Source organism: Hemitrygon akajei, chromosome 4, assembly GCF_048418815.1.
Source record: "Hemitrygon akajei chromosome 4, sHemAka1.3, whole genome shotgun sequence".
Classification (NCBI taxonomy): domain Eukaryota; kingdom Metazoa; phylum Chordata; class Chondrichthyes; order Myliobatiformes; family Dasyatidae; genus Hemitrygon; species Hemitrygon akajei.
The window spans coordinates 35,264,429-35,408,607 of NC_133127.1; the positions used below are offsets into that span (position 1 = coordinate 35,264,429).

Genomic DNA, 144,179 nt, shown 5'->3' on the forward strand with positions numbered 1-144,179 from the left:
ATCATCCACCTTATTTCTTATACTCCGTGCATTGAGATATAACACTCTGATTGCTGGATTTGCAACCCTTTTTGATTCTGTATCCTTAATGCATTGATACTTATCCTGCTGGTTGCAACTTTGTCCTGTCATCTGCCTGCCCTTCTGACAGTCTGACTGCACGCTATCTTTGCTTTTCTACCATCCATCCTATCCTGAGTTCCTTCACTCCAGTTTCAACCGCCTGCCAAATTAGTTTAAGCTCTCCTCAACAGCTCTAACAAACCTGCCCACGAGAATATTGGTCCCCCTTGGGTTCAGGTGCAACCCATCCCTTTTGTACAGGTCATATCTCCCCCAGAAGAGATCACAATGATCCAAGACCCTGAAGCCCTGACCCCTGCACCAGCTTCTCAGCCCAGCATTAATCTGCCAAATCACCCTGTTTCTACCCTCACTGGTGCATGGCTCAAGTAATAATCCAGAAACTACTACCCTGGAGGTCCTGCTTCTCAGTTTTCTGCCTAACTCTCTAAATTCTCCCTTCAGGACCTCTTTGGTTTTCCTTCCCATGTCACTGATACCAATTTTACTAAGACATTGTCTGCTCTCCCTCCCACTCCAAAAATGCTGTGGACGCAATCCGAGACGTCCCTGACCCTGGCACCTAGGAGACAGCATACTATTTGGGCGTCATGTTCTCGTCCACAGAACCTTCTGTCTGTTTCCCTGACATCTGAGTCCCCTATCACTATCACTCCCCTCTTCTTCCTCTTTCCCATCATTCTCAGGGCCAGTAACCTGGTCTCTGTAGCATTCCCCTGGGAGGTCATCCCCCACAACAGTATCCAAAACAGTATGCTCGTTATTCAGGGAAATGGCCACAGGGATGGTCTGTGCTATCTGCCTATTCATCGTCCCATTCCTTCTCCTGACAGCCACCCAACTATCCGCCTCCTGCAACCTAGGGGTGACTACTTCCCTGTAACTCCGATCGATGATCTCACTCTCCCGTACAAGCCGAAGGTCATCCAGCTGCTGCTCCAGATCCCTAACACAGTCCTCAAGGAGCTGCAGCCGGATGCACTTCACACAGATCTAATTCCCTGGGAGACTCTGGGTCTCCCAGGACCCCAACGTCGGGCATGAAGAACACACAATGGCCATTTAAACTACTCTAAGTAATACTGACACAATAAGAAACAAAAGGAAACTTAACAGGAACTTACCCAGAGCCAACACCTCTTCCAAGCCAAGCCTCCTTTGTGCAAAAACCTGACACTCCCACATTCACCACTGGCCCACTCCTCACAACGTTGCTACCAATCCGGACTGACTGGGGCCTGCAAGTGAGGAAATCGAGGATCCAATTGCACAAGGAGGTATTGAGGCCAAGGTCTTGAAGCTTATTGATTAGTTTCTTGAATGCCTCTAAGAGTCTCCATTTCCTCTTACACATGGGCCTCTCAGTCCCTACTAGTCTATTCATCACTAGTCAGAAACCTTTGCCAGTTTTCTCACCCCAGCTGATGGTTGCTGCATTTTGTCCAAAGTGATTAATGAAACTTTTAACATAACAATGTAGTAAAATACTTTACTAGAACATTATTAAATAAAGTTTGATATGCATGAGATTGTGAAAATGTGAGTATTCTCAGCAATGCTAAATCACTGTGGACAATTTTAACAGCAGAGGAGGTTATTAAAAGGAGACAGAAAGGTGGGGAAACATTGGGGGAGAGTTCTAGATTCTGAGCTGAGGGCATTACCCCCAGTGGTGTAAAGAGTAGAATTAGGATGCAAGATGATAGAAATGTAACATACAGACTACTTCGGCTAAGTTAGCATGCGTGAGAACTTGAATTTGGACCATTCTAGTCTCTACAGACTAATACAGTACAGGTGATATGGCTACAGTTTGTTTATTAAAGGAATTATTGCAATTAATGGTGGAGGTGGCAGGTTATGAAACACAGGCTGCTGCACCTTCACCTCTTGTACCCTGCTTCCCTTTAAATAGTTACAAAGCCCAAGAGAATTTAATGAGCACCATTGTCTCCGCTTCACCCACTGCAACAAAAACCTCACACTCAAAGTCGAGTTTATTGTTGGGTGCACAGGTGCATTTGGAAAGCTTACTTGCTGCAATATCACAGACTCAGAGCATCATATATCCAACATTCGCAAGAAAAACACAATATAAATTACACAAGTTATTCAGTGCTGTTCTGAGGAAATAGATGAGCTATGCTTCTGCTTTGAGTAGGTAGACTGGTCCATGTTCATGACACAGTCATGGAATCATGCAGCATGGAACAGGCCCTGCGGCCCAACTCATCCATGCTGACCGCATTGTCCATCGAGCTGGACCCATCTGCTGGCACTCAGCCCTTAGGCCTTCAGCCATCTCCCAACCCATGTGAGGGATCCTCGGACAGTGAGACTGGGGAATTTATCTGCCATTTCTTTTTATTCTTGGAATTAATTGAATCAATAGTTGGCACCAGTTTTCATGGTGGAGGGCACTGCAAACCCTCTTCAGATTACTGACAGGCTAGATTCAGAGAATTTGGGGGAATGATTACCATCAGAAGGGACAAGATCATGTAAAAATTAATAGAGCTAAGTCAAGTGGCCTCCATTTGAGGGTTTTAAAGAAAGCAGCTGCAGAATTGTGGAGCCATTCAAGAAGGGAGAAAAGACAGAAAAGAGAAGTTGCACCCTGTTAGCCGAACATCATTGGCAAGATGCTCAAGTTTGTAAGCAAGAAACAGATAGTCATTTGGAGAAGCTTAGTATAATCTAATCACATTCCATGAAAGAGTATCACGTTGGACAAATTTGTGAAGAGTTTTTCAAAGATGTCATAGCAGAGCCGAATTAGTCAATACAGTGCACTTGTATTTATAAAAGGCATTTAACAAGGTGGTGCAAAAGATAAAAGACTGTGGTATTGGGGAAGCGTTTTAGCGTGGATTGAAGATTGGTTATTGCTTAGATGACAGGGCTGTAATAAATAGGTCTTTTTTTTGGGCTGGAAGTATGTAATTGGAGAGCTGTCTGGATGACCAGTGCTTGGCCCTCAATTATTAACAAATTTGTCTGGACAAGAGGAGGAGTGTAAGGTATCCATGTTGCCAATAAGAGAAAAAAGGAGGGATGGCACATTGTGATGAGGATATTCGGACCCTGCAATATGATATAGTAGGCAGAATGAGTGGGCGAGGAGTTGGTAATGGAGCTTAATGTGGGGAAAGTGTAAGGTTTTGCATTTCAGGAAGAGAAGTTTAACAGCCTATTAGTGTAGACTGGAAAAAGATTGAGTTAAGTACAGAAGAATCTACAAATTCTTGTGCTCGAATTGCAAAAATAGAAAAAAAGCAGGCAGGTGGAGCAGGTGTTTAGGAAGCCCTTCATTGCAAGAAGGTTGGAGTTTAGAAATGGTGAAGTATTTTTACAGTTATGCAGGGTATTGGTGAGGCTTTATTATTGCACACGATTTGGTCCCCTTATTTGAGAAAGAACATTCTGGCATTGAAAGCCAAAGAGTAATCTCATGAGATGGCAGGGTCGCCTATCATAAGTGTCTAAAGAAACCAGATCCACACTCTTTGGAAATGAGAAGAATGAGGGGCAATCTGATTGAAACATACAAGATCCTGAAGGGGAACACTAAATTGATGTTGGGATGTTTTAACTAGTGGGAGAGTCTTAACTAGGGGGCATAGGTATAAGATAAAGGGGCAGTCATTTAAAACTTCGGCGTGTAGGAATTCATCTTACATAGGGTGTTAAATATCTAGAAGTCTCTATCCTGGAGGGTGTGGAGCCTAGATCACTGGGGGTATTTAAAGTGGAAGAGGATATATTCTGGGGAGATCGAGGAATTGATGGCCATGAAGAACTGGCACTAAAGAGGAGTTATGGCTGGGGCATGTTAGGATTAATGTTAGGGTTAATTCGAGACTGCCATTACAGGTCAGGAATGGCTCACGTAATAGTAGGAGGCCGGAATGCGAGGGAGGGGGGAGCGAAACTGGGGACCCCGCTACATCGAAATTACTAGTGTCACGCGATTCAGTAAACAAAAGAAACAGGTAACTCGTGAGCATATGGCTGTGGGCCAATAAGATGGACACAAGTGCCCGATATTACCTAATATGTAGCGGGGGGTTGTGCTGGGGGGAAAAGGGGTATAAATAAGAGCAGATTGTAAGGGGAGGTCGGAACGCGCCTTCTCCAGCGACTCCGTCGATTCGCTGTACCAGTTACGAATTCTGCAATAAACCAAAGTTTTGTAATATTCCGGTGTTGGTTGTCTCTCTTCCTAAACGAACACAGGGCAGAATTTCAAGCCCAACAGGCAGTTACAGTTTCTCTGTAACTTAGGTGCTGAAACCCAGGTAACATTCTCCTCTGTACTCTCTCTACTTTGTTACATCTTTCCTATAATTCGGTGACCAGAACTGTACACAATACTCTAAATTTGGCCTCACCAATGCCTTGTACAATTTTAACATTACATCCCAACTCCTATACTCAATGCTCTGATTTATAAAGGCCAGCATACCAAAAGCTTTCTTCACCACTCTATTCACATAAGATTCCACCTTCAGGGAACTATGCACCATTATTCCTAGATCACTCTGTTCTACTGCATTCCTCAATGCCCTATCATTTACCATGTATGTCCTATTTTGATTAGTCCTACCAAAATGTAGCACCTCACACTTACCAGCATTAAACTCAATCTGCCATCTTTCAGCCCACTCTTCTAACTGGCCTAAATCTCTCTGCAAGCTTTGAAAACCTACTTCATTATCCACAATACCACCTATCTTAGTATCATCTGCATACTTACTAATCCAATTTACCACCCCATCATCCAGACCATTAATGTATATGACAAACAACATTGGACCCAATACAGATCCCTGAGGCACACCACTAGTCACTGGCCTCCAACCTGACAAACAGTTATCCACCACTACTCTCAGGCATCTCCCATCCAGCCACTGTTGAATCCATTTTACTACTTCAATATTAACACTTAACGATTGAACCTTCCTAACTAACCTTCCGTGTGGAACCTTGTCAAAGGCCTTACTGAAGTCCATATAGACAACATTCACTGCTTTACCCTCGTCAACTTTCCGAGCAACCTCTTCAAAAACTTCAATAAGATTTGTCAAACCTGACCTTCCACGCACAAATCCATGTTGACTGTTCCTAATCAGACCCTGTCTATCCAGATAATTATATATATCATCTCTAAGAATACTTTCCATTAATTTACCCACCACTGACGCAAACTTACAGGTTTACTCATAGAACCCTTTTTAAACAATGGAACCATATGAGCAATATGCCAATCCTCTGGCACCATCCCCGTTTCTAATGACATTTGAAATATTTTTGTCAGAGCCCCTGCTATTTCTACACTTACTTCCTTCCTACACTTAATTCCTAGGGAATTTCTGTCAGGACCTGGAGACTTATCCACTTTTATATTCTTTAAAAGTGCCAGTACTTCCTCCTCTTTAATCATCATAGTTTCCATAACTTCCCTACTTGTTTCCCTTACCTTACACAGTCCAATATCCTTCTCCTTAGTGAATACCGAAGAAAAGAAATTGTTCAAAATCTCCCCCATCTGTTTTGGCTCCGCACATAGCTGTCCACTCCGATTCTCTAAGGGACCAATTTTATCCCTCACTATCCTTTTGCTATTAATATAACTGTAGAAACCCTTTGGATTTATTTTCACCTTACTTGCCAAAGCTTTACCATAGCTTTGGAGAGGGATAGGAATAGACAAGTTAGGAAAGCGTTTAATTGAAGTAAGGGGAATTATGAGGTTATCAGGCAGCAACTTGGAGGCATAAATTGGAAACAGATGTTCTCAGGGAAACATACAGAAGAAATGTAGCAAATGTTCAGGGGATATTTGCATGGAGTTCTGCATAGGTATGTTCCAATGAGACAGGGAAAGGATAGTAGGGTACAGGAACCGTGGTGTACAAAGGCTGTTGTCAAGAAGAAAAGAAGAGCTTACAAAAGGTTCAAAAAACTAGGTAATGATAGAGATCAAAAAGATTATAAGACTAGCAGGAAGGAGCTTAAGAATGAAATTAGGAAAGCCAGAAGGGGCCATGAGAAGGCCTTGGCGAACAGGATTAGGGAAAACTCCAAGGAATTCTACAAGTATGTGAAGAGCAAGAGGATAAGACGTGAGAGAATAGGACCAATCAAGTGTGACAGTGGAAAAGTGTGTATGGAACTGGAGGCAGGGGCGTATCTACAGAAAATAGCGCCTCTGGCAAGCACAGAAATTGCGCCCCTGTCCAAACATCTGACACCCATCTTTTAGATAACTTTACCATATCAGCTCAAAAGTACTAGTCAAGCTTGTTAATTTTTTAATTAACAAATTATGGCACTACATGAAAATTATAACTGCACCTTCCTTGCTTTCACTGATGCAAATTGGTCTCTAATGTGATCAAAGTCAGTTTTTTTGGTTCCTTCTCTTCCTACACTCAGCAGAGCAAGATCACAGAGTCTTCCTTGACCCATGGAGGCTCTCAAATATGAAAGTATTAGTTTTAACTTGCTGAATGATCACTCACAGCTGCCAATGGAAACTGCGATGGTTAGCATTATCTGAATAGCAATGTGAAGATTGGGGAAGACGCTCTCATCTCCATACTGAACAATAAATTCAAGAAGCTCTTTAGGCCTTGATATTTTCATGTTGACCCGCCTTGATAGCAACATTCTACAATCCAAAATTTCTTCATATAGCTGCTATCCATCAACATCAGAGTCATACAATTCGCCCAAATTTTCGCACTTCTTTAGGTTGTTACTGTCGGCGCCGTAACACAGTCCCTCAACATCAAGAAGGAACCCAAACTTGGCATCAGTATCGTGCAAACGAGTGAACCTTTCGTTCATTTCTCTGTGAAGACAGTTGAATGTTCCCTTCATGACTCTTTCCATTTCCTCCTTAGCTGTTAACCCCCTTGAGTTCTCATCAGTCATTAATTTCTTTCGTCTCTGACGTCTTTCAACTTCAATATTCCATTCTTGACAGAGACTGACTCCTTCTTCAAGTGACTCACTGACCAACATTTCTCTTTCATCATAAAAATGATATCAGAGGGCTTTCAAATCCAGGGCAGCATCATGGAAGTTCATGCTAGGATCCTGCAGCTTCTTGAATACGGTCAATGTGAATGAGTACTTTGCTCCAAACTCCTAGCAAAATCAGAAAATCGTAACTCAATATGTGGTTGTGCAGCTGCCTTGCGTCACTTCTTGTTTCACTGGTCTCGTTTTCATTGTCTATCATGTCCTGGAGAACTTGAAGTATCTCCTCAAGGTACTTGTTGACGGGCTTCACTGCTTCTGTCCTTGCTCTCCACCTGGTTTTGAACTCCGACTTAATAACCACAGGCACGGTGCTTTTGAGTTTTTCCCAGCGCTGTGTTGAACGAGAGAAAAACATGTAGAGAGCTTCGATTCCCGATGATTCTTGGCATTTTCATCAACACTAATCCTTTCAGGTGCTTTCCACTGGTTGAATCCACTTTCCTGCTCCAATGAGGATTGACGGTCTGACAGGGAATAGAGAAGACAACAGATACAAAATGAAGACTTTTTAGAAGGGGAATTGACCAACCATGAGTGAGTCACTTCCTCACCATGACCATTTCCCAATTTCCTCTTGAACCAAGTTTTGTTCATTGAGCGGTTATTTGTTGGTACGAAAGGCCCCTCACTGTGCTGGAAATACTTTGAACCCAGCTTTATTATTTCTGTTCTCAATGCGTCAGGCAGAATTGATTTTCCAGTATCCTTGTCGAACTTCAGAAGTCCAATGTCATGCTGTTCAGTTCGAGGCTCTTTGACACCATCCAGTTCACTAGGTTCAGGGTCATCAGGTTCAATCTCATCAGGTAAAATCTTGTCAATAAACTCAACATCACCACCACCACCATCATCTCCCCCTCCTGTCATGTCCACGGTCTCTGTGGCAGCCTCACTCTTAATCTCGTCATACTCGGATTTATCTGACTTGCCTTCCTCCTCGGCTTGTGACACATTTGTACTTGATCCACCTTCGGATTCTAACAAACTTGTAGCAGGTGCAGGCGACTCCATGGAACATGTCGAACTATTTGTTCCGGGATTTTCAAAGCAGGGCATGAAGAACTTGCTCGACTTCTTGGCTTCCTCCGCCTCCAACTTTTGTCTCTTCCGTCCTTCAGCTCCACTTTTATTCTCCTTCGTGAAGAAACATTTCATGGTCTTCTTACACAATGCTCTGAAATAAGGCCATCCTAGTGCTTCTCACCCATGATAATCAAAGACAGATCATACATCTGAAGAAAATTCTTTTTTCACTATCTGAGGATGGCTTGTCTGACTTTAATAGAAACTGCTCAGTGGCGCCCCCTTCAAGTGGCGCCCAGGGCACGTACCATACCTACCATACCTTAGATCATAGGTGTCAAACACAAGGCCCGCGGGCCATATCCGGCCCGCGAGATCATTTTAGATAGATCTATTATTTTAATTATTAATGGCCTGGCGATATGAAGCGCTGATAACACACAAACTACAGATCCCATAATGCAGCGCAACAGCTGCCGATAGGCTACCCGGGAACATTCCCGCGTCAAGCGTCTGTTGCTGTATACAACGCTATTCTGAAGTCAAAGCTAACCCCTAACAATGGCGAAGAGAAAAGTTGATTCTGAAAAAAGAGTCTTTCAAAACCGATGGGTTGCTGAGTATATGTTTACTGATATTGCTGGTAAACCCGTGATTCAGAGTTTGCCGACATTCCTTATCATACAGAGGTCCGTTGGCTGAGTCGGGGAAAAGTTCTCAATAGAGTTTTTAAGCTCAACAAGGAAATCTGTCAGTTCATGGACAGTAAAGGAAAAGACTCCACAGTTTTGCGGGATGAAAAGTGGAAATGTGAGTTGGCGTTTCTGGCTGACATAACAACACATCTCAGCGTCTTAAACCTTCAGCTCCAGGGACGTGACCGCATGATCACTGACATGTATGATGCAGTGAAGGCATTTCAAGTGAAGCTGCTCTTATGGGAGACACAAATGCACCAGTGCAACTTGCCTCATTTTCCCTGTTGCCAAGTAATGTTGAACCAGGTCGGCGCAATGATGTTCCCAAATGCGCACTTTGCTGATAAACTGAGCGCACTTCGCATTGAGTTCGCACGGCGCTTTGCTGACTTTGAAGCACAAAAAATTAATTTCGAGCTGCTTTGCAACCCATTTGCCGTCGACGTGGAAACTGCACCTGTACGGATTCAGATGGAGCTGATAGAGCTGCAGTGTAATGGGACACTAAAGGCGAAGTACGACACTGCAGGGCCCGTACAGTTTATTCGCTCCATTCCTGAAGCAATGCCTCAGCTCCGTCTACATGCGGCTTGAACCTTGTGCATGTTTGGTAGCACATATCTGTGTGAGAAGCTTTCTCAGTGATGAAGATTAACAAAACATCACACAGGAGTCGTCTCACTGATGAACACCTGCAGTCCATCCTGAGAATCTCCTCAACACAGAACCTTACACCAAACCTAAACGGACTTATTGCCAAGAAAAGATGCCAAGCATCCAGCTCTGACAAAACGGCATAAGAGCAAAGAAAACTGAGTGTTTTGATTTGTTGTTGTTTTAACTTTTGCTGAAAAGCACAAATTTTATTTATATTTTCAGGGTTCTTTTGCAGCATGCTCATATTTCTAACTTGTATAATACTGACGGGAGATATTTTTATGGAGAGCAAAATATTTAAGTATTTAAAGTTTTAGTTTATTTTTTCTGGAATAATATTCCTGTCTGTTTTTATTCATATTTATGTTCAAAAAATGTTTAGTTTTAGTGTGTTCAATAAATGTTTATCCTGTTCGGCCCGCGACCTAAAGTGTGCTTTGAGTTTTGGCCCCATGTGCAATTGAGTTCGACACCTCTGCCTTAGATACACCACTGACCAGCGGAGATAGCAGAGGTACTTAATGAATATTTTGCTTCAATATTCACTATGGAAAAGGATCTTGGTAATTGTAGGGATGACTTACAGCGTACTGAAAAGCTTAATCATGGAAGAAGATGTGCCAGAGCTTTTGGAAAGCATCAAGTTGGATAAGTCTCCGGGATTAGACGAGATGTACCCCAGGCTGCTGTGGGAGGCAAGGGAAGAGATTGCTGAGCCTCTGGCGATGATCTTTGCATCATCAATGGGGACAGAAGAGGTTCCAGAGGATTGGAGGGTTACAGATATTTTTCCCTTATTCAAGAAAGGGAGTAGAGATAGCCCAGGAAATTATAGACCAGTGAGTCTTACTTCAGTGGTTGGTAAGTTGATAGAGAAGATCCTGAGAGGCAGGATTTATGAACATTTGGAGAGGCATAATATAATTAGGAATAGTCAGCATGGCTTTGTCAAAGACAGGTCATGCCTTACGAGCCTGACTGAATTTTTTGAGGATGTGACTAAACGCATTGATGAAGGTAGAGCAATGGATATAGTGCATATGGATTTCAGCAAGGCATTTGATAAGGTACCCCATGCAAGGCTCATTGAGAAAGTAAGGAGGCATGGGATCCAAGGGGACATTGCTTTGTGGATTCAGAACTGGCTTGCCCACAGAAGGCAGAGAATGGTTGTAGACAGATCATATTCTGCATGGAGGTCGGTAACCAGTGGTGTGCCTTAGAGATCTGTTCTGGGACCCCTTCTCTTCGTGATTTTTATACATGACCTGGATGAGGAAGTGGAGTGATGGGTTAGTAAATTTGCTGATGACACAAAGGATGGGGGTGTTGTGGATAGTGTGGAGGGCTGTCAGAAGTTACAGCGGGACATTGATAAGATGCAAAACTGGGCTGAGAAGTGGCAGATGGAGTTCAACCCAGATAAGTGTGAGGTGGTTCATTTTGGTAGATCAAATATGATGGCAGAATATAGTATTTATGATAAGACTCTTGGCAGTGTGGAGGATCAGAGGAATCTTGGGGTCTGAGTCCATAGGACATTCAAAGCTGCTGAGCAGGTTGACTCTGTGGTTAAGAAGACATACGGTGCATTGGTCTTCATCAATCATGGGATTGAGTTTAGGAGCCAAGAGGTAATGTTGCAGCTATATAGGCCCTGGTCAGACCCCACTTAGAGTACTGTGCTCAGTTCTGGTTGCCTCACTACTGGAAGGATGTGGAAACCATAGAAAGGGTGCAGAGATTTATAAGGATGTTGCTTGGATTGGGGAGCTTGCCTTATGAGAATAGGTTGAGTGAACTCGGCCTTTTCTCCTTGGAGCGACGGAGGATGAGAGGTGACCTGATAGAGGTGTATAAGATGATGAGAGGCATTGATCATGTGGATAGTCAGAGGCTTTTTCCCAGGGCTGAAGTGGCTAGCATGAGAGGACGCAGTTTTAAGGTGCTTGGAACTAGGTACAGAGGAGATGCCAGGGGTAAGTTTTTTACACAGAGAATGGTGAGTGTGTGGAATGAGCTGCCGGCGACAGAGGTGGAGATAGATACAATTGACTCCTGGATAGGTACATGGAGCTCAGAAAAATAGAGGGCTATGGGTAACCCTAGGTAACTTCTTAGGTAAGGGCATGTTTGGCACAGCTTTGTGGGCCGAAAGGCCTGTATTGTGCTGTAGGTTTTATATTTTTCTGTGCTTCTATGTATCTTGTTGAGCAGACTTGGGGATATCCATGCAGCAGATTGAGTGGCAGTGTTCAGTGGTAACATATATTTCCAAATCAGCAACAGAACTGAACTCAATAAAGTGGGCTTACTTTCACCATAACCAGTAAAAATTACCAGTGTAGGCTCTGATTGTTGTAAAATCTTCACAGCTGCAATGAAACCCTTTAGAATATAGCCTTCAGGTAAGTAAGTTCCAGCTATTCCTTGGGCTGAAGGACTGATTGACTGATTATCAATCAGTCAATTGATAATGACTCAATTGATAATGAAGGACTCAGTTGCGAGTGTATCCAGGTCCCCACCTAGAGGGCAAAGTAGGAACTACACAGCCACTGTTACATGGCAGCTTGCAAGTCAATTCTGCTTTTAGCAAGTGACTAGAATTTCTGGTAATATTTTGGAGATTTTCAGTTAACATGATCCTCTTTGTAAAAAGGACCACTAGAGTTTCACTGTAAACTAATTCTGGCTATACAGTTGCAGGTCAGCTGTGTCTGGAGATGAAAACATGATCAGAGTAGTAAGTTCAAATTATACCAAAGACCAAATGGACTGCACAGAACGTCCACAGACAGCAGCATTTGCTCTCTTACTTCAAACCCCTCCTTTCATACCTCTTCCAGTTGGTTTGTTTTGCTATGTCTCTACACGGTGAAATTTGTATCTCACCTATTTTAGAGACAAGAGCTTTGAAATTTGAAGGCTTCAGGGTTCTTTCACTTCCTTTCCCTTCCTCCTTCCTCTCCCCTCTCCCTCCCCTCTCCCTCTCCCTCCTTCTTCCTCTCCCTCCTCCTCCCTCTCCCTCCTTCCTCCTCTCACTCTACCCCCTCTATCTCCCTCTCTCCCTCCCTCTCCCCTCTCCCTCCCCTTTTTCCTTCCCCTCTCCCTACCCTCTCCCTCGCCCTCCTTCTTCCTCTCACTCTACCCCCTCTATCTCCCTTCCTCCTCCCTCTCCCTCCCCCTTTTTCCTTCCCCTCTTCCTACCCTCTCCCTCCCCTCTCCCTCTCTCCCTCCCTCTCCCTCCCTCTCCCTCCCCATTTTTCCTTCCCCTCTTCCTCTCCCTCCTTCTTCCTCTCACTCTACCCCCTCTATCTCCCTCTCTCCCTCCCTCTCCCCTCTCCCTCCCCCTTTTTCCTTCCCCTCTCCCTACCCTCTCCCTCCTCCTTCCTCTCACTCTACCCCCTCTATCTCCCTTCCTCCTCCCTCTCCCCTCTCCCTCCCCCTTTTTCCTTCCCCTCTCCCTACCCTCTCCCTCCTTCTTCCTCTCACTCTACCCCTCTATCTCCCTCTCTCCCTCCCTCTCCCCTCTCCCTCCCCCTTTTTCCTTCCCCTCTTCCTACCCTCTCACTCTCTCCCTCCCTCCCTCTCTCCCTCCCTCTCCCTCCCCTCTCCCTCTCTCCCTCCCTCTCCCTCCCTCTCCCTCCTCTCTCCCTCTCCCTCCTCTCTCCCTCTCTCCCTCCCTCTCCCTCCACCTTTTTCCTTCCCCTCTCCTTACCCTCTCCCTCTCCCTCCTCCTTCCTCTCACTCTACCCCTTCTATCTCCCTTCCTCCTCCCTCTCCCCTCTCCCTCTCCCTCCCCCTTTTCCTTCCCCTCTTCCTACCCTCTCCCTCTCTCCCTCCCTTTCCCTCTCCCTCCCCTCTCCTCTCCCTCCCTCCCTCCCTCTCCCTCCCCCTTTTTCCTTCCCCTCTTCCTACCCTCTCCCTCTCTCCCTCCCTCTCCCTCCCTCCCTCTTTTTCCTTTCCCTACCCTCTCCCTCCTTCTTCCTCTCACTCTACCCCCTCTATCTCCCTCTCTCCCTCCCTCTCCCCTCTCCCTCCCCCTTTTCCTTCCCCTCTCCCTACCCTCTCTCCCTCCCTCTCCCTACCCTCTCCCTCTCTTCCACCCTCTCCCCTCTCCCTCCCCTCTCCCTTCCCTCTCCCTCTCTCCCTCCCTCTCCCTCCCCCTTTTTCCTTCCCCTCTCCCTACCCTCTCCCTCTCCCTCCTTCTTCCTCTCACTACCCCCTCTATCTCCCTTCCTCCTCCCTCTCCCTCCCCCTTTTTCCTTCCCCTCTCCCTACCCTCTCTCCCTCCCTCTCCCTCCCCTCTCCCTCTCTTCCACCCTCTCCCCTCCCCCTCTCCCTCTCCCTCCCTCTCCCTTTTTCCTTCCCCTCTCCCTACCCTCTCCCTCCTTCTTCCTCTCACTCTACCCCCTCTATCTCCCTTCCTCCTCCCTCTCCCTCCCCCTTTTTCCTTCCCCTCTCCCTACCCTCTCTCCCTCCTTCTTCCTCTCACTCTACCCCCTCTATCTCCCTTGCTCCTCTCTCTCCCCTCTCCCTCCTCCTTCCTCTCACTCTACCCCCTCTATCTCCCTTCCTCCTCCCTCTCCCTCCCCCTTTTTCCTTCCCCTCTCCCTACCCTCTCCCTCCTTCTTCCTCTCACTCTACCCCCTCTATCTCCCTTCCTCCTCTCTCTCCCCTCTCCCTCCCCCTTTTTCCTTCCCCTCTCCCTACCCTCTCCCTCTCCCTCCTTCTTCCTCTCACTCTACCCCCTCTATCTCCCTCCCTCTCCCCTCTCTTGCCCTCCCCTTCTTCGTCTCCCCTCCCTCTCCCTCCCTCCCCTGCTTCCTCTCCCCATTTCTTTCCCTCTCCCCTCTCCCATTCTCCCCCTCCCTCCCTCTCCCCTCATCCCCTTCCTCTCTCTCCCTCTATCTCCTCCCTGCTCCCTCTCCTACTGTTACTGAGGACCTCTCCATCACACATGCTCCTAATAAGAGACTCTCATCTTTCACATAGTTAATGCAAAGTGAGCGTCTCCCAAAAGGTAAGAATGGACTGTGCTTAATATATGACAGAGAAATAAAGGTTTACTCTTACTTGATTGGGTTGTTAAAACCTCGTGTAAAAGAAATGGTTCAACTCTGTGGGATGCTCTTCATACGTAAGACCAATTTAAAGGTCCTATACAGTCTTTGGTATTATAAATTAGATGGCCTCTGGTCTCAAGCTATCTTTGATCAGTACCCGTTCTTATATAAATATGTCTAGAGTTTGAAAAAAGAGCAAATTGTAAGGAAAAATAAGGAAACTGCGAGGGATATAAAATTGATTTCCAAGATGGCACTAATTTTGTTAGGCTCTACATTATGGGCTGAAGGGCCTGTTCCTGTGCTGTATTGTTCAATGTTCAGTCAAGGGAATCCATGGCAAACGTACGTACATCAAGGTGACAGAAAGAAAACAGAATTCGGAAAAGGGCATATCCAATACAATAGATGTGGGGAAATCAGTGCAGGTAATGTACTTTGTCATTCAGGAGAATTTTCACATAAGATGTTAATGAGCAAACCTCGGGCACATATGTTTGGGTGGGGGGTGTTTACCATACTAGAATGGACAGAGCATGTTGACTGGCTGACTGCTGGTCCACCTCTGATCACTGAGGGCCTTAGAGGACCCTCTGGAACGTCTCATGATACGCTAACACCGAGGCCGCTCACTCAAAGCATCCCCCTACAGTGGTGAGAACTTCCTGGCAGAAAACACTCCAGAGGGAGTTACTGGTCAAATGACCAAATAGAGGAGGAACTTATGTGTGAGGTCCGTATACAGCCTCAGTATCTCTGAGAGTTCTGTAAACATCTTCTTGAGAAGGCCTCTGTTGTGTCCATTAGTGCATGGATCTTTTAGCTAGGGTGACCCTTGGCTGCCACTGAGGCCCCCTGGTCCTTAGGATGTCATAGTACATCCCTGATTCAACCCTACTGAGAATGGACATACTGTTACTACTGAAGAGCATATGGATCTGCTCCCCTAAAAAGACTTTGACCATTTGCCCTATTCTTGCTCTTTATATTTTTGGCAACCTCTATAAGGTCACCCCTTCTTCTGAGGAGGAGAAATAGCACTAGCCTATGCAATCTCGGTAAATATATTTAAGGCACGGTTGGATAGATTTTTGCATAAAAGGGGAAATTAAGAGTAGTGGGGAAAAGGCCGATAGGTGGAGATGAGTCATGGCCAGATCAGCCATGATCTTATTGAATGGCAGGGCAGGCTCGATGGGCCAGATGATCGACTCCTGCTCCTATTTCTTATGTTCTTATGTAATCTCTTCTTATAACTCAGGCAACTTATCTGTGTAAAGAGGTAGCTGAATAGATTGTGGAAACATTAGCAGTGATCTTTCAAGAGTCACTAGATTCTGGAATGGTTCCAAAGGACTGGAAAATTGCAAATATCACTCCAATATTTAAGAAGGGAGGGAGGTAAAGGAAAATAAATTATAGGCCAGTTACCCTGATTTTAGTGTTTGGGAAGATATTAGATATTAAGGATGGGATTTCAGTGTACATGATAAAATAGGCCACGTTCAGCATGGTTTCTCTAAGGGGGCATTTTGCCTGGTAAATCTGTTGGAATATATTGAGAAAATAACAGGCAGGGTAGACGAAGGAAAATCAATGGATGTTGTTTATTTGGATTTTCAGAAGGCCTTTGACTAGATGCTGCACATAAGGCTGCATATATAAAGATATTAGCATGGATAGAAGATTGGCTGACTGTCAGTAGGTAAAGGTTAGGAGTAAAGAAGGCCTTTTCTGGTTGACTGCTAGTGTCTAGTAGTGTTTTGCAGAGTTGGTAACTGGAACTGCTTCTCTTCACGTTATTTGTCAATGATACGGATGACAGAATTGATGGCTTTGTGGCCAGGTTTGTGGATGATACAAAGACAGCAGGGAGTCTGCAGAAGGACTTAGACAAATTAGGAGAATGGTTGAAGAAGTGGCAGATGGAATGTGGTGTAGGGAAGTGTACGTTCATGCACTTTGGTGGATGGAATAAAGGTCAGAAATCAGAGCCACAAAGGGACTTGCGATTCTTCAAGCAGAATTCCCGAAAGGTCAACTTGCAGGTTGAGTTTGTGGTGAGGAAGGCAAACGCAACGTCAGCATTCATCTCAAGAGGATTAGAATAAAAAAGCAAGGATGTAATGCTGAGGCATTTTGCAGATGACATAGTCCTGCTTTCTGGCCAGATGGAGGAAGCACAGCAGCTACTGACAAAAGTGGAAATTGAGTGCAATGAAGTCGGACTTCACCTAAACGCTAAAAAGACAGAGTACATGGCATTCAACTGCGATGAAAGTACTCTGGAGACCGTAAAGAATGATACCATTAAGAAAGTCTTAGACTTCAAGTACCTCGGGTCAAGAATGATGAGTTCGGAGAAGGACATAAAGATACGGAAGGCGTTGGCGTGGAGGGCTATGAACGACATGAAGGAAATCTGGAGGTTGAACCTGACCAGAGGGCTCAAACAGAGGATCTTCATAGCAGTCATAGAGTCCGTTCTCACGTACGGATGCGAGACGTGGACACTCACCAAGACCATGCGAAAGTCACTAGATGGTTGCTATACACGAGTGCTCTTGACGTGAGTTGGCAACAGCACATGATGAACGTCGAGCTCTATGACGACCTACCAATGCTCACCACTAAAATCAAGGCAAGAAGACTGCAACTAACGGGGCAACTGTCTAAGCCACCCTGAGCTACCTGCCAGCCTAGTCATCACATGGGAGCCCAAGCATGGGAGGATGAACCCTGGGCACACTCCCAAGACTATGGTCAACACGCTCCTAGAAGATAGTGGTGCAGCTAATGTAAATGAACTGAACACACTGATGAGGGAGAGGGAGGAGTGGAGAGTCCGTCATCGTGCCTGACGCTGGCCCCTCAGGCCTGAGTCAACGTATTAGTAGTAGTAGTAGTTTGTAAGGCATTGGTTAGGCCACACTTGGACTATTGTGAGCAGTTTTCGGCCCCATATCTAAGAAAAGATGTGCTGGCATTGGAGAAAGTCCGGAGGAGATTCACGAGAATTCTCCTGGAATTGCCCTGGCCCTGTACTCATGGAAGTTTAGAAGAATGGTGGGGGTGGGGGTGTCTCATTGAATTCTATTGAATATTAAAAGGTGTCGATAGAATGGAATTGGAGAGAGGGTGGTGAATCTGGAATTCATTGCCACAAATGGCTGTGGAGGCCAAGTTGTTGAGTATATTTAAAGTGGAGGTTAATAGGTTCTTGATTAGTAAGCGTATCAAAGATTATGGGGAGAGGACAGGAGAATGGGGTTGAGAGGGGTAATAAATCAGGAATGGTGGAATGGCAAAGCAAACTCTTTGGGCCAAATGACCTAGTTCTGCTCCTATGTCTTATAGTCTATGGTTTTATACTAGAATTAAAAAATTCAAGAATAAACCATTTTTCATTCTTGCAATCATATTCAATGCTTTAAGTAGTGTTTCAAAACCATGCAAATGGGCTGTTGCCACTCACTTGGCCCTCTGGCATGGTACACAACTACAATAATTGAGGAATTTCTTCACCCAACCTGGCCCTTCTCTCTCCAGTAGGGGAAGAACCCTGTACTGTGATCCTTCCCCAACAAGCCCTTGTGGTAGATACAGTGTGTCGCTCAGCACGTACTCCTGCAGCTTAGGATGCGCGGGTCAGCAGCACTCCTCCACGGACATCTCAATGGATTGGCAGACCAACAAGTTTCGGGCAGGCCAAAGGCTGTCGTTCACATGAGGTACTCATAAACACTGTGGGCAGGGAGGGTCCTCAAGCTTTCCACAGCCCTTTCTGTTCTGGTCTCTCCCCCTGCTCATCCTCATCCCCCTGGTGAAGTCTATGTCCTCACGATGACAACGTTCTGCAGCATGCAGTGACCCACCGTGGATCATGGTACAAAATCTGCCTCTCAGTGAGACCCCATCACAGCAGCCTGTCATATTGGCACACAAGTGGTCTTTCCTCTCACCTCTTGCTTTCTGTTTTACAGGTTACAGCCAATGTGTGTCCAGACATAGTTAGAAACCCCTTTAGTTGAGATTTGTAGGGGTTGGAGTACTTACAGGTATATACTCATGGAACGCCATAGCACAGAAACAAGTCCTTTGGCCCGGCTAGTCCAAGCCAAACTATTAATCTGCCTCGTTCCATTGACCTGCCCCCAGACTATAGCCCTATCCATAACCTATCGAAATTTCTCTTCAATGTAGAATTCAAACCTGCATCCTCCACTTGCACTGGTGGCTCGTTCCACCCTCTCACCTTCCTCTGAATGAATACGTTCCCCTTAAACATTTCACCTTTCACCCTTGACCATGACCTCTAGTTCTCATCTCACCCAACTGCAGTGGGAAAAAGACTGTTTGCATTTACCCTATCTACACCCTCATAATTCTGTATAACTCTATCAAATCTCCCCTCATGCTTCTACACCCTAGGAAATAAAGTCCTAACATATTCAACCTTTCCCTATAACTCAGGTCCTCAAGTCCCAGCAGCATCCAGGTAAATTTTCTAAATCTTTGGAGTAAATTTTTAAATTCACTTCATAGGTTAGAGGAGAAGAGTCACATTGGTTTAATTTTGACTTCAGGGTGAGTACAAGTGAAGAGAGAGGCTTGTTTTCATCTGTTTATAGTGTTATACGAAGTTTAGTTCCAATCTCAGTACTCCAAGCACATGGTATAACATTGGAAATTTGATAACGAGTTACTTACAGACACATGTTTAAATGCAGCTCTGAGTGGTAAACTACACGTCACCCTTTGATCATAAGCATCACTCATAATGTTCCCAACGTTAACAGATGCAAAGCTGACATTTCAAATTACACACATATACCCACACACACTCGTGCACTCAGACACCAAGTCTGACCTATTCCCGTACACTCTGCAGAGGAGAGAGAGTTGTGTATGTTCCTGGGGGAGGGGGTGATGGGGTGAAAGTACAACAGGGTCAGTAACCCCCCCACCCCCCGATTGGCTGGCTGGAGTGCTACAGGATATAAAGTCCCTGGATAATGAGGGCTCTTGATTGGTCTGCTGTTCTTTGTATGAGAGGCAGCTGCAGGCGCAGCTCCACATTTGAATGTATATAGGGGATTGGAGAGCAGCAGCTCCATGGGCCATCTGTCTCAGCGGCCAGCCGCAACAAAGACGCCAGGATGGTGCTGCTGCACGTCGGATATCTCGTCTTTCCAGTTTTTGGGTCTGTGAGCAACAGAGGTACTACCTTCAGGGGAAAAAAGTGATTTAATGTATTCTCCCTTCTTTAAATGACAAGTGCTCGCTTTCATTGTAGCTAATTATGTGCTGTGAACCTCTCATGTAAAATCTGCAACACAGATCAGGTGCTCTTTGTGTTTCAGTTTGTGAGGAAATATTAATCTTTAAATCCTGGCACATTTCTCTACTTCAATCTATGTTGAACCTGCTATATGTAAGTTAAACAAATTTTACTTTGTTGGCCTATTCGTCGTATCCCAAGTTACAATATTTACATAATTCATTTACCTTCCAATGCTGGGAATGACATAATTAAAATACACCTTTGTTATAAGAGCTTTTTGAATATAATGTGCTGTGTAAGTACTGTATTCTACAAACTGTCCTTTTGTTCTCGACACAGAGGTACCTGCCTTGTTTACAATGCTGTGCCCCTTCAATGTACTAATAGACTGGTGCTAATCTGATGTTATTTTCTTTGTTGCAGTCTTCCTTCAGTCTGCTTCACTTTTTGCAGGACGGGGGAAAGAATTATTATTGTGGTTTCTGCTCTGATTGAGACTGATGCTTATTTGGAATCCAGCTCTGGAACTGTTTTTCTGACGTACTTTTTCTCTCGGACAGCTTTTGACAATGTAGTTCTGAAAATCCATTGACTTCCATGACCTCCACCATCTGATGTACTGTTTTTTTTTATTTCTGAGGCAAATTAGGTTCTGAGATTTTAGTTCAGGGAGGCTTACCCATGTTTATATTAGTCATAGAATACTACAGCACAAAAACAGACCCCTTTGGCCTATTTTGTCTGTGCCAAACCATTAATCTGCCTACTCCCTTTGACCTGCACCCAGACCACAGCCATTCATATCCCACTCATCCATGTACCTATCCAAATTTCTCCTAAATGTTGATATTGACCCTGCATCCACCACTTGCTCTGGCAGCTCATTCCAGACTCTCTCAAATCTCTGAGTGAACAAGTTCCCCCTCATGTTTCCCTTAAACATTTCACCTTTCACCCTTAACCTATGACCTTTAGTTGTGGTCTCACCCAACCTCACCAGAAAAAGCCTTCTTGCACTTACCCTAAATATAGCCCTCACAATTCCATAAATCTCTATTGAATCTCCTCTGAATCTTCTATGTTCGAGGGAATAAGGTCCTAACCTATCTTTTCCCCATGACTCAGGTTGTCAAGTTCCAGCAACATCTTTGTAAATTTTCTCTGCACTCCTTCAATCTATTTACATCTTTCCTGTAGGTAGGTGACCAAAACTGGATGCAGTGCTCCAAATTAGGCCTCCCCAATGTCTCATACAATGTCAACATAATATCTCAATTCCTGAACTCAGTACATTGATTTATGAAAGTCAATGTGCCAAAAGTTTTCTTTGTGACCCTATCTGCCCGTGGTGCCAGTTTCAAGGAGTTATGGATCTGTGTTCCCAGATCCCTCTGTTCTACCACACTCCTGAGTGCCCTGCCGCTCACCATGTAAGACTGACGGGCCCTCCCAAAGCAAAACACCTCACACTTATCTGCATTCAATTCCATCTGCCATTTTTCAACACCCTTTTCCAGCTGGCTCAAATCCCACTGAAAACTTTTGATAGTCTTCCTGGCTGTCCAGTAAGCCCGCAGCCTTGGTATCATCTGCAAATTTGCTGATCCAGTTTACCATATTATCATCCAGATCATTGATATAGATGACAAACAACAATGGACGCAGCACTGATACCTGTGTTAGGCTCTGGGGATTTAACCACTCTTAATTTGCCTCAAGGCATCTCCTCCTCTGTAATCTGTATAGGGTCCGTGAGCTCACTGCTGCGTTGCCTCACATCTACGGGCTCTATGTCTGTCTCATGAGTAAACAGAGAAACCAAATATCTATTTAAGATCGCCTCCAACTCTTTTGGCTCACATATTACCACTCCGATCTTCCAGAGGACCATTTCTTTCCCTTGCTATTCTTTTGCTCTTAACATATTTGTAGAAGCTCTTGGAGTTCTCCTTCACCTTGTCTGCTGGTGCATCCTCATGTCTACTTTTAGCCCTCCTGAAATTTCCTCCTTAAATGTTCTCCTGCATTTCTTACACTCATGTACCTCATTGATTCCATCCTGTCTACACCAGCTATGCACCTCCTTCTTTTTCTTATTAGTGCCTCAAAATTTCTTGAAAACCAAAATTGCCTAAACCTTGCCTTTATTCTGACAGGAACAAACAAACTCTTTACTCTTGAAATTTCACTTTTGGAGACCTCCCACTTACCAGGTATATCTTTGGCAGAAAACAACCTGTCTCAGTATACACTTAAGACCATAAGACATAGGAGCAGAATTGGGCCATTTGGCCCATTGGGTCTGCTCCACCATTTCATCATGGCTGATCTAATTTTCCTCTCAGCCCCAGTCTCCAGCCTTCTCCCTGCATCCCTTCATACCCTGACCAATCAATCATCTATCAACCTCTGCCACTATAAATCTATACACTAGCAGATTCTTTCTGATACATAGAAACATAGAAATCTACAGCATATTTCAGGCCCTTTGGCCCACAATGTTGTGCTAACTATGTAACCTACACTAGAAACTGCCTTGATTTTCCCTAACACATAGCCCTCTATTTTTCTAAGCTCCATGCACCTAAGAGTCTCTTAAAAGACCCTATTGTATCCACCTCCACCACCATTGCTGGCAGTGCATTCCACCCTCTCTGTGTGGAAAAACTTAACCTCTGACATCACCCTTGCACCTACTTCCAAGCACCTCAAAATACCCCTGTGTTAGCCATTTCAGTCCTGGGGAAAAAAGCCTCTGGCTAACCACACGATCAATGCCTCTCATCATCTTGTACACCTCTGACAGGTCACCTCTCATCCTCCATCACTCCAAGGAGAAAAGGCCGAGTTCACTCAATCTATTCTCATAAGGCATGCTCTCCAATCCAGACAACATCCTTGTAAAACTCTTCTGCACTTTCTCTATAGTAATCACATCCTTCCTGTAGTGAGGTGATCAGAAATGAATGCAGTACTCCAAGTGGGGTCTGACTAAGGTCTTATATAGCTGTAGCATTACCTCACGGCTCTTGAACTCAATCCCATGGTTGATGAAGGCCAACACATCATACGCCTTCTCAACAACACTGTCAACCTGAGCAGTAGCTTTGAGAGTCCTATGAACACAGAGCCCAAGACCTCTGAGATCCTCCACACTAACAAGGGTCTTACCATTAATATTATATTCTGTCTTCAAAGTTGACCTATCAAAATGAACCACTTCACACTTATCTGGGCTGAACTTCATCTGCCACTTCTCAGCCCAGTTCTGCATCCAATCAATGTCACACTGTAACCTCTGACAACCCTCCACACTATCCACAACACCCCCAACTACATCAGAATAGCATATAAATTGACCTTTCTCCAGGTTTGAATCTCAACCTGAGGACGAGACCTATTCTTTTCCATAATTACATTGAAACTAATGGTATTATGATCACTAGATGCAAAGTTTTCCCCTACACAAACTTCTGTCACCTGGCCTGTCTCATTCCCTAATAGGAGATCTAGCATCTAGTATCACACTCTCCTTAGTTGGGACTTATATGCACTGATTAAGGAAACTTTCCTGAACACATCCAGCCATTTTACAGTATGGGAGTCCCAGTCAATATGTGGAAAGCTAAAATCATTTTCCATCACAACCTTATGTTTCTTGCAACAATCAGCGCTCTCTCTGAAAATTTGCTCTTCTAAATCCTGCAGACTGTTGGGTGGTCTATAATATAATCCCATTAACATGGTCACACCTTTCTTATTCCTCTATTCTGCCCGTGAAGCCTTATTAGACAAGCTCTCCATTCTGCCGTGACATTTTCCTTGAGTGGTAATACAAACCCTCCCCATTTAATCCCTCCCGCTCTATCAAGTCTGAAACAGCGAAACCCGGGAGCAGTGAGCTGAGCTGCCAGTCCAGCTCCTACTGCCATCAAGTCTCACAATGTCATAATTCCACATGCCGATCCATACCCTAAACTCATCTGCCTTTCCTACAACCCTCCTTGCACAGAAATATATGGAGCTCAGAACATTAGTCCCACCTTCTGATTTCTGACCTGGTATGTAGGCTTAACAATAACTTTCTCCACAACCACTCCACTACTTGTTTTGGCACTCAGGTTCCCATTCCGCTGCAGCTCTAGTTTAAACTCCACCGTGCAGCACTAGCAAACCTTCCTGCTGGGATATTAGACCCCCTCCAGTTCAGGTGAAACCATCCCTTCTCTACAGGTCCCACCTTCCAGGGAAGTCAAATCTGAAACCATCCCTCTTGCACCAGCTCCAGCTCCTTAGCTATGTGTGTCATCTTCCTCTTTCTGTAAGACTTCCTATTTCTTAGCTGTATGATCTTCTATTTCTGGCTTCACTAGAACTTAGCCGTCCTGACATCACAACCCTAGAGGTCCTGTCTTTTAACTTGACACCTAATTCCCTGAACTCACATTGCAGGGCCTCATCACCCATCCTACCCATATCATCGGTACCTACATACCTATATAGAGTATGGCCTCTGGCCGCTCTCCTTAGCAACGCTGTGGACTCAGTCTGAGTTATCCCTGACCCTGGCACCTGGGAGACAACACACCATCTGGGAATCTTGTCCTCGTCCACAGAACCTCCTTTCTGTTCCCTTAACCAACCAAGCTCCTATCACTACAGCTTACCTCTTATTCCCCCTTTCTTTCCCTCCCCCCCTCCTCCACTGTCCCTTCTGAGCCACAGAGACAGACTCAGTGCCAGAGGTCTGCTTCTCCCTGGGTAGGTTGCTCCCCGCCACAACCCCAGTCAAAGCAGTATACTTATTATAGAGGGGAATGGCCAGGGGCTATTCTGCACTGGCTATCTCTTCCCTTTTCCTCTCCTGACAGTCACCCAGGTACCTGCCTCCTGCAACGTAGGGGTGACTACCTCCCTGCAGCTCCTGTCTATCACCTCTTCATTCTCCTGCATGATCTGAAAGTAATCGATCTGCAGGTCCAATTCCCTAACATGGTGTCCAAGGATTGATTAAACATGAATCATGAAAGTGAACATTGACTGACATGAAGCTTGCCCTTGCTTTCTGCTTCATACCTTGAACACGTTCCCTTTCTTCCCTGTAGTTGTACTAAATTAGAATACTAACTGACTGCCTGATATGAAAGCAAAAATAGCAAATAAAAGGTAAGTGAGAGTCCTGAACATCCCAGTAGGAAATCCACGTGCTAATGATCATAAGTCAGGCCTTCATCCGGGAACACTGCATCCAGTTAGAGTGTCCAGCTACTGCACCGAGTGGGATGAATTAAATCAGAGCAGACCAGAGATAGTATCCAAAAAGAATCCTGTCTGGGCTCGCAGGAAGACAAGGGGAGTAGGGATTAGCACGTGATGGTAAAGATAAAAAAATGACAAAAGATGTGGGGATTGGCCAAATGACCGAATTCTGCACCTATGTCTCATGGACTAATTAGGACGAGCACAAATTTCCCTGTATCTGCTTTCTTCTTTTAGACAGTTTGAAAAGCTTTAAGTAGTTGGTTAGTGAATTTAAGATGGCAGATTGGAAATTGGACCTTGGGCTGGCTAATTATCCTCTCACTGTGGGCTGCTATGCCACTAAAATTCACTTGGGTTGGATCCACCTGCTGACACCTGTTGTGTGGAAACATGTCAGGTTAACTCTTGTGAGATACAATCATGCATTGTCAGGCCATTTTGTAATGGTGCTCTTCTTAAATGTTTAAAGAAGCTATCTTCTTCACTGATCAGATTCAATATCAGGACCTGGGCGTCCAAAACAGGGGCTCCTTCAGCCTTCTGACTACAGTTTTTGATGTTTATTCAGAGGCAGAAGATGCAGAAAGACACAAGACACAGGAGCAGAATCAGGCCATTCAGCCCATCAAGTCTGCTCCACCATTTGATCATGGCTAATTTATTTTCCTTCTCAACCCCATCTTCCTGCCTTCTCCATGTAACCTTTGATGCCCTTACCAATCAAGAACCCATCAACCTCTACTTTAAATATGGCCAGTGACTTGGTCTACACAGCAATCTTGGCAATAAAATCCACAGGTTCACAACCCCCAACCCTGCTAATGAAATTCCTTCTCATCTCTGTTCTAAAGGGATGTCCATGTATTCTGAGGCTGTGCCCTCTGGTCCTAGACTCCACCTCTATTGGAAACGACCTCTCCACACCTACTTTATCTAAACCTTTCAATATTTAATAGATTTCAATGAGATCTGCCTCATTCTTTTAAATTTCAGAAAGTACAGGCCCAGAGCCATGAAACACTCCTCGTACGTTAACCCTTTCATTCCCAAGATAATTTTTGTAAGTCTCCTCTGGACCCTCTCCAAAGCCAACACATCCTTTCTTTAATAAGGGGATCAAAGCCGATCACAATCGAAACTGATCAGTCAGTGTTTAGAGATTATTTATCTAGTAATAATCTGATGATAAATGATTTGTCATCTTAAAAATTCAATGCAGCCTCAGCTAATCCTGGTCCAGTAATCAATGGATTTTGTGAAGTGGGAGGGAAAGGCTCAGAGAATTGTACACTGGGTTCCCCTGGTGTATCAGTTGACTGGAGGTAGGTCAGAAGGCACAGAGGGATGAAGTAAAAGCAATGGACCTTACACGTTGAGTCATGGCATATTTAAAGTCACTTGCCAGGAGTCGGGAGGCAGTGGGTTCCAGTCCCACCCACAATGTCCACTGAGGTAACTTTCAGAATTGAGGTTCTTCTAGGAAAGTAGATCTGCCAAATGAAATGCATTCAGAGAAGGAGGAGTGTTAAACCCTCACCCAAGATCTCTCAATCTGCAAATTTGGTAGAATAATAAGATGAAGAGTACAAACTTCCATTTTAACCATGCACAATGGTCTTCTGCAGAACCCCCCTACAAATCCCGTGCTATTGTATTAGTCATAATAATGATCATTCGTATCTTTGCAGGTCCACCTTTTCCAAGGTCACAGTCTTCTCAAGCCACTTCCTGCAGGCAGCTTCACGTCACTCATCAGCACGAGTTTCCTCTACCTTACTCTGTCCAATCACAACCAACCCTGAGCACCCAAGTGACTTCATCGCACCAGGCCACCACTTCTTCTCTGCCACTGCACCAGACTTTGACAAGCCCCCAGTTCCAAGACCTGCCTGCCTTCTTACCTCAGCCACTACGCCAGCAATACCTCCTGCACCAGCAGGGAAGGCTGATGGCATTCCCCAGGTATGTAAAACTCACTGACAACATTGACAGACAGACAGACATACTTTATTGATCCCGAGGGAAATTGGGTTTCATTACAGCCGCACCAACCAAGAATAGTATAGAAATATAGCAATATAAACCATAAATAATTAAATAATAATAAGTTAATCATGCCAAGTGGAAATAAGTCCAGGACCAGCCTATTGGCTCAGGGTGTCTGACACTCCGAGGGAGGAGTTGTAAAGTTTGATGGCCACAGGTAGGAATGACTTCCTATGACACTCAGTGTTACATCTCGGTGGAATGAGTCTCTGGCTGAATGTACTCCTGTGCCTAACCAGTACATTATGGAGTGGATGGGAGATATTGTCCAAGATGGCATGCAACTTGGACAGCATCCTCTTTTCAGACACCACCGTCAGAGAGTCCAGTTCCACCCCCACAACATCACTGGCCTTATGAATGAATGAGTTTGTTGATTCTGTTGGTGTCTGCTACCCTCAGCCTGCTGCCCCAGCACACAAAAGCAAACATGATAGCACTGGCCACCACAGACTCGTAGAACATCCTCAGCATTGTCCAGCAGATGTTAAAGGACCTCAGTCTTCTCAGGAACTAGAGACGGCTCTGACCCTTCTTGTAGACAGCCTCAGTGTTCCTTGACCAGTCCAGTTTATCGTCAATTCGTATCCCCAGGTATTTGTAATCCTCCACCATGTCCACACTGACCCCTTGGATGGAAACGGGGGTCACCGGTGCCTTAGCCCTCCTCAGGTCCACCACCAGCTCCTTAGTCTTTTTCACATTAAGCTGCAGATGATTCTGCTCGCACTATGTGACAAAGTTTCCCACAGTAGCCCTGTACTCCGCCTCATCTCCCTTGCTGATGCATCCAACTATTGCATCCTTTAAAGTATGAATTCTCTACAAGCTTCCTCTGAAGTGGATGTGGTATATTGCCCCCAGCAATTAGAACTGATCTAATCATGATCAAATTGCAGGTCTGATCGTCAGTAACACTGCCTCAGGCTGAAAGCCTCAAACTCACTCTAGTCTTCCAACTGGAACTGGGATTGTCATGGGTGTTTTCAAAAATTAAATATCCTGCAAGTATTCAGTGGATGTTGTGTACTTGGATTTTCAGAAGGCCTTTGACAAGGTGCCACACAGGAGACTGCTTAACAAACTATGAGCCCATGGTATTACAGGAAAGATTCTAGCATGGATAAATCAGTGACTGATTGGCAGGAGGCAAAGAGTGGGAATAAAGGGAGTCTTTTCTGGCTGGCTGTCGGTGACCAGGGGACTGTGTTGGGACCGAATCTTTTTGTGTTTTATGTCAATGATGTGGATGATGGAACTGATTGCAGGATGCCGCTGTGCAGAGGGACTTGGGCGTACTTGTGCTTGAATCACAAAACGTTGGTGGAGGTTCACAAAGATGATTACAGGATTGAATGGGTAGTCATATCAAGATGGGTCTTTGCCTATATTCACTAGAATTCTGAAAAATGAGACGTGACCTAATTGAATCCTATTGAATGGTGAAAGGACTTTATAGAGTGTATGTGGAGAGGATGTTTCCTATGGTGGGAGAGTCTAAGAAAAGAGCACACAGCCTCAGAATAGATTCGCATCCTTTGAGAATGGAGATGAGGAGGAATTTCTTTAGCCAGAGTGTGGTGAATCTGTGGACTTCATTGCCACAGGCAGCTGTGGAGGCCAAGTCTTTATGTATATTTAAGGCAGAGGCTGATTAATTCTTGACTGGTCAGGGCATGAAGGGATACAGGGAGAAGGAAGGAGATTGGGGCTGAGAGGAAAAATTGATCAGCCATGATGAAATGGTGGAGCAGACTCGATGGGCCAAATGGCCCAATTCAGCTCCTCTATCTTATGGTCTTAATCACCATCTGAATCTGCACATGGAGGAGGTGAACATGTTTGAACTTCTGGGGGCTACTCGGCATCAAGAGATATTAATCCTTGCACTTGAAGTGGAAAAACTAGACCTGTTTGCAATATTTTAGTAAGTCAAAATGAGTGGATATTTATTTAAATGGCAGGGTGGATGTGATTCACTAAGTAATTTGCCAAATCCTGGTATATGCTCCTTGGTTATCTCTGAGGCTGAGGCACGTAGAACATTCCGAAGGAACAACAGCCGTAAGGCAGTAGGGCCGGATGGCATCCCAGGGCGGGTCCTCAAAGTGAGTGTGGAACAGCTAGCTGGGGTGTTTATGGACATTTTTAATCTCTCCCTCTCCCGGTTTGTAGTATCCTCTTGTTTCAAATCATCCATCATTGTCCCTGTACCTAAGAAAACCAAGGCAGCATGTCTGAATGATTGGCGCCCTGTCGCACTCACCTCAATTATAAGGAAATGCTTTTGAGAGGCTGGTCAAGGAATACATCTGCAGCATGCTACCACCCATACTGGATCCCCTACAATTCATCCACCAACAGAGCTGGTCTACCGATGTCACTGTAGCCATAGCACTACACATGGTCCTCACTCACCTGGAGAAGAGAGATGCATACATTAGAATGTTGTTCCTGGACTTCAGTTCAGCGTTCAACAACATAATCCCCTCCAGACTTGACAGGAAGCTCAGAGACCTCGGCCTGCACCCCTTCTTGTGCAGCTGGATCCTGGACTTTCTGTCAGATCACCGACAGGTAGTAAGGACGGGCTCCCTCACCTCTGCCCCTTAACACAGGTGCCCCCAGGGTTGTGTTCTGAGTCCTCTCCTCTACTCCCTTTACACCCTCACACAGCTCCAATCTGCTGAACAAATTTGCAGATGACGTGATATTGATCGGCCTTATTTCTAGTGGTGATGAGACAGCCTACAGGGGAGAGGTCGACACCCTGACACAGTGGTACCAGGATAACAGCCTCTTCCTCAATGCCCAAAAAACAAATGAGCTGATTGTGGATTACAGGAGGAATGGAGACAGGTTTGTCCTGATCAACATCAATGGGTCTGCAGTTGAGAGAGTAAGTAGTTTCAAGTTCCTCGGTATACACATCACAGAAGATCACATCTGGACTGTACACACCAGCTTTGCAGCAAAAAAAAAGCAAAGCAGCCTCTCTTCCACCTCAGGCAACCGAAGAAGTTTGGCATGTGCCTCCAAGTCCTTAAGACCTATAGGGGCACCACGGAGAGCATCCTGCCTGGCTGTGGGAACCTGGTATGGGAACTACACCAACCTTCATCAATGGGCACTGTAGAGAGTGATACGGTCAGGCCAGTGTATCTGCGGATGTGAGCTTCCCTCCATTGAGGACATTTGCAGCAGCAGGTGCTTGAAGAAAGCCCGGAAGATCACTGGGGGCACCAGTCACCCCAACCCATAAACTGTTCCAGCCGCTTCCGCCTGGCATTAAAGCCAGGACCAACAGGCTACGGGACAGCTTCTTTCTCTAAGCCATTAGACTTATAAATTCACATGTCTGTGCATCGTGACGGAGTTATAATGCAAAGGTTATTACTCCTTCATGTTGTGGGATGAATGTTAAGATTTTAATAAATTAAATTTTCATGAAATAAAATTAGAATCCCAATGAAATTTAAGTATTTACTGTGATTCTAATTTCATTTGTCATATGATACAAAATTAATATTTACAAGTACATCCTATGGCCCAGAAATTATTCTATGGAATGGTAAGTACTAGCACCTTAACATGCTGATTTGAAATTCATCTCTCTGATATTTTGGCTGATTAATACAAATAGTGGTCAGTAAAACCTCAGGTGAATTTGTTACATTCCACAGTGCAATTTCATGTTATCTTACTGCAATAAAGTTTCTTCTTAAAGATTGCCCCTGTTTAATTATGTCACATGCAGTCTAAAGCTGGTTGACTAATTTGTGATAAAGCTTCCTTACCGTCTCCAGATAGAACATAGAATGGCACAAGAACCACAACGTGGATACGATAGGGTCTTTTAAGAGGCTTTTAGATAGGTACATGGAGCTTAGTAAAATACAGGGCTATACGTAAGCCTAGGTAGGGACATGTTAGTTACAACTTTGTGGGCCAAAAGGCCTGTATTGTGCTGTAGGTTTTCTATGTCTCTATGTAGTGCTGGACCAATTAAATTAATAATCAAATATCTAACTAAACTAATCTCTTCTGCCTACACAGTGTCCATATCCCCTGTTTTCCTTGCATTCGTGTACCTACTTAAACATCTCTTAAAAGTCCCCAACGTATCTGTCTCTACCACTGACCACACCAGGCAGCACAGTCCAGCCACACACCTGATCGATCTCCCTCGATGGTGAGGCAGAATCTTGGTGTCTGAGTCCAGCCAGCTGTCTTCACTGAGATGACCCCTATATCACACTTAAATATACTGAAGACTCGGGTTTAAAACTGCTGAGGGGCCAAACCTGCAGAATAGTGTAGGCAGCCTGTGACTTCAGAGCAACGGAGTCAGCAACCGTCGGTGTGAGCTCTCAGTAAATTTAGGGATTGGCCTAATCTGCAGCAGCTTCATCATGTCCTTTTGCAGGCGGACACAGGAAAGGGCACCTCCTTACCCTCACCGTCTTCGGGCAGCCTTTGACTTCACCAACCATTCTGCTTCGGGAGTGGGAACGCAGTCCAGGTACCTGACTGAAGGCACTGAATGGTAAGTGCTGGGAAATCCAGGTGTCAGTGGTATCATACGTTAGTTCTGCCTCAGGAATAGATGAATAAAACATGACAATACATCAAGTTGTAATTACTTTTGTGTCGTCTTTGCAGTGTAAGAAGTCAAATAAGGGGAGGGCGTATATGCTAACCAGAAATGTTGATGAATGGAGACACCTTGGGATCCTAGTACATAGATCTCTGAAAATGGTCAGATAGGTCGATAGGATATTAAAGAAGGTATATGGCAGGCTTATCTTCATAGAAAGGGATATAGTGTATAAGAGTTGGGAGATTGTCACAACTTTACAGACACACTGGTTAGGTCGTACTTGTGCAGTTCTGGTTGCTGCATTATAGGAAGATCGTGATTGTGCTAGAGAAGACCCTTGTATAAAGGCGATTGGGGCACTGCACCTCCCTCAGTCTCCAGGATGTTGCGTGGTGGTCTCTTGCAGCTAATAAAAGCCTATCGTTCGCCCCCCGTCTCCGAGAGTTATTGATGGTGCATCATGCATGTTCAATTGCAACATTTAAGAGATGTTTGGGTAGAGACAGAGATGAGAGGCATTTGAAAGGATATGGTCCAGGTGCAGGTACATGGGACTAGTCAGAAAATTCAGGCCGCCATGGACTAGACAGGCCTGTTTCTGTGCTGTAGTGCTGTACTGCTCTGTGATGGCGCCTGGCTTTATGTCAAGGTAGATGCAAAGAAACAATTTCCACAGGATGAGGGAGCAGAGTTAAAATAAAAGAACCCATTCCTGCTGCAGTGAGTAAGGAGCTGTTTCTATTTGCAGAGGGAGATAGAGATTTGGATTTCTCTTTCGTAATGGATGCTAGGTCAATTATTAATTTTAATTTGGAGATTGGTCGGTTTTTGTTACCTATGGTAACAAAAATATTTAGAAAAAACAGCTGCATGGAGTTAGGTTTATAGAATAGCCATGATCTCATTTGAATGGCGTAACAGCCTCCGGAGGTTAAATAGTTTATTCCTGTTTCCATCTTTCTGGGCTTAATGCACAGAGAATGTGGAACATACTGAGTGATCACTTTATTAACTACCTCCTGTACCTCAAAAACGTGGCCACTGAGTGTATGTTTGTGGATTTCTGCTGCCGTAGCTCACCCACTTTGAAGTTCAATCTGTTGTGCGTTTAGAGACGTTCCTCTGCTCACCACTGTTGTAATGTGTGATTATTTGAGTTACTCTCATCCTCAAGACTTCATCTTTTTCTCCAGTCCTAATGAAGCGCTTTGGCCTGAAACGTCGACTGTTTACTCTTTTCCACAGATGCTGCCTGGCCTGCTGAGTTCCTCCAGCGATTTGTGTGTGTTGCTCGAATTTCCAGCATTTGCAGATTTCCTCATGTTTGTGATTCCATGGTCAAAGTCACTTAGATCACATTCTTTTCCCTATTCTGACAATTTGGCCTGAACAACAACTGAACCTCTTGACCGTGTCTGCATGCTTTTATGCACTGAGTTGCTGTCACATGATTGGCTGATTAGATATTTCCATTAACAAGCAGGTGTACAGGTGCACCTAAATAAAGTGCCTCACGCTTAACCTGGAAAAAGTTGCTTTTTAGAATTGGAGTTTTTTGAGAAACACGCAGTTATACATTTTCTCTTGTTTGCCGTTTCTGTGTTTTGAAGGGACATCAGTGCAGAGGCTGGACTATCTCACGTTCAATACCAGTTCCTTCCAGTGCACCGTCTGCACCACTACCTAGCAACACCCAGGATACATCACATATCCAGAAGTATGTCTTCCAGCTCAGTGGTAAGAGCGTTTGCTGATCTACTTTGAGAAAACTAATAGAACGCTGGCTTTTATTGCAAAGGGGAAGGGAATACCAAATGAGAGAAGTGTTGATGCAACTTAAAGGATACTGGAGAACAGTGTACAATTTCAGAGTCCCTGTTTAAATAAAGATTGGAGAGAAGGTTTGTTCAGTTTATTCTTGGGATGGGGGCTTGGCACGTGAAGAAAGGTCCAGCAGGTTAGTGCTGTGCTCATTGGGGTATCGAAGTATGAGAAGGTGAAAGTGTAGGAATCAGAAAAGTGGACGTTGAGAGCATGTTTCCCCTAGTGGGAGTTTCTGGGACTCGGAGTCTGAGAATAAGGGGCTGTTCATCTAAGGTGGGGATGTTCCCAGGACCTGAGGGTCTGAGTTATAGAGTGAGGTTGGGCCAACTAGGACTTTATTCCATGGAGTGCATATGGAGGTGTTTAAAATCATGGGGGTGGGCACATGGATAGGGTACTGTAATCACACAGCTACTTTGTCCCCATGGAAAGAACCAAAAACTAAAGTAAGGAGAGAGCAGAAAGATTTAAAAGGTGCCTTAGGGATGTCTTCATGGAGAGAGTGGGGAGTGTTTGGAATGAGCTGCTGGAGAAATTAGTTGTGGCAGATGCAATATTTAAGAAATATTTGGATAAATATATGTATTGGAGGGGTTAGAGAAGATGAGGGCCAAATGTAGGCAAACAAGAGTAGTTTAGGTGGGATCTTGGACAGCATGGACAAGATGGACTGAAGGGCCTGCTTCCTGCTCTGTTACTCTGAGAACGAAGTTCTTCACTTGGTTAGTGAATCTTGGGGAGTTGTGGAGGTGAATACATTGAATACATTCAAGGCAGAGGTTAACAGGCATTTAAACTGTAAGGGTATGGGGAGAGAGGTGGGAAGGTGGTATGAGACAACCCATGTGCCTGATGGGTGGAGCAGGTTCGAGGGACAGACTGGCCTTGCTCCTGCTCCTGGTTTATTTTTATGTTCTATGATTGTCACCTCAGCTTTGGCTGGTCATCATTATGGCACCAAGTAAAAGTAACGTGAAATGCCTCCATAAACACACACAATCTATTCACGTCAGTTATTTAGAGGTACAGCGTGGAACAGGCCTGTTCAGCCCAATGAACTGCGTTGCCCAGCAACCCACCTATTTAACCCTAACCTAACCATGGGACAATTTACAATGACCAATTAACCTACTAACTGGTCCGTCTTTGGACTGTGGCGTCCTGTCGCACTCACCTCAATAATAATAATGTGCTCATGAGGAGGACGTACAAACTTCTGACATATTGTGACGGAATTGAACTCTGAACTCCGATACCCCGAGCTGTAATATCATCGCGCCAACCTTGACACTAACATGGCGCCCTGAGGCAAGTTTCCTCAGACTCTCTGGTTGCTGCACCTTTCCTGACGGCCATACTGGTCAGTTAAAAAAGTTAAAGTCTGTCCCGAGCCTTAGTAAGGCCAGTTCGTAACGGAGCCACACTGACCGTGAGCTGAAGGGTTTAATTTCCTGTCTGGGCTGAACAGCAAAACATCAGTTGAGGTGGAAGTCCCTGTCCTCAGATGCCCCCAGTTGGAAACATTGGTCTGCTTTACAACTGGCAGGTGTGTTTACAAACATTTTTAATCCCTCCATCTCCCAGTGTAGAGTGCCCTCCTGCTTCAAAACATCCACCATTGTTCCCGTACCTAAAAAGACCAAGGTAACATGTCTGAATGATAATAATAAGCAAATGATTTGAGAGGCTGGTCAAGGACTACATCTGCAGCTTGCTACCACCCATACTGGACCCCCTACAGTTCACCTACCGACACAACTGATCGACAGATGACACAATAGCCACAGTTCTACACACCTTCCTTACACATCTAGGGAAGGAGGATGCTATGTGAGAATGCTGTTCTTGGACTACAGTTCAGCATTCAACACCATAATTCCATCCAGGCTCAACAAGAAGCTCAGAGACCTCGGCCTTCACCCTGCCTTGTGCAGCTGGATCCTGGACTTCCTGTCAGATCGCCAGCAGGTGGTAAGAGTGGGCTCCCTCACCTCCAACCCTCTGACTCTCAATACAGGTGCCCCTTACTCTCTGTATATCCATATGTCACCAACCACAGCTCCAATCTGCTAACTAAATTTGCTGATGACACTACACTAATTGGCCTAATCTCAAATAATTATGAGGCAGCCTACAGAGAAGAAGTCATCACCCTGACACAGTGGTGTCAAGAAAACAACCTCCCTCTGAATGTTGTAAAAAAAAAGGAGCTGGTTGTGGACTACAGGAAGAATGGAGAGAGGCTAACCCTTATTGACATTAATTGATCTGGGGTTGAGAGGCTTTAAGTTCTTCGGCATAAACATCACTGAGGATCTCACGTGGTCTGTACAGAGAACCATAGAACATTACAGCACAGAAACAGGCCTTTTGGCCCTTCTTAACTGTGCTGAACCATTTTTCTGCCTAGTCCCACTGATCTGCACCTGGACCATATCCCTCCATACACCTCTCATCCATGTACCTGTCCAAGTTTTTCTTAAATGTTAAAAGTGAGCCCACATTTACCACTTCATCTGGCAGTTCATTCCACACTCCCACCACTCTCTGTGTGAAGAAGCCGCTCCTAATGTTCCCTTTAAACTTTTCCCCCTTCACCCTTAACCCATGTCCTCTGGTTTTTCTCTCCCCTAGTCACAGTGGAAAAAGCCTGCTTGCATTCACTGTATCTATACCCATCATAATTTTATATACCTCCATCAAATCTCCCCTCATCCTTCTACGCTCCAGGGAATAAAGTCCTAACCTATTCAACCTTTCTCTGTAACTCAGTTTCTCAAGTCCTGGCAACACCAAAGTCCCAATACAGCAGGCAGTGAAGAAAGCTAATGGTGTGTTGGCCTTCATAACAAGGGGAGTTGAATATAGGAACAAAGAGGTCTTTCTGCAGGTGTACAGGGCCCTGGTGAGACCCCACCTGGAGTACTGTGTGCAGTTTTGGTCTACAAATCTGAGGAAGGACATTCTTGCTATTGAGGGAGTGCAGCATAGGTTCACGAGGTTGATTCCCAGGATGGCGGGACTGTCATATGTTGAAAGATTGGAGTGACTGTGCTTGTATACACTGGAATTTAGAAGGATGAGAGGGGATCTGATTGAAACATATAAGATTATTAAGGGATTGGACACACTAGAGGCAGGAAACATGTTCCCGATGTTGGGGGAGTCCAGAACCAGAGACCACAGTTTAAGAATAAGTGGTAGGCCATTTAGAACGGAGTTCAGGAAAAAACTTTTTCACCCAGAGAGTTGTGGATCTATGGAATGCTCTGCCTCTGAAGGCAGTGGAGGCCAATTCTCTAGATGCTTTAAAGAAAGAGTTAGATAGAGCTCTTAAAGATAGCAGAGTCAAGGGATATGGGGAGAAGGCAGAAACAGGGTACTGATTGTGGATGATCAGCCATGATCACATTGACTGGCGGTGCTGGCTCGAAGGGCTGAATGGCCTACTCCTGCATCTATTGTCTATTGTCTATAGTCTATCCTTGTAAACCTTCTCTGCAATCTTTTAACCTTATTAATATCCTTCCTGTAATTTGGTGACCAAAATTGCACACAATACTCCAAATTTGGCCTCACCAATGACTTATTCAACCTCACCATAACAACTCTTATATTTAATACTTTGATTTATAAAGGTCAATGTACCAAAAGCTCTCTTTACTACTCTATCTACCTGTGACGCTGTTTTTAAGGAATTTTGTATCTGTATTCCCAGATCCCTCTGTTCTACTGCACTCCTCAGTATCCTACCATTTACCTTGTATGTTCTACATTGGTTTTTCCTTCCAAAGTGCAATACCTCACACTTGTCTGTATTAAATTCCATCTGCCATTTTTCAGCCCATTTTTCCAGCTGGTCCAAATCTCTCTGCAAGCTTTGAAAACCTTCCTCACTGTCCACTACACCTCCAATCTTCGTATCATTAGCAAATTTGCTGATCCAATTTACCACATTATCATCCAGATCATTGATATAGATGACAAGTAACAATGGACCCAGCACTGATCCCTGTGGCACACCACTAGTCATAGGCCTCCACTCAGAGAAGCAATCCTCCACTACCACTCTCTGGCTTCTCCCATTGAGCCAATGTCTAATCCAATTTACTGCCTCACCATGTATACCTAGCGACTGAATCTTCCTAACTAACCTCCCATGCAGGACCTTGTCAAAGGCCTTACTGAAGTCCATATAGACAACATCCACTGCCTTCCCTTCATCCACTTTCCTTGTAACCTCCTCGAAAAACTCTAATAGATTTGTTAAACATGACCTACCACGCACAAAGCTGTGTTGAATCTCCCTAATAAGTCCCTGTCTATCTAAATACTTGTAGATCCTATCTCTTAGTACTCCTTCCAATAGTTTACCTACTACCGACATCAAACTTTCCGGCCTATAATTTCCCGGATTACTTTTAGAGCCTTTTTTAAACAACGGAACAACATGAGCTATCCTCCAATCCTCCGGCACCTCACCCATAGATACCGACATTTTAAATATATCTGCCAGGGCCCCTGCAATTTCAACACTAGTCTCCTTCAAGGTCCAAGGGAATACCCTGTCAGGTCCTGGGGATTTATTTAATCTGATTTGCCTCAAGATAGTAAGCATCTCCTCTTCAATCTGTATAGGTTCCATGACCTCACTACTTGTTTGCCTTATTTCCATTGACTCCGTGCCAGTTTCCTTAGTAAATACGGAAGCAAAAAACCCATTTAAGATCTCCCCCATTTCTTTTGGTTCCATACATAGCCGACCACTCTGATCTTCAAGAGGACCAATTTTATCCCTTACTGTCCTTTTGCTCTTAATATACCTGTAGAAGCTCTTTGGATTATCCTTCACCTTGACTGCCAAAGCTACCTCATGTCTTCTTTTAGGCCTCCTGATTTCTTAAGTATTTTTTTGCACTTTTTATACTCCTCAAGTACCTTATTTGCTCACTGTTTCCTATACATGTCATACATCTCTCTCTTCTTTTTTATCAGAGTACCAATATCCCTAGAGAACCAAGGTTCCTTATTCTTATTCACTTTGCCTTTAATCCTGACAGGAACATACAAACTCTGCACTCTCAAAATTTCTCCTTTGAAGGCCTCCCACTTACCAACGACATCCTTGCCAGAGAACAACCTGTCCCAATCCACGCTTTTTAGATCCTTTCTCATTTCTTCAAATTTGGCCTGTTTCCAGTTTTGAACCTCAACTCAAGGACCAGATCTATCTTTATCCATGATCAAGTTGAAACTAATGGTGTTATGATGACTGGAACCAAAGTGTTCCCCTACACACACTTCCGTCACCTTTCCTAACTCGTTTCCTAATAGGAGATCTAATACTGCATCCTCTCTGGTTGGTATATCTCTATATATTGATTTAGAAAACTTTCCTGAACACATTTTACAAACTCTAACCTGCCTAGACCTTTAACAGTATGGGAGGCCCAATCAATATGTGGAAAATTAAAATCCCTACTATCACAACTTTGTTTTCTGCAGTTGTCTGCTATCTCTCTGCAGATTTGCTCCTCCAATTCTTGCTGACTATTGGGTGGTCTATAATACAACCCCATTAATGTGGTCATAACTTTCCTGTTTCTCAGCTCCACCCATATGGCCTCAGTAGACAAGCTCTCTAATCTGTATCGGCTGTGTGGTGAAAAAGGCACAACAGCACCTCTTTCACCTCAGATGCTTGAAGAAGTTTGGTATGGACTGCCAAATCCTTTCTGCAGGGGCACAATTGAGCGCATCCTGACTGGCTGCATCACTGCCTGGTATGGGAACTGTACCTCCCTCCATCGCAGGACTCTGCAGAGAGTGGTGTGGACAGCCCAGCACATCTGTAGATGTGAACTTCCCACTAATCAAAGACATTTACAAAGACAAGCATGTAAAAAGAGCCCAAAGGGTCATTGGGGACACAAGTCACCCCATCCACAAACCGTTCCAGCTGCTACCATCTGGGAAACGGTCCTGCAGCATAAAACCCAGGACCAACAGGCTCCAGGACAGCTTCTTCCACCAGGCCATCAGACTGATTAATTCATGCTGACGCAACTGTATTTCTATGTAATACCGACTGTCCTGTTGTACGTACTATTTACTATAAATTGCATATTATACATTTAGACGAAGATGTAACAAAGATTTTTACTCATGTATGTGAAGGATGTAAGTAATAAACTCAATTCAATTCAATTCAAGCAATGAGAGTCATAGAACATTACAGCACAGGAACAGGCCCTTTGGCCCACCTAGTCTATGCTAAACTGTTAATCTGCCTAGTGCCATCGAGCCGTACCAGGACCATACCCCTCCATCCATGTACCCATCCAAGCTTCTCCCAAATGTTGCAATCAAACTTGCATCCACCACTTGCATTGGCAGCTCGTTCCACACTCTCATTACCCTCTGCGTCAATTAGTTTCCCCTCAGGTTCATTTCACCTTTCACCCTTAACCCCGACCTCTAGTTCTCGTCTCCCCCAACCTCAGTGGAAAATGTCGGCTTGCATTTACCCTATCTACATCTCTCATAACTTTGTAAACCTCTCATCAAATCTCCATTCAATCTTCTAAAGCCCTGGAGAATTATCCACCCTAACTTGCATCAAGACTGCAAACACCTCCTCTTCTGTAATCCAGATATGGTCCATGATCTCAATAATATTTTGCTTCAGTCCTGTAGATTCTGCGTCCATCTCCTGAGTAAGTACAGATAAAAACAATCTATATAAGATCTCTCACATTTCTTTTGGTTCCACGCATAGATTACCACTCTGCTCTTCCAGAGGACCAATTTTGTCCCTTGCTATCCTTTTGCTCTTAATGTATGTGTAGAATCCTTGGGATTCTCCTTTGCCTTGCCTGCCAGAGCAGCCTCATGCCTTCTTTTGGACCTACTGATACCCCACTGAGGTGTACTCCTCAAGCATTTAGTGAGGCTAGGCGAAAGTGAGTGTGTGAACGTGGCGGATGAGAGGAAGTGTCTGCTGTAGCATGCATTCATAAGTGTTTGCGAGCAGGTTTGAGCCACACTGTAACATGCAGCCTCTCCCTGTGCTGTGGTAGAAAGCTTCCACAGATTCACTGCTTTGACTTATTGTAATAAAAAAAAATGTTTTCCAGATTATACCAGAGGTAAGGAATTATTCTTATCCACATCTTCACCTGCTTACGCTCCAAGGATTGAACGCAGGACAACAGATTCCAGCTGTCAGAGAAAGTTATGAGGTGTGTTTCTTGTATCATAAATCCTGAGCAAGCGGCCTATTTCTAGTGCGTGAACAGCTTCTATGATTGGTGGTCTTGAGATAGCGAATGGTTGACATGGATGTAAAGGTCAACTTCAAATTTCTCTTCTCAGTGTGGTAGCGTGCACAATGAATCACCAAGCAGTGTTGATAAAAGGCTGCTTCACCCCGACAATCGGCAAATGTTTGCTAACAGCTGTAATAGAAGTAGGCAGAGTCAAGGAGTCACGCAGCAAGGAATGGGACTTGACGTGCCTACCATCTAATCCAGTCCCATTGAACCATATCCCTCAAAACCTCTCCTATCCATGTACATACCTGTCCAAATGTCTTTTAAATGCCAGCTCCACCACAGGCACTAGCCTCCCCAGCATCGAGGAGGCAGCACCCATCATTAACGACCCCCATCACACAGGATATGCCCTCTTCTCATTGTTACCATCAAGGAGGAGGTTCAGGATCCTGAGGAAACACACTCAATGTTTTAGGAACAGGTTCTTCCCCTCCGCCCTCAGATTTCTGAATGGACATGAACACCACCTCGCTATATTTTTTTGCTCTTCTTGCACTATATACTTAATTTAAAAATTTATATATATTTTATTGTAATTTATAGCTTTTCATTATTATTATAATGTATTGCAATATACTGTTGCTGCAAAAGGACAAATTTCATGGCACACGCCATTAATATTAAACCTGATTCTTATTCTAATAAATGTTATTCCACCTGCCTTAACGACTTCCTTTGGCAGCTCGTTCCATATGCACACCAGCCTCTCCACGAAGAAGTTATCCCTCAGGTCTCCTTTAGATTGCTCCCCCCTCATCTTAAACTTATGCCCTCCAGTTTTTGATTCCCTTTCCCCGGAAAAAAAGACTGAGTGCATTCACCTATGCCCCTCATGGTTTCGTACACCTCTATAAGGACATCTTTCTGTCTTCTACACTCAAGCAATAATGTCCTAGTCTGCCCAATTATTCAGAATTCTTGTAAATGTTCTCCTCAGTTGATTTAAGACCATAAAACCATAAAACATAGGAGCAGAATTCGGCCATTTGCCCATCGGGTCTGCTGCACCATTCAATCATGGGCTGATCCTTTTTTCCCCTCCTCAGCCCCATTGTCCAGTCTTCTCCCTGTAATCTTTGATGCCATGTCCAATCAAGAATCTATCAAGCTCTGCCTTAAATACTCCCACTGACCTGGCATCCACAGCTGCCTGCGGTAATAAATTCCACAAGTTCACCGTTCTCTGGATAAAGAAATTTCTTTGCATCTCCATTTTAAATGGACACCCCTCTGTCCTGAGGCTGTGCTCTCTTGTCCTAGACTCCCCCACCATGGGAAACATTTTTTCCACATCTACTCTGTCTGGGCCTTGCAACATTTGAAAGGTTTCAATGAGATCCCTCCTCATCCTTCTAAATTCCAGTGAGTACCGACCCAGAGCCATCAAACGTTCCTCGTATGATAACCCTTTCATTCCTGGAATCATCCTTGTGAACCTCCTCTGAACCCTCTCCAATGCCAGCACATCTTAGATGAGGAGCCCAAAACTGTTCACAATGTTCAAGGTGAGGCCTCACCTGTGCCTTATAAAGCTTCAGCATCGTATCCCTTAAATGGGTATGTTTCCAGTGGAGTTCCAGCCTAGAGACTTTCTCCTTTAGCTGTATAGTGCACTTGTGAGGCCACACCTTGAGTGCTGTGTACAGGTTTGGTCTCCATATTTTGTGAGGGATGTGAAGGCACTGGAGAGAGCTCAGAGAAGGGTGACTAGACTCATTCCAGGTCTGCAGGATATGAACTATGAAGAAAGATTAAAATAATTAAATCTTTTTAGCCTAAGTAGATGTAGAATGAGAGGAGACAGGATAGAAGTATTTAAAATAATTAAGGGTATAAATAAGATGGATGCAAGCAAGCTGATACTTCAAAATTAATCCATCAACGAGGACATGGGGCCATAGGTAGAGGCTGGTTAAAGGGAGATTTCAGACTAATATTTGGAAGCATTTCTTTACACAGCGAGTTGAGAACACATGGAAAAAACTACCTGGTTGTGTGGTGGAGAGCAGTATCTTAGAGATTTTCAAATCTAAACTCGACAGTTATTTCAGCATGCTATGTGAATAGGAATTCGGCAAGCTTTGTTGGGCCAAATGGCCTGTTTCTGTCAAAAACCAGTCAAAAAATGTTCTAATGTCTCACTTTAAGTTACATACGTGTTCCAGAACATTCTAAGGGTGAAAGGAGAAAACTTGAACTGGAAAATGAAATGAATAATAAGCTGAACATCTGAGCTGAGACTGGTGAAGACTCCTGGGGACTACGGAGGATTAAGTTCACTCCTTGGAACATCTGGCAGAATTTTCACTTTTCATAGTCTCATAAAGACAAACAACTGGAAAATGAGGCTTCAACCCACTTGATCCTCAACCATCTCCACCTACCTAGACATCATGTGCCGAGTGCGTGTGTTCAAAGGAGAAATGGGGCTTGTTTTCCTGTTGTAGTTGCTTGTTGTGTTTGGTGGCGTTCTGCCGAGCATTGGGGTATGCTACGTTGGTGCCAGTATGTATGGCGACCCCATCACATTGTTAGATTGTATTGGATGTTAACAGAAACAGCACATTTCAAGTTTTGATGTACCTGTGATAAACAAATTAACCTATTCTTTTTATTCTCCCCACGTTTGCATCAACCATCCCTTGGATTCTACACAGAAGGGGCAATTTACAGGGCCAATTAAGATATAGGAGCAGAATGAGGCCATTTCACCCATCGAGCCTGCTCCACAACCTATTAGCTTCCACACCTCTGGGTTGTGGGGGGGGGGGGGGGTACTAGAACACGCAAAGGAAACTTGTGTAGTCACACTTCAGAAAGACAATATTTACATACAAGTTTGAATGCAGGGCTCAGTTGCTATTAGTCAGAGGTTCTACTAGCTACTCCCTATTGTAGAGAAGGGGATGGGCAATGTTGCCTGTGCCTCGTCCGACTCCAGATCTACCTGATGGCAGATTGGTATGATGTGGCAGCCCCAGCGACAGGTCACATAGTGCAGATCCTCCATTCAATGGCAATCATAAGCAAAGTAGTCCTTCACCCCTCCGCAGTCCACCCTGTCTCACCACTCCCTCTCTCCTCATTATACTGGCTTTCTTCCCCATCCACTCTTACAGGGCTCGGCACGAAATAGTGGCCCTCACCGACACGGCTCGTCGCACTGACTTTCTCCAGCCGATTTGTTCACGTCACCTTGCTATCGCTTGCCTCTTTCAGGAGCTGTTGCAGTTGGAGGACAGGCTCGGGACTGTGAGCCGGGGGAGCATGCAGAATATGATTGAGAGATGCACCTTGCCACACAAATACAGGAAGGTAAGAATCAGGTGACTGCCTTTCACAGAAGATGGTGAAGGTGGGTGGGTTGCTGGGGACAATTGGCTGAGTTTGAAAGGAATGAGATGTATAGCCAGGAGAATGGGATTGCATGATATGCAAAGCGTTCGAGATGTCAGGCTGATTTCTGACGTGCTTTGTGCACCTTTTAAAATGTACAATAAATACTCAGTGCACCTCTAGTAATCCAACAAGACCTTTGTGTTAAAACTTTTGTTTTAAAGTTCTCTACTATAATGCATTATTTTAACTTTAAGACTCCTAAGGTGTGGACAAAACAGAAAATGCTGGAAACAATCAAAGTTGAGTACTTGTGTTCAGAAGTCCCTGTATGCACAGGTGCAATGAAACATTTACTAGTGACAGCATTGTAGGCACAAAGTATTGGAGACACTACATTAACAAGAAAAAAACAAAAAGTGAACATAAATTAAACTAAATTATACAAGGAACAACACAATTAGAATAAAAAATAAAATGCTGGAGGAACTCAGAGGGTCAGGCAGCATCTGTGGAGGGATAGAAACAGTTGACATTTCGGGTTGAGACCCTTCAAAAGGACTGGAAGGAAATAGGGAAGGTTGCCAGTATAGCAAGTTGGAGGGAGGGGAAAGGGTGGAGCAACAGTCGGATTGGTAGAGCCAGGTGAGGCTGGGTGTTGGGTCAGGGAGGGAGGGAGTGGGGGCGGGCAGGTGTTAGCTGTAAGTGACAAGGGGCTGAAGAATTTGCAATCTGAAAGGAGAGCTCGGTAGATCATGGAAGAAAGGGAAGGAGGTGAAGAGGGAAACATCCCTGTCCATGGCCTCCTCTACTGCCAGGTTGAGGTGAGACGCAAATTAGAGAATGCACCTCATATTCCACCTTGGTAGTCTCCAATCTGACAGCTTGAACATTGATTTCTCTAACTTTCGGTAAATTCTCTCTGTTTCTCTTTACATTCCCTAATGCCAGCAGCCCCTTTGCCTTTTCTCTTCCTCCTGCCTCACTCGCTGGATCTGCCCTCCCTCTGGTTTCTCTCCTTTCCCCCTTCCCTCCAGTGCATGGTCCACTGCCCTCTCCTATCAGATTCCATCTTCTTGTCCCTACTACCCATCTCCCATATTCCTGCATCTTTCCTATTCTTCCCCTCCAATAACTGCCCATCACTCCCCTTTTACCACCATCCACCTGTTGCCCTCCATTCCTTGCTCTTCCCCTTCCCCCACTTTTTATACTAGCCATCTCCACTTTTTCTTTCCAGGCTGAAGAGGGTCTTGGCCCAAAACGTTAATTGTCCATTTCCATCCATAGATGCTGCCTTTCTGTCTGAGTCTGTCTGGCACTTGGTGTTACTTCAGATTTTCAGTCTCTTTTGTATTTCCATTGTAGTTCTAAGTGGTCATAATGTTGCTAGGGGTTATTGATTAGTGTTGAAGGGAAGTAGCTACTCTTGAACCTTCAGGCATCTGTGTTCTTGCCCTGTGATAGCTGAGAGAGGATGGCATGTCCCAGATGGTGAGGATCTTTGATAGACGTTGCCTTCTTGAAGAGCACGTAGTGTAGATCCATATGATGCTGGGGAGGAATATGCCTGTGATGTGTTCACTACTCTGCAGCTTTTATATTCCTGCAAACTTGAATCGCTGTACCAGACCGTGATACAACCAGCTAGGATACTCTCAACAATATATCTGCAGAAGGTTCATTAGGAACAACAACTCACCTTCAGCCTAGATGCTTTAAAGCCTTGCAGGTTCATCAATAAAATTATCAATTTCAAATAATTTCACATTTCTGACGTTCGCTGCATTTTTTACTGGCATTTTCAGATTTTATTCCTCTTCTCCTCACTATATCTCCATCAGATTACCCAATAACACCTTTATCACATTCTTTCAATTGCTTCCATCATCACTGCTTGTCTGAGGACACAACCTCAGAATACAAGGGATGTCCTTTTAGAACAGAAATGAGAATTATTTTTTTTAGCCAAAGTGGGTTAAATCTGTGGAATTCATTGCCACAGGTGGCTGTGGAGGCCAAGTCTTTGGGTATATTTAAAGCACAGGGTGATAGGTTCTTGATTGCTAAGGGCGTTGATTGATAGGTTCTTGGTTGGAAGAACGGGGCTGAGAGGGACAATAAATCAGCCATGATGGTGGGGCAGACTTAATGGGCTGAATGGCTTAGTTCCACTCCTATGTCTTATGGTGTCTGACATTAATACATTTTTTTATTATTTGTAGAGAATACAACAGGATATCAAAGAAGGTAAAAAGGAAGAAGAGGAAATGGACTTAGATGAGAAATGTACGATTTGCCTCTGTATGTTGGAGGAGGGAGAAGATGTCAGGTATGTTAGAAAGAAATTGCTCCACTGGGCTGACTCTGATCTTCCTCCTCTTTTTCTACCCCATGGGATTCAGGGGGTCTTGGTTCCACCACAGTCCTGAGGTAACACATATGAAGTCCATTGATGGGACAGGTGGAACTGGATAGTATGTGGGTGTATTGATCATGATCATACTCCTGCTGTCAGTGCATGGCCTCCATGTGATTCCATTGAAGAACATGAAGCACTTTTTGTCTCCATGGATGTTTCTCCCATCAGTATTGATTTTAGATTTAGATTGAGTTATCACATCTACATCGAAATACAGTGCAATGTCTCACTTGTATTAACAATTAATGCACCCAAGGTTGCAGCTGACAAGTATCCCCACACGTTCCAGCATCGACATAGCGTTCTCACAATACTCAGCAGGACAACGCAGAGCACAATGAAACAGAAAATACCAAACGACAGCGAAACGAGCCCCATTCCTCCCTCCCTCCCTCCCACCAACATACACAGTCCTCTAACTCCAGGACAGGCCACCTTCCTCGGCTTCCAGCCTCCTGTGGACTTGTGAATTCGCAGACAACTGAGTTCCAGCTCCCCCAGCAGACTCGCAGACCCAGGCTTGAATTTTCACAAGTTGGTGAGGATGTTACATTTTTTCGAGAAGATTTTGAGAGCGTCCTTGTAGTATTTTCTCTGTCCTCCGGGAAGCTCCTTCTCTGACACAGCTTGGAGTAAAGTTGGATTCTAGTATTAGAGATGTGGAATGCATGGACTAGCTGCTGTAACTGGTTAAGCCTGAACCAGTTGGAAGGATTGGCCCTGGAAGGATGGTTGACATTAGGTCATCTATCTACCCAGTCAATCTGGAGGATTTTGCGGAGGATGAGTTGCCCATAAGCAAAATTAATCTGCCTACTGTAGCTCAGTGGCTGAAGTTGGTGTGATCTTGGTTCAGGAATGGAGACAGAGGTTGACCAACCAGCTGCACCACAATACCACCCATCATTTCTCTGATGGTTTGAAGTACCATCAATAACTCATCCAATATACAGGTGGTCGGGAATCACTTCTGCTCAGTCTAATGGGCTTTGTGCTGGGGTGTTGAATGCTTCATCAGGAGGGTGTGCTGGCACACTGGAGGCTGCCAGAAATTCTACTGTTTGGTTCATTACTGATACCTGCTTTAATGGTGGGTGGCTCTGGAGAAAGGGGAAGAAATCCATGTTGACCGGTGTCTCACATTCGGTCTAGATTGTTGGCAGGAGTGTTATGTGACAGGGCAAGGATCTTCACTGTAAGGCCCATACAAAAGCATAACACATCAGGTCCCTGCACCAAACCTTAACTGCTCCTCCTTTCTACACCTCAGTCGATGGCTCATGAACCAGCCTTGAATTTGCACACAAGTAGGATTTATCAGCCTCATGTAGATCAATGGTTGAAGTCGGTCTGATTTTGGTCCTGGAATAGGGGGCAAAGGTTGAACCATCAGCTGGACCACAGTAAATAATCTGGGAAACTGATAACTATGGTTTGGACATGAAGAAGTGGAATTTAGCCCAGGATCCCCAAATAAATTGCTCCTTCCAGCAGGTGGAAGTGACAATCGGAGCATAAAGGTCACAGAATAGTATTTGGTAACACACAAAGTGCTGGAAGAGCTCAACAGGTCAGGCAGCCTCTCTGGAGGGAAAAACAGTCGACATTCCGGACTGAGATCCTTCTTCAGGACTTCCATCATCCTGATAATCAAAGGGTCTTGGCCCAAAATGTCAACAGTTTATTCCCCTCCACCGATGCCGAGTTCCTCCAGAGTGTGAGTGTGTGTCTCCAGCATCTGCAGACTCTCGTGTGTTTGTCATATCTGGCATATGAGGTGCAAGCGACGGGCGGTGCAGTGCTATTGATCGTTCTTTGTCTTTGTTCAGGCGCCTCCCTTGCATGCACCTGTTCCACCAAGCCTGCGTCGACCAGTGGCTGGCCACCAGCAAGAAGTGTCCAATCTGCCGTGTGGACATCCAAGCACAGCTCCTTCCAGACAGCTGATTGGACAAGCGAATGGGACACAATTCCACAAGAAAGGAAATCAAGTTCCTCCCACAATATGTGGGGTGGAACTCAGCCTTGTCACCATGCTTTGCCTTTTTAAATGATGTATTTTGGAAATGATGTAACGTAAATCAAGCTGCAGCAACCCGTATTAATGGGGGTTTTAGCCACTTTGCAATAGAGAATAGAAATATAGACCACTAAATCTTCGGAGCTGGTACTCCCAGAGGACAGTGGAATTTATCTTTCGTATTAGAACCTTTATTATAATTATTATTGGACTGAAGTGTTTGTAGATTGAATTGCTCAATAATTCTCAATGTTATAAAGAGCTTCTTGTAGAATCTCTTTCTCATGTACTGGAATTGTCCATTCTCGGCTCAGCCACTTCAGCCCCATTGTTGTGAATCATACCCTTTCTATCCTAGTGAAAGCTTGAATATCTGTTGTCACGGATGGTAATGCAGCCTACAGTGAGGACATATTTAAACATACTTCACCTAAAGATTGGAAGAAATGCTTTTCCCTCCACAATAATGGACTGTGTGAAATACTACTTGATCTAAAGTAGTTAATTCTGTGTTAGCCTACACCTGTTAAAAAGCTTGCGTGCAGATGGATTGTGTTAACCAGGAGATGATCTAGTTGGATGCTGCATTGGCTGTAGATCTGCTTTGCCCTGGTAAGCTCAGCCAAGGACAGAAACCGGACAGGTGTCTGGTACAAAGAATAACTCCTGATTTGGATTTATTTGATCCTTGGTGAGGAAAGGGTGCAAGGATCTTGGTAGGTTATTCTCTCGGGAGATTGAATAGGTCTCTGAGGTCCTGACAATCACTATAATTTTGTCTGGAAAAGAGATCATAAGTTGAGTTCAGTTTTGAATTTTACTTGGGTGAAGGCCTTGAGATGTTGAGGGCATTATACGAAGGCACGTTGTTAATTGACTTGGAAGCAGCAATTTAGAGCCAGAGTCATAGGGCATTGAAAGTGGCCCTTCGGTCCAAGTCGGCTGTGCTCGATCATTGGTCATTACGCTCATCCCATCTGGCAAACAGCCCACAAACCTCTCTTATCCACGTACTTGCATAGATGTCTTTTAATGTGCTCGCCTCAACAACTACTTCTGGCAATTCATTCCAAATACGCCCACACTTTTCATGAAGAAGCTGCCCCGATCTCTCTTTTAAATCTTGTTTTTAGCACCCCTTCCCTGAGAAGAGGACTCAGCCCCTCGCCCTGTTTATGCCCCTCGTGATATTATATAACTCTATCAGGTTACCTTCTTGTGCTCAAAAGGTGAAATAAAAGGGATGTCAGCAGGTCAGGCATCAAGAGTGAGTGGGCCTGATCACTGAAGTTGCAGAAAGGAGGGGCAGTGGAGAGAGCAAAGAGAATGCATGTGATTGGGCGGAGATGCTGAGGTTGTGAAGCTGAAGTGTGGAAGTGCTTTCTGAGAGAGGGTGGTGAAGGTGATGTTAATCACAGCTGATCCATTCCATTGTAATTAGAAGTTTGCAGTGGTTTAAGAGGCCAAGGACAGAAATGTCCGAATGAGAAAGGATAAGGAAATTAAGTGACTGGAATGGAAATGGGACGGCATTTCTGTCTGACTGAATAGAGGATTTCTGCAGTAAAAACAGAAAACACCGGAAATACTCAGCAAGTCAGACTGCGTCGGTAGGAAGAGTAACAAGGGAGCATCTTAGGTTGAAGAACTTTCAATACTTTATCAAAGACAAGAAGGGAAAGAGACATCACTGAGGGTGAACAAGGCAAGGCAGACAGATGGAAGTATTCTGCAAAATGGTCACTTAAATGGTATTTTCCACTGTGAGTTGTACACTAAGTGAGAAAAGATTCAGAGGGACCTACAAGTACAAGAACATAGTTCATGAAGGTGGCGACACAGGTAGACAAAATGGTGTGGAAGACATGTGACATGCGTGCCTTCATTGGATGGGCCACTGGGTAAAAAGGTTGGGATGTCATGTTATACTGCACAAGGCGTTGATGAGATTGCACTTGGGATGCTGTGTGTAGTTCTGGATGCTGTACTATGTATGTCATTAAGCTGAAAAGTGGCATTTTTTTGTGTTTTGTACTGTGGTGCAAACCTTTCAATGCAAGTGACGGAGCTCAGTAAATACACTGCCTATTTAACATTCACAGTTCAGGAATTTAATAAGACCTGGTTTTTGTATTGTCGAGATTATGTTCTTCCCGAATGAAAGGTTAACTGTTTTCAAAACAGCCAGTAGTTCTTCATACAGTGTTTTGTGTGATGCTCCAGGTCCCAGCATCCCAGACTCTTCTGTCTCAAGTCTGAAGAACGATATTAGGCTACAGTTTAATCAAATGAGATTTTTGCTGGTTGATGTGATGAGTCACTATTTTCCACCAAAAACTGTGAATCATTATCAATCATCTGAGATCCTGCTGATTTCAAAGTTGCAATGATAGTTCAAAATTTGATCAAAAAGAGCAAATGTAACCTTCTTTCCAGGTTTCTCAGTAGAAATACTTGACCATTGAGCCAATATAAATCACAATAATCAGATTCAGTCATCTGAAATGCTGGATGTTTGAAAACAATTGTGTTTAGAAGAAAGTGCACCTTAAAGTGGGGTATATTGTGGCCCCCTCACAGAGCAGGCAGGAACGAGAGTGTTGTGATTCATCTTTGCAGCTGCAGTGGTATCCAATATTGGAAAAACTGAGTTAGGAGTTCCAGTTGAATATGGCAACTCTGTGGAAGGAAATGCGAGCAGTGAGCAGCACTTCACTGGAGAAAGCAGTGGGGTATAATTATATTTGGTCCAACCGTTCTTTGCAACTGGAAGCATGAGGAGCTACTGTTTTTGCTTTAGTTATTTGAACATTTGCAGTATTTAAATATGACAGCGTTCCTCACGATTTGGAGGCTGTGCCTCACAGTCAAGGCTTCCAGGAGTCCCGTTTCTCTTTATTTCACGACTGAAACAAAATTAGAAGCTTCTTTTGAAAGAAGCTTAAAAATATTCCCCCCCAAAAAGTAGCTATCACATGCAAGAATGATCAATAATGGATCAATGGATCAATAAATTGACACTTTCTCCCTTTGATTCACAGAAAGAGTCATTGATGGTGATGTGTAGGAGAAAATTTATTCAGGGCAAAAGACAAATATTTTTAGAGTAAGTGTTGGTAGATCCTGCAGCTATTCATGGGAATGTTAAAAAGAGTTAAAAATGTTAAAAAAAAAACCTTTATCTGATCAATTAACTGTCATGAAATGTACTGTACATTCAAGCATGCAGTGTATCAGAACAGATGCCTTACATAATTAATCATAATTTATTACTAACAGCAGCTATTGTAGATGTGTATTTAACTTTAAACTTTTGTATAACTGATATAATTTATTTATTTAGAGATATTAAAGCTATTTTAAAATGTTACTTCGTTTGAATTTCTTGTTTCCATTACAGAAGGGTTTCCTGCAAAATTAGAAGCAATTGGGCACTGCTGAGTGTAGGATATGTGGGAAGGTGTCAAGAGAGTACGAATGTTCCTGCTGGTCTGTATTTAATGATATAGTCAGGGCTGTGCATGCAAGCAGTGGAGTGAGTGAAGGGGGAAACAAGTGGGCCTCATTTACAATGATCATTTGACAGGATATGTGTAGGAAGGGATTATAACATTGAGAAAGTGACACATTGCTCCTTAGTGTGGCAAATGTTGATGCCTATCACAGCCCTGGCTTTAGTATATCAAAAAATCTATCGCTGAAAACATTCTGCAGATCAGGTAGGTGTGGGGTTCTGATAAATAGTCTTTCATAGGTCTGTTTCTCCTTCCACAAACCCTGCCTGAATTGATGGATGTGTCCAGCATTTTTTGATATTATTTCAGATTTCAAATATCTACCGTCTTCGGGTTTAGCTAACCCGCACTGTAAAAGAAACAGGTTGGTGCTAGTTTCTGTTCGTAATCCACTGGGGCAGTACCGCAGCGGTTAGTGTAACATTATTACGCCAGTGACCCTAGTTCAATTCAGCTTCCGCCCATGTTGCTGAGATCCATCCATGAATGCGCCGGGACGCATCATCAGAGACGTAACCTGGGGTCATCAGCTGTTTAGGGTCTTTCAACGTCAGACACCATTGCCCAGGTGATCCAGCCGTGGCTTATCTGCCACGCGTCACGCCTCTTGATCCATAGCGTGTTCAGCTATGGCGGCCCTGATGGTTCTTTGCAGCCCCTGTATTGTCGAGGAGAGAGTAGGTTCTGCACTATGAGCAGCCAGCAAAGCCTTAGGCTCCCATCGTGCCGTCCACCCTGGTCTCTGGCATTGCTCGACCAGCTCCTGCTATTTGGCTTTCTTATGTTCAAACGCCTCCTCAAGCCGGTCAGATTTTTGTCTGTTCTCCCTGTGAGCTTGGGTGCTCTGGTTTCCTCCTGCATTCTAAAGATGTATGGGTTAGAACATTAATTGGTCACATTTTTGTAAATGGGCAGTGTGGGCTATTGGACCAGAATGGCCTGTACTGTACTGTGCCTAACAAACAAACTGATGCACCATCAATAACTCTCGGAGACGGGAGGCGAACGATAGGCTTTTATTAGCTGCAAGAGACCACGATTAGCAGCAAGAGACCACCACACAACATCCTGGAGACTGAGGGGGGAGCAGTGCCTCCAATCGCCTTTATACCGGGGTCTGTTGGAGGAGCCACAGGAGCAGTCAGCAGAGGGCGTGTCCAGACAGGTATATGTAGTTCACCACACAAACGCTGGCAAGCAACACTCACAAAATGCTGGAGGAGCTCAGCAGGCCCGGCAGTATCTATGGGAAAGAGCACAGTCAAGATTTTGGTGCCAAACCCTTGAGTCCTGCTGAAGGGTCTGAGCCTGAAACGTTGACTGTACTCTTCCCCAGAGATGCTGCTGGGCCTGCTGAGTTCCTCCAGCAGTTTTTCGTTTGTGTGCTGCTTGGATTTCCAGCAACTGCAGATTTTCCTTGTTTGTGATTGAAATGCTGGGAGGGTTTCTTAGCCAAGTGACCAGCCTCTGTGCTACATACACAATGATTGCCGTGTAGTGGCCTTCTGTTGGAACCTCTGTGGGATGAGGACGGGAGAAAGCTCGGATGCAGGACACACTTGTGTTTGGACAGCTTGCTGACTTCACTTCCTTGGCTCACAAATAATGCCAGGTAACTTATATCAGTGGACTCTGCTTCCAGGGCCCAATGTTTTGATAAACAATTATTCTGCATAGAATGACTTGGAACAAATCATTGGGTGTATGAGACTGTTGCACTGTCTGTGAATTGTATTATTAATTTTCTGTTTATGGGCTCACTTGGCTTTCCTCACGGTCATTTCACTTAATGCTTTGAATCCAGCTTCCGCTGACGGGTAAAAACCTTCCTTCCCACTTTCGCTTCTGTGTGTACATTTGAGATTAGTATTGTCTCAACTTGGAATACAAGTTCAAAACATAGCAATGCCCCCATTCAGGACGAGTACAGTAGAAAGTGGACACTTAGTTAAGAGGCTCCTGTGGGTGTCTGATGTCTGAAGGTGTAATATACGCTTCCGTAGTGATGAGTTTTAACAGTCAGTGTATTCAGCTAATGTGAAATGTCAGCCTTTGCTCAGCTGGGAGCGCTCTTGTCCTTGATTCTGAATGTCCCAGGCCCCGTCCCACTGCGGAGATTTGAGCGCAGAACCCAGCACATCAAGGTGGTACAGGACTGGGGTAAGGGAGACTACACTGACAGAGATGCACATTTTGGATAAGAAGTGAAAACATGCCCCCATCTTTTCTATTAAGTGGATGCAACAGCTCTGCAGGAGAGATCTTCTGGTGTTCATACCAATATTTAAACATTCGTCACGGTTACCCAAAAAAAATCATATCCGACCCTGCATCCCGTCGATATTTGTGAGATTATGCTGTTCAAAATCAAAATATTCCCACAAAATGTCAATAAAGTGCTTTGAAGTTATGAGAGGGAAAGGCTTTAAGGTCATTAGTCCAAAATCTTTCTCTATAGCATTCTAATGATCTTCTCTTATATTGTTAATAAATATTTCCCTTCCCCTTCTCTCTTCTGCTTTTTTTCATATCGTGAGAACTAGTTTCAGAAGTGCCCTCTAGCAGGGGGTGCTGAAGTGTTCCGAGTGAAGAGAGCTGGTGGCACGTTCACTCCGATTCTGTTCGGTTGAAATCTCAGAACAAAACTGCCCTGAGTCAGCACAAATTGACAAGCTGTTTCTAATCTTGCTAATGAGGGTGATGGGACAGGACATTCGGAATGAGAGGAAGAACACCATTTTAATTGTTTGCCTAGGAGTGGGAGAGTTAGATGGTTAGAGCAGGAGAGAGGGACTTCTTACTCTGGTTGACCAAACCCAGGGATTTCTGGATGCTAGGCTGAGACCTTTACAGTTCTCCCTGTATCCCAGGTACAGTGCCAACAACACAACCTCTGTCCCCTACCTCACCCTCCAAGTGCTTCATGCCCTTCCCTACATCACCCCACCTCATCCCTTCCCAGTACTTCAACCCCCACTTTACACCACTCCCAAATCTTCAGCCCCTCCCGAAGCCGGGCCCAGGACATGTTCTCCGAAATGATAACACCAAAGGATTGCACAGTGGCATAGTGGTCAGCACGGCGCTCTGCAGTACTGGTGACCTGGGTTCCATTCCCGCCTTTGCCTGTAAGGAGTTCGTACGTTCTCCCCATGACCACATGGGTCTCCTCCGGGTGCTCCGGTGTCCTCTCACAGTCCAAGGATGTAGGTTAATTGGTCATTGTACATTGTCCCGTGATTAGGCTAGAATTAAATTGGGAGATTGGTGGGCGGCGTAGCTCGATGGGCCGAATGGCCTATTTCATGCTGTATCTCAATAAATAAATTCAAATTTGCTGACCCTCTCTACCTCTGATCCTCCAACAAGGACTGGCTAATGGACCTCCTGGTTTCCTGCTCCTCAAGTCAACTATCAGCTCCTTGGTCTTGCTAACATTGAGAGAGCCTCCCATCCTGTTCCACTGAAACATTTTCCTGCTGTGTTGAGATAATGACTGTTATAGTGATGGATAGTGCAGAACAGGAGGCTAGTTCTTCACTGCTCTTTCACATTGGCACAGAAATTAAAGCCATCTGCAGAGCTGCTGTTCACAACACACCTCATGTCCTGTGACAAACAAGAGAAAATCTGCAGATGCTGGAAATCCAAGCAACATACACAAAATGGTGGACAAACTCAACAGGCCAGGCAGCATCTATGGAAAAAAGTACAGTCGATGTTCTGGGCTGAAACCCTTTGGCAGGACTGGCCCGAATCATCGACTGTACTTTTTTTTCCCATAGATGCTGCCTAACCTGCTGAGTTCCTCCAGCATTTTGTGTATGTTTCTCTTGTGTACTGTGCATGTTTTAACACACTTGCTTCACATTGCCCTGAGTGTGCAGGAGACATGGAAGCAGAATTTAATTTGGTGTTGAACTACATTAATGTGGGACAGGTTCAGAGGGCGGTGGGAACTAAGACCAATGATCTCTGACACAGTAATCTGCCTCTGAACCCTCTGTTCTCACTTGAAGCCTTAAACTCAATCACAGCAAGACTGCAAACACCAAAGCAACTTGTGTTTAAATAAATGGTCTTCTGCTGCTGTAGCCCATCCATTTCAAGGTTTGACGTGTCGTGCGTTTAGAGATGCTTTTCTGCACACCACTGTTGTAACCTGTGGTAATTTGAGTTACTGTCACCTTTCCTGTCGGCTTGAACCAGTCTGGCCGTTCTCCTCTGACCTCTCTCATTAACAAGGTGTTTTTACCCACAGAACTGCAACTCACTGGATTTTTTTTTAGGTTTTTCACCCCATTCCCTGTAAACTCTAGAGACTTGTGCATGAAAATCCCTGATCAGCAGTTGCTGAGATACTCAAACCACCCCAACTGGCACCAACAATCATTCCATGGTCAAAGTCAGTTAGATCACACTTCTTCCCCATTCTGATCCTTGCTGTGAACAACTACTGAACCTTTTGACCACGTCTGCATGTTTTTATGCATTGAGTTGCTGCCACATGGCTGGCTGACTGGATTTTTGCGTTAACAAGCAGGTGCACAGGTGTGTCTAGTGAAGTGGCCACTGATTGTATTTGAAACACTGAAAGTGACAAAATGCTTCACACTGCTGTGGTAAATTTTATTTTATCTTCAGTGTAATACTGGTTTATAATCCAGTTTTAATTCATATTTACATCTGTGAAGGAAACAATGCACCATTCAGTGAACACAGACCACTAACAGCAGAGCCACTATTCACAAAAAGCATACAGCCAATGCCTGGTTACTGAGTATAGATGAAGCCCCTCTCCTGGACACAACCTTCCTTCACCAGGCGGTAACCTGAGAGGACAAGGAATGGGAGCAGATTTCAACACCAGCGATCCTTCCAGACAGCGCCAATGTTAATCTTTCTCTTACGAAAACTTGGTCCGAACCCTCTGGCTTTACTTCAGAGCCACGGGTACCTGGCTGAGAGAGAGGAGAACAGAACGCATCCGCGACACATCTTTGGATGGCTTGCTGGTCTTCGAGTTCAAATCGCACAGGTGTAGGACACGTTCCCAGTCTGAGCCAGAGCCAATTTCCTGGACTTCACCTGTCACTGTGTCCTCTGTCCTAATAGGGTGTGAAAGGACAACTATTTAATTCCTGCTATCTGTTTTGAAATGCTATTTGTGCTCTCTTAAAATAGTTCTCCCTGCTTTCTTTCTAAATGACAATGAAGGGTGATGTTCATGAAACCCCAGACTCTCCCTGTAATTCCATTTGCTCAACCCTGGAAACCTCCGTTAATTTTCCACTGCTGTGGCCCTGTGTCCTTCACAGGTTGCTCTTGGTCCTCCAGCAGCCCAGGTAACTCTCCTTCCCTTTACAGCCGATCAACCTCCTGCCTTCACAAATGGACCTTCAATTAATCCCATTTCCCAGCTCTTGCTGGTCGTAGGCCCTCACATGCCCGACCACCTTTTCCAACCAGATGTTCAGGCTGCAAGTTCTCCACCCTTACTTCATGGTGAGAAATAGTTTATTTATCTCAACTCCTTTCCACTTCTCTACTAGCTGTTCAGGTCCCTGCCTCGGTTTACTGAGTATCACTGCTGAGACCTCACTGTTCATCCTGTCGAGGCATCTCATAATTTCATACACAATCCCTCTGTCCCTGAAGCAAACATTCAGAGCCTCAACGGCACAACCCTAGCAAGGGACACTGGAGACTGAGGATGCTGGAAACTGGAGCAACACACAATCTGCTGGAGGGACTCCGTGATCAGGGAGTACCTGAGGATGTGGAAGGTGGGGGTGGGGTGAGTTTGTCGTTTCAGGTCGCAACCCTGTACCTGTCCTGATGAAGGATTTCAACCCCATGTGTTGCCCGTCCCTTTGCCTTCACAGATGCTGCCCGACACATTGAGGCCCGGCCTGGGCCCAGTACAATGATGCAGTCGTGACGGCGGCACACCAGGGCTCTACTTTGTTAGGAGTTTGAGGTTTGGTATGTCACAAAGACCCCAGTAAAATTCTATAGATGTGCAGTGGAGAGCATCCTGGCTGGCTGCATCACAGCCTGTCATGGAGGCTTCAAAACACAGGACCATAATGTGCTGCAGAGGGCTGCAGATTTAGTTAGTTCCATCTTAGGCTCAGCCTCCCCCACCACTGAGGACACCTCAAGAGGCAGTGCAGCAAGCATCCATCATTAAAGACCCTCACCATCCAGAACACACCCTCTTCTCATCGATATCACTATAGAGAAAGCACAGGAGCCTGAAGACACACCCTCAGTGTTTTATAAAAAGCTTCTTTTGCATCAGATTTCTGAATGGCCCTGGAACCCACCTCACTATTTTGTCCTTGTTTTACACTCCTTGCTTTTTAAAAAAATATTTCTATACAACTCCTAGTAGTCTTTTATTATGTATTGTTCTGTACTGTTCCTGCAAAACAGCAAATCCCCCATCTTTCAGTGATAATAAACTCGATTCTGATTTCCCTCAAGTAGCTCTGAACACACAGTCCTCTTTAAGATCAAATTCCCTCTCATTGTCAGTCTGATAATCAATCCTGAATCTATGAATCCTAATTTTGTTTAATAACTTTTGCACGTTGGTAATTTTAAAAAAATCCAAACACAGTACTCACAAGTCCTTCCTAACTGTTGACGTCCCAATGATCAATGCCAGGCTCACTACCTTTCCACTCACAGCGTCTTTCTTGGGCAGTGGGAGTTCTCATACTAACCCCCACTTCATGGGATCGTCCTAGGATCTGGAGAGGGATTTATCCAGCTCACTGTTTTAACCCTGCAGTTGAAGATCAGGTCCAGGGGTTTGTTGCCCTCAGCTTAGTCAATTTTCAGTATGTTTTCACACTGATTTCGTCAAATTAGTCATTCTCACTTCCAGAACTTTTCATAATTTCACATTGTTTTGTTTATTTTCCCCTATGAAGATGGTGGCAAGGTAGTTATTTTCCATTTTCTAGCTTTCCTTATAATTTCTCCCATCTCTTTCGAGTGGATTACACAGACCCTTTCCCAATTCTAGCACCTCAACCTCCAATCCTGTGTGGAGCTTGGATTTCTACCTTTGACCAAATGCATTTCCAGTTTTCTATTACAGCCTAAACGCATGCGGATTGGTGGGTTAATCGGCTGCAGTTTACTGCCCCCTGTGTGTGGGTGAAGGGTGGGATCTGGCTGGAGTTGAGGAAATGTGGGGAGAGAAAATGGGATTAGGGTAAACATGCACATGATGGCCAGCATGGATTCAGTGGGCTGAAGGGCCTGTATCCATGCTCTATGATTTTTTTGAGACCACGGCTGATCAGAGTACCAGACCAACCATCTTTCCTCTCCCCAGTAGTCTCAGTCTAGAGGCTTGGAGCTTCAAAGAGATGTTGGTCTTTCTGCACTCTGATGCCAGCAGTTTACAGCGGCCAGTTATTCCACTGACATCTCTGGGAAGTGGGAGAAAACGGGAGCACACTGGGAGGAACCCATAGGTCACAGGGAAAACATACAAACTCCACACCATAACGCTGCAGGTCAGGATCGAACCAGGACTCCAGAGTTGTGAGGCTTTACTGGGTGCATCACCTGCCACTAGGATACAGACAGGCCAGGACTGCACACCTTAGCCAGTGTAACCCAGACACAGCTTGGTGTTGAGGACAGGATGCAATGTCTGTGAATTTGTCACTGTGGCAGAGGGAGTAATTACCTCTGATGCCTGTGTATGTTGTGATCTGTAGATAACAGAAGTGTACTCATTACTGAAAGGTTCTGTCAACTGCCCGACCAGGCTCTACATCCTACTCTAAATCTGCTCCCGGAACACAGAGCAGCTGCAGTCCACTGCAACCTTGCTGAGCCAATCCCAGTCTGCAGGAGTGATGAATCACACCACTCTACTGTTGAACAGGGTGTGGAGGAAATGTTCTTGCAATAATACTCTATGTACACAAATTGTCATACACCAGCATTTCACAGGTAGCTACTTCCCTCTATGAGCTCACGACCCAGGAATGAAGTCCAGAAACAGATGGGTGTTGTCGGAGGGAGGATTCTGTTCCTGGGCTGCTCTTCCAGCTATAGAGCTCAATACAGTGTGAACAAGGGAGAAGAGTTCACTTAACTGTTGTAGGTTGTAGCAGTGTTGCTTGATGTTTGTGCTTCACCACATGTTGGAAAGAAAAAAATATGTGTTACAAAACTGGACAATGTACTGAATCACCGATGAGCAGCAGACTGCACCAGAACTCTGCAATAAATAAAAGCAATGATTATGTCAAACGATTTCATTGGAAATTAAAACTCAGAGAGATGGAGCCAGATTGCCAATGCTCTTTCAATGGACTCTGTGTTGTTGAGTTAAATCCCATCCAGTCTCTTGACTGTTACATTTGCAACCATTGAACCATAGAACATTACAGCACAGTACAGGCCCTTCAGCCCTCCATGTTGTGCCGACCCATATAATCCTTAAAAAAAGTACTAAACCCACACTACCCCATAACCCTCCATTTTTCTTTCATCCATGTGCCTGTCAAAGAGGTTATTAAATACCCCTAATGTTTTAGCCTCCACCACCATCCCTGGAAAGTCATTCCAGGCAACCACAACCCTCTGTGTAAAAAACTTACCCCTGATGTCTCCCCTAAACTTCCCTCCCTTAACTTTGTACATATGCCCTCATGTGTTTGCTATTGGTGCCCTGGGAAACAGGTGCTGACTATCCACCCTATCTATCTATGCCTCTCATAATCTTGTAGACCTCTATCAAGTCCCCTCTCATTCTTCTACACTCCAAAGAGAAAAGTCCCAGCTCTGCTAACCTTGCTTCATAACATTAACAGCAAACCCCCAATAGTCCAAATCAGTTTAGTAAGCAGTCGTTCTAGATCTTGCACGCATCTACTACCCAATATCTGACTACAGCAATGTCAGAATATACCGTACAGAATCCTTTCCCAGACCACCTGAGACAAATGAGATTGCAGTCAGTTTGATGAGAGATTGTAGATGATGTTCTAGCCCTTCAATCCCATGCCCTCCCCGTTCCTCTACTACAATTAAACACCAATGATGGAAGAGGTCTGACAATTATTTACACATTTCAACACAAGTGGAGGCCAAGAAGGCTCAGTAATGGCTCTACTTCCTCAGGAGACTAAAGAAATTCATCATGTCCCCTTTGACTCCGATTTTTACTGATGCACCGTAGAATGCATTCTGTCTGGATGTATAACGGCTTGGTGCAGGAACTCACACAAAATGTTGGAGGAACTCAGCAGGCCAGACAGCTATGGAAAACGAGTACAGTCGAGGTTTCAGGCTGAGACCCTTTGGCAGGACCAGTCCTTTAGATGTTGCCTGGCCTGCTGAGTTCCTCCAATGTTTTGTGTGTGTTGTCTGGATGTCCAGCATCTGCAGATGTTCTCCAGTTGGTGCAGGATCTGCTCTGCACATGACCGCAAGCAACTGCAGAGAGTTGTGGATGCCGCTCAGCCAATCACAGGAACCAGCTTCCAGTCTATAGACTCTGTCTGTACCTCCCACAACCTCAGTACGGCAGACAGCAAAAATCAAACCCACCCTGGTCATTCTCCCTTCTCCCTTCACCCGTGCAAAGTCCGAAAGCACAACACCAGGTTCACAGACAGCTTCTATCCCAGTTTTACCTGAACTGGCTTCTTGGCCTCATAATCTACCTCGTTAACATTTTGCACTTCATTCTTCCCCTGTAAAGCATTGTTTCAGTAGCTTTTACGCTTTATTCTGCATTGTTAGTGTTTTGCTGCTTCTAGCGCAGTGCACAGTGTAATGATTTAATCTGTGAAAGTGGTATGCAAGACAAGCTTTTCACTGTATTTTGGTACATGTGACAATAATAAGCCAATACCATTTGGCCCATTGGGTCAATGCTGATTTCTGGGGTGTAATCCCATCAGACCCATTCCTCCTCTCCTTATTTGTCCGTACATCTGCAGCTAATGCACTCCCATACTTCCCCTTTAATTTCTTACCCATTTAAACGTGATGCAAGCTACACTGGCCAATTAACCTACTGACCCACAAGTCCATGAGATGTGAAAGGAAACCAGAAAATCCCACACGGTCACAGGGAGAACGTGCAAACTCCACACAGACAGCGCTGGAGGTCAGCATTGATACAAGGCCTCTGGAACCATGGAGTGGTGGCGTAAACTCTTGTATTTTCAGGCACATTATTGATAACATTTGGAAGGGTGATTTTATCAGTGTGTGGGATTTTTAAGAGTTTGTGATTCTGGCTGTAATTAGTCTTGCGTGTTACAACATGCTCAATATACAAACACCTTTTCACAGCAAAACTGTTGACACCATAAACCCACAGGGATTATCTCTGAGATTTAGCCAGTTGTTACAGATTACAATCTCATCATCTCCACTCGTCACTTCTTGCTTTGGAGCCTGGACTCACAGCTCTAGAGTTCACAATCTACCTTACCGTGACTCTTGCACCTTATTACCATAAGACATAGGAACAGAATTAGGCCATCTGGCCCATCGAGTCAGCTCCGCCATTCAATCATGACTGATTTTTAAAAATCTTCTCCTCAACCCCTGTTCCTGGCCTTCTCCCTGTAACCTTTGATGCCCTGTTCAATCAAGAACCTATCAATCTCTGCCTTAAATATGCCCAATGACCTGGCCTCCACAGCTGCATGTGGCAACAAATTCCGCAAATTCACCATCCTTTGGCTAAAGAAATTTCTCTGCGCCTCTGTTTTGAAAGGGCGCCCCTCTATCCTGAGGCTGTGCCCTCTTGTCCTCTCCCACCATGGGAAACATCCGTTTCACATCTACTCTGTCTCGGCCTTTCAACATTTGAAAGGCTTCAATAAGATCTCCGCTCATCCTTCTGAATTCCAGCGAGTACAGACCCAGAGCCATCAAACGTTCCTTGTATAATAACCCTTTCATTCCTGGAATCATCCTTGTGAACCTCCTCTGGACCCTCTCCAATGCCAGCACATCTTTTCTAAGATGAGGGGCCCAAAACTGTTCACAATACTCAAAGTGAGGCCTCGCTAGTGCCTTATAAAGTGTCGGCATCACATCCTTGCTCTTGTATTTTAGACCTCTTGAAATGAATGCTAACATTGCATTTGCCTTCCTCACCACTGACTCTACCTGCAAGTTAACCCTTAGGGTGTTCAGCACAAGGACTCCAAAGTCTCTCAGCATCTCAGATTCCTGGATTTTCTCCCTGTTTAGAAAAATAGTCCACACATTTAGAAACGTTTGTATTTCTACTACCAAAGTGCATGACCACTCATTTTCCAACATTGTATTTCATTTGCCACTTTCTTATCCATTTTCCTAATCCGTCTAAGTCCTTCTGCAGCCCTCCTGTTTCCTCAACACTACCTGCCCCATCACCAATCTTTGTACCATCGGCAAACCTGGCAATAAAGCCATCTATTCCATCATCTAAATCATTGATCTACAGCATAAAAAGAAGCGGTCCCAAAACTGACCCCTGCGGAACACAACTAGTCACTGGCAGCCAACTAGCAAAGGATCCTTTTATTCCCACTTGCTGCCTCCTACCAATCAGCCAATGCTCTAACCATGTTAGTAACTTTCCTGTAATACCATGGGATCTTAACTTGGTCAGCAGCCTCATGTGTGGCACCTTGTCAAAGGCCTTTTGAAAGTCCAAATATACAACATCCCTTACATCCACTTTATCTATCCTACTTGTAATCTCCTCAAAGAATTCCAACAGGTTCATCAGGCAGGATTTTCCCTGAAGGAAACCATGCTGACTTTGTCCTATCTTGTCCTGTGTCACCAAGTGCTCCATCACCTTATCCTTGACAATTGACTCTAACATCTTCCCAACCACTGAGGTCAGGCTAACTGGTCTATAATTTCCTTTCTGATGTCTCCCACCTTTCTTAAAGAGTGGAGTGACACTTGCAATTTCCAGTCCTCCGGAACCATCCCTGAATCCAATGATTCTTGAAAGATCATTACTTACCGTATGTCACCACAATCTCTACCGCTACCTCTTTCAGAACCCTAGGGTGCAGTTCCTCTGGTCTGGGTGACTTATGTACCTTTAGGTCTTTACCTAACCTGACCTCCTCTGCGACTGCAGCACCTTATCTGGCATTCTGTTACTACCTTGACATACTTATGTTGTGAAATGAACTGAGTGGATAGCGTGCAAAGCCAAGTTTTTCCTCATGAAGGGTCGTGGCTGGAAATGGTATCTCTTTATTCCTTTCCATAGATGCTGCCCGACTTCCAGCATTTTGTTTGTGTTTCACTGTACTTAGCTATGTGACAATATTAAATCAATCAGTTAACCAAACAAGTCTGGACAAAACCTTTCCACCTGCCTCTCCCAGTTCTTCCTTTTAGTTTAATAATTTCCCAGACTTCTCAATAAAGTAATTAAGAGACTGTTGAGGGGAATGTCACAATCCAGGCATAATCTCTGAAGAAGTTGGCAGAGTTTGTCTTGAAACGTTGGTTATAATCGATACCAGTGAGAGTCTGAGAGGAGTTTATTTGTCATATATGCCAGGAGAGCACTAGATCCTTTGTTTAAAATCCACACAGGTTTATTGATGCAATTAAGCAGATGATGTTCTGTGTTTTTGGGCCACGGGTCCTGGAGCCCCTTGGACAGAAAAACAGTTAAAAGCAAACAGGTCCGGGAGCTGCTAAACAGGTTGGAAACAGACAGTGACTAAGTCAGTGGATTGAGACCATTTCTGTCCTCCAGCTAGGAGGATGGTCTCACATTAAAAAGCAGCTAAATTTGTGTCGCTTTGTGTGAATCGGAGCAGAATGCGGCCCTCAACCCAGCAAGACGGCCCTCTGCTTAAGAAGATTACAACTGATCAGATCGTAGTCACTGCTCCATGTTCCTGTCTCGGTCCATGTGGACAGAACGGCTTAAGTTATAATGAGAGATTGGATAGGCTAGGTCTGCTTTCCCTGGAGTGCAGGAGGTTGAAATGTATTTAAAATCATCAGGGGCATAGATTGGGCAGATAGTCAGTCTGTTTCCCATTGTAGGGGAGTCTAAACCTAGAATGCATACGTTTAAGGTGAGAGGGAGGAAGTTTAAAGGGGATCTGAGGGGTAGACTTTTCACACAAAGAGTAGTTGGTATCTGGAATAAGCTGCCAAGGGAGGTGGAGGAGGCATGAACAGCAAGAACATTGAAGAGGGAGGTCCTTGAATGAGCATGGCATTTAGGGTACGGAATTCAGCAGGTTTCAATAGGTGCATTTAATGTCAGCGAAATGTATACGATATACATCCTGAATTAATGCAGCCAAGTAGATTTGGTGTAGACAGGAAGACATACAGTGAGTCAAGGGACCTGTGACCACCATCAGGGAGGAGGTACAGGAGTCCAAAAACCCATATTCAACAATTCAGGAATAGCTTCTTCCCCTCCACCGTCAGAGTTTTGAATGGTCCATGAACCCATATCACTCTTATTGTTCCTTTTTACTTGCACTGTTTATTTATCTTTGTAATATATAGTAAATTTACAACTTTGCACTGTACTGCTGCTGCAAAACCACAAATTTCATATCATCCTGTCAGTGATAATAAATCAAATTCTGTTTCTGTGCTATACATCTCAATGACCCGAACCTTTCCCCTCCTTGTTTATCAACTATTGACCCATTTCTGCCCTATTCAAAGACCTTGCTCCCGGAGGCTTTGAGGAAGGGAGTTCCAAAGATCCCACAGGAGGATGTGTGTCTCTGTGTGCGTGTGCGCGTGCAAATTTCTAAACAATTACCTCTAATGTTAGATTCACCTGCAAGAAGAAACATCCTCTCCACACTCCACCAATCTAGTTCCCCTTCTCTCTTCTAAACTCCAATAGATACAGACTTAGTCTGTCCAACCTTACTTCATAAGACAACCCAACTATTCCAGGTGTTAGTGCAATAAATCTTCACTAAATTGCTTCCAATACATTAAGATCTTTTCTTACACATGAAGACCAATGCAATCTAACAATAACCTTACATAGCTTTCCTACTATCCTAGAATGTTAGCAATACTTGTCAATCTAGGCACTATTTAATCCATTTTTAAGATATATTAAAAAGAGAAGAATGTGTCACTGTATCTACAATAACAAAAAATTATAGAAAAACAAAACCTACAGATGCTGGAAATCCAAAATTAAAACTGAGAGTGCTGGCAAAATTGAGCAGCACTGGTTCTCATAAAGGGTCATAGACCTCATCCATTAACAATCCAGCTCTCTCCACAGATGCTGCCTTATCTGCCCAGAATCTTCTGAATTTATTTTATATTTCCAGAATCTGTAGTATTTTGCTTATGAACATCTTCAGGAAGGATTTGAAAGAATAGAAAAGAGAAATATTGAAAGGCAACATACACATAGCCAATGACATCGGCGAACGGTTGTTTGTAGAAAGCTTCATCTAGAATCCTTGGGGATGAAGATATCAGTTGTGTGGTCCATGGATCAGCAGTAGAGAGAAGAAAATAAAACAGGAGTAAGAACTCAGACAAAGCAACAGGACAAAGCACATCACTGAATTCTCAGAGAGAGCTTGAGGACGTGGAGGCCGGAGAGAAGGGCAAGGAATGAAGGGTGGGCACCTGTTCTGCTGACCTTCCACATCATCTGGGCTCTGCCCTCTGACTGTAGAGAAGGAGCAGAGGGAATGAAGTGGCCACCCACCCATTTTCTTCAGCGATGCAAGCCTTGGGACTTTCTGTCAACCTTCACACTTAGACCCAGTGGAAGCTTCAGCAGCACGAGATGTTAATTTCCTCTCAGGCAGCCTTTAATCAAACAGTCTCCACACAAGAACAAGATGGAGAAGAAGGAGCCTGTTGTGGCATTCAGCAAGAGCATGACCAACCTTTTACTTCAGTGCCACTTAAAGTCATAGAGTCATACTATGTGAAAACAGGCCCTTTGGCTCATCTGCTCCATGATGACCATGATTCCCATCTAAGCTACTCTCACTTACCTATGTTTGGCCCACATCCCTCTAAACCTTTCCTTTCTATGTATCTAGTCCAAAAGTCTTTTAAATGTGTTTATATACCTGCCTCAACTAGGTCCTCTGGCAGCTCATTTTGTATACTAACCACAGTTTGGGTGGAAAGGTTGCCCCTCAGGTTTGTACTAAATCCCTCCCCTCTCACAAACCTATTCCTACTAGTTCTTGTGGAATAAAAACTGTGTGCATTCACCCCTTCTATTCCTCTCATGATTTTATACACCTCCATAAGATCACCACTCATTCTGTGACACTCCAGTGAAAAGTGATGGGTATTTCCATTGTATATCCTCCTCTTTCCAATGTAGCTGCCGAGACTGGGGACTCATTACTCAAGCCAGAAGTCAGAGGCCCAATGTCTGAGAGTCTGCGACTGTGGGTCCAGACCCAATGTCTGCACGTTTGAGCGTCCAGAGGAAGCCTGCCTGGGGTTAGAGGTGTGTGTGTGGAATGGAACTTGTTTTATTGTTGCCTTGTTTTGTTACTGTTGTTGATGCTTGTGTTGTTCTACTGAACATTGTGGCTACATTATGTTGGTGCTGGAATGTGCAGTGAAACTCTCAGGCTGTCCCTAGCACTTCCTTTCGTTGTGTTGGTTGTTAATTGAAACGACACATTTCACTGTGTATTTTGATGTACACATAATAAATAAACGAATCTGCATCTGAAAAGAATTCCCAACCTGTTGAATCTCTCTTTATAACTTAATCTCCCGAGTTCTGGCAACATCCTCATAAATCCCCTCCGCACCCTTTCCAGTTTAACGGCAATTTTCCCATAGCAGGGGGCTGGAAATTATATACATGACTGTATTCCAAATGAGGCCTTACCAGCATCTAATACAACTGCAACATAACATCCCGACTTCCCTACTCAGTGCCCAGCCTTCTTCACTACCTTTCAGGAAATCATACACAAGTTCCTAGGTCCTTTTGATCAACACTTCCCAGAACCCTGCACTGTGAAAGTCCTACCCTCATCCATCTTCCAAACATGCAACACCACCCTTATTTGAATTAAAATCTATTTGCCAGTCCTCAGCCCTCTTGCCCAGCCGATCAAGATCTCTTTGTAATTCATGATCATTTTCATCTTCACTTTCTTTCTTGCACTCATCCCTCATAGTCTACCTTAGGGTAGAAGCAGTTCTCACCTCTGTTGCTCCTGGTTGCTGTCGGGTGTCCCTCTATAAGCTGGGAGTACCTAAACTGATGGAAAAAAAGTTACTGCCCCTGGTCACTGTTTGGCCACAACAGGGACCTTCTGACTGCAGACTCCTTTCCTTATCCCAGAAAATGGCAGAGCTGGCAGGAGATTCCACCACAGCATGGAGTCACGCCTGCCTGGTCAGCCTTTTCCTCTCCTTCCATGTAGCTTTATAAAATTTAGCATTCTCGGCCAGATGGTACACACGAACATAAGAAATGGGAGCAGGAGTAGGCCATCTAGCCTGTTGAACCTGCTCTGCCATTCAATAAGATCATGGCTGATCTGGCCATGGACTCATCTCCACCTACCTGCCTTTTCCCTGTAACCCTTAATTCCCCTACTATGCAAAAATCAACCTTGTCTTAAATATATTTACTGAGGCAGCCTCATTGGGCAGAAAATTCCACAGATCCACAACTCTCTGGGAAAAGCAGCTCCTCCTTATTTCCATCCTAAATCTACTTCCCCGAATCTTGAGGCTACATCTGTGACAAATGTATAGTAGCACTTGTTGCAACATCTTTTATTTTCAGCAAACGATTCTTCCCTGATCTGCTCCAATTTTGACACCAGAACTCTAGAAGATGTCTGCTGCAATAGCAATATCTGTAAGAGTATATACTTGGAGGATCGTGTGTCCAATGTGCGTGGAATGGGCTGCTGGCAACGGTGGTGGAGGCGGATACGACAGGGTCTTTTAAGAGACTTTTGGTTAGATTCATGGAGCTTAGAAAAATAGAGGGCTATGGGTAACCCTAGTAATTTCTAAGGTAGGGACATGTTCGGCACAACTTTGTGGGCCAAAGGGCCTGTATTGTGCTGTAGGTTTTCTATGTTCCTATGTTTCTAATGTGGCATGACATTGCTCTATCAGCCACTGCTGTAAATTCAGTGTTGACTCCCTTCAGCAGAGGACGTTTTGATAAAAGATCAACCTTTGTTACTTTGAACAGCAAGTAATCAACAGACACTAGCAATGACACAAATTACTTGAGCTGTTTGTGATTTGAAATTTATGAGGATATTGTCAGGAATTGAGTTATGGAGAGAGATTTAGCAGGCTGGGACTTTTTCATTGGAGCTTAGGAAATGTATAAAAATTTACAAAGGCATAGATAGACTCTGTGCTCAGCTTATTCACAGGGTTGGGGGGGTGGGGTGTGGGAATCAAGAACCAGAGGATGTAGGTTTAAGAGATTTAATAGGAACCGGAGGGGCAGCTTTTGCACCCAGTAAGTGGTCAGTATATGGAGTGAGCTGCCAGAGGAAGTGGTTGAGGCAGGTACATTAACAACATTTAAAAGGTACTTGGATATGGGCCAAATGGATCAGTTGGGCCAAAGAGCCTGATTCCATGCTGTATGACTCCATGACTCTATTCATTACCAGAGACTTTCACAGAGTAATTCTATGGTGTATGAAGCAGCCAAGAGTAACCACTGCCTGAAGCAAGCTTTTCCTTGATGTATTAAGAAACGGGAGCCTTTCCTTCCAATTTCATTTTTGAAATGGATGATGGTGCAGAGCTGTGGAAACTGTGACTTGTTTTCAGAAGCTCTTCGCATTCCCTGGAAAAATTTGGAATTAAAAATAAAATCCATCTCCACTGACTGAAACGCCTCTCCATACTGGAAGGGTGCAGTCTGCACTCAGAGCTTCTGAGCTGCCAAATGAGTAAGTGCAAACCTGGGGGAGTAGATGTAGGTGTTAGAGAGATTGATGAGGAGAGGATGGAGACGCGTTGACACACGAGGAAAGCAGATCTGAAAACTGACATAAATTTGGACGTGTTTTTATGGAAGCTCTGATTCAGAAGAAGTGACACCATCAAATTATAAAGTTTATTCTTAATGCTTCTGTTTTGGCAACAAGAGATGGAAGAAAACAAGTTTCAAAGTTCTACTGACTGAGGATTTTGGCTAAAAAATTACCTCAAAACTTTCCCTCATTGCCAAAGCTGACTGATAACAAAACAAGTAAAGGGAGCAGAAACTTCAAAATGAGAAAGTTTAAAGAAATGGCAAAATATACAGTAAATGTAATGGAATTAAACCTAGATTCTTTCATTTTGACATTTTCCTCTATTAGAATCAATGGATAAATAGAAGAGGGAATAGTGGACAAAGAGTCACCAGCTAATTTACTGTACATTGATTCCATTTGATACAGGGCAACTCGTAATCAAAGCTGGTTTCCTGGTTCTGGAGTCAGCACATGGGAGAACATTAGCTGATATTGGTTGAGATTCTCTTTGAATGAACAATATAGTAGAATGTATAAAGGAGAGTGGAGATCTGACACTGTTTCCCTCAAAATGCTACTCAGGCTGGGGATTGTGAGAACTTCAGAACTTGAACTGTTCTTTATTGCGTGCGGCAATTAAAGCCTTATGGACAAGATGGCTAGTGAAATGCAGATAAAGATCAGCTGTGACCAAACTGAGTGTGGAGCAGGCTGAATACCTTTCCTTCTTTGTACACTTCATTTGTTTTATCGTTAACTTTGAGATTTCATGAGTATAATCGATAAAAAGTTGCCAAGAATTCTCATACAAAAAGCAAAGTTTTCTTGGAACGGTAGGAACCTCCATAAGACTAAGCCTCCTGTGACTACCTGTTATTGGTTTTCATTTCTTCCAGATGCTCCTCCTGTTGTGTGTTCCAGTCTTCCAGCTCTTTCCTAGCCTTCTCTCTCCACTCTAGCTCCGCTTCACGGGAGTTGGCATCTAAGGAATTCAAAGATAAGAACAATTTCTTATTTCCTTGTAGTGAGATTCTAACCATTCCTGCGGTGACCACACAATGGAGTCCACGGGTTAGAGATCGCACAATGCAGATTAACGTGGCACTGCATGGGAGCTCCTGCGCAGCAACATTCCATTCAACACATGTCCAGTGCATCATGTGGAACAGAGCAGAGGACTGGGTGTACGAGGTGGGGTGGGTGGGTGGGTAGGGAGGGGAAGAGGGGTAATAAGGTGATGGGGCCTGGAGCTGAGGTTCAGTATCACTGAGGCAGGACTTATCGTCAGACTCATTGAACTATTTGACCTTAACCACTACAGTTGTAAATTAACTAACTGCAAAGTATCATTTAAGAAACACAGCAGTAGCTGCATGGACCAGAGGAATAGTAGGCCTGGAGGGTTATGTGCTGAACACAGGAAATTGGGACTAGCTAGGTGGAGAGTGTGGCCAGAAGAGACACATTCTGTTCAAAGGCCTCGATTCATGCCATATTGACCTGTGACAACCTTTACCACTACTCCTGCCTCCTACAGCTACTTGGAAACCAAGAAGACAGATCGATAGATACTTCATTGATCCCAAAGGAAATTAAAGTGTCACAGTAGCATTACAAGTGCACAGATATACAAATATTAGAAGAGAAGTAAGAAAGAATAGAAAATAAGTTATCTCAAACAGTCTAACAAGAGGGGTTCATCACTTCCCTGACTTGGCCAAGGGAAGAATGACCTCATATAGCACTCTTTGGAGCAGCACAGTTATCTTAATCAATTACTAAAAGCGCTCCTCTGTTCAGCCAAGGTGGCATGCAGAGGGAAAGAAACATTGTTGAGAATTGCCAGGATTTTCCTTAGGGTCCTTTGTTCCACCACAAACTCCAGTGTGTCCAGTTTGACTCCTATAACAGAGCCAGCCTTCCTAATCAGTTTAGTGAGCCTGTTAGCGTCACTCATATTGATGCCATTGCCCCAGCACACCACTGCACAGAAGATCGTACTGGTGACAACAGACCAGTAGCACATGTGAAGCAGAGGCCTGCATACTCCAAAGGACCTCAGTCTCCTCAGGAAGTACAGGCAACTCTTGGCCCTTCTTGTACACAGCCTCTGTGTTGGTGTTCCACTCAAGTCAGTCACCAAGTACCTGTAGGTCCTCACCACATCCACGTCTACAGCATCACTAGTAACAGGGAGCAATGCAGGCTTAGTCTTCCTGAAATCCATCACCATTTCCTTTGTCTTACTGATGCTGAGCTGTAGATGAGTCAGCTTGCAACATTTGCACCAGGGTCCTGTACTTATCCTCCCATCCTCCTTTATACACCCGATATTGCCAAGTCATCAGAGAATTTCTGCAGATAACACGACTCAGTGTTGTATCTAAGAATCTGCTGGTAAGAGGTTGCTTTGAGTTCCACACCTTAGTCTGCTGCAAGATGTAGACTGCTAAACCAATCATGAATAATGGAGCAATAAGGCTTAATCTGGCCAATTGTGCCTATGCTGGAGTGATACTGTGCAATCATTGTCAACAATGGAGCGATAGTGTAATCTGGCCAATTGTGCCAATGCTGGAGTGATACTGTGCAATCATTGTCAATAATGGAGCGATAGTGTAATCTGGCCAATTGTGCCAATGCTGGCTCTTTGAAAAAGAGTCGTGCATTTAACCCCTTACACTGCTCTTTCCTTTGGGCCTTGCAAGAGATTTCAAATAGAGTAAAATGTTGTAATAATATGTTAGAACTTTATAAAAGACTGAAGTGGCTAACTTCTCTTTGGTCTTAAATCTGATGAAAGCAAACTATAAAATCAGAAATTGCTGCAAATCCTCAGCAGGTCAGACAGCAAAGAGAAGGGAAACAACTCACATTTCACATCAGTGACCCTTTGGTAGAAGGCATGAGATGACTCTGGTAGACTGAGAAACTTGGTGTGATAGTGGCTAAATTTTAAAGATTTAGGTCATAATTTAAAAGTAATGCATGTCCTGTTAAGACCGACAAAACAACAAAAAAGTCAACTGTGCTCGTCAAGAGAAGTTAAAGATAGTATTAGATCAAAGGAAAAGGCTCATGTTGCCGTTCAAAAGGGGGAGTAAAATGGAGTTATGTGGAAATAGGACTGAGATAGGAGAAGCACAGATTGCTAAAGTTAAGTTTATTAATACTGGAGAAATTAGAGGGACAACAGGCTATCAAAGCTTTAAAAGAGAGGGGACAAAAGAAGTAAGTGTTATTTCCTAGACTGAGACAGCAGAACTCCAGATGAAGGGTCTGAATCTGAAACATGAACTCTCCATTTCTCTTCAGAGATGCTGCCTGACCTGCTAAGTTCCTCCAGCTGTTAGTTTTTGCTCCACTTTTCAGCATCTGCAGGCTCATACGTTTCTGTCAGTAAATAGGCAGGAGAATGAGAACATGGAGAAGAAATGTTCTCTCTATCTTCATAGAAGATGCAGTAATATTCCTGGAAATAGGGGAGAGTAAGGAGCTGAAACAGTCAAGCATTAGTGAAATAAAGTGGTACAGAGGTTCAGCAAGGAAGCAGGCCTTTTGGCCCATTGAGTTTGTGCTGACCATCAACCAAGCATTTATACCGAGCCTAAATTTATCACATTTTGAAATTCTCCCCACATTCCCATGAATGCCTCCCAGATTCCATCACTCAGCTCCACACTAGGAGCACTAATTTATATTCTTAATCCCAATGGTACTCCCAAAATGCGTCATCTCACGTTTACCTGTACGAACTCCATCTACCATTAACAACCCATTTCACTAGTATATTGATATCTCTCTGACTAATACACACTAATATATGACAGCCTATAACTATCCCCACACAATGCACAACTGCAAGTCTTCACATCATCTGTAAAGTTACTCATCATGCCTCCTACATTCACATCCACAGAACTCACATATATTATACACAGCAAAGGTCCCAGCACTGATTCCTGAGAAGCACCACTAGTCACAGGTCTCAAAACGCTAAAACAATCCTCTACACCCTGTCTCCTATTGCCAAACCACTTTGCATCCAATTTACGCTCGATCCCATGGGCCCCAAAGATTTTGGACCAATATTCCTTGTGGGACCTTGCCAAAAGCCTTACTGAAGTCCATGTAAACCACTACAGTACCCTCACTGATACACTCTGTTACCTCTTCATAGAATTCAATCAGGTTGGTCAGACAGGACCTGCCCTTAACAAAAGCACGTTGGCTGCCTCTGACTGTGCCTGCCTTTCTAAGTGAACAGTAATCCTCTCCCTCAGAATGTTTCCTGGTATCTTCCCCGCCACTGATGTCAGGTTCACGAGTCTATAGTTACCAGTCTTCTCCCTGCTGCCTTTCTTATAAAGGGTATCATGTTTGCCGTTCTCCAGTCATCTAATACCTCATTTGTGTCTAGTAAAGATCTAAAAATTTCAGCCAGATCCCCAACAATCTCTTCCCTTGTCTCCCATTGATAAATTCCATACAGTCCTGGATATTTATCTGCCTTTCAGACTAATAAGGCATCAAGTTTCTCTTTATTTATTAAGACCTGCATGAGACATTTACCATTCCCTTCCATAAGTTCTACAACAACAAAGTGAATACTGGTGAAAAGTTTTCAGTTAGAATCACTCCTGCACCTTCTGGCTCCACACGTAGATTGACTCTAATGGGTCTTACTTTTTCCTGGTTTTTGTTTTGCTGTTCAGATTCTTCAGATTAACCTCAATGCTGTTTAACAGTCATATTTTGTGACACCCCCTTCCCTCACAAGTTTTCTTTTTAAGTATTTCCATAAACCTTCTGTGTTCTCGATAACCTTGGTCATTTTGGTTCCTTGTACCTACGGTTTGTTTTAATATTTTTCTTTTTATCCAACCCTCAATATCCAAGTTCCCCGTACTTGTTGCCCTTGGCTTTCACCCCTACAGGAACGTGCTGACCCTGAACTCTTACTATTTCTCCTTTGAATGGTTGCCACTCTGCCGACATAGAACTACCTGCAAGTTGATGCTCCCAATCAACCTTAGCCACCTTCCATCATATTCCAATGAGTTGGCCTTCCCCTAATTTAAGACGCTTAGTAGTATTCTATCCCCATCTTTCTCCATAGCCACTTTGTTCCTAAAGTGCTCTCCCACTGACAGGTCATCCACTTGACATGTTTCATTCCCCAAATTAAGGTATGGCAATGTTCCTTCCCCATTGATCTATCTACATAATGTGTCAAAGAGCTTTCTGAACACACCTTAAAAATCCTACCTCCCCCCCCCCCCCCCCCCCCCCCCACCGCCGTGAGACTCTTACTCTAAGGCAGTCCTAGTTCATACTTTGGAACTTAAAATCAGCCAGTACTGTAACTCAGTTTTATTATGTTTCTCTGATATCTGATCCTCTACCTGTTGGTCTGTTATACACCTCCCAAAGTGACATGATTCTTTTCGTTTCTAATCTTTACCCATTTGGCCTCAGTCGAGAAGCTTTCAATAATGAAGTAATGCAGACATTGGGGAATCATGCATTGACACTCCCGATCATTTCCCCTTCTGTCTCACCTGGATATGTTATACCCTGGGATACTGAAATGCCAGGCGTGCCCATCTGCAACTAAGCTTCAGTGACGGCAACGACGTATATCACATACTTCACTGTAAATTGCAGCATTCGAGTTCATCTACCTTACTATCTAGAGAGATGCAACTTCCTGTAGCTTTAAATTCCCTGCATGCTCACTGGCTAATGAGCTTACTCACTTTTTCTCCTCTGGGTGATCATCGTTCTCCATCTGAACACCTACTCTGAGCTCCATTCCCCTGCCTACTCAATTTAGACCTTCCCCAATGTCACTAGGGAATCTCTTAGCAAGGATGTTGATCCCACTCTGGTTAAAGTGCAACCAGTCCCAATTGCACAGGTCCCACCTCCCCCAGAAACAGTTCCAATGATCCAGGAACATACAGCTCATCCTCCTGCTTTATCCCTTCAGCCACACATTCATTCATTGGACCCATCCCTCCATTCCTGTACTCACTTGCTTGTCGTACTGGAAGCAATCCAGAGATTACAACCCAGCATCAAGGACACCTTCATGATGCCTCAAAAAGGTGATATCCATCATTAAACACCACCATCATCCAGGACATGCCCTCTTCTCATTGCTACCATCAAGGAGGTGGTACAGGGGCCTAAAGACACACACTCAACATTTCAGGAAGAGCTTCTTCCCCTCCACCATCAGATTTCTGAATGGACAATGAACCCATATACACTATCTGATTATTGTTTTAACCTCACTAATTTAACTTTTATATATATTTCTTATTGTAATTTAGTTTTTTTATTATGTATTGCAATGTACTGCTGCTGCACCACAACAGATGTCATGACATATGCCAGTGATATTAAACCTGATTCTGATTACAGTAACCCATCCTAGTAATTTATGAATTATGTAATTTCCTTATGGATTTCCTGCCCACACCAATAAAGATCTTTGTGTTCCTTCACAAGCTCTGCTGACTGGAGCATCTGATCCCAAAGGCCTATATACATTAACCCTCAGATCTCTCTGTTCCCGCATCTACTTTAACATTTAATACTATTTGGCTCGCAGTTCTGTCACTGTTATCTCTCCCGAGACACACCACTTTACACTTCACAGTGTTAAATTTGACAAGCTGATGATTTGACAGTAATTCCCTAATGGATCAGCGATTGTTTACCCAAAGCCTCCAAGTGTTTCATTTGCTCTTCTCTCCACCTGCGTATACTGTCTGGCTCCTGGTACAGGTCGTCAGCTTCAGAAATAGCAGCGTACACATCAGCAGCGTTCTCCTATCAAAAGAAGAATTGGGAGTTTGAACGTGTCAATTAATCTCGAATAAACTAGAATAAATGGAGTTCTGAAATGGGCAGATCTGGACAATGAATGCCAGATATCCCAGGGCTGGGTCTGATGGGGCTCAGAGTCCTTTGCTTTTCTCACGTTGACAGGTCTAAGGGAGCTGCTGGGAAGGTTCTCAGTGACTGAACTGGAAGGTGGATGATCTGAACTATTAACTTTGCTTGTCTCTCCATGGATACTGCCTGACCTGCTGCGTATTTCCAGCAGTTCTGCTCTAGGTTAGACCAGCAGCACTGATAGTATTTTGCTTCCAGACTGAGCTTATCGTCTGCAGCTCCTTGTTGCCTGCACCTATCACCTCCCAGGCTCTGTCACCATTTCCACCTTTCTCCTCCCTACCTAACTCCATCTACCACATCTCTTCTCACCCGGATCCACCACTTACCCCACCCTTTCCACTAACCTCTTTGTACTGGCCCACTCCCTTCTATCTTCTAATCCAGATGAAGGGTCTCAACCCAAAATGTTGAATGTCCATTTCCTTCCTACAGGTGCTGCCTGACCCACTGAGTTCCTCCAACAGATTGTTTGTTGCTTCAAATTCCACCTTCTGCAGAAACTTGGGTCTCTGATTTGATAGTTGTTGGGATCACCAAAATTTAGCCTGCACTTCTTCACAGGGAAGTGTGTTTTGTCTGGAACATGGTGAGCAGAATCTAACCTGAGAAAGACAGGTTGAACTAGCTGGTAGCGCAGACTCAGGATTTTGTAGGGTCTTAGGCGCTGTTCAGAGAGCCACACTCCCACTCCCTCACCTCCCAGCGTCTTCAATCAGGACTCAGTGTTCACAACTTCACCTCCCCCTCAAACCATTCTCATCCTCACAATGTAAACATAACCTGCTGGTGTTAGCAATTCAACTATGACAGTCTATTCAGCCAAGCACACAACCTGCTCACAGTAATTAATAGATTTGAAAATAAAGATCAACAATTATTTTCAATGGGGAAGATTAAAAACTGCAGACCCTTAACTCCATCACATGCTATTCTGACTAGGTGTTTCTCATCACTAGAACAAAAGTGAAACTTCCCCATTGGCAGTGCGGTCATATCACAGTTCAAAATTTAGCTCACCACCACCTTCTCAAGGTAGCAATGGATGGACATTAAATGTCAATGCTCACAACCTGTGAACGAGCACTGAAGTTACATCATCTTCCTTATCCTTAAAGTCCTCCCACAGGTGAGGTCCCAGAAGACCAGCAAGTAGCTAATGTTGCTCCATTATTCAGGACAGGAACCTGGAACTATAAGCTGGTGAGTCTCATATCAGTGGTAGGGAAACTACTGGAGAGAATTCCTACTAGTAGGATTGATGAGCATTTGGAAAACCATGGTCTAATTAGGGAGAGCCAGCTTTGTATGGAGCAAGCCATATCAACTTGATTGAGTTTATTGACGAAGTAACGAGGGTGACTGATGAAGATAGAGATATGGACGTTGTCTACATGGATTTAGGTAAAGTGCTTGTCAATGTCCCTCATGGGAGGCTCATCCAGAAGATTCAGATGCATGGGATCCATGGTGAATTGGCCGTTTGGATTCAGAACTGGCTTGCACATAGAAGACAGAAGGTAATGGTTGAAGGGCCTTATTCTTACAGGAGGTCCGTAAATGCCCTTTCCTTGGACAACATTGGTGGCGTGGAGAGGGGAAACTTGCAGCTTGGGCAATTGCCGGTCTTCCATAAAAAAAAAAACCTTGCCCAGGTTTGCGTCCTGGAAACTTTCCAAGGTGCAAATCCATGGTCTATCAAGACCAACAGAGGTCTACCCTACCTAAATAATGATGTTCTGCAGGGATCTGTACTGTGACCTTTGCTGTTTGTGATGTATATAAATGACCTGGATGAAAATGTAGATGGGTGGGTTTGTAAGTTTGCAGATGATACGAAGATAGGTAGTGTTGTGGATAGTATAGAAGACTAGCAATGAATACAGCAGAACACAGATAATTTACAGATATGGGTAGAGAAATGACAGATGGAGTTTAAACCAGGTAAATGTGAAGTGTTGCACCTTGGTAGGCCAAATGCAAAGAGACAGCACACTGTTAAGTGAAAGACCCTGAACAGTGTTGATGAGCAGAGGGATCTTGGGTTCCACATTCATAGCCCCCCGAAAGTGGCTACACAGGTTGAAAAGGTGATTAAAAAGGCTCATGACATGCTTGCCTTTATTAGTCGAGGCACTGAGTTTAAAAGTCAGGAAGTTATGTTGCAGCTTAAAAAAAAACTCTAGTTTACCCCATCTGGAGTATTGCGTACTGTTCTTGCCACTCCATTACAGGAAGGATGGAGAGGGTGCAGAAGAGGTTTACCAGGATGCTGCCTGGACTACAGGGCACGTGCTATAAAGAGAGGTTGGACAATCTTGGGTTGTTTTCTCTGGAGTGGCAGAGGCCAAGGGGAGAATTGATGGAGGTTTATAAGATTATGAGAAGCATAGATAGATTAGACAGACAGTATCTGCTTCCCAGTGTTGAGATGTCTAATACCAGAGGGCATGCATTGAAGGTGAGAGTGGGTAATTTCAAAGGAGATGTGAGGGGAAAGCTTTTCACACAGAGTTGTGGGTGCCTGGAATACACTGCCTGGGGTGATGATAGAATTGGATACATTTGGGACTCTTAACTGATGTTTAGATGACATGTGAATGTGAGGAAAATGGAAGGATATAGACATTGTGTAGGCAGAAGAAATTAATTCAGTTGGTTATTAATTTAATTGGTTCAGCACAATATTGAGGGCCGAGTGGCCTGTTCCTGTGCCGTAATGTTCTAAATAACCTGAAATGTCGTCCGTCTATTTCCCTGAACATTTCCTGCCTGATTACACCAGCATCTTGTTTATTGTTCCAGATTCCAGTATCATGACCCTCTTGTGTCTCCTAGCCTATTTGGGCCTCCCTTGTGCATATGGAAAAAAATTTCAGCTCTCATATCATTTCTGTAAATCCTTGTTTTCCACTTACTCCATTGCTTTCTATGTGATCTGTGGCCAGATGTATGGGGCTATCTGTGATGCAGCCTCCCTCTGGACACAAACTTCCTGCAGGGAGAAGATCTTCCCCCTCATAATCGTCTGCATTCACACATTCAAGGCTTGCAATTACGTACTTGGAAAGGAAACTGTAACATACCTGGTTGGAGTCTCCAGGGGCAGCATCCACTTCATCGGTTTTCTCTGTAACAAACAAGAGGACTGTGAAAACTTTAAAGACTCCATACCACTTATTCTCAATATTGCGTGTGTACTGCTTATATCCCATTCTTTTTAAAAGTCCAATCAGAATGATTTGGGCTAGAAGGGCCAGTTACCATGCTGTATCTCTAAATCAATAAGAAATAATAATAAAAATAATAACGTAATAAGTTTCACCAATCCTGACAAGCCAGGTTTCTCCTGGTGCTCTGATCCTGGCCTCTTCTACACTGGCAAAATTAGAAGCACTTCTGATGGAAGGTCATTAAATGTACAGTGCCTATAAAAAGTATTCACCAACCCTCACCCCCAGAAGTTCTCATGTTTTATTGTTTTACAATGTTGAATCAGTGGATTTAATTTTTTGACAATGATCAACAGAAAAAGACTCTTGTGTCAAAGTGAAAACAGATCTCTGCAAAGTGATCTAAATTTATTAGAAGTATAAAATTGATTGCGTAAGTATTCATCTCTACAAGTTAGTATTTAGTAGATGCACCTTTGCACCTTGAGTCTGTGTGGATAGGTCCCTATCAACTTCGCACATCTGGACACTGCAATTTTTCCCCATTCTTCTTTACTGCTCAAACTCTGTCAGGTTGCATGGGGATTGTGGGTGAACAACCTTTTTCATGTCCAGCCATAAATTCTCAATTGGATTGAGGTCTGGACTCTGACAGCCACTCCAGGACATTAACTTTGTTGTTTTAAAGCCATTCCTGTGTAGCTTTGGCTTTATGCTTAGGATCATTGTCTTGCTGGAAAACAACACTTCTCCCAAGTCACAGTTCTCTTAGAGACAGCATCAGGTTTTTCTCCAGGATTTCCTTGTATTTTGCTGCATTAATTTTACCCTTTACTTCCACAATCCTTCCAGGGCCTGCTGCAGTGAAGCAACTCCACAGCATGATGCAGCCACCCCCATGCTTCACGGTAGCGATGGTGTGTTTTTGATGATGTGCAGTGTTTGGGTTACACTAACCATAGTGTTTAGTCTGATGGCCAAAAAGCTCAATTTTGGTTTCATCAGACAATAGAACCTTCTTACATCTGACTTCAGAGTTTCCCACATGCCTTCTGGCAAACTCTAGCTGAGATTTCATGTGAGGTTTTTTTCAACAGTGGTTTTCTCTTTGTCCACTCTCCCATAAAGCTGCAGCTGGTGAAGCACCCGGGCAATAGTTGTTGTAGGCACAGTTTCTCCCAGCTCAACCACTGAAACTGGTAACTCCTCTAAAGTTGTCTTAGGTCTCTTGGAGGCCTCCCTCACTAGTCCCCTTCTTGCACGGTCACTCAGTTTTTGAGGATGGTCTGCTCCAGGCAGGTCTACAGCCATGTTCTTTCCATTTATGGGATGATTGACTTGACTGTACTCCAAGGAATATTCAGTGACTTGGTGATTTTCTTGTATCTATCTCCTGATTTGTGCTTTTCAATAACCTTTTCGTGGAGTGGTTTGGAATGTTCTTTGGCATTCATGGTGTAGTATTTGCCAGGATACTGACTCACCAGCAGATGGACCTTCCAATACAGGTGTATTTTTACTACAATCTACCGAAGCACTTTGACTGCACACAGGTGATCTCCATTTAACTAATTATGTAACTTCTCAAACCAACTGGCTGCACCAGTGATGATTTGGCATATCGTATTAAAGGGGGTGAATACTTATGCGATCAGTTATTTTGTCTTTTTCTGTTGATCAGTGTCAAAAAAAACAAATTAAATCCGCTGTGATTCAATGTTGTAAAACAATAAAACATGAAATCTTCCAAGGGAGGGTGAAAACTTTTTATAGGCATTGTATCTTCATCTCTACAGTCTTTTATCTGATTGCTGCCCATTTCAAAAAGTCTTTCATATTAGACTTTGAGAAGCTCTGTATCTGTCAGCTGCAGTTAATCCTTTAACATGCTCCTGTGATTTCATTCACCTCCTTCAAATAGACCAGCTGTGATTACAGTCTTCACCACCCACTCGCAGCCAACACCAACTCCAGTCACGTCATCCAACTCCACCCTCTCTTACACATTTCTTTTGTTCCCACCAATGTCTCAGCAATTTAAATCAAATTTGATTTCTACCTTTTCCTAGCCACGATTAGACTTTATTGACCAGAAATGTTAACTTTGATGGTCTCTACAGATGCTGCCCGACTGCCGAGTACCTCCTTTGTTGTCTGTTTTTATGAATACAGGTATTTGGAGCAGGGGCAGACACTCAGCCGTACATCTGCCTCACCGAGTCAATATGTCATGACTGATCTGGTTGTTACTGTGTGTTTGTCTACTTGGTAAGCTTTTACCCCTTTGCTAGTAAGTAAACTATCTACCTTAGCCTTTGAAATATTTAAAGTCTGTGCTTCCAACGTCATAAAGTAATACAGCACTGAAACATCCTTTGGCCCAACTCATCCATGCTGACCAAGATTGTCAGTAAGCTAGTCCCACTTGACCACATTTGACTCAACAAAAAAGAAAAAAGATTAATTTTATTTGTCACATGTATATAGAAACATTGAAACATACAGTGAAATGCGCCACTTTGCATCAGATCAAATCAACGAGGATTGTGCCACGCTTTCAGTGCCAACGTAACGTGCCTACAACTTACTAACCCCAACCTGCATGCCTTTGGGATGTGGGAGGAATCCAGAGCACCCAGAGGAAACCCACATTGACAGGGAGAGAACAGCAGGAATCAAACCTCGGCTGGTGATTGCTGGGACTATAAAGCGATTGTGCTAATGATCTGTTACCATTCTGCCCCTCTACACCTTTCCTATTCATGTATCTATCCAAATGTGTCTTTTATATGTTGCTACTATACCTGTCTCTATCACTTTCTCTGAAACCTTGCTTCATATACCCAGCACCCTCAATGTGAAGAAATTTCCCCTCCAGTCCTTTTTAAATCTCCCTCCCCTCACCTTAAACCTAAGCCCACTAGTATTTGATTCTCTTTCTCTTGGATAAAGACTGTGTGTGCATGCTCCCTATCTATACTCCTCCTGAATTTATACACCTCTTTAAGGCTACCCCTACTTGAAAAAATAGAGGTCATCGTCTGCTCAACACTCCCTGTATCTTGAGTCCTGGCAACATTCTTATAAATCTCTGCACTCTTTCCAGCTTTACAGATCTTTTCTACAACAGGATAACCAAAACTGTACACAATGTGACCTCACCAAAGTCTTAGACAGCTGCAATATAACATTCCAATTACCATATTTAATGTTGGTGCTGATAAGACAGCTTGTGCAATGCCACCTTCACCATTCTATCTAGCTGATGACACAACTGTCAGTAGCCAAAAGTGGTGCTGAGTCAGCAAGAAGGAGGGGATTTGAACCCTGGCTGAGTGGTGACACTTCAACAACCTCTCACTCAATGTCTGCAAAACCAGGGAGCTGATATTGATTTCAGGAGTGGAAAACGGGAGGTTCTCAGCAGGGGATCAGAGGTGGAGAGAGTCACCAACGTTAAATTCCTTGGCGTTATAATTTCAGAGGACCTGGTGGTGTGGGTCTGGCATGTAACTGCCATTACAAAGGAAGCACAGTAGCATCCCTACTTTCTTAGAGGTTTGTGCAGCTTCAACATGCCATCTGGTTTGACAAACTTTTATACATGTGCGATAGATGTACTGACTGGTTGCCTGGTATGGGAACACTAATGCCCTGGAATGGAAAAGCCTACAAAGGTAGTGATTACAGGCCAGTTCATCAGGGATAAAACCCTGCCCTTTACTGAGCACATCTCCAAGAAGCACTGTTGCAGAATAACAGCATGCATTATTAAAGACCACAACCATCCAGGCCACGCTCCCTTCTTGCTGTTGCCATTGGGAAGGAGGTTCAGGAGCCTCAAGTCTCACACCACCAGGTCCAGGAACAGTAATTACCCCTCAACCTCAGGCTTTTAAACCAGAGGGGGTATCTTCACTCACCCCAACACTGAACTAATTCCACAACCTATGGAGTCACTTTTAAGGACTCTATAACTTATGATCTTGATATTTATTGCTTACTTATTATTATTTTCCTTTCTTTTTGTATTCGTAATATCAAGAACATAAGATGAAGAGTTCTTGAAAGTGAGTCTGTAGTTTGTGGGAGCATTTCAGTGATGGGGCAAATAAAGTTGTGTGGAGTTATACCCTTTGGTTCAAGAACCTGATGGTTGAGGGGTAGTAACTGTTCTTGAACCTGGTGGTGTGAGTCTTGAGACTCCTGCATCTTCTTCCTGACCAAGATCTCCCTGTAATTTTTGATAACCTTTTTCATTGTCTACAATACGATTTTAGTCTCTTCTGTAAGCCTAATAACTGTGCATTTTATATTCTCATCCAAATTGTCTATAAATAATAGACAACAATGGGTTCAGCACTGATCCCTGAGGCACACCATTAGCCATAGGCCTCTAGTCGGAAAAACAACCTTCAACTATCTCCCTCTGCTTCCTACCATCGAGCCAATTATGAATGTGGTTATCTCACTCTCTTTAGATCCCAGGTGATCTAACCTTCCAGATTAGCCTTTCCAATAGGAACTTGCTGTTCCTGAACTCTTGATATTGCACTGTTAAAATTCTCCACTTGTCAGGCATCTCTTTACCTGTAAACATCCTCACCAAACTGGCATCTGCAAGTTCTTGTCTAATGCCTCCAAAATTAGCTCTGCCCGAATTTAAGACCTTGCATACTAGTCCCAACTTTCTCCTTAACTATTTTAAGGGTAATAGACAAACACTAATATTCTACAACCCACAGATTCACTTTTGAGGACTCTTTACAACTCCTGTTCTTAATACTTGTTCTTTGCACTGTTTGTCTTTGGTTGTTTGTCAGTCTTTAGTCTATGTATCATTTTTCATAAATTCTATTGTATTATTTCCATTAAATGCCATTATATGTTTTTGATAATAAATTATACTTTACTTTTAATAGAAATATGGTCACTTCACCTTTGACAGTTCAGTCACTTGCCCTACCTCATTCTCTGAGAGGAAGTGTTGCATCCTCTCTAGTAGAGTACTCTATATACTGATTAACGAAGCTTTCTTGGACACATTTAACAGAGATCCCTTTGAGAGTTACAAAGATTATTAACCCTCTGGAGAAATTTCTTTGTCTCATCTCAGCCTTACATTAGATTTAAACAGTGACACTCCCTCCTCTAATCTTCTGCAAGAGCACGTCAAGGCACCATATGGTCTCATTTGTTTCAGTGCCATCACCTCATGCTTAGCAGGGTTAAATTCCATCTGCCATTGCTCTGTCCAACTGGCCAAATGACCAGTCTTATCCTGTATAACCTAACATTACTCTCCTCCTTGTCAACAAGTGTTTTATATCATCTGTAAATTTACTAATCAGCCCTCCTCTCTTAATGAATATGACAAATGAGTAAGAGTCTCAGTCACTGATTCTTGTAATCAGCACTTGTCCCAGGCTTCCAATCTCAAACGTTATTCACACTCACCAAGCCAGTTTTGGATCAAGTTTGCCTGCTTGCCTTGGATCCCGTCTCCCATGTGAGGTGTCAATGGCCTTATTGAGGTCCATGTAAACTTTATTAACCATGGTGGCCTCAATATATTTTGTTAGCTTTAACAAAAAATGTAACTGGATTGGTCAGACAGGATTTCCCCTAACTAAACCGTGCAAACGCTCTTTGATCAATTCTCAACTTTCTAGGTGGAGATTAACCCTGCGCCTCAGAGCATTTTTCAATTACTTCTCTCACAGTGGTTGCAATGGTCCATGACTAACTGTCTTATACTTGCTATCTTCCCTAAATAAAGGCATTCCATTTGCTGTCCTTCAGTTATCTGGCAACTCGCCTGTGGCCAGGGAATTTCAATATCTGTCTGGGCCAGCAAACTCCCTCACACAGCAGACTGGTATATTAGGCTTTGCGGACTTATCCACCTTTGAAACCTGCTCAGACATCTAATATAGTCACCTCTTTTAGCATAACTTATCCCAGAATTCCAACTAGCCCCCCCCCCCCCACCTAATGCTTCAGCTGTAACGTCCTTCACCTTATTGAACAGATGAGAAATATTGATTTAAGATCTCCCATGGCATGTGGCTCTCACTCAGAATTCCCCTTTGGGTCCCAATCCTACTGACTTCTACCTTGGTTACACATGCCCAAGGCCAGGCCACCTAGCAATCCCCTGATTTAATCCTAGCCTATTTACAGTGATCTACCAACCGGGAGGAAACCCACAGGGAGAACGTACAGGCAGCAGCGGGGATTGAACCCGCGTTGCCTGCACTGTAAAGCGTTGTGCTAACCACTACGCTACCGTGCCGCCCTGGTGATACTTCATGGGCCCTACTTCCCCTGCATATTATTTTGTACCCCTTCCAACCCCACTAATGTCAGACCTCTCCCTTGTCAATTCTCCTTACCACCGGCACATAAAGTCTCCCAGTCTTCTGCTCCCTAGTCATACTTCCCTATTCTCGCCTTTCACTCTCCCCCCACCCTTACTGAATCGTCCCTCTGCTGTGATGACTTTGCTCTTTCTCTCCCCCCCCCTCACTAAAGACCAGCTTTAGTCAGAAATATAACATGGGTGAGAAAATAATCCATCTCAGTCATATGGTAAACCCGACCTGCGACCCGAGTTGATTCTCCTACCACTAAATGATGTTTCCTTTGTTTAGTATATAAAAAACTGTAACAACAGCAAATTTAGTGCAATAAAATGCTTCAAATTATTCTTATCAAAAAAAAAGGCACCAACCCTGTGCTTTACAACCACCAGCTCTGGACATTGAAACCAAGCAAAATCTAATCTACACATCCAGGATTCTCTCAGATACAGTGAGATGTCAAATCAGATTACCAGATTATCATTTTGAATTTAATGTAGATTATCTGACTCCACGGGATAAAGCAGTTCTGTTTGACCGTGACACCTTGACAGAAAATACACCGGCAAATTAACCACAAAAGGCTGAATTTCTTGTCCAAGAGCGTCCTTGTTGAAGGGGCATTCGAGCTGAGGGAATTTACAGTGAAATCCGAGCGCCGGGCTGCTGGCGATGGAAGGGACTCTGAAGAACGGCGGCCCCTCCCACCCCGTCTTGTCTCCAGGCAGCAGTGCTAAGCTCCTCTACCCATCTGTCACCCTGGATGGAGTGGGGGGGGGGGGGGGGGGGAGAATGGTGTCAACATACTGCACCTGAGCAGGGAGACGGAACAGAACACGGCGCGATGAGAAGCGCAGCAAGCTCATTCAGTAAATACTGCTTCCACGCAGGATTTCCGCAGCTGCGGTGGTTTTTATCCCCGCTTCGTGTCGGTGGTGGTAGGGGATGTCAGGGGCACTTAGAACATAAACATGGTGCATGATGTTGCTGCCGGACTGACTAGTCTGAGGAGCGGGCTAGCGATGGTTTCCCGCCGCTTCATTCGGTAACCCCTCCCTTGAACCATTCAGATACATAGACCGACCCCCATCTCTTCCTGCTGCGGAAACCCCCCGCTACATTTTCACTGACAGATACACCTGTGTTTCCCTCAGCACCGGAGACTGGGCATCTACCCAAAGGTGGGGCCGAAAATCCAGCTGTTTGGCCCGTGTGGGAACCGCCTTACCTCTGGCTGCGGTGCGGATTTGGGGGAAGGTGTGGACAGAGGCTCACCTCGGGCTCCGGTGTCCGGTGTGTCGGGCTCCGGGGCAGTTTCCCCCTCGGGCTGGGTCTCGATGCCCTGGATTTGGGTGTGATGCTGGTGCAGGAACGCGGCGGCGGGATCCTCAGCCCCGGGAGCACCATCGTTTCCAACATCCATGTCCTCGGTGCCCTGTCAGTCCCGGAGGTTGCACAGTGTGAAATATCAGAGGGAGAGCGGCGAGGCTGCAGCAGAATCAACCCACCGCCGTGTTCAGCCAGCGGCAGGAGCGGGCGGATCAGCGCAGAAGCACAAGTAGCGGAGTCTGCGGCTCGGCTCGGGGACTGAAGCCAAGTGCGGGCTTTGACCTACCTCGCCTGCGCCCCAACCCAATCGATCCTCATATCAATCATAACCTCTCCCAACTCCAACCTCAACAGATCCCAATCCGAATAGGTTCGAACCCCCACAGATCCCAACCACAATCGGGATCCAAACACCAACAGATCCCGACCCTAATCCCAACGGATCACAATCCAGTTTCCAACCCCAATACCGATCCCAGCCCCTGTCCCAACCCGGCCTGCTAGCCCAGGACAGCAGAAATAAACCAGCTCCGTGGCTCCAACAGCAGATGCGTGATGTTATTAGGGGAAACGATTCAGGGGGACAGGATGGATCTACACTGAGATCAAGGAGTCAGTGTGACTTAGGGGGGAGATCCTGTCTGAACTAATTCAGGAGATGGTGATGAAAACATGTGGACCAGGGCAGTGCCGTCATGTAGTCCACCTGGACTGCAGTACACTAACACCTCTGCATGGGAACTAGTCGAAAAGGTTTGAGCCCATGGCATCCAGGGGAAATTGGTTAATCCTTGGCTTGGTGATGGGAGGCAGAGGATGACAGCGAAGGGTTTTTCACTGGAAACCTGTGGCCACTGGTGTACCACACCGACCAGTGCTGGGAACATCATTGTTTGTCCTATGTACTCTATGGCAATGCTATGACTATGAATAGAGTTATAAAACACTACAGCTGAGAAACAGGCCCTTCGGCCCTTCTCGCCCATGTCAAACTACTATTCTGTCTAGTACTCGGACTCTAGCCCTCTATACCCCTCGCCATCCATGTACTTATCCAAATTTCTCTTAAAGGTTGAAATTAAACCTGCATTCATCACTTGCACTGGCAGCTTATTCCACACTCTCATCACCCTCTGAGTGAAGAGGTTTCCCCTCATGTTCCCCTTAAACATTTCACCTTTCACCCTTAACCCATGACCTCTCATTCTAGTCTCACCCAACCTAAGTGGAAGAAAGTTTGCTTGCATTTAACTAACTTATACCCCTCATAACTTGCATATCTCTATCAAATCTCCCCATATTCTCCTATACTTCAGGGAATAAAGTTCTAACTTATTCAACCTTTCTTATAACTCGGTTCCTCAAGTCTTGGCAACATCCTAGTAAAGTTTCTCTGCCCTCTTTCAATCTTATTGATGTCTTTCCTTTCTTGTGAGCAAAACGGTACACAATACTGCAAATTAGGCTGTGGCAATGTAGGAGGTAGACTTGGAAAATTGCATATTACACAGAAATTAATAGCATGTGGATAGTGAGGATGGTCCTCAACTACATAATGATATTGATCACTTGGTAAGATGGGCCAAACTACCGAACCTTCACAAACTTCAAAGAAGATAGAGGTGCTGACATGCTTTCTTTGGAATGGCACTTACATGCTAAACCCAGGACAGATCCTCTGAAATAATACAAGGAATTTAAAGTACCTGTCCCTTTCCACCTCTGATCTGATGAGGACTGCCTCATGGACCTCCCGTTTCCTCCTCCTGTAGTCAATAATTGACTCTTTGGTTTTGCAGATGTTGAGTGAGAGGTCGTTATTGTGGCACCACTCGGCCAGGTTTTCAGTCTCCCTCCTATATGTTGATTTGTCACTTTTGTTTCAGCCAACAATAGCAATGTCATCAGCTAACTTAAACATGGCATTGGAACGGTACTTAGCCACACAGTTATAAGTGTAGAGTGAAGGTGATTTAAGGAACATTCTGACTTTATTGTATGTCCATAGATCCCTGAAAATGGGACCAGAAATACAAACTGTTTGTAGATGAAGAAGCCAGGCATTACAAACATGAGAAAATCTGCAGATGCTGGAAGTCCAAGTTACACACACAAAATGCTGGAGGAACTCAGCAGGCCAGGCAGTATCTATGGAAAAGAGCATTGTCAACGTTTTGGGCCGAAACCCTTTGGCAGGACATACATTGGCTGGGGCACAGAATATAAGAACAAGGAGGTTGTGGTAGAACTTCATAAAAAACCACAACTGGAGTACTCGCGACAGTTCTGGTTGTCACGTAATAAGAAGGACATAATTGTATTGGCGATAGTGCAGAGGAGATTTGCCTGGATGTTACCTGGGATAGATATTTTCAGTTACCCAGACAAGCTGGGTTTTAAGTGACAGAGAATGAACAGGGAATCAGGCAATTGTATAAAATTGAAGGGTGGATATGAGGAAACTTTGCTCTATAGAAGAGGTGTCTAAAATTGGGCAGATGGTTAAGTTAAAAGATAGGAGGTTTAGGAGGAACTGGGGAAAGATTTGTTCACACAGAGGGTGGATGGAATCTGGAACAAACTGACTGAGTAGCTGTTTGAGGCTGGGGCTTTGATTTAAGATGGGTTCTTGAACTGACAAGATATAAAGGCTAAAGACCAAGTACTGGCAAATGGGGTTACAATGGTGCTTGATGGTTGGCGATGGACATGATCAACCAAGTGGTCTGTTTCTGTGCTATATACATTATTGGTATCACAGAGATGTAATTGAAAAACAAGCGAGGCTTTTCAACTTCATATTCCAGGTTATGGAATCTTCAGGCATGTTACAGGGAAGGCAGCACAATAGTAATCAATGGGTCTATTTCTCCAGTTAAGGATGGAGGTTATCTTGGAAGACTCTTCAAATGAGATTTATGCATGAAGCTTGGTAACAAATGGAGGAGCATCACCTTAGGGCTGTATTAGAGGTCTCCAAATAAGGGAACAGATATGTAGATAGTGTAAAAATAATAGGGCAGTGTGATACAGGATTTCAACTCCACCTTCCACCTGGTAAAGCTGCTGCCTCATGACTGCAAGCTAGGTTCAATACTCCCTCTGTGGTTTATACTTTCCCCTTGCTGTTTCCCCCACCTCTCAAACTGAAAATTCAACCGATTAGTCCCGGGGTGGCCAGTCTGCCAAGAGGAGCACTTAAGAGCACAAAGGATCTCCAGTACCTTTCTTGTCTGGCAGTGCCCTCCTGGCCGATCCTTCTTGCAGTTAGGCTTTGTTCTGAATGCTCACTGCATAGTGGAGATGAGATCATTGTCCATCTCCTTGCTTGTGTCTGGAAAGGGATGCAGTGGCCTTTGTTGAAGTTTGCTATGAGCAGCTGTGTAACAATATTCTCAGACTCAGCGTTGTGTACTGAGACAAGCATCAACTGCTGCTAGAAGATCAGCAACTTGGTGAATGACACACTTTGGTCTGCCAGAAACAAGATGCTTTTCCAATATGACGAGATATCCCCAAGCAAGTGCTGCCAAAGGCATATTCCAGGGAGCAGGAGTACAGTCTGAGGAATGCACTGAAGCTCTGTGCAGCCAACACAAAGGCTTTGTGGGGAAGGGTTACAGTCCTGGCTCCTGATCCATCAGATGCTGAGGAGTTGGGCCCAGCATCTCAAACACATCAGCCATGCATTGTTACAGGAGGGAACATGATTGGTACTGATGTACTATTCTCCTCCCTTCTTCCCACAACGTTTCACACCCTGACTAATCAAGAACCTATCAACCTCTGCCTTAAGTGCACCCTGTGACCTAGCCTCCACAGCAATGAATTCCACAAATTCACCACCCTCTGGCTGAAGAAATTCCTCTTCATCTCTGTTCTAAATGAACTTCCCTCTATCTTGAGGCTGTGCCCTCTGGTCCTAGACTCCCCCACCTAAGAAAACATCCTCTTCATATCCACTCAGTCTGGATCTATCAATATTTGATATGTTTCAATGAGATCCCCCCTCCTTCTACATTCGTGAGTACAGGCCCAGAACCTTCACTCGCAGCTTATATGTTAACCCTTTCATACCTGGAATCATTCTCATGAACCTTCAATGAACCCTCTCCAATGTCAGCACATCCTCTCTTAAATAAGGGCCCCCAAACTGCTCTTCAGAATCTTATATAGCCTCAGCATTACATCCTTGCTTTTATAATCTAGTCCTCTTGAAATTAATGCTAAAATTGCATTTGTCTTCCTCACCACTGATTCAACCTGCAAATTAAACTTTAGGGAAATCTGCACAAAGACTCACAAATCCCTTTGCACTGGATTTTTTAATTTTCTCACTGCTTAGAAAATTATCTATGCTTTTATTCTTTCTACCAAAGTGCATGACACTTGCCAACACTTTATTCCATCTGCCACCTGTCTGCTAATTCTCCTAATCTGTCTAAATCCTTCTGCAGCCTCTCTGCTTTCTCAGTACTACCTGCCCCTCCTCCTATCTTTTATCGTCCACAAATTTGGCCATCAACAAACAAGAGAAAATCTGCAGATGCTGGAAATCCAAGCAACACACACAAAATGCTGGAGGAACTCAGCAGGCCAGGCAGCATCTATGGAAAAGAGTACTGTTGATGTTTCAGGCCGAGACCCTTCTGCAGGACAGGAGAGAAAAAGCTGAGGAGTCAATTTAAAAGGTGAGGGGAAGGGAGAGAGAAAAACACAAGGCTTCTTTCCAGATTTGGGAACAGCTTCTTTCCAACTGTGATAAGACTGCTGAGCGGATCCTGACCCGGATCTGGGCCCTACCTTCCAAATATCCGGACCTGTCTCTCGGTTTTTTTTGCACTACCTTATTTTCCCTTTTCTATTTTTTTAATTTATGATTTATAATTTAAATTTTTATTATATTTACTATTGATTTGTATTCCAAGGAGCGCTAAGCACAGAATCAAATATCGCTGTGATGATTGTATGCTCTAGTATCAATTGTTTGGCAACAATAAAGTAATAAAGGTGATAGGTGAAACCTGAAGGGGGAGGGATGAAGTAAAGAGCTGGCAAGTTGATTGGTGAAAGAGATACAAGGCTGGAGAAGGGGGAGTCTGATAGGAGAGGACAGAAGGTCATGGAAGAAAGGAAAGGGGAGGAGCACCAGGGAGAGGTGATGGGCAGGCGAGGAGATGAGGTGAGAGAGGAAAAGGGGATGGGGAATGGTGAAGGAGATGGGACACTACCAGAAGTCTGAGAAAGTGATGTTCATGCCATCAGGTTGGAGGCCACCAGGATGGAATATGAGGTGTTGTTTCTCCAACCTGAGTGTGACCTCCCTTGACAGTAGAGGCCATGGATAGACATATTAGAATGGGAATGGGAAGTAGAATTTAAATGGGTGGCCACTGGGAGATTCTGCTTTTCCTGGTGGATGAAGTATAGGTGCTTGGTGAAGTGGTCTCCCAATCTACGTCGGGTCTCACTGATATATAAGAGGCCACCGAGAGCACAGTATATGACCCGAACAGACTCATAGGTGAAGTGTCGCCTCACCTGAAAGGACTGTTTGGGGCCCTGTGTGGTAGTGAGGGAGGAGGTGTTGGGGCAGCTGTAGCACTTGTGTCACTTGCAAGGGTAAGTGCCGGGGGGATATCAGTGGGGAGGGACAAATGGACAAGTGAGACACGTAGGGAGCAATCCCACTATCAAGCACATCTTTCCCTCCCCCCCCACTTTCTGCTTTCTGAAGGTCTTGGCTTGAACATTGACTGTACTCTTTTCTGTAGATGCTGCCTGGCCTGCTGAGTTCCTCTAGCATTTTGCTTGTGTTACAAAGCCATTAATTTCATCATCCAAATCATTGACATACAACATCAAAAGAAGTGGTCCCAACACAGACCCTTGCAGAACACCACTAGTCACTGGCAGCCAATTACAAAAGGATCACTTTATTCCCACTCTTTGCCTCTTGCCAATCAGCCAATGCTCTGTCCATGCTAGTATCTTTCCTGTAATACCCTGGGCTCTTATCTTGTTTAGCAGCCTCATTTGTGGCACCTTGTCAAAGGCCTTCTGAAAATACAAATACACAATATCCACCAATTGTCCTTTGTCTGTCCAGTTTGTTATTTCTTCAAAGAATTCCAACAGATTTATCAGGCAAGATTTTATCTGAAGGAAATTGTGCTGTCTTTGGTCTATTTTGTCATGTACCAAGTACCCTGAATCCACATCCTTAACAATCGACTCCAATAACTTGCCAACCACTGAGGTCAGGCTAACTGGCCTGTAATTTCCTTTTTTCTGTTTCCTTCCCTTCTTGAAGAGTGGAGTGACATTTGCAATTTTCTAGTCCTCAGTTATAGAAACTAATGGAGACTACCAAGATGGAGTATGAGGTGTTGCTCCTCCAGTAGACTATTCCAATCTGCTATTTTTACTTCAAAAAACGGCCGCTTTCCTCCATAACACCAGGAAATCCTACCTCACAAGCACTGGGTTCTGCCCAGTATCCATTATAAGAAAATGTATTGAAATGTAGAGAAAAACATCTACCAATTGTATTTATTGTATATTTTTTAAATAAAAAGTAAGAGTTTAGAAGAATAATAGGTGACACAAGAACATTGCGTGCGATATGATGGAACAGCTAGTAAAGTCGCTGCTTTGTCGTGCTAGCAACCCAGGTCCAATCCTGATCTACAGATGACTGTGTGGAGTTTGTACATTCTCCCTGTGACCAAGTTGGTCTGTATCCACAGCCCAACGATATACAGGGTGGTAGGTTAATTTGCCATAGTGTTTAAGTGAGTAGTAGAACCTGGAGGGAGTTATAAGGATGGGAGAATAAACAATATTAGTGTATATTTGTGGTTGATGGATGGCATACACCAAATAGGCTGATTGACTGATTTCTATTCTCTACAAAATATAGCAGGAATTGACTACCCAGCCATTTGAATCAGGTTCACCAGTCATGGTTGAACTTATACTCAATGCCATTTTCTTTCCTTATCCTTATAACCCTTGGTTTCTTTAAAGTCCATAAATCTATCAATCCCCATTATGTGAACACATTGACTAAGCCTCCACAGCTAAAGATTCACCACCCTCTGTGTGAAGAAACTGGTCCTCACTTCAGTCATAAAAGGCCTACCCTTATTCTAACAATGTTTCTCCAGATCCTAGGCTTATCAACCAGAGGAAACAACTTCCTTGTACCTAGTCTGTCAACCCTTTATGAATTTCCTAGGTTTTGATGAGATCTCTTATCATTTTTCATAACTAAAGAGAATAATTCAAGTCTCCTCAAACTCCTTCGTGGTAAACTTGACATTCCCTAGAAGTACAGTGTCTCATTGAATCATACACCAAAAGAAACATAAATTTTGTTAATAAAGTGAAAGCAGGGAGGATGTTTCCCTGACTGTGGAGTCTAGAATAAGTGATAAATGTTTAACAATAAAGGAAAATTGATTAAAACTTGGAGAAGGAGAAATTTCTTTGCTCATGGAAAGTATCCTAAAGGACCAGATATATAAGTATTTGGATAGATTTGGACTGATTAGAGATAGTCAGCACGGCTTCATGGGTAGTAGGTTGTGTCTAACCAGTCTTGTAGTTTTTCAAGGAAGTTACCAGGAAAGTTGATGAAGGCAGGGCAGTGGATGGTGTCTACATGAACTTACACTCAAAATGCTGGAGGAACTCAGCTGGGCAGATAGCATCTATCGATCAACATTTTGGGCTGAGACTCTTCATCAGGATTGGAAAGGAAGGGCAAAGAAACCAGAATAAGATGATGAAGGGAGGGGAAGGAGTATGAACCTAGTGAGAGGAAAAGCCAGGTGGGTGAGGAAGGAGGTAAAAAGCTGGAACGCGATAGGTGGAAATGGTAAATAATTGGAGGAGGAGGAATCTGATAGAAGAGTGGACCATAAGGGAAAGGGAAGTAGGAGGGGCACCTGGGGCAAGTGATAGGCAGGTAAGGAAGAGGTAAGAAGGGTCCAGAGTGGAAAATTGAAGAAGAGGGAAGGAGGAGGAAAAATTACTGGAGGTTGGAGAAATCAATGCTTATCCCATCAAGTAGGAGGCTACCCAGATGGAATATGAGGTGTTGCTCCCCCAACCTGAGAGCGGGTCATGGACTGACATGTCAGAATGGGAATGGGGATTGGAATTAAAATGGTTGGCCACTGGGAAATCTTTTTGCAGATGGAGTGAAGGTGCTTGATAAAGCAGTCATCCGATCTACCAATGTAGAGGAGGCCGCATCAGTAAATGATCCCAACAGATTCATCGGTGACGTATTGCCTTATCTGGAAGGATGGTTTGGGGCCTGAATAGAGGTGAGGGAGAAGGTGAATGGGCAGGTTTAGCACTTCTTCTGCTTGCAGGGTTAAATGCCAGGAGGGAGATTAGTGGGGAGGGCTGAATGGACAAGGGAATAACAGAAATCCTTGCAGAAAGTGGAGTGTGGGGAGATAAAGATGTGTTTTGTGGTAGGATCCCATTGAAGTTGGCAGAAATTGATGTGCTGGATGCAGAGGCTCATGGGGTGGTAGGTGAGGATAACAGGAATGCTTTCCCTGTGAAGGTGGTGGGAAGATGGGATGAGGATAGATGTCTGGGAAATGGAGGAGATGTGGGTGAGGGCAGCATCAATGGAGGAAGGTAAACCCCGTTCTTTGAAGAAGGGAGGCATCTCTTAAGTCCTCAAAAGGAAAGCCTCATCCTGAGAACAATCGATATGGAGACGAAAGAACTGAAAAAAGGGAATAGTATTTTTACAGAAGACAGTGTGGGAAGATAGTCAAGATAGCCATGGGAGTCAGTAGCTTAATCAAATATATTGGTCAACAGTTTGTCTCCAGAGATGGAGCCAGAGAGATTGAGAAAGGGGAGACGAGTCAGAAATGGACCATGAATTTAAGCACAGGGGGAAGTTGCAGGCAAGGTTGATGAAATTGACGAGCTCAGAATGGGGACATGAATCAGTACCAGTGCAGTTGCCAATGTAGCACAGATGTTGGGGAGCATTACCAGGGAAGGCTTGGAACATGGACTATTCCACATAGCCAATGAAAAAGCAGGCATAGCTGGGGCTCATGCGGGTGTCCATAGCTATACATCAAGTTCAGAGAAAGCGGGAGGAGCCGAAAGAGAAGTTGTTGAGTGTGAGGACGGTGGTGGTGGAAGGGAGCTGGTTGGATCTGCTGTCAAGAAAGAAGTTAAGAGCTTTAAGGCCTTCTTGCATGGGTACAGAAGTGTATAGGGACTGGATATCCATGGTGACAAGAAGGCAATTAGGACCAGGGAATTGGAAGTCACTGAGGAGACTGAGAGCATGTGAAGTGTTGTAGATGTAGGTGGGAAGGGACTGAACCAAGGGATTAAATGGAGTTAAGTTGTGCAGGTAGGAGTTCAGTGGGGCAGGAGCAGGCAGAATCAGTCAGGCTTGTGGATCTTAGGTGGGTGGTAGAAACAAGCAATGCGGGGCAAGGGAACTATGAGGTTGGTAGCAGTAGATTGCAGATTCTCCAGTGTTGATGAGGTTGGTAAAGGTGCCAGAGACAATGGCCTGGTGGTCCTGAGTGGGGTCCTTTTCACGGGATAAGTAAGAGGAGGTGTCTGAGATTGCTGCCCGGCCTCAGCACAGTAGAGGTCAGTCGCCTGACTACAATAGCACCCCCTTTGTCTGTGGGCTTGATGGCAAGGTTGGAACTTGTGCAGAGATAGTGGAGGGCAGTGCATTCAGAGGGGGTAAGGTTCAAAGAGGAGAAAAGAGTGCTGAAGTCGAGGATTGATCTCTCATCAACAATTAGAGATATAAAGATCCAGAGCATGTAGAAAGCCCGAGCAGGTTATCCAAGAGGAGGAGGAGGGCTGGAGGTGGGAAAAGTGATCATTGGTACTGTGTGGGGAACTACACAAAATGCAGTTGGAGCTTAGAAGGCCAGCCAAAATGAATAAACAGTCAACATTTCAGACCAAACCCTTCGTCAGGACTGGAAAAGAAGGGGGAAGAAGCCAGAATAAGAAGGTGGGGGGCGGGGGAGGAGGAGTACAGCTGGAAGGTGATAGGTAAAGCCACGTAGATTAGGGAGCAAGTGAGAAGCTGGGAGGTGAAAGGCGGAAAAGGTAGAGGGGTGGAGAAGAAGGAATCGGATAGGAGCAAAGGGAGGTTCCTAAAGCATTTAATTTCCATGGGGTGGTTTATCCACTCCCCATATATGGGGGTATTCTGTGACTGTGTGACTTCCCAATTTCTTCACTAAAGTTCCCACCACACAGCTTACAATCCCCTCCTGGTCTACAGTATGGTGGCGGTTCATCACCCACTCGCCTTCACAGCCCCAGTTGGTCACCTCCTCCCACACCCTTTAACCCCTAAACCCCACCCGTCACCCGCCAAGCCCCCCTCACACTCTACACCTGCCCCCTCATCCTCCCCACCTCACTACCTTCTGTCCAGTCTACCCACCCTCCCTTGGCCTAGTGTTTAATTCCTTACACCCCGCCCCCATTAGCCGGTATATCGTTAATTACTAATTTCCCCCAACCTCAATTCCTGGTGTCTGTCCACTATACCTACCTGACCACTCCATATCTTCCCAAACTGCCTCTCTATTCAGCCCAACACCATGGCCACTACCCCCGCCGGTCCTCTCCAGCAGGTTCCAGTGACCACGTCCCTCACCAACCCTCCTAGGCGATAAAGGTTCCCCGTAAGGCAGACTATCCCACTCCTATCATCCATAGCTCGAGTGGAATTTGCCTCCTGGCAGGGCGAGGCCATAACCGGAAGCAGTTGTGTTGCCCGGGAGACGGTGGGCGAGGACAAGGCGCATGCGCAGCCTCTCCTCTTCCTGCTCTTGCCGGTGCTGCTGTGGAGGGGTCGAGATGCCGCTGGAGTTCGAGCTATGTCCGGGGCGCCCCATCGGCGGTTCCCACCCCTGCTTCATCATCGCCGAGATCGGCCAGAACCACCAGGGCGACATAGAGATCGCCAAGAAGATGATCCGCATGGCCAAGGTGGGGGTCTGGGGGTTTGGAGGGGCTATTCTGGAGGAGTGGGGCGGGTGGACCTGATCCGGCACCATTTCAGCAGCCGGACTCCATAGGTGTCCCTGGATCATCTACTGCTTTCTACTTAGCTTTGTCTGCCGAGCTGTCATCTGCAGCCGGAGACGTCGCTCGTTCCAATTTTGCTCTCCCATCATTTGTGTGCGGCCTGTAGCCCCCCCCCCCCCCCACCTCTTCGGGAAATCGCCTCCTGTATTACTTCTAAGCCGTAGTTTAAGCTCTTGCAATCAATACAACATCTTTGACAATTTTTCCAACATTAATTGCAGTTTTAAAATCAGTGCGAGGTTCTCTTTCCAAGTGTGAAGTGACATCCATGCCTCTGACAGTGATTATCTCCCCTTGAATTAAACGGCATTACCATCACTGAGTCCCATCATCAACATTGACTAAAACTGAACTAGACTGTCCACGAAACTACCCCGGTACACGAGCGGGTCAGAGGCTGGGTTTCCTGCATTCAGTGATTAGCCCCCCCGACTTCCCAAGACCCTGTCCTCATCCATAAGACGAATCAGAAGTGTGATGGAACAGACCACTTGCCTGGGTGAGAGCAGCCTAAAGAGCTCTGAAGTAGCTCAGTGCCATTTGGGACAAAGCAGCCTCCGCTGCCTGCCCACCTCCCCACCGACCACCATCAACCACTCTGAACATTCTTTAAATCCACAGCCGGCTCAGAATGGTTTTAATGCCTACCATCTACAAGATGCATTTACTAACCTAGATCACTCTGATACAGGAATACCACTACATCCAAGTTCCTCTCCAGGTCTCACACCATCCTGACTTGAAAATATACATCATAACTGGTTCCAGAAGGCTCACTGTCATCTTTCCAAGGGTATTTATAGACGGGCCTTAAGTGCTGCCCTTATGGAAGCACATAGATTCTGAAAGTAGTTACAGGCAATATTAAAAATAATCCCTTATAGCAGTGAGCTCTGGCAAGCTCTAGGTGGAGAACAGGTTTATCTCGTCTTCCTTTGATCCACCAATTTTGTTTACGATGTGCGACAGTTTTCTGGCAGTCAAAAAGCTAAGAAATCCAACATAAAAACATAACTGAAAATGCCTTTTCTGAGGTAAATTGTGTTAACTTATCCCCACAGCAGTGAAGGGGAGAGTGATGGTGAGGCGAGTTCGGGGGTGGAGCTGAGATGGTGAGTTGCAGAGCTGTTGCAGGTGGATTTTTGACACCCATACAGATGGCCCGGGAGACAGGTTTGATCGCTCTGGGCACCAAGCTGATTGGAGGAGCTTGAGAGCGGATTTGGGCTGGGCACTGAAACTGGATCCCAGAGCGGGTCACTGGGCAGCTTGATCTAAGCCCAAAGCCTTTCACAGCAGCGGTGCCTGGGTCCTGGCACAAGGTGTGCTATATACAATTTAAACGCCAGCCTGGATTGGAGGTGAGAACTGAATTCACTCTCTCTCTCCAGGGTGCAGGAGCCTTTTGCTGTTCCATTATTTGGTCAATTTAAACCCCAACCCAGACAGACTGGAAAGATGAGCGTCAGGATCCGGAGTGAGAGCCAATTCACTCATTCTCTGCGATGGTCACCTCCATCGCGCTGAGGCTATGAAGACTATCTCGGCCACTATGCTCCGTGCCACTAATATAATGAACTGATAAGCGAGGCTTTGGGCCTTAGTTGGGCTGCTTGAGGGTTCAGATCTCAGAACTCACTTCCGGTTTGGAATGCTGTTGTTTACTTCAATTGTTTGCATGATTTGTTCTACACATCAAGTGTTGGTATTTTTATTTTTGTTCTCTAACTGGGATCACTTGGGTTTATTGTTTTGTGGCTACCTGTGACCAAGCCAATCTCAAAGTTATCTAATTTATATATTCCTTGATACTAAATGTACTTGAATACATAGAACATAGAAATGTACAGCACATTACAGGCCCTTTGGCCCACAATGTTGTGCCAACCATGTAACCTACTCTTAAAAACTGCCTAGAGTTTCTCTAGTGCATAGCCCTCTATTTCTCTAAGCTCCTTGTACCTATCTAAGGGGCTCTTAAAGGACCTTATTGTATTTTCTTCCACCACCACCACCAGCAGTGCATTCCATGCACACACCACTCTTGGTGTGAAAAACTTATCCCTGACATCCCCTTGGTACCTATTTCCAAACATCTTAAAACTATGCCATTTCAGCCCTGGGAAAAAACCTCTGCCTATCCACATGATCAATGCCCCTCATCGTCTTATACACCTCTGTCAGGGCACCTCTCATCCTCTGTCGCTCCAAGGAGAAAGGGCCAAGTTCATTCAATCTATTCTCATAAGGTACGCCTTCCTATCCAGACAACATCCTTGTAAATCTCCTCTGCACCCTTTCTATCATTTCCACATCCTTCCTATAGTGAGGCAACCAGAACTGAGCACAGTACTCCAAGTGGGTTCTGACCAGGGTCCTATATAGCTGCAACATTGTCTTTTGACTCCTAAACTCAATCCCATGATTAATGAAGCCAATGCACCATATGCTTTCTTAACCACAGAGTCAACCTACGCAGCAGCATTGAGTGTCCTATGGACTCGGACCCCAAGATCCCTCTGATCTTCCACACTGCCAAGAGTCTTGCCATTAATACTATATTCTGTCATCATATTTGACCTACCAAAATGAACCACTTCACATTTATCTGGGCTGAAGTCAGTTCTCAGTCCAGTTCTGCATCCTGTTGATGTCCCGTTGTAACCTCTGACAAACCTCCACACTATCCACAACACCCCCAACCTTTGTGTCATCAGCAAATTTACTAACCCACCCTTCTACTTCTTCATCCAGGTCATTTATAAGGATGACAAAGAGGAGGGGTCCCAGAACAGATCCCTGCAGAACACCACTGGCCACCGACCTGCATGCAGAACACGAACCATTTACAACCACCCTTTGCCTTCTGTGGGCAAGCCAATTCTGGATCCACAAAGCAAGGTCTCCTCGGATCCCATGCCTCCTTACTTTCTGAAGGAGCCTTGCATGAGGAACCTTATCAAATGCCCTAATGAAATCCATGTACACTACATCTACCACTTTACCTTCAACAATGTGTTTGTTACCTCCTCAAAGAATTCAATCAGGCTCGTAAGGCTTGACCAGCCCTTGACAAAGTCATGTTGACTACTCCTAATCATATTTTCCCTCTCCAAATGTTCATAAATCCTGCCTCTCAGGATCTTCTCCACCAACTTGTCCACCACTGAAGTCAGACTCATTGGTCTATAATTTTCTGGGTTATCTCTACTCCCTTTCTGAACAAGGGAACATTTGCAACCCTCCAATCCTCTGATAGTTCTCCCGTCCCTATAGACAACACAAAGATCATCACAAGAGGCTCAGCAATCTCCTCCCTCGCTCCTCACAGTTGCCTGGGGTATATCTCATCCGGTCTTAGTGACTTATCTAACTTAATGCTTTTCAAAAGCTCCAGCACATACTCTTTCTTAATGCCTACATGCTCAAGCATTTCAGTCGACTGTAAGTCATCCCCACAATTGCCAAGGCCTGGTGAATACCAAAGCAAAGTATTCATTAAGTACCACCGCTACCTCCTCCGACTCCATTCACACATTTCCAGTATCACACCTGACTGCTCGTATTCTCACACGGTTCATCCTCTTGCTCATAACATACTTGTAGAATGCCTTGGGCATTTTCTTTTAATCTTGAATCTTGAACTAATTAAACTAGTAATTAAATGCCCAACTTAACTAATCTCTTCTACCTAGATAATATCCATATCCATCCATTCTCTGCATATTCCATGTGCCTATCTAAGAGCATCTTAAATACCTCTGTCACATTGGTCTCCATTAGCATCCCTTGCAGTGCATTTCAGGCACCCACCATTCTCTGTGTGGGCTCATGTTGTGCCTAACTATTGCAAGTGAACTTTTATGTGTGTGTTCTTGCCCTTCAGAATTGGTTCTGCTCTCCTGTGAGGAGCATAAAATCTCTGCTGTCTATGGCACCTTCTGGATACAATGTAAAACCAAAGTTGATCTCTGGATGTTTGAGATCCACTTAGAAGAGCTGAGCAGTTTTTTTTTTCAGGCCAATGCTATTCCCAAGTTGAATGACAACAATCAGTGATATTTCACCTTTAAGACAGTAATTATACCTTTTGTCTTCGGAACTTTGAATATCTTAAATTTTGTATAAATACAGGTCTTTTACAGGTTTGTACAGGGATTGAAACTTTAGATTTATGATGGATATTGTTTTGTAAATCTCTGCTGTCTGTTTCTTTTAGGAATGTGGGGCAGATTGTGCTAAGTTCCAAAAGAGTGAGCTGGAGTATAAATTTAACAAGGCAGCTTTGGAGAGACCTTACACATCCAAACACTCCTGGGGTGCCACGTATGGTGATCATAAACGCCACCTGGAGTTCAGTCATGAACAATACAGGGAGCTGTCAAAGTTTGCACAAGAAATTGGTATCTTTTTCACAGCGTCTGGCATGGATGAGGTGAGTTCTGTCCGTAGGGTATTTCTAACTAATTTATTACTGTTTTGTGATTTGATGCCCTGCAGTGTGAAGAAAAATTGCAGGTGCTAGATAAAACAGAAAATATTGGAGATATTTAGTAGGTCAGGCAGCATCTTATGGGGCGAAAGATGGGACAGTAGCTTTCAGAACATCAGAACAGCTTTCAGAAATTGTTCTGAACAATTATTCAGAACATAATTGTGCATTGGCAAATTATGGTATTGAATTGAGGGCCGAAGGGCTGTTACTGTGTTGAACTACAAAGTGTAGAGGATATCTGCTGTAAGTTTAGGGTCTGCCTTCAAAGGCTCTGGTAGTATGCTGTCTGGGCTAGCTGCTTCTCCTGACTTTAGAAAAATGCTTGGCACAATTGATTTTCAAGTCTGGTGGTGCTTCTGGAATTAAAGGAGATTCTGGAGGAGGTGATCTGATCAGAAGCTCACTGAAGTACTGTGTCCAATGTTGGAGCTACTTGGCTTCTTTAGTTACGACATTTCCATCTGTATCCTTCACTTGAGTGTTGATCTGGTTGAATTTGCCAGCTAGTTTTGTGGTAGTATCGTACAGTTCTTTCATACTCCCATTTGCTAAGGCTTCTGCTTGGGATACAAGGGTGTTGATGTACACTCTACTGTTCCTCTTGATGTTTCTCCTTATTTCCTTGTGCACTCCAACATATCCTGTCTGTGCCACCCCTTTCCCGAACCTAGTTCTGCTCCTATTACCTTTTTCTTCTGGTCTTTTGTTGATTGTTTTCATTGTTCCTGGTGTAATCCACTCCTTATGCTTGAATGTCCTTTTTCCCAGGACTTTCTCTTTGACAGCAGTCCATTCATCTTTGATATCAAGTCCTCAAGTGCCTGGAGCCTGTTGGAAAGTGTGAGGACAAATCTCGGAACTGTTTCTTTAAGGTAGCTCACATTGTACTTCAGTTGCTGATTGAGTGGTGTGTAGCTTCTTTTTAGCTTCATCACTACTTTGGCAATCCTGCATCTGCACCACGTTTCACTCTTGCATCACGGAATGATCTTCAAAACTACTTTGAGATGCATACGTGGTCAATCTGGATCTCTGTTACCTTGTCTGGTGACATTCATATTGCCTTGTGAGGGAATTAGCTTCCTCCAGTAAGCAGCTTGAAGTTCACACAAGTTTCAGCAAATCATTCCTCATTTTCCTTCATTTCTCCAAGAGGCGTGTTTCCCCATCACCTGTTCATATCCTACATTATCCCTGCCTATTTTGCCATTAAAATCTCCCATGACAATCGTGACATCTTTTTCCTTCCCTCTGCTAATTTCTACACTGAGTGCATTGTAGAACTTGTCTTTGTCTTCATTAACATCGTTTGTTTGTGCATAACATTGGATAACACGAGCTGTTATCTTCTTGTGCTTGGTTTTTAAACCAGCAGTGATGATTCTGGAACTGATAGATTCCCATGAGATCATGACTCTACATGATCCTTGTGTCATGAATGCTACACCCTCTGTATTCACAAAAATGATTCCAGGATTGAACGACTTGTTATATGAAGAGCATTTTATAGCTCTGGACCTGTATTCGCTGGAATTCAGAAGACAGAGGGGTGACCTCATTGAAACCTATCAAATGGTGAAAGGTCTTAATAGAATGTTTCCTGTAGTGGGAGAGTCTAAGACCAGAGGACACAGCCTCAGAACAGAGGGGCGTACTTCTGGAACAGAGATGAGGAAGAATTTCTTTAGCCAGAGAGTGGTGAATCTGTGGAATTCTTTGCCACAGGCAACTGTGGAGGCCAAATCTTGTTGTATATTTAAGGCAGAGGTTGATAGATTCTTGATTGGTCAGAGCATGAAGGGATATGAGGAGAAGGCAGGAGACTGGGGCTGACAGGAAAATTGGATCAGCCATGATGTAATGGCAGAGTAGACAGGATGGGCCAAATGGCCTAATTTTCTCCTCTATCTTGTTGTCTTGTGGCATCGTTGCTCTGATGGTCTGAGTAGATGATACTTACCCAAGCAAACACGAGGAAATCTGCAGATGCTGAAAATTCAAGCAACACACACAAAATGCTGGTGGAACACAGCAGGCAAAGCAGTGTCTATAAGGAGAAGCAGTGTCGACATTTCGGGCCGAGACCCTTCGTCAGGACTAACTGAAAGGCAAAATAGTAAGAGACTCTTACTATCTTTGCTTTCAGTTAGACCTGATGAAGGGTCTTGGCCCGAAACGTCGACAGTGCTTCTCCTTATAGATGCTGCCTGGCCTGCTGCGTTCCACCAGCATTTTGTATGTGTTGCCTGATACCCATCTGTCAGTCGAGTCTCTCCAGATGATGTCCATTTTGTCTCACTCAGGCCAAGAATTGACAGTTTGTATCTTTTCCTGTCATTTGATATGGTGGATTTTCCTGCCTGGTACGTGGTTCTCACAGTCCAGGTACCCAAGGTGATATGGACTTTGGTGCAGGATCCCGATGACTTTCCCTGTGCTGTGTCATGCGCTCGCTCACTCGAGGATGAGCCTCTTCTCACAAAGTCGATGGTCTGGTTGGAGTTCATCAACATTTCTGTAATCCATTATATCCACTGTACAGGAGATTGGTTATGTACAGCTTCAACATCTTTTTCCATTTTTCAAAGTCCCACCCTATATCATTAGGAATCTCTGTAACAACGTGTCACGCAAAGTCATACGTGCAGAAAAAGAACTGTCAAAAAGCTTCAATGTCAATCCTGAGCGAAGCAGGGATGTTTGTTGGCTCCTTTCCTGCTGGCAATAGACTGGATTATGAAACAGACAACAAGTGAAAAACGAAATGGAATCCAGTGGACTATGTGGGGGTAGCTTGGTGACCTAGAGTTTGCAGGTGACATTGCCCTACTGTCTAGCTCTAACCAACAGATGCAAAAGAAATCAACACTCCTGACCTCTAACTCCACCATGCTAAGCCGAAATGTAGATAAAAGGAAAGTGATGAAGATAAACTGCACCAGCAATAGACCCGTAGTGATGACAGATACAACTCTGGAGGAAGTGACACACACACAGTGCTGGTGGAACGCGGCAGGCCAGGCAGCGTCCACAGGAAGAAGCACAGTTGACGTTTCGGGCCGAGACCCTTCATCAGGAATAAGTGAAAGAAGTGATAGTAAGAAATTTGGAAGTGGGAGGGGGAGAGGGAGATCCAAAATGATAGGAGAAGACAGGAGGGGGAGGGGTGAAGCTGAGAGCTGGAAAGTTGATTGGCAAAAGGGATACAGAGCTGGAGAAGAGAGAGGATCGTGGGACGGGAGGCCTTGGGGGAAAGAAAGGGAGAGGGGAGCACCAGAGGGAGATGGAGAACAGGCAAGGAGTGATTGTGAGAGGGACAGATAGAGGGGGAGAAAGGGAGGGGGAATAAATAAATAAATTAAGGGATGGGGTAAGAAGGGGAGGAGGGGCATTAATGGAAGTTAGAGAGGTCAATGTTCATGCCATCAGGTTGGAGGCTACCCAGCCGGTATATAAGATGTTGTTCCCCCAACCTGAGCGTGGCTTCATCTTGACCGTAGAGGAGGCCATGGATAGACGTATCAGAATGGGAATGGGACGTGGAATTAAAATGTGTGGCCACTGGGAGATCCTGCTTTCTCTGGCGGACAGAGTGTAGGTGTTCAGCAAAACGGTCTCTCAGTCTGCGTCAGGTCTCACCAATATATAAAAGGCCACACCGGGAGCACCGGACGCAGTATACCACACCAGCCGACTCACAGGTGAAGTGTCGTCTCACCTGGAAGGACTGTCTGGGGCCCTGAATGGTGGTGAGGGAGGAAGTGTAAGGGCAGGTGTAGCACTTGTTCCGCTTACAAGGATAAGTGCCAGGAGGGAGATCGGTGGGAAGGGATGGGGGGGTTGAATGGACAAGGGAGTTGCGTAGGGAGCGATCCCTGCATAAAAATAGAAAGAGGGGTGAGGGAAAGATGTACAAGGATAAGTGCCAGGAGGGAGATCGGTGGGAAGGGATGGGGGGGTTGAATGGACAAGGGAGTTGCGTAGGGAGCGATCCCTGCGTAAAAATAGAAAGAGGGGTGAGGGAAAGATGTACAAGGATAAGTGCCAGGAGGGAGATCGGTGGGAAGGGATGGGGGAGGGGAACGGAAGAAGTGACTTCCTTTGTCTGTCTTGGAAGCATTGTGAATATATATGGTGGAATGGATGAGGATGTCAAAGCCGCAGTCAGTGAGGTCAGAGTAATTTTCAACATCTTGAAGAAAGTATGAACATCCAGAGTCATGACCAAGAAAACTAAAATCAGAATCTTCAACTCAAATGTTAGAACAGTGCTCCTGCATTGCTCTGAAACCTGGAGAAGAACAAAGACACTGAAAAAAACTGCAGGCTTTCATCAACCAGTGCCTGAGAAGGATCCTAAACATCAAATGGACTGACAAAGTAACCAACCAGACACTGTGGGAAACCAGCCAGGAATCTTTAGAAATACAAATATGCAAACAGAATTGGAGGTGGATTGGCCACACATTGAGGAAGCCAAGCAACAACATCACCAGGCAGGCATTGAAATGGAATCCCCAAGGAAAGAGGGAAAAAGGGCATCCAAACAACACATGGAAGAGGGACGCTGAGGCTGAAATTAGACAAAGGGGACATTCCTAGTCCACCCTCGAGAAAGTGACTCAGAACAGAGGGTGATGGAGATGGGAGGGCACCCATGGCCTGTGCTCCACTGGGTGCTAAGGATGCAAGAAGAAGAATGTGTAGTCATGACTGTAACTTCTAATCCAGCCACTTGTGCCAGAAGTGGTGTTTCGGTCATGATGGTGTTCTTTACTTGGATGAGTAACTATATGAGGACACGACTGTTGCCTGGATTGAGCAGGATGTTCTGAGGAAACATTGGACAAGCTGGGCCTGTATCTACTGGAGCTTGCAGAGTGAGAGAGGACTTGATTGAAGTATAAGATCATGAGAGATCCTGACAGCTTGGATGTGGAGAAGACTTTTCCTGTTGTGTGATCATATCTTAAAAAAATGAGTTGTCCATTTCAGGTAGATAAAGGGAATTTATATTGTCGATGTTGGTTCTTCAGAACACTCTCTCCCTTTAAGATCGTGGAAGCTTTAGAGTACAATAGGACAAGTGGTTGGATCTTCCATTTATAGATAGTGAAAGTTTGAAATTCAGAGTTGAGTTTGTGATCTGATCAGCCATGATCTTAGATGCCCAGCAGGAATGAGGGCTTAGTGGCCTCCTCCTTGTGTATAGCTCTTCCTCTGCCTCATCTACTGCTGCCTTTCGGACTTGTGTGTGTTGCTCTGCACAGTCAGTCATAACAAACTGCAAGATTGTGCCCAAAACGCTGATACCTTAGACTGAATAGAGAGGACAGTAAAGATGGCCACAAGATGCAGACACATACATACCTGTCTGTATGAGGCATGGGTCTCGGTTACTCACATCATCAGTAGCCCCTTTTATCAAACTGATCATGCTGTGGACCTGAAAGGGAACCCCTTCTATTTACTGTACCAGATTAACTGAGTCTAGGAAGAAAAAGGGAACTTTGTGAAGTGATCCAGTTACACAGTTGCCCTCATTGCTGCTGGGCTGAAAGTGTCTGTATCCAAATGCTACATTTGAAGTAAGTACTGAGCTTTCTCACCCTGAAACAGGGTATCGTGTTCCTTGAAAATAGTCCATATTGCATTTCTGTAACTTGAGTGAAAAGAAAATTTACTTTATTTAGTAACACACACAAAACCCTGCAAGAATTTGGCAAGTGAGACAGCATCTATGGAGGGGAGTAAAGAGTTGACGTTTTGGGTCGAGACCTTTCATCAGAACTAGAAGGGAAGGGGCCAGAAGCAAAAATAAGGTGAGGGGAAGGAAGTTGATAGGTGAGACCAATTGGGGGAAGAGGGCATGAAAAAAAAAGCCTGAGAAGTGATAATGGAAGAGATAAATGGCTGAAAAAGATGGAATCTAATAGGAAAAGACAAAGTTGGAAAAAAAAGGGAAGAAGGATGGCCACTAGAGGGAGGTATGTACATGCAGGGAGAAGAGATGAGAGGGGAACCAGAATTGAAATCAATGTTAATGCCGTCAGGTTGGAGGCTACCCAGATGGAATGTAAGGTGTTCCTGCTGATTTATTTGCACATTTTCACAAATTCTTTAAGAATGAATTTTATTTTGTGTTTAGAATTTCTGAATGGTGATCTGTCAATTCTGTAAGGGCAAATTTCCAATACTGAAAGTTCAAACTAAATTTATTGTCAAAATCATTGTCACCATATACTACCCTGACATTCATTTATTTGCAGTAGAACAAAGTACAATATAATTAATTGATAATTCGTCATAAATTGATGCTGGGCAGCGCAGCTCGAAGGACTGTATCTGCACTGTATCTCAATAAATAATTTTTTTTAAAGGATACATTGGTCAGCAAGAAGTGGGCAAACTCCATATTCTGAGTCACAACTGGTATGTTAACACTCAGGAATTTAAAACTGCTGATTCTGTGTACCACTTATCATGCGATGAAGACTAAAGGATGTTTACCATCCTTTTTCCCTTCCCATAGTCAACAACCAGTAAAACTGATTTTATTGAGATTGATGAAAAGTTATTGTTGCAGCCAGAGAGTTATAAATTAGGCGTAATACATTATGGGTGCATCCCTCCTCGTCCGTATTAGTATCTCCAGAAGGTGCTGTTTCAAGAAGACAACATCAATCATCAAATATCTCCACAGTATGGCCATACCATCTTTTTGTAGATCCCATGGGTCAGGAGCTACAAGATCCTGAAGTCAAGTACCAGCAGGTCCAACAACAGCTACTCGCCTTCAACCCTGGTTTGATTCTTGAACCAACCTGCACAACCCTAATCACCATCTCAGTAGGCCAACACTGTGGTCACTTTTCACTAAAATGGATTGTGTTTTGTTCTAATTGTGCTCTTTCTTGTACAAATTTGTATATAATTTTAAATTTGTATTTCTTGTGAATGCTGCTTATCTGATGCTATGTGTTTGTGATGCTGCTGTAAGTAAGTTTTTCATTGCACCGCTTCATACATGTACTTGTGCAAATGAAAATTTATTTGACTTTGACTTTGGTAATGATGATTTAGACTCCTCTATCTTGGGGAAAAAAGACTATTCATGTTATCTACCCTGTCTGTTTCTATAAACCTCACCATGTGACCCCCCCCACCCCCACCCCCAGCCTCCAGGGGAAACTATCTCTCAGCCTGTCCATTCTTTCCTTGTAACTGGAGTGGCCAGTCCTGGCAACATCTTGTGAATCCATTCTGCACCCTGTCCCGCTGAATGGTCTCGTTCAGTAACCAGAAAGAATAAACAAGCAATGAGAAGCATAGAGATGGGCAGGCATGTTGGGGTGCAGATCCATAACACTAGCAGAGAAGAGTGCTTTCCAGGAGATAAATGGTGAAGAGTTAAATTATTATTTTCTCTGTGCTTTTTAGATGGCAGTAGAATTTCTTCACGAACTGAATGTTCCTTTCTTAAAAGTTGGCTCTTCGGACACCAGTAATTTTCCATATTTGGAGAAGGCTGCTAAGAAAGGTAAATGGGATGTAGTAATTCCCCTCCCTGCACTTTGGGACTTCTGTTTCCACCATTACTAATGACTTCTTTGTGTTACCAGGGCGTCCAATGGTCATCTCCAGTGGGATGCAAAGCATGGAAATAATGAGGAAAGTTTACCAAACCATGAAGACCACCAGCACCAAGTTCTGCTTCCTCCAGTGCACCAGTGCCTATCCGCTGGAACCTGAAGATGTTAACCTGCGTGTTATCACAGTCAGTACAATACACAGTGATTTCACAATGAATAGAACACGTTAGTTATAGGACCCATTTTCCTCACCTGACAACCGTTACTGTACTTCATTCTTCCTGCTGCTCTCCACAGTCTGTAAAATGATGGAATGAGAAATGGTATTCATTCCCTCTGCCCAGTCAGTTCGGGTTTGTCTAAGCCAGTTCTCTCCACACACCCTCCCTTCACCACCCCTGCTCCTTTCCACACAAGTCCACAACCTCTATCCCTTCACAGGTCATCAACTTTGCCATGAAGTCAAATATTAAACTTGCTCCTTTCAGGCAGTGCCTTTAGTTTGCCACAGCCTCTTGGCTCATCTTTTCCCTTTGACTTTGTCCTCTGGCCAATTGAACGTTGCGGTAGGAAGTATCTTGCTTGCTTCTCTGAAGGCCTCCTCTCCAATTTATTCTCTGAAGCCAGACCTACTTTTGGCATAGTTCAGTCATGGATAATATTTGTTTGCAAACCAAGTGAGACCTACAGAAAGATTGACTTGTTGACCTTTTGGCCCCTCCAGGAATACCAAAAAGAGTTTCCAGACATTCCTATTGGATACTCAGGGCATGAGACTGGAATAGCTATAAGCATAGCAGCAGTTGCTATGGGAGCCAAAATCGTGGAGCGTCATGTGACCCTGGACAAAAACTTGAAGGGTAATGACCACCAGGCTTCCCTGGAGCCAGATGAGTTGCGAGAACTGGTCCGCTCGATCCGCACGGTGGAGAAGGCGTTGGGCTCTCCCATCAAACAGATGTTGCCCTGTGAGATGGCTTGCCATAACAAGGTACCGAAGTCAACATTGAAGGGTAGACAGAAAAACCCCTAGTTTTTGAGGTTTTGTTAGATTTCTCATTATGTTTATCGAAAAGTATTGAAGCATTCTTACATTCCTCCAGCAAAGAAGTGTTCAAGTTTAAGAAGTTAATCCTTATGGAATAAAATGGTCCCATGTTTGCTGTGCTCTTATGAGTTCAAGTATTCCTGTTTCCCAAACACATAACAAAGTTTAAAGTACATTTATTATTAAAGTACTGAATGTATATTATATGCAGTCAAATTCATGTTCCTGTAGGCAGCCACTAAAAGTAAAGAAACCTAACAGCCCAGTAGAACCCATTAAAAATGACCATTGAGCACCCAGTGTGTGGGGAAAAATCGTGCAAACAATAAGTAAACAACTAATACTCAGAGTTAAAGTTGATGGAAGTGAGCCCGCAGCCACGCGGCCAGTTCATCACAGCATCTGGTCCGGGAGCCTATTAGTTGCAGGCCACGGCCTCAGTTCAACACAGAGATGAGTAAACCTCACGGAGCATCGAGCTGAACATCAGCCTGTCTCTCGCCTCTGGCTCCAACACCCCAACCTTTTCAATCTGGCCCTGCGCTTAATTCTGCCAAACATTGACTTGTTCCTCGCTCTCGGCCCGGGTCCTGCCGCTTTGATTCGGCCCCAACGTCAGATTGTTCCTTGCTCTCAGCACTCTGCCCCGCCAACTTGATTTGACCCGTGCGTGCCATGTTGCCGCAACTGCACTGTATCTTTGAGACTCCAGTTCACTGAATCCCCAGAACACTGCAAAAATGCCAGATCATACAGGTGGTTCAAAAGGACAGTTCTGAAAGTGAAGTTGCAGGCTATTGATTGCAGCGATCATTGTCCGGAAAAAGTGTGATCAATAGAGTGGTTGGTAAATTTATTTGCTGCCAGTAAAGGAACGCCGTGTCGCACCAGCACCATCTTAAACCTCTGAAATCTGGTAGAACGTAGCACAGCTCAATGCACAATGGTAGGTGATCTTAAAGCAATAATGTTACCTTCTCTTTCTCTTGTAGCTGGGGAAGTCGGTTGTAGCCAAGGTGAATATTCCAGCAGGAACAGTCCTGACCATGGACATGATGACTATAAAGGTCGCAGTCCCGAAAGGTGTTGAACCAAGCGACATCTTTAACCTGGTGGGAAAGAAAGTCACAGCAAACATAGGTGCAGATGAATCGATCACTGAGGACGTGATCGGAAAGCACAACTCTTAAAATTACACAGGAGTGGAACTAATTTAAACTAATTACCAATTTATTATCATTCAATGAAATAAAATGATTTGCTACATCAAATTTTGAATCCATTAGTGTTCTTTATTTTTGGAGTTTGGACGTTACTGGCAATTTTTGCCTGTCCAGAATTGTCCCGAGGTAACGGTGAGCTACCATGAGCTGCTGCAATCCTGGTGAAGATACTTTGGGAGGGGATTCCAGGATTTTAAACCCAGTGGCAATGAAGGATCAGTGATGTTTCCGAGTCGGGATGGTGGGAGACTGAGAGGAACCTGCGCTGTTCCTTCTGCATCTTTTGCCCTAGGCTGTCTAGATGATAGAGATTGTGGATTTGAGACGTGCTGACGGGAAGCCTGGGCGATAACATCAGTGTGTTTCATAGATGGAACACGCTGTAATACATTGTGTATTACAGGAAGGATTCTAGATTCCAGCAAGTATAAAGCAGTCAACACATACAACATGCTGGAGGAACTCAGCAGGTCGAGCAGCATCCGTGGAAACGAGCAGTCAACGTTGGCTGTTCGTTTCCACGGATGCTGCCCGAGCTGCTGAGTTCCTCCAGCATGTTGTACGTGTCGATTGGACTACAGCATCTGTAGTGTACTTTGTGTTTATGTATAAAGCAATGGCTGATTGGCAGGAGGCAAAGAGTGGGAATAAAGGGAGCCTTTTCTGACTGACTGCCAGTGACTACAGAGTTTTGATTCCTCTGGGACTGATTCTTTTTACATTATATGTCAATGAATTGGATGACGGAATTGATAACTTTCTTGCAAAGTGTGCAGACAATTTTGAAGCTAGGTGGAGGAGCAGGTAGTTTTGAAGAAGTAGAGAGGCTACAGACAGATTAGGAGAATGGGCAAAGAAATGACAGATGGGATACCGTGTTGGGAAATGGATGGTCATACACTTTGGTGGAAGAAACGGAAAGATAGACTAGTTTCTAAATGGAGAGATGATACAAACAACTGAGGCGCAGAGGGACTTGGGAGTCCTTGTGCAGGATTCCTTACAGGTTCATTCAGTGGTGAAGAAGGCAAATGCAATGTTAGCGTTCATTTCTAGAGGACTAGAGTATAAAAGCAAGAATGTAATGTTGAGGCTTTATAAAGCACTGGTGAGGCCTCACTTGGAGTATTGTGAGCAGTTTTGGGCTGAAAGAGAGAGGGTTCAAAGGCAGTTCACAAAAATGATTCCAGGATTGAATGGCTTGTCATATGAAGAGCATTTGATGGCTCTGGGCTTGTATTCACTAAAATTCAGATGAATAAGGGGTCTCAGTTACTAAACAGAGCGACCTCACTTATCAGGGAAGACATTATCCCATAAGAGTAACAAATCCTCCACAGCAATTAAAGTTTTAGGCCTGAATGGGACAATTTAAACTTTACCATGTACTATGGTTGCTTATACAATAGTTGTATTATGAAGTGTAAAGACTAGAGAGGAATGTGTTACATATTGTTGAGATGCACTCTATATTGAGTTGGAGTTTATAGCTAACCAGGAAGTAGTGTAGTATATTTGAGTATTATTGTAAATAGATTTTTTGTTTAAACAAGCATTCTTTGTATACATTATTCATTACAGGTTATCTGTAAGGAGTGTGGGAAACACATACACCATTACGCAATCATGCCATATGTCCACATCTTACTAAAGGAAAGAAAAGTAAAATTAAGTAGACACATTATCCCCAGCTCCCATATTTTTCTTTGAATAGTTTTTGGAATTGCAAAACATAACATTCTGGACCAGCTGGAAAAATGGGGTGAAAGATGGCAGATGGAATTTAATTCGGACAAGTATGATGTGTTGCACGTTTGGAGGACAAACCGGTGCAAGACTTAAACATTGAGCGGTAGGGTACCGAGGAGTGTGGTCGAACTGGAAATGAAGATCCATAATTCCATGAATGTGGCAAGCTTTTGGCACATTGAACTTGGAAAATACAAGTTTTGAGTGCAGGAGTGCTTATTATGTTGAAGTTGTATAAGACATTGGTGGGGCATAATTTGGAATATTGTGTGTAAGTCTGGCCACCTACCTACAGTAATGACATCAATAGGATTGAAAGAGTGCAGAGAATATTCACAAGGCTGTTGCCATGTCTTGAGAATCCAAGTACAAGGAAAGGGTTAAATAGGTTAGGACTCTGCCTAGAGTGTAGGAGAATAAGGAGAGATTTGATAGAGGTATATAAAATTATGAGGGGTATAGATAGGGTAAATGTATGCAGGCTTTTCCCACTGAGGGACAGTGAGACTAGAACTAAAGGTCATGTGTTAAAGGTGAAAAGTGTAAGGGGAATATGAGGGGACATTTCTTCACGCAGGGATGCTGAGAGTGTGGAATGATCTGCCAGCAGAAGTGGTGGGTGTAGATTTGATTTCAATATTTAGGAGAAATTTGGATAGATATATGGATGAGATGGGCATGGAGGGTCATTGTTCTGGTGCTGGTCAATGGGACTGGTTAGATTAATGGTTCAGTATGGACTAGATGGGCCACTGGGCTTGTTTCTGTACTGTAGTACTCTATGACTATTGCAATCCATTCCTCTATGTTCAGAGAGAAAAGTTGAAATCTCCATCTGTTGCTGCTCACCCACCACTCTCCTCACACGAGCCCACCTCAGAAAGCTACAGAATCATATTGAGGATCTTAACTAATCCTAGTAACCATGAAACTCCTGGACTGCTGTTTAAACAAATCTTCTGCTAAACTAACTCTCCTTGGGGGAGAAATCCTGTCGTCTGTACCCACTTATCTGAGGTGTGATCCCAGAAAATTGATGTAATCGGCTTTTAACCGCTTCTCAGTCAAGTGACAGTCAGGAATGTGTAATGGAACTATTTTAAAATTCTCTCCTTTTTATTTTCTAAGTCAACAGCAATAGGTATTCTCTGACAAAGGAGTCATGGTGCTTATGCTAAACCACAACAAGCACCTTATTAGAATGATATAAAGCATGCAATGCAAATTGAAAGCAAATAGTTAATGAAGTAACAACACACACAAAATGCTGGTGGAACACAGCAGGCCAAGCAGCATCTATAGGGAGAAGCACTGTCAACATTTCGGGCCGAGACCCTTCGTCAGGACTAACTGAAAGGAAAGATAATAAGAGATTTGAAAGTAGTGGGGGGAAGGGGAAATGTGAAATGATAGGAGAAGACCAGAGGGGGTGGGATGAAGCTAAGAGCTGGAAAGGTGATTGGCGAAACTGATACAGAGCTGGAGAAGGGAAAGGATCATGGGACGGGAGGCCTCAGGAGAAAGAAAGGAGGTGGGGGAACACCAGAGGGAGATGGAGAACAGGCAAATGACTAAATATGTCAGGGATGGGGTAAGAAGGGGAGGAGAGGCATTAATGGAAGTTAGAGAAGTCAATGTTCATGCCATCAGGTTGGAGGCTACCCAGCCTGGTATATAAGGTGTTGTTCCTCCAACCTGAGTTTGGATTCATTTTGACAATAGAGGAGGCCATGAATAGACATATCAGAATGGGAATGGAACGTGGAATTAAAATGTGTGGCCATTGGGAGATCCTGCTTTTTCTGGTGGACCGAGCGTAGGTGTTCAGCGAAACGGTCTCCCAGTCTGTGTCAGGTCTCACCAACATATAAAAGACCACACCGGGAGCACCGGATGCAGTATACCACACCAGCTAACTCACAGGTGAAATGTCGTCTCACCTGGAAGGACTGTCTGGGGCCCTGAATGGTGATGAGGGAGGAAGTGTAAGGGCAGGTGTAGCACTTGTTCCGTTTACAAGGATAAGTGCCAGGAGGGAGATCGGTGGGAAGGGATGGGGGGGGGACGAGTGGACAAGGGAGTCGCGTAGGGAGCGATCCCTGCGGAAAGCAGAAAGGGGGGGGGAGGGAAAAATCTGCTTGGTAGTGGGATCCCGTTGGAGGTGGCGGAAGTTACAGAGAATTATACGTTGGACCGTGAGGCTGGTGGGGTGGTAGGTAAGTACAAGGGGAACCCTATCCCAAGTGGGGTGGCGGGTGGATGGAGTGAGGGCAGATGTGTGGGAAATGGGAGAGATGCGTTTGAGAGCAGAGTTGATGGTGGACGAAGGGAAGCCCCTTTGTTTAAAAAAGTTAATGAAGTAGCAGTAATCAATGCCCAAGGGAACTACAGACCTGAAACTTTTCATGCATCTCTCACTCCCTGACACTCTCTCACTCACTCACTCTCACACACTCTCACACGCTCACTCTCCTGCCGAAGGGTTTTGGCCTAAAACCTGGACTGATGAGATCCTTCAGCATTTTGTGTGTATTGCTTGGATTTCCAGCATCCGCAGATTTTCTCTTTGTGACTATTTAGTATTACAGACTTTCATTTGATTTTAGCAAGGGCAAAATCACGTTTAACTCTTTCCCTATATATAAAAACCACTCATAAAGCACATCAAAAAAGCAGAAAGATAAAATACCAAGAATACATATCAATCACATAGTAAACTGATCTACATGTTTCTTTCTCTCTATCTCCCCCCTCTCTCTCCCTCTCTGCCCCTTCCCCCTCTCTCTCTCCATCCCTCTCTCTCTCCCCTCCCTCTCTGCCCCTCCCCCTCTCCCTCTCTCTCTCCCTCTATCTGTCTCTATCTATTTAGCTGTGACTTCAGCCTAAAGTGAGAGTACCCCTGCTCAATAGGACTTTCCCACTATGGTCAAAGGTGGTACTTGCAACTGCACATACTGTAATTTTCTTTCCCAAACAAGCACTTGTTCCATCATTATCTACTCTCAGGGCTGTGGACTGGCACTCTTTAACTTTCTCAAGTCATTCCCACTTTCCAAGCTAACACCATTTGGACTAACAGCCACCATTTTGTGTTACACAGTTTGGCAGATAGCATGAACAAATTAATGAACTCTTTCCTTACAGGATGGTCAATAAATGCTGGCAATATACAAATTCTGTGAATGCATAAAACATTGCAAGGTGATGAGCCCAGAACTAATGGAAGGTCATTGATAGAGCTGGAGGGATTAAAGGGATTGGCCTAGTCAGGGAAAATGTCTGGCAGTGCTCAGACAGGGCAGACTGAAGAGCTTGTCTATTCAGACTAACTGGGTGCTGTTACGTTTTGTAACTCCAAAACACAAAACTAATTGAAAGAAAAACACAGGGCCAGGATGATGCATGTCTGCTTCATTTTTACTTTAGCGAGGCGTGCACGTAGAACACGGTAGCATAATGACGTGTGGCATGATGACGTATGCCGTTCACATAATTTTACATATAACCAGTAATGAATTATGTAAACAAATGCCGATCGAACTATATATTCACAATATTACTCAAATATTACTGAAATATTAAATACACAACACTCCTCTCTGCTCAGCTACAAACTCCAACACAATATAAAATGTATCTCAACTCAAATATGTAATGTATTACTCTCTAGTCATCTAAAGTATACAGTATATATATGTGATGCCCTGGGTAAGATTTCTATTCCTATGCTGAGGTGTTTTTATTTTAGCCGTTTTCTTTAAAGCCGTGTGTCCTGCTGGTAAGAGTGTTTTGGCTTCAGCTAAAGATCAGGAGCCATGCTGTCCAACTTAGGAATGTGGTGTCAGCCAGTTGGGGTTGCCTTGTACGTGTTGTAACTTTCTGCCCAGTGGAACATTTGAGAGGGCTGGGTGGGATGAAATTTCTAGAGGACAGTTGTCTGGTCTGGGGTCTTTTTGGGTGGGAGCTGCAGAGTGGGGCACAAGGGAACTTGCAGAATGCCTGTCGAAGGAGAGTCCCCGTTGTAAGAAATGCTTTGCGCAGACGAATTGTTCTAAGGAGGAAGAGCCAATAGTCCTGAGAGATCCAGTTTGTTCCTGATGGTCTTCGAGGGAAATTCAGACGGTGGTGGGTGTCTTCACACAAACTATGGGTCCGGCACGTGAGTAAAGCAATACACCTGACTACTTCCGAAATTTATGTGCACATTGGCCAGGTTTTAACTGTAATGAGCCGTTTTATTTTTCTCATTATTAATTTTTTATGCGTTTCTGCAAACAGAAAAACCCAACTACAAAATGAAGATTAATACAGTGCAAAATGAGCGTATCAAATATATAATTCATAACAATAAGGATACAGTACCCAAAATAAAATCATATAGAGTTAGTATCCTCCCCACCCTCCAACAACAAAACTCCAGGCCAACCATTACAATATGAAAAAAAATATTAATCGGAGCATTCAATCCCACAGAGCTGTAAATGTGTATATATATATATATATAAATATTCAATACCTACTACCAAAACTATAATGTAATTCCCATCAAAAATAAACCATAAAGCTTACAGGAAAAAAAAGCTGAAAGTAAGACATTGTAAAAAATAAACTTAATCTAAAAGGGAGTTATGAAAGTATTCGAGAATTTCACTTTTTGAAACTTTATGTCCGAATTGAGAAGTGAATAATGAATTTTTTTCAAGGTCTAAACAGGACATAATATCATTGAGCATGAGTGGGTGGGGCAACATCTCTTCACCTGAGGAGAGCCAAGCGTCTAGGCAAAAGAGAGGCAAAAGATAATGTTCGACGTTTAGTCAGACTCAAATGCATATCTGCCTCACCCAAGGTACCAAAAAGGACAATCAGATGATTAGGTTCTAAGTGGCAATTAAGAATATGGGATAGAGATGAAAAGACTTCTCTCCAGAATTTCTCTAGACTGGACAAGCCCAGTACATATAAATAAGAGAAGTCTTGCCCCCTTTACACTTGTCACAAACTGGACTAATGTCAGGATAAAACCACGACAATTTAGTTTTAGACATGTGAGCCCGATGTACAACCTTAAACTGTAAAAGACAGTGGTGAGCACATAAAGAGGTTGAATTACCTGACTTAAGAATTGAATCCCAAACCGCATCAGATAAAGAAATCATGCTCCCATGCAGTTCTAATTTTATCAAAGGGGACACAGCTCAAGGTCACTAACTTATCACGAATAAAAGATATTAAGCCTTTACCCAATGGATTAATACAAAGAAACAGGTCCACAACGGTTTTCTCAGGCATCTCAGGGAAAATTAGACAATAAAGGGTTAATAAAATGCCTAATTTGAAGTTATCTAAAAAAACGAGAATTAGGTAGATTAAACTGTTAACAGTTTGATAAAGTTGAAAAACTGGTTTATCCCAGACCATCAGACAGAGCAAGTTGATTCTGGTGCTAGTAAACACGGGGGAACTGGAATTTCTGCTGCAAACTCCAGCCATTCTGGGTGGCCATGTCGACCCGAGACAGTGTGGGGTCTTTTCTGGTTTCTCTTTGAGTAATATCTACCTTGATAGGGAGACTTTTGATTTGCATTAGGGAGAATACATCAGGAGGAGTGTCCCCTTTTGTAAACATTTCAGTTATTTCTTTTTCCAAGGGCAAGCGTGACAGTCCATCAGCACTTCCATGATTAGTCGTCCTCTTGAATCCGCTCTTGTAATTGTGTCCTCCGAGAAACAGAGCCCATCTCTGTATTGGTGCTCCTGCTGTTAGTGGAACACCCTTCTGTGGATTGAAAATGGACACTAGTGGCTGATGATCAGTAACGAGGGTAATCTCTCTCCCATACATTTTGCATCCCACACCAGCGTCAGGTCCTCTCTGTCAATCTGTGCAACAGTAAAGGAATGTGGTTGAAAGGCTATGGGGCACGTGCTTCCATCACTCATAACGTGACATGACTACACCTATACCATAAGGCGAGGTTCACTGGACACTGGACCATAATGTTTCTGGTGTCACCATTTGATAGATAGATAGATAGATACTTTATTCATCCCCATGGGGAAATTCAACTTTTTTTCCAATGTCCCATACACTTGTTGTAGCAAAACTAATTACATACAATACTTAACTCAGTAAAAAATATGATATGCATCTAAATCACTATCTCAAAAAGCATTAATAATAGCTTTTAAAAAGTTCTTAAGTCCTGGCGGTTGAATTGTAAAGCCTAATGGCATTGGGGAGTATTGACCTCTTCATCCTGTCTGAGGAGCATTGCATCGATAGTAACCTGTCGCTGAAACTGCTTCTCTGTCTCTGGATGGTGCTATGTAGAGGATGTTCAGAGTTATCCATAATTGACCGTAGCCTACTCAGCGCCCTTCGCTCAGCTACCGATGTTAAACTCTCCAGTACTTTGCCCACGACAGAGCCCGCCTTCCTTACCAGCTTATTAAGACGTGAGGCGTCCCTCTTCTTAATGCTTCCTCCCCAACACGCCACCACAAAGAAGAGGGCGCTCTCCACAACTGACCTATAGAACATCTTCAGCATCTCACTACAGACATTGAATGACGCCAACCTTCTAAGGAAGTACAGTCGACTCTGTGCCTTCCTGCACAAGGCATCTGTGTTGGCAGTCCAGTCTAGCTTCTCGTCTAACTGTACTCCCAGATACTTGTAGGTCTTAACCTGCTCCACACATTCTCCATTAATGATCACTGGCTCCATATGAGGCCTAGATCTCCTAAATCATTTTCCTAGAATTTTCCATAAATCCTAGATCATTTGCTTTCTCTTTTGGAAAGCCACCTCACACTGCTTTGTCTATTTCCAATTTTTCAGAGGGATCTTGGGGTCCAAGTCCATAGGACACTCTAAGCTGCTGCGTAGGTTGACTCCGTGGTTAAGAAAGCATACGGTGCATCAATTGTGGAATTGAGTTTAGGAGCCGAGAGGTAATGTTGCAGCTATGTAGGACCCCGGTCAGACCCCACTTGGAGTACTGTGCACAGTTCTGGTCGCCTCACTACAGGAAGGATGTGGAAGCCATAGAAAGGGTGCAGAGGAGATTTCCAAGGATGTTACCTGGATTGGGGAGCATGCCTTATGAGAATAGATTGAGTGAACTCAACCTTTTTCCCTTGGAGTGACGGAGGATGAGAGGTGACCTGATAAAGGTGAACTAGATGATGAGAGGCATTGATCATGTTGATAGTCAGAGGCTTTTCCCAGGGCTGGAATGGCTAGCACGAGAGGGCACAGTTTTAAGGTGCTTGGAAGTAACTACAGAGGAGATAGCAGCAGTAAGTTTTTTCACACAGAGAGTGGTGAGTGTGTGGAATGGGCTGCTGACGACGGTGGTAGAGGCAGAAACAATAGGGCCTTTTAAGAGACTCCTGGATAGGTACATGGAGCTTAGAAAAATAGAGGGCTATGGGTAACCCTAGGTAATTTCTAAGGTAAGGACGTGTTCAGCAGAGCTTTGTGGGCTGAAGGGCTTGTATTGTGCTGTAGGTTTCCTTTGTTTCTACGTTTTTCCTGATCTGTGGTAATAAGTTCAAGGAGTGGAACACAATGGACTGCTTTGGCAGGAACCTGTTACAGTAATTGACAAATCCTAAAAAAGACCGCAAATATGACACACACTGTGCCATGGGGGCGTCCACCACTGCTTGTATTTTCTCAGCATACTTGTGTAATCCTTGTGTGTCAATGGTTAACTTGGTAAGTGATGTTTGGTTTAAATAATTCAGACTCATGTGCCCATAATCTTTTAACCTTTTCAACACTGCCTTGAGGTTTGGAGATGTTCCTTGTCACCCCTACTGGTAACAATGATGTCATCCAGGTTACACCGAGCTTTGCAGCAGCTGGTCCATAGCTTTCTGCCGGAGTATAGGTGCAGATTCTACTCTTAAAAATAGGCCTATTATAGTGGCAAAGCCCTCTGTGAGTATTCATGGTGAAAAACACTTTGGACTCTTTTTCCATCTCCATTTGTAGGCAGGCCTCTGCTTAGTCCACTTTGCTGAAGTGTTTTCCTCCAAAAAGGTTTGTAAAGATGTCCTTTATCCTGGTTGATCCAGGTTCAGTACTGGTTGACAGTGACGAGAAGATCACCACGGATCCTGAAAGACTTATTCTTCTTTGCTACGGGGACCACTGGCATTGCCCACAGGCTCCACTCAATCTTGGAAATAATTCCTTCAGCCTCCATGTGATCCAGCTCACTGGCTACTTTATCATGGATGATAGAAGGAACTGAATTGGCTTTATAAAATGTGGGCGTGGCATTTTCACTTTACACTATTTTACTTCCGATATGGTAGAGTTTTCCGATGCCAGCACTGAACACTGCTGTGGCATCATCAGTAACTTTCTTAATTTGCTTTCAGTTGACTCTTTTACAGGGGATGTGGCATTAAAATGGCCGGTGGATCTCCAATCAAGTTGTAGTTGGCTCAACCAATCACAACCCCACAATGTTGGCCCTCTATACAAGCCTAATGTGACTATTGGTTGTTGTATTTCACTGTTACAAATGTCATTCCCGAAGGAGTTACCTTTTCTCCAGTCTCAGTTCATAGTTGGATATCTGCAGGCTTCAATTCAATATCTTTGAAATGCCATTCAAACTCATTTTTTGAAATTACTGAAACAGCCGAGCCAGTGTCCAATTTCATTAATTTTAATTAATTTGCCATTCAATTCTGGTCTAAGTCCATTTTTGCTTGTCTTTTGTCGGTTTTCACATAGTAAACCTCAAGGCTACGCAGTGCCGTGTCACTGTCATGATCAGATTTTTCATTAGCAGTGTGCAGATTAGTGCTCTTTTTGAAATTGCAACTTGACTTTTTATCTTTATCTCTTCCCATTGCAGTCCATTTAGTTTTGTCTACCCAAATATTCGTTGTGTGTGTGTCATAGTTCATTGCATTTTCTGCAAGTTTCGCCTTTAAACCTACACTACATTAGTCTGGTATAGTGACACCCTGTCACTATGGTAACATAATTTGTTCGGCCAGGCCGGTTTCTGTTCAGACTTTGCAATTTTGTTCTCGCTCACCTTCGTTCCTGGCTGCAGCTCAGTTATGTTTCCATTGCTGCAGGAGATTCCATTGTGCCTCACTTAGGAGCTGTTTTGAATGCATTCTTGTAAGATTCCACAACTAAAGGATTTCTCAGTGCATCATTATGACCATCACTGAACCGACAATGCTCAGACAATCTCTTCAGTTCAGCCACATCTGCTGAAATAGACTCCCCTTCCTTTAGTTTCCACTTATGAAAAATTGGCACTCTCTTGCCCGTTCTCCGAATCTCTCTACCTGTTTCCTCAGCACTACCTGCCCCTCCAATTTTTGTACCATCTGCAAACTTGGCAACAAAGCCATCTATTTCATCATTTAAATTATTGATATACAGCATAAAAAGCCCTAACATTGACCCCTGTGGAACACCACTAGTCACTGGCAGCCAACCAGAAAAGGATCCTTTTATTCCCATTCGCTGCCTCCTACCAGCAGCAAATGCTCTAACCACGCCAGTAAATTTCCTGTAATACCATCGGCTCTTAACCTGGTAAGCAGCCTCAGGTGTGGCACCTTGTCAAAGGCCTTCTGAAAGTTCAAATATACAACATCCACTGCATCCCCTTTATCTATCCTACATGTAACCTCCTCAAAGAGTTCCAACAGGTTCGTCAGGCAAGGTTTTCCCTTAAGGAAACCATGGTGACTTTGTGCTATCTTGCCCTGTATCACCATGTACTCCATAACCTCATCCTTAACAATCGACTCCAACATCTTCCCAACCACTGAGGACAGACTAGCTGGTCTATAATTTCCTTTCTGCTACCTTCTTCCTTTCTTTTTTTTTGTAATTTATTTTTATTGAAGTTCATCATCAAACAAACATTTCCATAAGATGTATTTCAGACATTGTACATATATATCATATAATCATATATATCACAAATCTCCACAAAGTATTTATCTGGGGTATACACTTATAGAAAAGAGTGAAAAGAAAAAACAAGCAAAAGGAAAGAACTATGTACAAGTAGGGAGTGATCTTTTTTTTTTTACAACAGATTCATTGATTTGTGAGAATAAAATCAGGCCTATGAGGCATTATGTAGTTAAACCATTTTTTCCCAGTATGAATCAAATTGTTCCAGCTTATGATTAACAGAAGCTGTTATCTTCTCCATTTTGTAAATGTCCATTGTAATTTCCATCCATGTATTTAAAGTTGGGCTCTCCTGTGATAACCATTTCCTAGTAAGAGTCTTTTTACCAGCCACCAACAGTATATTCATTAAATATTTATCTCTTTTCAACCATTCTTGAGGTATATATCCAAAATATATGGTCTTACTCTCTAAGGGTATTTCATATTTAAATATGTCTTGTAGGGCATTGTGTATCCCCCTCCAATAGTTTTTGATAACAGGGCAGTCCCAAAAAATATGATAATGATTTGCATTTTGATTTCCACAATTTCTCCAGCAAACAGGGAGGTTACTATCATAATGGGATTTCTGAGAGGGTGTAATAAAATATCTTATCAAGTTTTTCCATCCGAACTCCTTCCATTTCTGTGAATTGGTACACTTACATTGATATCTCCATATTATTGTCCATTCTTCCTCAGATATAATTATCCCTCCTTCCTTCTCCCATTTTGTTTTAATGTATGAAGTCAAATGTGTTTTAAGATTTGATAACCCCTTATACATGCTTGAAATGATTCTACTACCATTATCTGAATTATATGCTTTTCTAAAGAGCTCTATCAAGCATGTACTTGCCTTGGTTACATTTTTAAGCATCTTATTAACATATTGTCGTATCTGTAAATACCGATAAAAATCTTGTTTTTCTAATAAGTGTTTCTCTTTAAGCATTTCAAAACTGAACAGTGTTCCTTATTTCATTATGTTGCAAAGAACTGTTATTCCTTTAGCTGTCCAGTCCTTAAATCTAGCATCCAATTTATTTGGTGTAAAATCCGAGTCATATGCACATCATTTAAGAATTGCAATATCTCCCTCTAGATTATATTCTTTTATAGTAGTTTTCCATATTTTAAGAGTCAATTTCACCCATGGGTTATCAATAGTACTTATGTACCTTTGCAGGTTGTTATCAGCCAAAATTGCTTGTATGGGGATGGGAAGTACCCGCTCCTCAATGTTTTTCCATTGAGCGTCATATGATGGGTTGCACCAACATATCACAGCTCTCAACTGTGCTGCAAAATAATAATCTCTAAGAGAAGGTAGGCCCCATCCCCCCTTTTCCTTTGCTAATTGCAAAGTTTTGAGATGAACTCTAGGCCTTTTACCTTGCCAAATATACCTTGATAACATCTTGTTCCATTCATTGAATTGATTTTGATTAATCTCTATTGGTAGGGTCTTGAAGAGATATAACAGTCTGGGCAGTATATTCATTTTAATAGACTCAATCCTTGAACTGAGACTGAAAAAAGGAATCAGGTTCCATCTTGCCACATCTTCCTTAATTTTTTAATATAAAGGCTGATAATTACATTCCGATAATTTTGCCAAATCTTTTGGCATAATGTTGCCCAAATGTTTGAAAGACTGTGTGCCATGCCCAGGGGTATCGACTTTCAATTTCTCTTGGTGGGCTATAGTAATATGAAAGTAATTGGGTTTTATCTATGTTGATCTTGTATCCTGATAATTGAACATATTGTTCAAAGGATTGCATCAATTTAGATAAAGGGTATGTTAGTTGCCCTAGATTGTCATTCGCATAACAAGCCAATTTATGCTCTGTCCCTTTAATAGTAATTCCCCTGATATCTTCCTTTTGTCTGATGTATTGAGCTAATGGTTCCAGATATAACGCGAAGAGTAGCGGTGACCATGCACAACCTTGTCTCGTGCCCCTTTCTAGGGTAAGACTATTTGATAAATATCCATTGATTTTAATCCTAGTGGTAGGATTGTCATATAGTGTCTGTATAGTTTTAATAATTTTGTCATGTAAACCAAATCTATGTAAAACTCTGTAAAGAAAATTCTAATTAACCGAATCAAATGCCTTTTCAGCATCCACGCTTATCACTATTGCTTCGATTTTATTTTTTTGTATATGATCCATAATGTGAAGTGTCCTTCGTATATTGTCTTGTGTCTGGCGTTGTCGTATAAAACCTGTTTGATCGTTATGTATCAGTATGGGTAGAAACTCCTCTAATCGTTTGGCCATGATGGAGGTAAATAATCTATAACCTACATTAAGAATAGATATTGGTCTAAATGACGCGCATTCCATTTTATCCTTGCCTTCTTTCGGTATAGCTGAGATTATCGCTTCCTTCCAACTGGGTGGTATTTGTGCCTTTTTTTAGAGCCCAGTTCAGTGTGGGGAATGTGGTGAACTACATATACCTGTCTGGACCCCCCCGCTGACTGCTCCTGTGGCTCCTCCCACTGACTGTGGCTCCTCCCACAGACCCCGGTATAAAGGCAATTGAGGCCTGAGCCCTGCCCTCAGTCTCCAGGATGTAGTATGGTGGTCAATTACTGCTTGTTCATTCTTCCAGCCAATAAAAGCCAATATCTCGCCTCACGTCTCGGAGAGTCATTGATGGTGCATCAGGGAGTAAAACAGGAATTAACTCATTTTTAAATTTTTTGTACCACTCTGCCGTATACCCATCTGATCCTGGTGACTTGCTTAATTTAAGCCTACTAATTGCAGCTTTTAATTCAACCGGTTATGTCAGCAGTCATCGTTCTATTTTGTTCTTCGCTTAAAGTGGGTAACTCTAGAGAATTCAAGAAGGTGTCAATTTGGGTTATGCTTCCCCCTGGAACTTTGGAATATAGCGTTTTGTAAAACACTTCAAAAGCTTCTTGAATTTCACTTAGCTTATTTTTTATAATTTTCGTTCTTGGGTCCCTAATTCTATGAATTGTATTTTCTGCTATCTTTTTTCAGTTTCCACGCCAGTAATTTCATAGATTTCGATCCACTTTCATTATGTCTCTGTTTCAGAAACATTAAGTTTTTCCTGATTTCTTGCATAGCCAAGCTATTTATTTCATTCCTAATTCTTTTAATTTCCCCTAATGTATCCTGTGCCAAATTCAATTCGTGTTTTTTCTCTAGTTCCTTCAGCCAATTTTGTAATTCCTCTAATGTTTTATTCCTTATTTTTTTCTTATATGAAGATATTGCTATAATTTTCCCTCTTAAGGCACTTTCAGAGTATCCCATAAAATGGGAGGTGAAACCTCTCTGTTATCATTAAATTCTAAGTAGAGACCAATTTCTTTTTTAATTTGTTCCTTAAAGTACGGATCATTGAGTAGACTTGAATTTAGTTTCCAATTAGTATTCTTTGGTTGTAGGTCAAAATCAACAGATAAATATATAGATGCATGGTCACTTCCATCTATTGTTCCAATTCCACAGGTGTTTATTTTGTCTTTTCCAAATGTTATGAAATAGTCTATTCTTGTATATGCAGAATGGGGAGCAGAATAATGAGTGTAATCCCTTCTGTCGGGGAAAAGGTCCCTCCATATATCAAAATATATCACCATCTCCATGAACATCAAAATAGTCTGTCAACTTAGGTGTTTTGATATCACAAGTTGGTTGCTTCTTTTTCTCCTTTCGCTTTACGTTTTGCACTTCCAGAAGCATAATGACATCCAATATCTCTAGCTCTATTGCTCATTGCTATTTACATGAAAGGTTTAGGCATACTGGTGCCAGTATGCCTAATTTAATCAAAAATGTGAAAACTTCAAAGAATTCTCTATAACTATGAATTGTCCTTTGTGTTTAACAGATAAATATTGAGCCTCAGTGACAAGGTGGTTAGATCTGTTCTGTCAGGGGTCTCTGCCTGCTGTAACCTTCTTTAGTTGAATAAAGAAACTGCCTTGTACCTACCGGTAACGCAACCTCTGTGATTTCATCCACACCACAACAATGATGATCTGACAACGCCTTTGTTTTCATGTAAGTAGCAATGAGCGATAGAGCCAGAGATATTGATATTGTTCATAGAGGAGGTGATGGTGCTATGACAGCTGAAGCTGGAAATATAGAACAACTAGGACTAGTGCAGCAGAAGGCATGATACAGCAACAGCCAGCATCCATTTAATGCGAAAAAACAAGTGAAAAGAACAAGTGCTCTAATGATATTGGTGAATGGCCAAACAACCTAGATGATTGTGATCATGAATATTGGATAGCCAAGGGAAGTGATGAATGTCAACATGCTGAGAGTGATTTCTCTTCATCCGTGTGATTGTATGACAATGAAAAGAAACCTCGGCACTGTCAGAAGTCTTATTTTACATATGTTCATAAACCTACAAACAAGCAACATGCAAGAAATTGGTTATGCTATTCAGACAGCAAAGGAAGCCTATTCTGTTTCCTATGCAAGATTATGACTTCAGGAAGTATAGAGGCTTACAAGCACAAATTAAAGAGTTGAATGAGTTTGCGGATTACATTCCGTGGTTTGCACATTCACTAAATTTGGTTGGAAAATGCTGAATATTATCAAGAAACATTAATTTTTTTCAATTTGTAGAAAGCCTGTACACATTTTTTTTCTGCTTCTACTTATCGGTGGGATCTCTGATCTGCTGCATTATCTGATGGTGGTGCTCATTTGCCCATTGTGAAAAGAATGTCAGATACCAGGTGGTCAGCTCATGCAGATGCAACAAAAGCACTTTTACACAGCTTTTCTGCAATAAAACAGGTCTTGGATGACATTTCAAATAACAATGATCAGAAGGCAAAGTGTCGACAACAGGCTTGTGGACTACTTTCAACCATGATGAAGTTGGAAACAGGAATAATGGTCATATTGTGGTATCAAGTATTACAGCATTATCAAATGACCAGTGCTTTTTTGCAATCTTCTAGCCAAGACTTGAACACAGCTTGTGCACTCTATCAATCCTTGCATGGATATATTCAAGCTATGCGGTCTACTTTTTCAGACTTTGAGCAAAAAGCCAAGGATCTGACTGAGTGTGAAGATTATCAACTGCAAACTCGAAGAAAACACAAGCAAAATTGCGTGTATGATGACTTCAGTGGTTCCAGCGCTCTTGATCCACTTGTTGAATCTGAAACGCCTTCTCAGAAGTTTAAAGCCGAACATTTCTTGCCATTATTGACAGCTTGCTTCCTGCCCTGTCAAAAAGGCAGAAAGCTTATCCAAAGGTGAATGGTGTTTTTGGGTTCCTTCATCAGTTACAGTCATTTACACCTGAAGAGATCGTAAAGAGGTCATCAACTCTTATTCAATCATATCTGGAAGATCTGGAAGAAAGTCTTGATGAAGAATTTGTGCAGTTTACTGAACTGTTGAAAACTGATCTTGCTTCTCACATTGGCACCAAACAAGACCTTGTAGAGTGTCAGTTGTACTGTTTGATAACTGACAATTCTTCGGTGTCATGTTTTCCAAATGTAGAAAATGCCTTGCACATCTATTTGTCACTCATGGTGACCAACTGCAGTGGCGAATGCTCATTTTCAAAACTGAAAAGGATTAAAAATGAACTAAGGAGCACCACGGGTCAAAACAGATTGAACAATCTCACTCCAATGAGCATTCAACATGAACTTCTGCGTGAAATAGACATTTCCAGTATCATCAACAAATTTGCTCATGCTAAATCTAGAAAATGTAACTTTTAAATTGTAATTTTGTTACTTTTGACATTTGAAGTTGATACCTACATGTAAGTAATACTATTACTGAAGTGTCAGACATTTGTCGTATTATCTGGCTGTACAGCAAATGAAGAAATTGTATTACTTTACTCTGCAAGTAAATAATTTATGTTTTAATACTTATGCACATTTTTAAAATTTAGGGCCCCTTTATGACGTATGCTACAGGCCCCGCACTAGCTTAAACCGGTCCTGTCCTCAGGTGCCTCATTTGTCCTTGTTGCCAATCTGCTATGTACCTCCTATTTCATAATCAAGGGCTCAAAATCGCTTGAAAACCAAGGTTTCCTAAACCTGTTACCCTTGCCTTTTATTCTGATAGGAACATACAAATAATGCACTCTCAAAATTTCACTTTTGGAGGCCCCTTCCTCCACTTACCAAGTACACCTTTGTCAGCAACAACCTGTCCTATTCCACACTTGCCAGATCCTTCCTGATACCATCAATATTGGCCTTCCTTCAACTTAGAATCTCAACCTGAGGACCAGACATATCCCTCTGCATAATTATCTTGAAACTAATGGCACAATTATAGCTAGATGCAAAGTGTTCCCCTATGTAAGTTGGGACCTCTATGTTCAAAGTTCAAAATACATTTATTATCAAAGTATATACTTCGTATTATCAAAATATTATCAAAGTAAAGACACGTACGTTCGAATACTGTTCATAGACTTCCGCTCAGCATTCAACACAATCTTTCCTCAGAAACTGATTGGAAAGCTGAGCCTACTGGGCCTGAACACCTCCTTCTGTAACTGGATCCTAGACTTCCTGACTCGGAGACCTGTCAGTCCGGATCGGAAGCAGCATCTCCAACACCATCACACTGAGCACGGGGGCCCCCCAGGGCTGTGTGCTCAGTCCACTGCTGTTCACTCTGCTGACCCACGACTGTGCTGCAACACACAGCTCAAACCACATCATCAAGTTCACCAACGACATGACCGTGGTGGGTCTCATCAGCAAGAACGACGAGTCAGCATACAGAGAGAAGGTGCAGTGGCTAACGGACTGGTGCAGAGCCAACAATCTGTCTCTGAATGCGAACAAAACAAAAGAGATGGTTGTTGACTTCAGGAGGGCATGGAGCGACCACACCCAGCTGAACATTGACAGCTCCTCAGTAGAGATCATTATGAGCACCACATTTCTTGGTGTTCACCTGGCGGAGAATCTCACCTGGTCCCTCAACCCCAGCTCCATAGCCAAGAAAGCCCAGCAGTGTCTCTACTTTCAACAAAGGCTGAGGAAAGTCCATCTCCCACCCCCCCATCCTCACCACATTCTACAGGGGTTGTATCGAGAGCATCCTGAGCAGCTGCATCACTGCCTGGTTCGGAAATTGTACCATCTCGGATTGCAAGACCCTGCTGCGGATAGTGAGGTCAGCTGAGAAGATTATCGGGGTCTCTCTTCCCGCCATTACAGACATTTACACTACACGCTGCATCCGCAAAGCAAACAGCATTATGAAGGACCCCATGTACCCCTCATACAAACTCTTCTCCCTCCTGCCATCTGGGAAAAGGCACCGAAGCATTCGGGCTCTCACAACCAGACTATGTAACAGTTTCTTCCCCCAAGCCATCAGACTCCTCAATACCCAGAGTCTGGACTGACACCAACTTACTGCCCTCCACTGTGCCTATTGTCTTGTTTATTATTTATTGTAATGCCTGCACTGTTTTGTGCACATTATGCAGTCCAGGGTAGGTCTGTAGTCTAGTGTAGTTTTTTTTGTGTTGTTTTCACACAGTTCAGTCTAGTTTTTGTACTGTTTCATGTAGCACCATGGTCCTGAAAAACATTCTCATTTTTACTGTACCAGCAGTTATTGTCGAAATTACAATAAAAAGTGACTTGACTTGACTTAAGTCAGCGTATACAAGCCTGAGATTAATTTTTAGTGGGTATTCACAGCTACTACAAAGGAACACTATAGAATCAAGGAAAACTGCTTACTACAAGACAAACACCTCACGTACAGAAGACAGCAAACTGTGCAAATACAAAGAGAAAGAAAAGCAAGAGCATGAGATGAAGAGTCCTTGAAAGTGAGTCCATAGGTTGTGGGAACATTCGATGTTGGGGTGAGAGAATCTATCCTCTCTGGTTCATGAGCCTGATGGTTGAGGGGTAATAACTGTTCCAGAACCTGGTGGTGTGGGTCCTGAGGCTCCTGCGCCTCCATTCCAATGGTACAAAGGTTTAAACATTCACTTATTATCAAAGTATACAACTTTGAAATTCTTCAGATAGCCATGAAACCAAGAAAGAAAAGAAAGGCAGCACCATCATCAACCCTCAAATCCCACCTCCCCGCAGAAAAAACCTAAAAAAAATGGACCAGGCACATCAATCCCCAGATCTCTCCTCCCACGCAAAAAAATGATCAAAATGGGTCAGGCACATTGACACCCACCCCCTGCAATCCCTACTCCTGCACAAAAAAGCGAACACAATGGATCAAGCACATCGACCCCCAGATCCCCCTCTCCACACAAAAGAACCCAAGAAGATCAGACAAAAATTCACAGAATGTAAGGACTGGAAAAAAGAGTCTCTCGCCCAAAGCCACACATCCAAGATGCAGAAAAAACCTGGGCAACACTCTCCGGGAGCAGCAGCAACTCTCCCCCCCCCCTCCAGTACACAGCAGCAGCAACTCTCCCCCCCTCCAGTACACAGCAGCAGCAAAGAAGGGAGCATGGCCTGCTTTCCTGCAGCAGATCTCCACGGAGATGTGATCAGTAGTGGGGAGGGCTTTATCCGTAATGAACTGGGCTGTCTCCATTACATTTGACAGTAGCTGGTTTACAAACAAAAGTAATGTGTAGTGTGACTCCTAGCAAGGAGAGGCTGGTGACAGGACAAATTTGCAGTCAATAGGATGAGTTGCAATGTAAAAGGTGGACAGAATCGAAACAGGTGGATACAAGATTGAATGCTCGCAGTATGCAGAGTAAGGTAGATGAACTCGTAGCACAGTTAGAGATTGGCAAGTATGATGTTGTAGGCATCACTGAGTCGTGGCTGAAAGAAGAATATAGCTGGGAGCTTAATGTTCAGGGAAACACACGGCATTAAAAAGATGGCAGGTCAGCAGAGGGGGCGGTGTGGCACTGTTGATAAAAATGAAATTAAATCATTAGAAAATGGTGACATAGGGTCAGAAAGTGTAGAATCATTGTGAGTAGAGCTAAGGTAAAAAGGCTCTGATGGGGGTTATATACAGACCCCCCAAACAGTAGTAAAGATGTTACCATCACGTTGCATTAGGAGATAGAAATTGCAGACAAAGGGGCAATGCAGCAAAAGTCTTCAGTTTGAGGGGACATTGGGAATATTGGGCTGGTGTTGGATCCCAAGAGGGGGAATTTCTAGAATGCCTACAACAAGGTATTTTAGAGCAGCATGTGTTTTAGCCCACAAGAGGATCAGCTATTCTGAATTGGGTGTTGTGCAATGAACTGCAATTGATTTGAGAGCTTAAGGAAAAGCACCCTTAGGGGTAAGTGATCATAATATGATCAAATTCACCCTGAAATTTGAGGACAAGCTAAAGTCTGATGTATCAGTATTACAGTGGAATAATGGAAATTGCAGAGGCATGAGAGAGGAGTTGGCCAGAGTTGATTGGAAAAGAACACTGGCAGGGATGATGGCAGAGCAGCAATGGCTGGAATTTCTGGAAACAATTCAGAAGGTGCAGGATATATACATCCCAAAGAGGAAGAAGTATTCTAAAAACAAGATGACACAACCGTGGTTAACAAGAGAGTCAAAGCCAACATAAAAGCCAAAGAGAGGGCATATAATAGAGCAAAAATTAGTGGGAATTTAGAGGATTGGGAAGCTTTTAAAAACCAACAGAAGGCAACTAAAAAGTTATTAAGAAGGAAAAGATGGAATATGAAAGTGAGCTGGCCAGTAATATGAAAGAGTCTTCAGATACAGAAAGTGTAAAAGATAAGCAAGATTGGTCTACTGGAAAACGAAGCTGGAGAGGTAGTAATGAGGGACAAGGAAATGGCGGATGAACTGAATAAGTATATTGTATCAGCCTTCACTGTGGAAGACACTAGCAGAATGATGGAAGTTTGACAGTGTCAGGGGGCAGAAGTGTGTGAAGTTGCCATTAGTAGGGAGAAGGTTCTTGGGAAATTGTAAGGTCTGAAAGCAGATAAGTCAGCTGGACCAGATGGTGTGTACCCCAGGGATGGCTGAAGAGATTGTGGAGGCATTAGTAATAATCTTTCAAGAATCATTACTTTTTTTCTGGAATGGTTCCGGAAGACTGGAAAATTGCAAATGTCACTCCACTCTTCAAGAAGGGAGAGAGGCAAAAGGAAGGAAATTATAAGCTGGTTAGTCTGACTTCAGTGGTTGGGAAGGTGTTGGGGTTGATTGTTAAAGATGTAATTTTGGGGTACTGATGCACCATCAATAACTCTCTCTGAGACGTAAAGGCGAGATATCGGCTTTTATTGACTGGAAGAAGGAACAAGCAGTGGTTGACCACCATACTACATCCTGGAGACTGAGAGGCCGGGCTCAGGCCTCAATCGCCTTTATACCGGGGTCTGTGGGAGGAGCCACAGGAGCAGTCAGCAGGGGCGTGTCCAGACAGGTATATGTAGTTCACCACATTCACCCCCCCTTTGCTTTAAAAGAGAGTCCCCACGGGGCGAAGTTTCTTACAAGTATATTTACAGGTTAAGTCTATCAGGTGGTCGAATCTGTCACTGCGATCTACGTAGCACCGGCTGTGATTGCACAGGTGCCGGTGGTGATTGCACCAGAGACAGAGGTTGTGCTGGTTCAGGCCTAACTGGAGGTGTCAGCCCACTAGGCATCAGTGATCCCTCACGCGTGTGCGAGGCACCTGGTATATACGCGTACGAGACGCCTGGTATAAGTGTCGTGAGGAGTCTGTGTAGGGCTTGGTGTGCGCGGTGTCACCTCGGGTACATGGTTCATAGTTACCTTGGAGTGTTCGGGGTAGTGGTCTGCTGCTCCTGCGGGCGCCAGGTCACGGACGGAGACCGTGTCCTCCCGCCCATCAGGTAAGACCACGTAGGCATACCGGGGGTTCGCATGTAGAAGGTGAACCCTCTCGACCAGCGGGGAGTATTTATTATTCCTCACATGTTTCCGGAGCAGCACTGGCCCTGGGGATGTCAGCCAAACCGGTAGGGTGGTCCCAGTGGCAGACTTCCTGGGAAAAGAAAATAGGCGCTCGTGAGGGGTGGCATTGGTGGACGTACATAACAGGGAGCGGATAGAGTGGAGTGCCTCAGGGAGGACCTCCTGCCATCGAGAGACCGGCAACCCTTTTGACTTAAAGGGCTAAAAGTGTGGCCTTCCACACTGTGGCATTCTCCCTCTCCACCTGTCCATTTCCCCGGGGATTATAGCTTGTGGTCTGACTAGTAGCAATGCCCCTAGCCAGCAGGTACTGGTGCAGCTCGTCACTCATAAAGGAGGACCCTCTATCACTGTGGATATAGCAGGGATATCCGAACAGAGTGAAGAGCAGGTGCAGGGCTTTTATGACGGACGTGGTAGTGGTGTCGGGACAGGGGATGGCAAAGGGGAATCGCGAGTACTCGTCAATAATATTGAGAAAATAGACATTGCGGTCGGTGGAGGGAAGGGGGTCCTTAAAGTCAACACTCAGTCGCTCAAAGGGGCGGGTGGCCTTGACAAGTTGCGCTGTTTCAGGACGGTAGAAGTGTGGTTTGCACTCAGCGCAGATTTGGCAGTCCCTGGTCATCGTCCTGATGTCCTCCAGGGAGTACGGCAGGTTCCGGGCTTTCACAAAATGGTAAAATCGGGTGACCCCCGGATGGCAAAGATGTGCATGAAAGGCGTATAGCTGGTCGAGCTGTGCGCTAGCACACGTTCCCCGGGATAGGGCATCAGGGGCTCATTGAGTCTGCCAGGCCGGTACAGGATATCATAGTTTTAGGTAGTGAGTTCTATTCTCCACCGCAAAATTTTATCATTTTTGATTTTGCCCCGCTGTTGGTTGCTGAACATGAACGCAACCGAGCGCTGGTCGGTCAGCAAGGTGAGCCGTTTGTCAGCGAGATAGTGCCTCCAGTGCCTAATAGCTTCCACTATGGCCTGGGCTTCTTTCTCCACCGCGGAGAGCCGAATTTCAGGGCCTTGAAGGGTACGAGAGAAGAATGCTACTGGCCTGCCTACCTGATTGAGGGTAGCAGCCAGCGCGAAATCGGAGGCGTCACTCTCTACTTGGAAGGGAATGGTCTCGTCCACCGGATGCATCGTTGCTTTGGCAATGTCCCCTTTAATGCAGCTGAAGGTCACGCAGGCCTTAGCAGAGAGGGGAAAAGTGGTAGACTTGACCAGGGGGCGGGCCTTGTCTGCGTAATGGGGGACCCATTGGGCGTAATAGGAAAAGAAGCCCAGGCACCGTCTGAGGGCTTTGAGAGTGGTGGGAAGAGGGAGTTCTAACAGGGGGCGCATACGGTCGGGATCAGGGCCAATGACCCCGTTTTCCATGACATACCCAAGGATAGCGAGTCGGGTGGTTCCGAACACACATTTGTCCCTATTATAAGTAAGGTTCAGGGTTTCGGCCACTTGGAAAAATTGTTGGAGGTTGGCGTCGTGATCCTGCCAGTCGCGACCACAGATGGTGATGTTATCCAGATAGGGAAATGTGGCCTTCAGTTGGCACTGGTCCACCATCCGGTCCATTTCCCTCCGGAAGACCGAGACACCATTTGTGACACCAAATGGGACGCGCAGGAAGTGATAGAGCCTGCCGCCCGCCTCGAAGGTGGTGTAGGGGCAGTCCTCTGGGCGGATGGGGAGCTGGTGATAAGCGGATTTCAGATCTATTCTCGAGTACACCTTGTACTGAGCTATCTGGTTGACCATATCCGCGATGCGGGGTAGGGGGTACGCGTCAAGCTGCGTGAACCTATTGATGGTTTGACTATAGTCCACGACCATCCTATTTTTCTGCCCAGTCCGAACAGCAACCACCTGGGACCGCCAAGGTCTTGTGCTTGGCTCAATGATCCCCTCCCTGAGCAGCCGCTGCACCTCTGACTGAATGAAGGCCCTGTCCCCCGCGCTGTACCTCCTACTTTTAGTTGCTACAGGTTTACAGTCGGGGGTCAGGTTGGCGAACAGCGATGGGGGAGGGATCTTGAGGGTGGAGAGGCTGCAAGTGGTGTCGGTAGCGCAGCTGTTGGCATGGTGCTGGGTGGGACGTGTGGTTCGGTGTGTGTGTGTGTGTGGTCAGTAGCGGGGTATATGGCGAAGTCCCACCAAACTGAGGATTCCTGACAGTGAGTGGTGGGAGGGGCCCGTCATATGCCATAGTCACACTTTTGAGATGGCTCTGGAAGTCCAGCCCCAATAGCACAGGTGCGCACAGTTGAGGCATGACCAGTAGCGCAAAGTTCCGATATTCTGTGCCCTGCACCACCAATGTCGCTACACAACCCACCCGGATGTCTGTGGAATGCGACCCAGAAGCCAAGGTGACCCTCTGGCTTACCGGCCGTGTCACGAGTCCGCAGCATTGCACTGTGTCCGGGTCAATAAAACTCTCAGTGCTGCCCATGTCAAACAGGCAGCTAGTCCTGTGCCTCTCCACCAGGATGTCCATCATTGACCTTGCAAGCTGGTGTGGGGCGTTTTGGTCGAGGGTTACGGTGGCCAGAGTTGAACTGCCGTCTTGGTGCCCGGTAAACACCGGTGGGTCGGGGGCGGGGCATGTTGACGCCGACAAAGATGGCCGCCCACATCCGGGCATGCAAGATGGCGGCCCCCATGTCTCACACGGGTAGGGGGCGGGGCATGTTGACGCCGACAAAGATGGCTGCGCACATCCGGGCATGCAAGATGGCGGCCCCCATGTCTCACACGCAGCGCTGCCCGACCCCACTCATGGTTTAGACTTACAGACCTTGGCGAAGTGGCCCTTCTTCCCGCAGCTGGAGCAGGACGCTTCTTGGGCCAGGCAGCGTTTTCGGGGGTGCTTTTCGAGTCCACAGAAGTAACACAGCGCGGGCTTTCGACTGGCCACCGCTGTAGTCGGGTTCGGGGAGCTCGTGGAATCGCGACTGGCAGGGGCGTTGGCAAATTCGCTCGCAGGAACCGGCGGCAGCGGGGTCTGAGATGACCACGGAACCGGCGGGGAATCGCGCGGCTGGACAACGTCAGCGTTGTGCAGAGCAGCCTCCAGCGTGTCGGCCGTCTCGATCGCCGAGCGTAAGGTAAGATCAGCATTTTCCAGCAGCCGCTGGCGCACATACACTGACCGAATTCCTGTCACAAAGGCGTCTCGTACTAGCAGCTCCGCATGCTGTTCCGCCGTGAGAGTTTTGAAGTCACAAGTTCGGACGAGTGTCTGTAGGGCTCGGAGAAACTCGGCACTTGACTCTCCAGGCCGCTGTCGTCGCGTAGCCAAGCGATGTCTTGCGTAGATGGTGTTCACCGGCCGCAGGTACTGTCTTTTGAGGGCGTCCAGTGCCTCTTCGTAGGTCAGCAGGCCTCTGATAAGTGAGTAAACTTTTGGGGTGACCCTCGAGAGGAGAATTCGGTGCATTACAGCGGGTTCAGTTGCATGAACTTCCTCCAAGTATGATTGGAAGCATGCAAGCCAGAGTTCAAAGGCAAGAGCTGCTTCAGGGTCTTGGGGGTCCAAATCCAATCTTTCCGGACATAAAACGGTTTCCATGTTTTAAAACTTCCAGTCAATAAAATTGATGCACCATCAATAACTCTCTCTGAGACGTAAAGGCGAGATATCGGCTTTTATTGACTGGAAGAAGGAACAAGCAGTGGTTGACCACCATACTACATCCTGGAGACAGAGAGGCCGGGCTCAGGCCTCAATCGCCTTTATACAGGGGTCTGTGGGAGGAGCCACAGGAGCAGTCAGCAGGGGGCATGTCCAGACAGGTATATGTAGTTCACCACAGGTACTTGAAGGCATGGTTTCCTCGAGGGAATATCTAGTCTGACCATAAGACTATAAGCCATAGGAGAAGAATTAGGCCATTCAGCCCATTGAGTCTGCTCCATCATTCCATCATGGCTGATCCCAGATCCCACTCAAGCCCATACACCTGCCTTCTTGCTATATTTTTTGATGCTTCAATCAATCAGGAAGCTATCAAGTTCTGCTTTAAGTATATCCATATGGTTTTGGCTCCACCGAAGTCTGTGACAGAGCATTCCACAGATTCACTACTCTCTGGCTAAAAAAAAATCCTTCTTACCTCTAACCTAAAATGTCACCCCTCAATTTTGAGGCCGTGCCCCTAGTTCTGGATACCTCCACCATAGGAGACATCCTCTCCACATCCACCTTATCTAGTCCTTTCAACATTCAGTAGGTTTCAATGAGATCCCCCTGCATTCTTCTAAATTCAAGTGAGTACAGGCCCAAAACTGCCAAACGCTCCTCATATGTTAACCCCTTCATTCCCAGATTCATCCTTGTGACCCTTCTCTGGACTCCCTCCAATGACACACATCCTTTCTGAGATATGGGGCCCAAAACTGTTGACAATACTCCAAGTCTGGCCTGACTAGTGTCTTATAAAGGCTCAGCATTATCTCCTTGATTTTGTATTCTATTCCCCTTGAAATAAATGCCAACATTGCATTTGCCTTCTTTACCACAGACTCAACCTGTAAGTTCACCTTCTGGGGATTTGCACGAGGACTCTGAAGTCTCTGATGTTTGAATTTTCTCCCCATTTAGATAATAGTCGGCACTTTTGTTCCTTTTACCAAAATGCATTATTGTACATTTCCCAACACTGCATTCCATCTGCCATTTCTTTGCTCATTCTTCCAATCTGTCTAAGTCCTGCTGCAATCACATTGCTTCCTCAGCACTACCTACCCCTCCATCTATGTATCATCTGCAGACATGGCCACAAAGCCATCAATTCCATTATCCAAATCATGCAATACAATGTGAAAAGTAGCAGTCCCAATACTGACCCCTGAGGAACACCACTAGTCACTCGCAGCCAACCAGAAATAACTCCCTTTATTCCCATGCACTTCCTATGAAGGGAGAGTCCGGGATCAAAGGATGCAGCCTCAGAATAGAGGGGTTTTCTTTTTAGGACAGCGATTAGGAGGAATTTCTATAGCCAGAGAATTGCATTATACTGCTGCTGCAAAACAACCGATTTCATGACATATGCCAGTGATGTTAAATCTGATTCTGATCAACATAATGAAATGCTTCAAGAGATTGGTTATGGTGCAAATCAAATCCTGAGACAAAAGCAACCTAGAGCCAGTTTAGTTAGTCTATCACCACAGCAGGTCAACAGCAGATATGATTTCAAAGTTCCAAGTAATTTTATTATTAAAGTGTGTATATGTCACCAGATACTACCTTGAGATCCATTTTCTTGCAGCCATTCACAGTAGAACAAAGAAATACAGTGGAATCAATGAAAAACTACACAAACTGAGAAGCAACTATAGTCATAGACTCAGAGGAGTACAGCACAGAAACAAGCCCTTCAGCCCATCTAGTCCATACCAAAATCATTTAAGCTGCCTGCACCGGGACCATACCCCTACTATCCATGTACCTATCCGAACTTCTCTTAAACATTGAAAATCGAGCTCGTGTGCAACACTTGTACTGGCAGCTTGTTCCACACTCTCACCACCCCCTGAGTGAAGAAATTTCTCCTCACGTCCCCCTTAAACATCTCACCTTTCACCCTTAACCCATCAGCTCTGGTTCCAGCCTCAGTGGAAACCTTCAAAGGATGATGTGCAAAAGAAGACCAACTCTGCAAATACAATAATAACAAGTGCGTAACACTGAGAACGTAGGTTGTAGAGACCTTGAAAGTGTCCAGGTTATGTTCAGTGTCGCGGTGAGAGAAGCTGTCTACGCTGCTTTGGGAGCCTGATGGTTCAATGGCTCTGAATTTCTCTGTCTCTTCGCTCTGACCTAGTCCATCTGGACAACAGTAATGTATAAATCCAGACTGCTTCATCCACTGCAGGTCAGCATTCTCTCCAAATTTATTACCAAGCTCTAAGACCTGGGCCTCTGTACCTCTGGACCTTGAATTTTTTATCGGCAGGCCTCCAGACAGTGAGCACTGGTGACAACATCTCCTCCCTGATCGTCAACCTCAGTGCTGTGTGCTTAGCTCCCTGCTCCACTCTCTTTACGTCCACAACTCTGTGGCTAATCCCACATAAGCGGGAAGGATATTCTGTGGATCCCTTTTTGAAAACTCTGCAGTGGTTTCAATCACTTTAGAAATGTAAGGGGGGAAAAGTAGTGAATAATCTATTGCCTCGTCATTCAAATACTTCAGTACAGGTTTAATTTAATTCTGAAATGGGAGGTAGAAAATGGGTAGTGCAAAGGCCTGGTTGGCCTTCCCATTGTCAAGTCAAGTCAAGTTTATTGTTGTTTAACTATATACATCTTTGCCATCGGATGAGACCAATGTTTCTCTGAACCAGGGTGTAAAGCATTGTAGTATTCATAACACACATAATAACTTATGCAAGTACAGATGAAATATACAGATGGACTACTGTACACATAAATAAACAAACTGAAAGGCATAAATTAAAGATTGTGAGGTATAGAACAGATTAGCCAGTGAAGCTTTGAATACCTTATGGCAAGCAGTACAGAAACCTAATTGCCTGAGGGAAGAAACAAGGTTGAAGACAACGTTGGACTGCCTTAGGGATTCCAGTTCCGGATTTGTCCTCAGGGTTTACTCCTGAAGCCTTTCCCATGAGTGGGTATGGCCACAAGGCAGCGGAGGTTTGAAATCAGAGTTTTCCCTCTCTTAGATGGACTGCTTTCCCAGGCTGACGAGCTCCATCTACCCGATAGCATAACAATATTATTATAACACAATAATACTAACAGATAATGATAAAAAATTCTATAGGTGTACAAATTGACATAAAATGCATATATAACGTATAGTTAAATGTACATCATTATAATGCTACTGGCGCTGTCATGAATAATATGTGGTAGGTGGGAGCAGAGTGCTCAGAAGTCTCACAGCCTGGAGAAAGAAACTGTTACTCAGCCTGACAGTCCTTGTTCTTACACTGTGGTACCTTCTGCCTGACTGTAGGAGGTCAAAGAGGTGGTGGGACTTTTGGGAGGGGTCCTTTACAATGCTAAGGACTTTGCAAATGCAGCAGTTCCGGTGTACAGTGAGATGCAAAAGTTTGGGCACCCTGGTTAAAGTTTCTGTTACTGTGAATAGCTAAGCGAGTAAAAGATGACCTGATTCCCAAAAGGCTTAAAGTTAAAGATGACACATTTCTTTAACATTTTAAGCAAGATTACTTTTTTATTTCCATCTTTTACAGTTTCAAAATGACAAAAAAGGAAAAGGGCCTGAAGCAAAAGTCTGGACATCCTGAATGGTCGGTGCTTAGTAATACCCCCTTTGGCAAGTATCACAGCTTGAAATCGCTTTCTGTAGCCAGCTAAGAGTCTTTCAGTTCCTGTTTAGGGGATTTTCACCCATTTTTCCTTGCAAAAGGCTTCTAGTTCTGTGAGATTCCTGGGCCGTCTTGCATGCACTGCTCTTTTTTTTATTAGTTTTTCAAAACATTTTACAAAATTAAAAACCCCAAATCCCAATGAGGAGCATTTATACAGAGCAAGGTTAAGCATACAATAACAATATGCTACACAGGAAGAGAATTTAACAAAAAAGCACCTAAATTAAAGACAAGTGAGCTTAGTGTCCTCCCCAAACCCCACAACACAAGAAAAAAACAACAACAACTCCAGACCAACCACCACACAATATAGAGAGTATAAGTCCGGACAGTCAAACTCCCAGACTGTGAATACACTTAGCAACAGAAGATAATAATGCCTACTACCAGAAAAAAAAGGGAGCTGAGAGCAAGGGACTGAAAAGAAAAAAAAACCCTAGTCAAGAGGAAGGTTATGAAAGTACTCGATAAAAGGCCCCCAGATCTTATGGAACTTTAAATCCGAATTGAGAACTGAATAATGAATTTTCTCGAGGTCCAAGCAGGCCATAATGTCATTAAGCCATTGCGCATGAGTGGGCGGGGCAACATCTCTCCATC

The 144,179-nt window shown here is 44.2% G+C and overlaps 3 protein-coding genes across 4 annotated transcripts; 2 read left to right on the forward strand and 1 right to left on the reverse strand.

The window, feature by feature from the left end:
* Positions 1-19,482: 19,482 nt before the first annotated feature.
* Positions 19,483-52,036, forward strand: ark2ca (arkadia (RNF111) C-terminal like ring finger ubiquitin ligase 2Ca). Its single transcript, XM_073042304.1, has 8 exons — positions 19,483-19,801; positions 26,816-27,089; positions 31,600-31,719; positions 33,384-33,510; positions 40,734-40,838; positions 44,151-44,246; positions 46,493-46,599; positions 48,519-52,036. The coding sequence occupies exons 1-8, from the start codon at positions 19,741-19,743 to the stop codon at positions 48,634-48,636; spliced, it is 1,008 nt and encodes a 335-aa protein (XP_072898405.1). The 5' UTR covers positions 19,483-19,740; the 3' UTR covers positions 48,637-52,036.
* Positions 52,037-56,832: 4,796 nt separating this feature from the next.
* LOC140726223 (clathrin light chain A-like) lies at positions 56,833-88,524 on the reverse strand. 2 transcript variants are annotated; one of them, XM_073042305.1, is made up of 7 exons: positions 88,012-88,506; positions 80,288-80,331; positions 76,964-77,075; positions 71,106-71,217; positions 66,647-66,700; positions 60,351-60,386; positions 56,833-57,332 (listed from the first exon to the last, which is right to left on the reverse strand). In XM_073042305.1, the coding sequence occupies exons 1-7, from the start codon at positions 88,157-88,159 to the stop codon at positions 57,161-57,163; spliced, it is 678 nt and encodes a 225-aa protein (XP_072898406.1). In that variant the 5' UTR covers positions 88,160-88,506; the 3' UTR covers positions 56,833-57,160. The 2 variants fall into 2 exon arrangements, with proteins under 2 accessions (XP_072898406.1, XP_072898407.1); XM_073042306.1 differs by lacking the exon at positions 66,647-66,700 and having other exon boundaries at positions 88,012-88,524.
* Positions 88,525-98,912: 10,388 nt separating this feature from the next.
* On the forward strand, positions 98,913-113,592 carry nansa (N-acetylneuraminic acid synthase a). The gene is made up of 6 exons (XM_073042308.1): positions 98,913-99,087; positions 103,406-103,621; positions 111,122-111,221; positions 111,304-111,458; positions 111,998-112,264; positions 113,314-113,592. The coding sequence occupies exons 1-6, from the start codon at positions 98,956-98,958 to the stop codon at positions 113,509-113,511; spliced, it is 1,068 nt and encodes a 355-aa protein (XP_072898409.1). The 5' UTR covers positions 98,913-98,955; the 3' UTR covers positions 113,512-113,592.
* Positions 113,593-144,179: the final 30,587 nt, after the last annotated feature.

Coding starts and splice junctions, on each gene's coding strand:
- nansa (XM_073042308.1), top strand. CDS start 98,956: ATGCCGCTGGAGTTCGAGCTATGTCCGGGGCGCCCCATCGGCGGTTCC. Junction 103,622..111,121: donor CAGCGTCTGGCATGGATGAG/GTGAGTTCTGTC, acceptor TGTGCTTTTTAG/ATGGCAGTAGAATTTCTTCA. Junction 111,459..111,997: donor TTAACCTGCGTGTTATCACA/GTCAGTACAATA, acceptor TGGCCCCTCCAG/GAATACCAAAAAGAGTTTCC.
- LOC140726223 (XM_073042305.1), bottom strand. CDS start 88,159: ATGGATGTTGGAAACGATGGTGCTCCCGGGGCTGAGGATCCCGCCGCC. Junction 77,076..80,287: donor CCCCTGGAGACTCCAACCAG/GTATGTTACAGT, acceptor TTCTTTTGATAG/GAGAACGCTGCTGATGTGTA. Junction 66,701..71,105: donor GAAATGAAAACCAATAACAG/GTAGTCACAGGA, acceptor TTCATCCCCAAG/GATTCTAGATGAAGCTTTCT.
- ark2ca (XM_073042304.1), top strand. CDS start 19,741: ATGGTGCTGCTGCACGTCGGATATCTCGTCTTTCCAGTTTTTGGGTCT. Junction 33,511..40,733: donor GTATGTCTTCCAGCTCAGTG/GTAAGAGCGTTT, acceptor AATGTTTTCCAG/ATTATACCAGAGGTAAGGAA. Junction 44,247..46,492: donor TGCCACACAAATACAGGAAG/GTAAGAATCAGG, acceptor TATTATTTGTAG/AGAATACAACAGGATATCAA.